The sequence below is a fragment of the Anolis carolinensis genome, unplaced genomic scaffold, assembly GCF_035594765.1.
Source record: "Anolis carolinensis isolate JA03-04 unplaced genomic scaffold, rAnoCar3.1.pri scaffold_10, whole genome shotgun sequence".
In the NCBI taxonomy this organism is placed as follows: domain Eukaryota; kingdom Metazoa; phylum Chordata; class Lepidosauria; order Squamata; family Dactyloidae; genus Anolis; species Anolis carolinensis.
This window is the reverse complement of record NW_026943821.1, coordinates 8,065,738-8,187,633: the sequence shown is the minus strand read 5'-3', so window position 1 is coordinate 8,187,633 and position 121,896 is coordinate 8,065,738. Positions and strand designations below refer to the sequence as shown.

At 40.7% G+C, this 121,896-nt stretch overlaps 1 protein-coding gene across 1 annotated transcript; it reads right to left on the bottom strand.

Annotated features, from left to right (window-relative positions):
• Positions 1-266: 266 nt before the first annotated feature.
• meis3 (Meis homeobox 3) lies at positions 267-89,385 on the bottom strand. The gene is made up of 13 exons (XM_062962165.1): positions 87,646-89,385; positions 78,526-78,764; positions 58,863-59,010; positions 49,587-49,637; positions 49,165-49,215; positions 40,639-40,788; positions 31,869-31,980; positions 17,302-17,447; positions 6,169-6,245; positions 3,896-3,954; positions 3,517-3,603; positions 3,311-3,386; positions 267-1,208 (listed from the first exon to the last, which is right to left on the bottom strand). The coding sequence occupies exons 1-12, from the start codon at positions 87,655-87,657 to the stop codon at positions 3,337-3,339; spliced, it is 1,182 nt and encodes a 393-aa protein (XP_062818235.1). The 5' UTR covers positions 87,658-89,385; the 3' UTR covers positions 267-1,208; positions 3,311-3,336.
• Between the last annotated feature and the right edge of the window lie 32,511 nt (positions 89,386-121,896).

The window sequence follows — 121,896 nt, the reverse complement described above, 5'->3', positions numbered from 1 at the left end:
ACAGCTTGATTGGCAGATTAGTCTTACCTGAGTACTTCCATTATTAGATGGCCACCATCACTATGCCCACCGTACCTGAGCTGCAAGCTTATTTATGAGCCTGTGGCATACACCGACATGAACAAGCAAAGTGGAAGTGTTTGTGCTCCTCCAGCATTTGCTGCCTGAGGCAATTGCTTCATTATGTCTAAAAGTCTGGCACCTGACCTCCAAGCTAACGCCTTCATCTCTATCACATAACAAGAACCAAAAAAAATACACACACCAAAGGGCAACATCAGTTCATTTTGGTTTTCTTTTTTCTCAAATTATTCTCATTTTTCTTCGCTTTTTTTTTTTAAAAAAAAGGCCCAATAAAACAAAACACATAAAAACCAAAAACAAACAAACAAACAAAAAGAAACCCGAAAGGAAAATAAAATGTACCATTTAATTTACTTCCCCTTTCTGAGCGTCGACACCAATAATTAATTAATAATTAAAACCTCCGGAAGGAAGAAAGGAGGAGGAGGAAAGGGGGAAATGAACAAAAACGGGGAGGGAAAAAAGCCCAAACCCTGCTTTGAACATCGTCTCGTTTGGAAAAGAAGTCCGTGGAAGGGAAAAAACAAGGCCTGGAGCGGAGTCCGTCCTCCTTTGTGGTCATGGAGAGTGTACAAACGTGCTCATGGTCCGTGGGTGAAGGGAAACGAAATACAGAACGGACCCCCAACCAAGTCCAGCATTCCCCCCAGCCTTCCGCTTCCCCACATTTCTCCCCCCCAGGATATCTGTCTCTGTCAGTGCTTGGGGAAGGAGGCATCCCTTTCCATCTGAGTCCGGCTCGCTTATCGTAATCTGGTCCCAAAATCTCGTTGGACGGAATGCCACTGGAAGTTCGGAAGTCTTGAGGTCTCAGATGTATCAGATTGGCTCTTTGTTTGGCAAAAAAAGGAGTGAAGGAGGGATGGGGGCGATAACACAGGATGCGCTCCGTCCATATTTGATCCATCTGGGTGGTGGGTTGGGGGTCAAGTGTGGCAGTGCGGACGGTGGCCATGCTTCGTGGCTGCAGAGGGGACACAGGAAGGAGGGCAGTCTATGGCACGGTCTTGCAGAGTGCGGGAGGAGCCAAGCGGAAGGGCAAGCCAGACCCCGAGGGCCACGGGTCGTGTGCCCCTCAACCTGGTGGGGCGGGTTGGCCAGCACCCCTCACTGAATCCGGAAACCTGGGGGAACCAAAGGAGAAGAGGATAGTGAGCGCCACTGAGAATGTCTTGCTTCTGTCATCCTGGCATCTTATGCGTGACTTATGCTGGCATGAAGCTTTACTCACTCCTTCCTCAGTCAAGGATATCTACGAGGGCTATCCAGAAAGTAGGCTACGTTTTGGATTTTAAAAAGGACAAAGTATAGGATAAATCATTTACCATATGCAGCTGAAAGACACATCCCAAAACTACAATCTCATGTAATCCCCATTTAAATTTAGCCACGTTTCTTATAGATAAATGAGTTTGAAAAGTACTGCACCAGTAAATTTGCCGCCTCTCTCCTCCGTTTCCAACAATGGGGGCGTGGCTGGCAGTGCAGCGTTTTGGCTACGCTGCAGGAAGGGGGAAGGGGGAAGAGCTGAGGACACAAGCGGGGAATTTACTGGTGCAGTACTTTCAAACTCATTTATCTATAAGAAACGTGGCTAAATTTAAATGAGGATTACATGAGATTGTAGTTTTGGGATGTGTCTTTCAGCTGCATATGGTAAATGATTTATCCTATACTTTGTCCTTTTTAAAATCCAAAATGTAGCCTACTTTCTGGATAGCCCTCGTATTTATACACATAATAAAAGTAAAAATCTGTATGTGTGTCCAGTGTATAACGTATTTATGTGAAACATAAATTACTTTTGTGTTTACTCTCAAGTCTCATCTCCAAGATTATGCATTATGCAAATATACCAAAATTAAAAACAAACAAACAAACCCCAAACACTTCTAGCCCCAAGTACTGTTTTTAAGAACTTATAAGTTTCCTTGAAACCCTGTCTTGGAGGAGAGGTGGGATGTAAAATACTGACTACGACAACAATCACAATCACTATCACAATCATATAGGCGCATCGTACATCATCAACAGTATTTTGGCCAGTGTATGTAGAAGAGCCCCGGTGGCGAAGTTTGTTAAAGCGCTGAGCTGCTGAACTTGCAGACTGAAAGGTCCCAGGTTCAAATCCCGGGAGTGGAGTGAATGCCCACTGTTGCTCCAGCTTCTGCTAACCTAGCAGTTCGAAAACATCCCAATGTGAATAGATCAATAGGTACCGCTCCGGCGGGAAGGTAATGGCGCTCCATGCAGTCATGCCAATGGCCACATGACCTTGGAGGTGTCTATGGACAATGCCGGCTCTTCGGCTTAGAAATGGAGATAAGCACCAACCCCCAGAGTCAGACATGACTGGACTTAACGTCAGGGGTATTGCACCAAATTGCTATGTGTGTGTGTGTGTAAAGAAATCCTTGCAAAGTTGCTTGCAAAAGATCTCTGCAAAAAGGGAGCTGAGCTTTTTGCAGAGGAAAGCCACGCCTCAAACAATGTATCGGTTTGCTGGCAGATGGCTGGGTCTGTCAGTTGGGAATCTGGGCTTGCAGGGAGAGCACAGAAAAGACTGGCTCTCTAGCTACGGTCAAGTAGCAGTTTAAATATGCTATGCTGGGTATATCGAATGCTGATTGATTAGTTACTGATCCTATGCAACTACAAGGACATAGTACGATTGCTGAACTGTTTATTTGACTTCAACTCAACAAGTAAAGTTTTCTTTGTTCTTTTAATTCCTCTGCCTGGTCTGAGTCTTTTGCATATGGTGTTAACTGGACGCTGCTGGTTCCGCTATACACACTCGCTAATGGACTTAACGTCAGGGGAAACCTTTACCTTTACCTATGTAGAGAACTGTAATGCTATTCTACTTTGCGTCTAACTAGGTTGGCCACCTTCACCATACAATTCGAAATGTCAACTACTCGTATCAAGTCTAACGTGCCATTGAATTTAATGCACACCTCAATTTTCAAAACCTGGAAACCCAAAAAAGTATTACATGAATGTATCGTTTGGGTGGAGAGGTCATGTATCATATTACATGAATCTAATGTGCATCCTAATTTTGGGAAGGTATTTCAGTAAAAAAAGGTGAGCACTGGAATTGAGTAAATATGGTATATTAGGAAAATGATTAAATGGAGACATAAAGAGCTAACTGCCTGGCGGAAGCTGCCACAGTCTGAAACCCTCATCAGATGCCTATGGATGAATCCTCAATACTTACTTCCCCTCCGGTGCCAGCAGTGAGCTTTACATGTAGTGCCATTGCCCCTCCATGCCCATTGCCATTCCCATTGGTCCTGGAAAGAGAGGGGAGAAGAGAGGTAAATGCCTTCCTGCATAAAGGGACCTTTGAGCTGGCTATCAGTTATCCATGGGCGTTCCTCTTCTCCCTCCCACGTGCCCGTTCACCTGTCAGTTGGCACTCACCTGGAGGACGGATCGCCATGTGCTGCTGCCCGTCCATGACGTAGCCCCCCATCGGTTGCCCATCGGGGCTGTACGGTGCACCCTGACCTGTCCAGAGAAGAGGAAGAACGTTTTAGGGAGAAGTCTTTCCCTGCTTCCAGGCTCTTTGCAGGTTCTAATAAATCCCCCTTAAAAATCCCATAACAATGGTCCCAGTTAATCCTCTGTCATCCCACTTTTTCCACCTGCTTTGAATATGTTCCCATTTCTCCCCCTCTCTCTCCTTTGTTTTTGCTTCAACTGTCCCACAGTGCCAAGAAATAGTTGACATTTCCATCAGCTCAGCAGGACAAAAGAAAAAGGTGTGGAATCTCGCCCTCTTGAAGACAGAATGTCCTACCTGTCCGATTTGATTGGTCAATCATAGGCTGAACTATGCGCCGCCGGGCATTAATAAACCTACAGGAAACAGAAGAGATTGTGAGTCCAACAGGGCTCTTGAAAAACTAGCCTACCCCTATTTGATTATATCTGCCAGAACCCACCCAAATAATAATAATAATAATAATAATAATAATAATAATAATAATAATAATAAGTATTGGAAAATGAACATGCAAAGATACTGTGGGACTTCCGAATCCAGACTGACAAAGTTCTGGAACACAACACACCAGACATCACAGTTGTGGAAAAGAAAAAGGTTTGGATAATTGATGTTGCCATCCCAGGTGACAGTCGCATTGACGAAAAGCAAGAGGAAAAACTCAGCCGCTATCAGGACCTCAAGATTGAACTTCAAAACTCTGGCAGAAACCAGTGTAGGTGGTCCCGGCAGTGATCGGCACATTGGGTGCCATGCCAAAAGATCTCAGGCGGCATTTGGGAACAATAGACATTGACAAAATCACAATCTGCCAACTGCAAAAGGCCACCCTGCTGGGATCTGCACGCATCATCCGAAAATACATCACACAGGGAAGTGTTCGACTTGTGATTTTGTGATATGAAATCCAGCATATCTATCTTGTTTGCTGTGTCATAATTAGTAGTAGTAGTTTTGGAGCACAATACTCCTGATCTCACAATCATGTTAAAAAAACAAAGTGTGGATCGTTGATGTTGCAATCCCAGGTGACAGCAGAATCGACGAGAAGCAACTGGAAAAGCTGACACAATATGAGGATTTAAAGATCGAACTGCAAAGACGCTGGCACAAGCCAGTCAAGGTGGTCCCAGTGGTGACCGGCACACTGGACGCAGTGGCTAAAGACCCTGGCCTACACTTGAAAACAATCAGCGTTGACCAAATAACCACTTGTCAGCTGCAAAAGGCCACCCTACTCGGATCTGCACGTATTCTTCACAGATACATCACGTCGTCCTAGACACTTGGGAAATGTCCGACGTGTGATCCAATACAACAACCAGAATAGTGATCTTGTTTGCTGTGTACTCATCTTGTTGTGTATCTAATAATAATAATAATGAGTTTATTACCCATCTCTCTCTGTGACTCGATTTGTTATTCCATAGTTATATATCTGTAACTCTAGGTCACAAACCCATAAGTGCAATACTAAATGCTAGACTACATTGTTTTTAAAACAAACATAGCTAACAACAGTTAAATTAAAAGATAAAGACACAATATGTCACTTTGCATGTTCTTGCTACATAATTCAAATCTTAAAGGCCTGTATAAAATACCTTTATCTGATAGTATAAAGGAAGAAAAATAGTATTATTATTATCAATATTTATTTATTTATTTATTCATTCATTCATTTCTATCCTGCTTTTCTCCCATAGGTGGGATTCAAAGCGGCGGACCCCAGGCTGCAGTTGGCACGGTTTTAAAATATTTTAATTGATTATTTGATTTTATTTGATAAATGATTGGAAATATGTTTAGTATTTAATCATCATCATCATCATCATCATCTTTATTTGTATTGGGTCACTGTGAGTTTCCCGGGCTGTATGACCATGTTCCAGAAGCACACTCTCCTGATGTTTCGTCCACATCTATGACAGGCATCCTCAAAGATTGTGAGGTCTGTTGCAAACTAGGCAAGTGGGGTTTATATATCTCTGGAATAATGTCCAGGGTGGGAGAAAGCGCTCTTGTCTGTTGGAGGCAAGTGTGAATGCTGCAATTGGCCACCTTGATTAGCATTGAATAGCCTGGCAGCTTCAAAACCTGTCTGTTTCCTGTCTGGGGGAATCGTTTGTTGGGAGGTGTTACCTGGCCCTGATTGTTTCCTGTCTGGAACTCACAGCAACCCTGAGATTCTGGCCATGAAAGCCTTCGACAACACATTATTTACATTATTTATTGTTATGAAACTATTTTAATGTAAACGATTTTAATGTAAGTGGATAGGCTATAATATCTATCTATCTATCTCAGACTGGAAAGCAAAAGATGGTCACTGTATGCACGGCTCCGTTGTGCGTCGTCACAATTCTCGAACGCATTTTCATATTGTGCCATCATTGAAAAAGAAAATTCAGCTATTTTTAAATGAAAAACAAACCAAATATCCCCGGTCTTATGTGCTGTGACAAAAATGCCCAGAATGGACCCTTCAAACAACGAAGTATAAGACTTGGGGGGAAAAGATTCATCTGAAAGCATTCAAAGTCCGTCCTGTGAGCTGAGACCCTTACCAGTTATTCACTTGCAAAATCGTCAGTCCCGTATCCTGAGCTAACTGTTTCTTTTGTTCTTCTGAGGGATAGGGATGCTGTCAAGAGAGAAAAAGGAAGACAAATAAATATAGTGTTTATTATTTCAAGAGTTTGAGGGTTTTTTTGTTTTTTAATATATTTTTATTGAGGTTTTACCTTATAAGATAGAGTAAATTAACATCAAAAGAATGAGAACATTTGATTGTATAGAAAGTAGGAAAACTGCGATTAAAAAAGGATCAAAAAGGGAGAGACAGAGAACCCCCCCCCCCAAAAAGCCAAAAACAAAGTTAAAGTGTCTATATATATATATATATATATATATATATATAAAATTTATTTATTTGCGACATTTATATACCGCCCTTCTCACCCCGAAGGGGACTCAGGGCGGTTTACAAATATATATACATACAATATATTATACAACTATATCGCAATATTATTAGTAATATTGCATGTAATATAAATATACAATTATAATAGTGAATTATATATATATTATATATATTATATATATATAATTATACAATTATATTATACAATTATATATATACACACACATATATATACATACATATATATATATATACACACACACACACATATATACACATACTAGCTGTGCCCAGCCACGCGTTGCTGTGGCGAAGTATGGAGGTATGGGAAATAAAGTATCGAGGAATTGGTGGTAGTTAAGGTAAAGGATCCCCTGGGCTGAGTGGGTTGCTAGGAGACCAAGTGAGTGGAGCTTAGCCTTCTAACTGGCAGTAATTGGATAAAAACAATTATTCCTCTCCCTCTAATTAGGACTTTATTTTTCTTTTCTTTTTGTTGTATCAACCTAGAGGCATGGATGAGGGGTTGTGATGTCAATTTTCGAGGTTGTGGGGTGTTTACTTTTGTTGTTTTGTCTGCTGCCGTGATGCCATCACTCTTTTACATATAGATACACACACATACATGTACATACACAAAAATCTGAACAAATGGCGATATAAAAATGCAAAAGTACTTGGTAAAGAAACACACCAAAAAGCAAAAAAGCATTAGACACTTCGAGTAGAATCACTAGATTAGAAGCAGCTGACATTGGTAATGTTCTAACAAAGAACTGCCAAAATTGTTAAAATTAAACAATCATTGTTGTTCCAGTACAACAGTTGGAAAATATAATAGTAATAATAATAATAATAATAGTAGTAGTAGTAGTAATACTAATAGTCAGGATTTCCAAGCAGTATGTCATCATTTGATTACCAGAGAGATATAGAAGAATAATATAACGTGCATTTATGATAAGTCTATATTTCATTAAAGCTAGTAATGAATCATGTTCTTACTCCTAGCCACCAGCAGATGTGAACTCTAGTTCTTTTTTTCTTCATCATGACTTTTTTTTTAAACATAAACGAGTGGTGAAAATTAAAGTGTATAAAAGTCAAATTTGAAACCCCCACGTTGAAATAGACTTTCCTTCTAAAAACCTTTAGGAAAGACTGGGAGCCCTTCAAAAGGTTTTTAGAAGGAAAGTCTATTTCAACATGGGGGTTTCAAATTTGACTATTATACACTTTAATTTTCACCACTCGTTTATGTTAAAAAAAAAAGTCATGATGAAGAAAAAAAGAACTCGGAAGGGTCTTTTGACTGGAGATACCCTGTCAGAATGTCCATCTCAGCCACCTCCGTCACTTTCAGGATCCATTCCTCCATTTCTGGTGTTTTCTCCAATTTTCAGGCTCGTGCATAAACTATTCTCGCAGCAGTTGTCATCAAAGTGAAGAGTTTGAGGGTTTATGGCTTAGTGAGAAAGACATTCAGCAATCAAACCTTGGTTCTATACAACAATTTGTGGGGTTTTTATCCTCATCTTCTCAAGGGTTAGTCCTGTATTTTTTTCCCAAACTTAGCTGTACATTCCACTTTTCCTATAGTGAGCCCAAGACTCTCCTCCTACATGATGGGGATGGACTAGATGACCCCATAGGGTCCCTTACAACTCTTATTATTCTATGATTCTATGTTTTACCCTCAAAACAACAATCCTAAGAGGTGGGTCAGCCAGTGAAGTAGAAAGAGAGAAGAACTATTCCAAGAGTCATGGCTTAGTAGTTGTCAGTAGTGTATGCCACAGAGTTCACCCCAGTTTAAGGTTCTTCCCATGACCTTGTAGCACCTTAACTTCCTTCTTGTTTACAAGTTCCACTCAGTGCACTTTGCCCAGCTCATATTATGTTTTTATTGCTGTGTTTTTCATGTGTTTTACAATGATTGTGATTTTTTTTGCCTTTTAAATTTATTTGTGTGTTTTTGTATTTGATATTTGTATTTGATATCACTGTATGCTCGTTTTATATCTGTGATCCGCCCCGAGTCCCTCTGGGGAGATGGTGGCGGGGTAAAAAAAAAAATTATTATTATTTTATTATTATTTTATTATGACACAGCAAACAAGATAGACATGCTGGATTTCGTATCACAAAATCACAAGTCGAACACTTCCCAAGTGTCTAGGACTGTGTGATTTATTTTCGGATGATGTGTGCAGATCCCAGTAGGGTGGCCTTCTGCAGTTGGCAGATTGTGATTTTGTCAATGTCTATTGTTTCCAAATGCCGGCTGAGATCTTTTGGCACGGCACCCAATGTGCCGATCACCACCGGGACCACCTGCACTGGTTTCTGCCAGAGTCTTTGAAGTTCAATCTTGAGGTCCTGATAGCGGCTGAGTTTTTCCTGTTGTTTTTCATCAATGCGACTGTCACCTGGGATGGCAACGTCAATGATCCAAACCTTGTTCTTTTCCACAACTGTGATGTCTGGTGTGTTGTGTTCCAGAACTTTGTCAGTCTGGATTCGGAAGTCCCACAGTATCTTTGTGTGCTCATTTTCCAATACTTTTGCAGGTTTGTGATCCCACCAGTTCTTTGCTGCTGGGAGGTGGTACTTGAGTCATAAGTTCCAATGAATCATTTGGGCCACATAGTTGTGCCTCTGTTCGTAGCCTGTCTGTGCAATTTTCTTACAGAAGCTGAGGAGATGATCAATGGTTTCGTCAGTTTCCTTGCACAGTTTGCATTTGGGTCACCAGCTGATTTTTCGATCTTGGCCTTAATTGCCTTTGTTCTGTTGTCTTGCTCCTGGGCTGCAAGGATCAGGCCTTCTGTCTCCTTCAGGGTCCCATTCGTGAGCCAGAGCCAGGTCTTCTCCTTATCAGCTTTTCCTTCAATTTTGTCAAGGAACTTTCCATGCAATGTTTTGTTGTGCCAGCTGTCAGCTCTAGTTTGTAGTATGGCTTATTTTATTATTATTATTATTATTATTATTATTATTATTATTATTATTATTATTATTATTATTATTAGGGTCTTGAATCTGGATCTACAAAGCTGCAGCTGAAGCCGTATCATGACCCTACAAGACTGAGAGATTGCCTCCTCCACAGCCACAATGATGCTGGAATTCAAGTGGGGGGGATGTAGGGGGTGCTTAGTGAAAACTACAAGAGCCACCCTCTTAGGCCCCTTCTCCACTGCCATATAAAATCCAGATTATCTGCTTTGGATTATATGGCAGTGTACACTCATATAACCCAGTTCAAAGCAGACAATGCGGATTATCTGCTTTGATAATCTGGATTATATGGTAGTGTAGAAGGATCTTAGTTTGAGTGAAATCCTGCACCTGCTTTCCATGTCTTATATAAACAGCCAAATGTGTATTATTCAGACAGACCTTTTGCCAGGCCCTTCCTCTGAAATATTCACCGGTGCCTCCTATCTAAATACTAACTTGGGCTAACTTAGCTTCCAGGAGAACAAGAGGTTAAGATGGCCACAAGGAATCTTGTTTTATTGTTCTACTGTTTTATTATGTTATTGTTAAAAGGTAAAGGTTTTCCCTGACAAGTCCAGTTATGTCCGACTCTGGGGGTTGGTGCTCATCTCCATTTCTAAGCCAAAGAGCCGGCGTTGTCCGTAGACACCTCCAAGGTCATGTGGTCACTGGCATGAGCTGGAGCCAACAGCGGGCGTTCACTCCGCTCCCCAGATTTGAACCTGTGACATTTCGGTCTGCAAGTTCGGCAACTCAGCGCTTTAATACACTGCGCCACTGGGGGCTCCATGTTATTGTTACTATTTGACTATTTTATTATGTTAATGGATCCCCCGGTGGCGCAGCGGATTAAAGTCCTGAGCTGCTGAACTTGCGGACCAAAAGGTCACAGGTTCGAATCCAGGGAGCGGAATGAGCACCTGCTGTTAGCCCCAGCTTCTGCCAACCTAGCAGTTCGAAAACATGCAAATGTGAGTAGATCAATAGGTACCGCTCTGGCGGGAAGGTAACGGTGCTCCATGCAGTCATGCCGGCCACATGACCTTGGAGGTGTCTATGGACAACGCCAGCTCTTCAGCTTAGAAATGGAGATGAGCACCAACCCCCAGAGTTGGACACGAGTAGACTTAATGTCAGTGGGAAACCTTTACCTTTATTTTACTATTATGTTAATGTGTCAGTATTTTTACCGGTTGATGATGCGTATCATGTATTCATTTTACTTTGCTTTATTGTAATTGTCTGGGCTTGGCCCCATGTTAGAGATGGAGGCGGGGTACAAAAATAAAGTTGTTGTTATTATTATTATTATTGACACAAAGACACAGTATGACACAGCAAACAAGATAGATATGCTGGATTTCGTATCACAAAATCACAAGTCGAACACTTCCCAAGTGTCTAGGACTGTGTGATGTATTTTCGGATGATGCGCGCAGATCCCAGTAGGGTGGCCTTTTGCAGTTGGCAGATCGTAATTTTGTCAATGTCTATTATTTCCAAATGCCGGCTGAGATCTTTTGGCACGGTACCCAGTGTGCCGATCACCACCAGGACTACCTGTACTGGTTTCTGCCAGAGTCTTTGCAGTTCGATCTTGAGGTCCTGATGGTGGCTGAGTTTTTCCATTATTATTATTATTATTATTATTATTATTATTATTATTATTATTATTATTATTATTATTATTATCTAAGAACACCCTATTAGTGTATGATCAGTTCAGGTCATAGAATCCTAGAGTTGGAAGGGACCCCAAAGGCCATCCAAACTATCCAACCTGGTTCTGTCATGCAGGAAGACACAATCAAAGAACCCCTGAAAGATGGCCATCTAACCTCTGCTTAGAAACCTCCAGAGAAGGAGACTTCACCACACTCTGAAGCAGCATATTGCACTTCTTGGCCTTTTCGTGAAAATCGAGCGTGCCATGCATACGCTTTTTATCATCCATTCCACTCCGGCTCCAAGCTCTCAAGGAGATATTCAATCTAGGAAGCTCTCCTTTTCCTTCTCCCATTGTCTTCTTCATTGGATGGGGACCTCTTGCTCCCAGGTCCATCCCGGTCCCCCCATTCCACTTCTCTGGCCTTTTAGCTGCCAGTCCGGATGATGGATGGGAAGCCCTTTGCCCGCAGGTCAAGCAGCTGGACCTCTGTGCGAGGCCTCCTCCTGACATCCCAATGATGGATGAGCCAAGGTCTTGCCCAGCCTCTCAGGTCACAAGGCGCCCTGGATTCAAAAGCACCAAGGAGGCCATGGAAACAAACGTCCCCACCTGCCCTGAGCCCCTGACCCAGCTGGGACCCCTCTCAAGAGACCACCGATGATCCCATTACCCTGCAATGAGGGATGAACCAATTTCCCAAGAAAGCCCTGTGTCCTTTCGGCATTTTTGGAAATACCCTGGCACACAAATAAACGTATCCCTCTTGAAGAATCCTCACTCCACAGTTTTGACTTTTGTGGATTTGATTACTAATGTTCTCTACGGGGATCTCTCGATCCCGCAATGTGATCCAGTCCTCAATTTTTGGCTGAGCCTACTGGCAAGAGCAAGGCTCTTCACCTCTTCTTCTCCACTTCCCCCTAAACAGGTTAACTGAGTGCTTACTACTTTTTGTACTTTGTTTGCAGCAATTGAGGTCAACTGAGGAAAAAGGGAGGAAAAGGAAAGAGGAGTGGGAAACTGGGACATTCTAAAAGCAGCCTTATACGCTGGCCTTCCGAAGACAAAAACCCGTAAGATCCAAATGGTCCAAAATGCGGCAGCCAGGCTGCTAGCGGGATCATCTATAAGATCCCATATTACACTGATTCTGAAACAACTGCATTGGCTACAAATAGAACATCGGATCTCTTACAAGATACTGATCCTGACATTTAGAGCTCGAAATGGCCAAGGACCATTATATCTTAGGGACCGCCTCATTCCTTTTTCCATCCGTGGTCACCTTGATCCTCCCAGGAAAATCTCCTATACGTACCGGGCCCTAGGGAGGTACGCCTGGAAGCCTTTTCGATCTATGCTCCAATTCTGTGGAACTCATTGCCTCCATATGTTAGCGCAATGTCGGAGTTGCGACCTTTTGTAAAAGCGCTCAAGACTTGGCTGTTTGGTTGTGCATTTAAGTAAATCAGATCTAATTTGCCAAATAGTCACTGTTGAATGTTTTTAGGTTGAACATTTTTATTTATTTATTTTTATTTATTTATTTATTTCCAGAATTTATACCCAATTTTTATGTTTTTATGTTGAATGTTTTTATGATGAATGTTTTTATGTTGAATGTTTTTATGTTGAATGTTTTTTATATTGTGGAACGATATTTTAAATTGTAAGTCGCTCGGAGCACTCTGGTGGAGAGGGACTAATTAAGAAATAAAGTGAAGTGAAGTGAAGTGAAAGTGGGATGACAAAGGACTAATCAATTGTCCGAGCCAATGATAGATAGATAGATACCTGCCACCTTAGGCTCCTGACATATATGATAGACTAGCTTGGGTACCTGGGTGATTTGTAAAAGTCAGAATTTTACTTGTACAAAATGCATAGGGTTGCGGATTAAGTACAACTGACAAGGATGATATAGAATGGTTAAAAATAGATTCTGAAAAAGTAGAGGAAGAAATTCGGAATATATTTTTTAAGGATTTCACGAGAAAGGAAATTAGGGAAATTGGAAACCCAATGTTAAGGAATGTATTAGATATATGGATTAAATATAAGAAAAAGTTAATACCGGAGGGTTCAAGAATAATCCCAGTTATAATGGAAAGGAAGTTCCCAAAAAATTTAAAAAATATATTGGATAAAGTATTAAGGGAAAAAAACCTAGACAAAATAGGGGACTGGATTAAGAGGGGAATGAAGAAGGAAAAGATAAAGGAAGAATTTAGGGAAATAAAATTGACATGGTTCCATGGTGTTCAGCTAGAGCAATGGTATAAGAATTGGGTAAAAAATAATAAAGAGGGGAAGGAACCTAACCAATTTGAACAAATAATACAAAATGGAAGGGATATAGATGATTATAAAAAAATGAAAGGTGTAACTGGTAGAATCTATAGAATACTGGGTGGAATAAAAGTAGGAGACAGAAAAAATATTACTCTTAAGGAATTATGGGAGGAGGAGTTAGAGATGAAAATAAATGAAATGGAATGGTCACAATTGTGGAAACAAAGGCACTTGAAAAATTTATCAATAAGAGTTAAAGAAAATTATTATAAGATAATTTGGAAATGGTATTTAACGCCATTAAAAATGTCAAATATTAATAAAAACCATCCAAAAAATTGCTGGAGAGGCTGTCAGGAAGTGGGAACATATATACATATGTGGTGGCATTGTAAATATGTTAGGAAATTTTGGTACAAAATATTTAAAGAGATAGAGGATATAATGAACATCAAATTGGAAAGAAACCCTGGTACTGCATTATTATCAATATATAATAATAATAAGATAGAAAAAAAAGAAAAAGAAGCAATAACAAATTTATTGACAGTAGCAAGACTGCTTATAGCAAGGAACTGGAGAAAAGTAATAGATGTACAGATTGAAGAATGGTACAAGGAAGTATGGAAATTGGCAATAAATGATAAGCTAACATGTAAATTAAAAGTTAAAAGAGGGATATGGAAAAAAATGATTTTGAGGATGTATGGGGGAAATTTATTGAGAAAGGACTCCAAAAAAGGGATGGAGGGCTACCGCCTCAGGAAGAAACGAGATTTTGGTTAGACAATACATAAGAAATGGCTTGGGGAGGGAGGGGGGGATACACAGTGGTGAAGAAATATAGATAGACAAAGGTTAATGATGTAGTAGATATTAATCAACAGTAGATATAAAAGAATGATGCAAGTATTGTATGATAAATTAAATATCTGCTATGTGACAAAAGCAATTATTGTATGAAAATTTTTAAATTCAATAAAAACGACTATAAAAAAAAACAAAAAAAAAAACAACTGACATCATGCCAGGTCAACCCAAGAAACTCCCTCAATATTTAAAGTTTGTTATGTTGGGCAAGTTTGCTCTAGATGCATCATCAGCGATTCAGTGTGCTCTCTGGCTGTAGGGTAAACTACAACTCCCACTATGGTCAGTGCCCTCAAACCACTCTAGCAGGTTGAGTTAGTCATGGGGTTTCTGTGTGTCAAGTCTGGTACAGGTTCATCATCGGTGGAGGTCACAGTTTCCCTGGTTGTGGGTCAGTTCCCCCCAAACCCCTGCAGTAATCAAATTTCGGCATATCAGGTCTGTGTGCCAAGTTTGGTCCAAATCCATCAGTGTTTGGGTTCACAGTGCTCTCTGGATGTAGGTGAACTACAACTCCCACAAATCAAGGTGAATTTTCCCCAAAGACCTCCAGTATTGTTTGCTGGTCATGCGTGCCAAGTCTGGTCTAATTCCATTCATTGGTGGAGTTCAGAGTTCATTGATTGCAGGTGAACTACAACTCCAAAATGACCAAGTCCCCTCAAAACCCACCAAAATTGGGCATATAGGGTATGCATTCCAAATTGGATCCAGATCCATCACTGTTTGGGTTCATAGCATGTTCTGGATATAGGTGAACTACAACTCCTATAAAGACCTCCAGTATTTTTTGTTGGTCATGGGGTTTCTGTGTGCCAAGTTAGTTCCAGGTCCATCATTGGTGGTGTTCAGAGTGCTCTTAGATTACAGGTGAACTATACATCCCAGTCCCTACAACTCCTATAAATTGTGGTGAATTTTCCCTAAGCCTCTCTAGTATGTTCAGTTGCTGATCAGTTCCTCTATTTGCTGTGCGCCATAGAAAAGAATAGGAAAGGGTTATAGGAGAGGAAGTGAGTGGGGTCATGCAAATTCCACACCAATGGAGAGAGTAAGAAACACTGAGATGTCTGTGGTGGAGGAAAACAGAAAATCTCAAAGGAAATTGTCTCCATATGAAAGCTTTCATTTGGGTGGTGGGCAATAGGAGAACATTGGCAGGGCTCTTGGACATGTTTACGGCACTCGCTATAACCTGCAATGTCATTGGAGGAAGGACCTTTGGTGGCTCCTGAATGGTGGGAGTTATAGCTATTTGTGGAAGTGGGAACCTATCTATGTAAGTGGACATCCCAGCCGCACACATACAGTAGAGTCTCACTTATCTAAGACTTGCTTATCCAAGGTTCTGGATTATCCAATGCATTTTTGTAGTCAATGTTTTCAATATATCGTGATATTTTGGTGCTGAATTTGTAAATACAGTAATTACAACATAACATTACTGCGTATTGAACTACTTTTTCTGTCAAATTTGTTGTATAAAATGATGTTTTGGTGCTTAATTTGTAAAATCATAAGCTAATTTGATGTTTAATAGGCTTTTCCTTAATCCCTCCTTATTATCCAAGATACTTGCTTATCCAAGCTTCTGCCGGTCTGTTTAGCTTGGATAAGTGAGATTCTACTGTACATATTTTCATATTTATTATGTGTATAGAAGATAGATAGATAGCTAGATAGATAGATAGATAGATGCCTGCCACCTTAGTCTCCAGTAGAATATGATAGATGATAGATAGATAGATAGATAGATACTGTAGGTAGGTAGGTAGATAGATAGATAGATAGATAGATAGATAGATAGATAGATAGATAGATACATACTGTAGGTAGGTAGGTAGGTAGGTAGATAGGTAGATAGATAGATAGATACTGTAGGTAGGTAGGTATGTAGATAGATAGATAGATAGATAGATAGATAGATAGATAGATACTGTAGGTAGGTAGGTAGGTAGGTAGTTAGATAGATAGATAGATGCCTTCCACCTTAGTCTCCAGGAGAATATGATAGATGATAGATAGATAGATAGATAGATACTGTAGGTAGGTAGGTAGGTAGGTAGGTAGGTAGATAGATAGATACTGTAGGTAGGTAGGTAGATAGATAGATAGATAGATAGATAGATAGATGCCTTCCACCTTAGTCACCAGGAGAATATGATAGATGGTAGACAGATAGATAGATAGATAGATAGATAGATAGATAGATAGTGTAGGTAGGTAGGTAGATAGATAGATGCCTGTCACCTTAGTCTCCAGGAGAATATGATAGATGATAGATAGATGATAGATAGATAGATAGATACTGTAGGTAGGTAGGTAGATAGATGATAGATAGAGATAGACATATCCTTAGCTATCCAATGACCAGACAATGTGATATAGGACTCTTATTCCTTTATTCCTTTCGCTATAGATGCTCAGCCTCCGAAAGCCACCGTGCCCCCTTCGTACCCCTCCTCCCTCCCTGCCAATACGTTCAGGGTAATTGGCTAGAATTGATTACCCTTCACCAGCCTCTAATAGCTTTATAGCTCCTTCAATTAGCCACTAATTGGCCAGCGCTCATTAACTCGCCTTTGTTTAACTAACCAGGGAGAGGCCCTGCCTAATTGCCTGGCAGCACTGCGAGCAGGGCGGCACAGAGAGCCAAGGCCGGGGAAGGGAAAATGCCTGGGTGGCGGGCATGGAAAAATGCCCACCGATAGAGCAAGCGGCCTGCCCGCTGCTTGGAAAACAACTGCCGGCGGGCAGAGCGATAAGCTAGCGGCAATTACTGCACCCGACCCTGCAATGCTTCATAGATGTAAACAGAGATGTCTGTGGCCAAACAGCACCAGGATGAGGTCAAAATGGAAAGATTTACCAATAAGGAAGTATACATAGGCCAGCAGCAGTTTGCTTTTGCTTGAGACTACTGGGGAGATTTCCACTTCTTACCGACAAGTGTTGAAACAGCCAGGCGCGCATAATATTTGTGGCCACTTTGGGGAAGATTCCTCGCTTCTTGTTCCTTTTTTTGTCTCGGTCTAAGTCATCGTCATCTCCTGTGCTGGGAGAAGCCACGCTGTTGTCTAGACAGTCACCTGGGAGAAAAGGGAAGAAAGGGGGAATGTGAGCCAACAACATGACGCTGCAGCAAACAAGGCAAAAAACATTCTAGACTGCACTAACAGAACTATAGTTTCAGCCAAGACACTACACCTGGAGGACCAACATCCTTGAACTACGAGAGATCGCCTAAGTAAGTAAGTTATAGGGTTGTTGTGTGTTTTCCGGGCTATATGGCCATGTTCCAGAAGCATTTGCTCCTGACATTTTGCCCACATCTATGGCAGGCATCCTCAGAGGTTGTGAGGTCCCACCCTGGACATTATTCTTCAGATATATACACCCCACTTGCCTAGATTTCAACAGATCTCAACAACCCTGTGATTCCGGCCATGAAAGCCTTTGACAACACAAAGTATTTATTTATTTATTTATTTATTTATTTATTTATTTATTTATTTATTTACAGTACAGTAGAGTCTCACTTATCCAACACTCGCTTATCCAATGTTCTGGATTATCCAACGCATTTTTGTAGTCAATGTTTTCAATACATCGTGATATTTTGGTGCTAAATTCGTAACTACAGTAATTACTACATAGCATTACTGCATACTGAAATATTTTTCTGCCAAATTTGTTGTATAACCTGATGTTTTGGTGCTTAATTTGTAAAATCATAACCTAATTTGATGTTTAATAGGCTTTTCCTTAATGCCTCCTTATTATCCAACATATTCACTTATCCTACATTCTGCCAGCCCGTTTATGTTGGATAAGTGAGACTCTACTGTATTTATATTCCGCCCTTCTCACTCCGAAGGGGACTCAGGGCGGATCACATTACACATATAAGGCAAACATTCAGTGCCTTAAAATAGAACAAAGCAGGACAAACACGGGGCTCTGGGCTGTCCTCGAACTCATGACCTCTTGGTCAGAGTGATTTGTTGCAGCTGGCTGCAGCTGGTTGCTTAACAGCCTGTGCCACAGCCCGGCCCAAAGTACATAAGTAATAGTTTCAAAACACACGGGTAGTAATAGTCCTACTACATTCCATGATAGTTAGGCCTCATCTGGATTTTTGTGTCCACTTCTAGGTGTTTTATTTTAAAAAGGATATACGCAAGTCTGAGCAGGTCCAGCAACAAAAAGGATAAGAGGTCCAGAGAATAAAACAATAATTGATAATACAGGCGAATGGAGACTCCACCACAGACATCAGAAGAGCTGCAAGGCCAAGAACAAGCCTCGAGAATCAAGACAAAGACCCACCCAGAAAAAAAGTGTTCTATCAGACATCAAGGGAACCACTGACCACATAGGGAAGCTGATGAAGAAACACAACCTACAAACTAGCTACAGACCCACTGAAAAAATCCAACAAATGTTACATTCAGCAAAGGACAAGAGGGATCCTCTCACCTCTGCAGGAGTCTACCGTATACCATGCAGCTGTGGACAAGTCTACAGAGGGACCACCAAACACAGCAGCATTGCCCTGACACGAATCAAGGAACATGAAAGGCACTGCAGACTAAGTCAACTAGAGAAGTCAGCCATAGCAGAGCACCTGATGAACCAAACTGGATACTGCATATTATTTGAGAACACAGAACTGCTGGACCTCTCTCACAACCACCATGTCAGACGACACAAAGAAGCCATTGAAATCCACAAGTATGTGGGCAATTTTAAGCATGAAAATGAACACAATCTGGTAACCAGTATTAAAACACTCCAAAATCAGTACAGTAAATACAGAACAACACTCACAAAACAGAGGAATTCCAGCCATGAATCAAACAGGGTGAGCTAACACCTCCCAGTAAAGGATTCCCCCAGGCAGTAAGCAGCTAGGCTTTGAAGCTGCAAGGCTAATCAAGGTGGCCAATTGCAACATTCACACTTGCCTCCAACAGACAAGAGTTCTTTCTCCCACCCTGAACACTCCACCCATATCTAAACCTCAGTTGCCTTTCCAACAGACCTCACAGCCTCTAAGGATGGCTGCCATAGATGTGGGCGAAACATGAGGAAACATGGCCATAGAGCCCAAAAAACTCACAGCAACCCAAGACAGGAGTTTTACAATCATTTCTTATGTAACCACTAGAGGGAAGCAAAGTATTTTGAACAGCTAAATAAATACCCCCTAAAGGTGAACAGAAGAATTTCACCATTTGTAGATGGAAATAGATGAAGCAAGCACAATTTTGAACTGATATTGGGTAACTAGGCTATTGTTAGAACCAGCGTGGTGTAATGGTTTGTACACTGGAGTATGACTCTCGAGAACAGTTTTCGAAACTCCGCTCAGCCATGAAAGCCATGAAAGCTTACTTGATGCAGGTCACACACTCTCAGCCCCAGAAAACCGCATAATTGGTTCATTATTTATTATTTATTTATTTACAGCATTTATATTCTGCCCTTCTCACCCCAAAGGGGACTCAGGGCGGATCACATTACACATATAGGCAAACATTCAATGCCTTTTAACATAGAACAAAGACAAGACAAACATAGGCTCCGAGCGGGCCTCGAACTCATGACCTCCTGGTCTGAGTGATTCACTGCAGCTGGTTACAGCTGGCTTGCTCTCCAGCCTGCGCCACAGCCGAGCCCATTATAAGAGGGTTATCCAGAAAGTAGATTACATTTTAGAATTTAAAATGAACAAAGTTTAGGAGAAAACATGTACCATATGCAGTTGAAAGCCACACCCAAATACCACTTCTCAGCATAGTTGCCATTCAAATCTAGGCACTGATCATAGCGATGAATGAGCTTGGCAAATTCTTCCCCACAAAACTCTGCCACTTGCGTCCTGGCGTTTTGGCGACGATGCGCAGCTGCAGGAAGGGTGACCGGCTGGTTAAGGACACAAGCGGCAGAGTTTTGTGGGGAAAGAATTGCCAAGCTCATTCATCGCTATGATAAGTGCCTAGATTTGAATGGCGACTATGTTGAGAAGTGGTATTTGGGTGTGGCTTTCAACTGCATATGGTAAATGTTTTCTCCTATACTTTGTTCATTTTTAATTCCAAAACGTAATCTACTTACTGGATAACCTCGTATGTTGTATACGGCCTGAAGGCACACAACAACACTGTTGTACTTCCTCATCTGACTCACCTTACCTCTCTCATACTCATAGATGGTCAAACGACCTAGATCCAGCCACTACAAATCCTGAATTTGAAAATATAATATCAGAAGTAGACCTTATCTGAATTAGGAGAACCTGAAAATGACCTAGGGAGCATATATCAGGCATGCTGCTGCAAGCCAACACTACAGATCTATTTTACAGGTTGGTTGTATGTATGATTGAGAAAGACCACCATGTGCAATAACAATAAGAAGGTATATAGTTGGCCTTCCATAACCACAGATTTTGCATTTATGGATATCAAACCATCTACAGCTTCAAAATATATTTGAAAGAATCCCAAACCTTGATTTTGCCATTTTATATCAAGAAGACCCCTCTATGCTGCCATTAGTATATATAATAGGACTTGAATTCCATTGATTTTGGTAGGTCCTGAAATCAAACCACAACAGATGCCATTACCATGAAACACATAATACTAAAAGGTACCCTAAGCGAGGCTTGGATAAGTGAGACTCTACTGTAGTTGCTATACTCCAGAATTTTCATTTTTGTAGCTGCCACAAACTATATTGAATCGGTTGAGACTTGCTGAGATATTCATTGAAAAAATTGAGCAAACTGTGCAGCAGGATGTTCCTCAAAAACAAAATTTTGGCAGTTTAATAAACTTTTTCCATGTTTTGTAATAGAACCAATTAGGAAATTGCATTTATAACCCAGTAGAAAAACAGTGTTACATCGTATTACACATAAAAAGTGAAAAATGTCTATGTGTGTACGTGGCGGAGGTGTCCACTTACTGGGACCAGACTTGGCACAGAGAAGCCCCATGACCAACTGCACATACTGCAGGGGTTAGTTGGAATGGACCTTGATTTTGAGAGTTATAGTTATATGGATACCTGCATCCAGAAGGCACTGAACCCAGCTGACATCAGATCTTGACCAAACTTGGCACACAGACCAAACATGGCCAACTGTGCATACAGGCCTGGTTTGGGGGTGATTGACCTCGGATCTGGGAGTTATAGTTCACTCATATCCAGGGAGCCCTGAACCTGGCTGATGACAGATCTGGACTGGACTAGGCACACAGATCCAACATGACCAACTGTGAATACTGGCAGAGTTTGAGGGTGACTGCCCTGGGAATCTGGGAGTTGTAGTTCACTGAACACAGCCACCAATGGATTTGGACCAAACTTTAGTGATATTACCTAACACCCCCAAACCTACCTAACATCCCAAAACAAACAATGCTTTCTTCTGGAATGCATTGCCAAAAGAGATCAGGCAATCCCCTACATTATCCAGTTTCCGTAAGGAACTGAAGACCTGGTGATCAATGGTTTCGTCAGTTTCCTTGCACAGTGTTGCCTCCATTGAGCTTGCTTTTGAGAATGTTTCTGACCCTTTGTGTGTATTCTTTACTGACCACAGTCTTCACATGTTCATGATTGATGTTGTCCAGCTGTAATATGCCCAATATTTATAGGCCTCTGGCTGGTGACACTTTATTGTTTGGCCATTAGGCATATTTATGCCCCCACTTTCAATGATTTTCCCTTCTTCAATGCCACTGTCGAACATTTGTCCAAACCAAACTCCATGCTGATATCAGTGCTAAAAATTCGGACAGTGTTAGTCACAGACTGGATTTCAGTTTCCGTTTTCCCATGCAGCTTCAGGTCATCCATGTACATCAGATGCGAAATTTTGTGAGATTTCTTAGATGTTTGATTATTATTATTATTATTATTATTATTATTATTATTATTATTATTATTATTTTCTTCTTCTAATAACCCGGGTACTGCCGGATCCCCAAACTAGTAGTACAACAACAACAACAACAGATGATCACTGTCCCCCTACATCTTCTTTTCCTTACACATTATTCCACTGGCACAACATGGGTTTCCCACCAAGCTTCACTAGGCACCCCATCCTACAACTGAAATATGTTGGCCCTAAAACGGAAGAGGAAATATGGAACCCTACTTTCCCCATCCCCTCTGTTCCTTCTAAGAAAGGCAAAATCCCATTTCTTCTTCTCTTTATAAGCAGCCCCCGCCCCTCAACCCGCCAGTCCTACCCCAATGGAACAGCTGCTACGCTTTTATATCCTCCGGCTAAAAGGCAGCTTAAAAGCCCTGCCCGGAGGGGGACGTAAATTATGCATCAGAGAAAACGCTGCTGTCGGGGGCTTCAAGCAGCCATCGTCCGTGTCCCCACTTGATCATGGGCCCCGCCCTGCTTTTTTATTCCCCCCTCCCCATTGCAAATACATATATGCACATCTCCACCTCCACTGCCTTCCTGTGCTAGAACTCAGCTGGCTTTCTGTGATGGCGAGGAGGGGAGAACACAGGCTCTCCAAAGCACTGAACTGAAAAGCAGTGGCATAAAATCAAGGGGCTCCAAATGTCAGATTGATCGTTCCCGATGGCAGTAGTTTTCCCATTGCACTGAGATGTGTACAACTACCTGCAGCGTCTCACCAACACAGAGTAGAGTAATAGACAGGTTAGAGTATTTTTTAATCTTTATTACAAGATTTGGAGCTCCATCAACTATTTTATCCTGTTTGCAGTCCTATCTGTCACATAAGACTATAATAGAATCATGGGAAGAGACGCCAAGGGCCATCCAATCCAATCTACTTCTCCCATGCAGGAACACAATCAAAGCACTCCCAACAGATGACCATCCTGCCTCTGCTAAATCCATATGTGTGTGTCGGGAATAGGATCTCACTAAAATCAAGGGCTCCCTGCCTCTGAACCAAGAAAATCAAGGTTGCGATCAGCAAAGAATTCAATGGGGGGATGGTCAATAAATAGAATGGAGATCAATGCGCAGCCTTCCCAAAACAAATAAAGTAGAGTTTCACTTATCCAAGCCTCGCTTATCCAACGTTCTGGATTATCCAACACATTTTTGTAGTCAATGTTTTCAATAGTGCATAATTACATATAGAATAATGTAATTATGAATAACAGAATAGAATAATATATATATATATATATATATATGAAATCATTATATTATTATTCTATTATTATTGTAGTATATTATTACTATTATATTATTATATTATATTATTCATTATTCATGACTACATTGAAACTACAATAGAGAGAAATCAGCGTGGAAATTGCAAGAGGTACTATAGATCGTTGTACATGGAAATAATGGTAGTAAATAGTTTTTGATGTATTGAATACAGTTATATATTACAATTATATATTTTTGTTATTTCAACTATATATATTGTGAAATTATGGGGTTTTTTTTTTCTCAAAGTGACACACCACCCAAGTCATGCTAGGTTTTTTTTGGTGAATTTTGACACAGCAAGCGCAACAGGTTGCCCATCATTGTTCTAGAACAGGGGTCCCCAAACTAACGCCCGGAGGCCACATGCGGCCCTTCAAGGTCATTTATCCGGCCCCCACCCTCGGTTTTAGACTTAGGCTCACCCTGTCTGAAATGACTTGAAGGCACACAACAACAACATTCACAACAACAACAACCATTCTAATTAACTTGATTACCTCATCAGCAAGAAGCAGGCCCACGCTTCCCATTGAAATCCTGGTAGGTTTATGTGGGTTAAAATTGTTCTTATTTTTAAATATTGTATTGTTCTTTCATGTTGCACATTGTAGGTAAATGGAACCACTCAGATTTGCAGAACAAATAATACAAGAACTTTACTAATTCCAAGAGATCCCAAGAACAATGGTATTCACAATGGTCCCTCTGATTGCTTACAGAAACCCAGCAGTCATAAACAGTCCTTTTTCAGTCTATAAATCTGCTTTAGTGAAGAATACAGTCCTGGTTCTTCATCCTCTTTTCCCAGTAGCAAACAAGGCCTCAGAAATAGCAAGGCCTCTCTGAGTACAGAGCCATCTTCCCCAGGCAGAACTCAGTCACCACACAGACTCACACTGAACAAAAACTTGTTCAAACCGGTTCTCCAGCAGCAGAACAGAAACAGTTTCAAATCAAATTACAGGTCTTTGCAGGTTCAGCCAATCGGCTTCATGCACTTCATTTTCCAGTTAACACACAAATATAGCACAGTGCCTTTGCAAACCATAACATTTCTTTGGCCCTTTTTTTTTTTTGCATTACAAATAAGACATATGCAGTGTGCATAGGAATTTGTTAATACAGTAGAGTTTCACTTATCCAAGCCTCGCTTATCCAACGTTCTGGATTATCCAACAAATTTTTGTAGTCAATGTTTTCAATATATCATGATATTTTGTTGCTAAATTCGTAAATACAGTAATTACTACATAGCATTACTGCATATTGAACTATTTTTTCTGCCAGATTTGTTGTATAACATGATGTTTTGTTGCTTAATTTGTACAATTATAACTTAATTTGATGTTTAATAGGCTTCTCCTTAATCTCTCCTTATTATCCAACATATTCGCTTATCCAAGGTTCTGCCGGCCCGTTTATGTTGGATAAGTGAGACTCTACTGCAGGGGTCCCCAAACTGCGGCCCTCCGAGCTCATTTACCTGGCCCCCGCCCTCAGTTTTATAATATAATATATTGTATATACATATAATATTGATAATAATATTATAATACAATATAACACTAATAATACCATATAATAATATTAGTTATATATTCTATATTACATATAATATTACAGTATAGTAGTATAGTTCAATATAGTAATATGTAATGCTAATATTGTGCTATGCTAATAATATAATATATATTGTGTGTACATATAATTTGTAAGCCACTCTGAGTCCCCTTTGGGGTGAGAAGGGCGGGAAATAAATGTAGTAAATAAATGTAGTAAATAAATAAATAATAAATAAATAAATTTTAGACTTAGGCTTGCCCGAAGTCTGAAATGACTTAAGGCACACAACAACAACAACAACAACAACAACAACCCTAATTAACTTGACTATCTCACTGGCCAGAAGCAGGACCACACTTCCCATTGAAATTCTGATAAATGTATGTTGGTTAAAATTGTTTTTATTTTTAAATATTGTATTGTTCTTTCATTGGTCTTGTTGTTGTTGTTGTTGTTTTTGCACTACAAATAAGACATGTGCAGTGTGCATCGGTATTTGTTCGTTTTTTTTTTCCAAATGATAATCCGGCCCCTCAACAGTCTGAAGGATTGTGGACCGGCCCTTGGTTTGAAAAGTTTGAGGACCCCTGCTCTACTGTTTTGTTTTTAAACTATAGTCTGGCCCCCCAACACACTGCGGGACTGTGGACCGGCCCTCTGCTTGAAAAGTTTGAGGACCCCTGTTCTAGAACATGGTCATACAGCTTAGAAAACTCACAGCAACCCAGCAATGTCTTTATTTGTGGTATTTCACTTTCATGGGGATCTTGCACCCGAACCCCAAGGAAGACGGATGGCTGACTGAACCTGCAAGTCAATTACATTAATACAAACCTGCAGGCTGGAATTGCACACCCACTGCCTGAATAATAGTTGTGGGCTCCTATTCATTTCTAGCCTCATGGGAGGACAAAAACACTGCATTTCCAGCCCCGGAAGGGCATCTCCATGTGTGAATAAGAACACACACGCACAAATCCTCACATATTGCCCTCCATTCTCTTTTTGCAGAAAGTCAGCTGCCCCCCCCCTCCTGTCCGAGGAGCAGCGCCTGACCCGATGACCCTTGAGGAATTTAGCCATTCAGCATAGAAGGGGAGAGAATGGAAGGGGGACTTCTTTTCTTGCTATTATAATGAATCTCCCCCCAAAAAATCTCCAAGTCAAACGCTTCAGGCAAAAGGGTTGCATTGCCTGGTTTCAGGCTCCTTTTGAGGTCTACAGAGCTGAACCAGTGCTATGAGTTCCACTTTTGAGGGAATTTGGGATGATTAATTCATCTACTGGTTGAATGTTTTGGGGTACGCAAAGCAACAAGGGTCTCTTCTTAGGCCATTTAGTTTGGGAGGGTGCTTTGGAAACTGAGGCCTCCAAAACAGCTTTGACCGCCCTATCCCGTCCCTCTGCCCTCCATTAAAAGCCCATGGAATTAATGCACTTTAAGCGTTAAAGCACTGAGCTGAAGACCGAAAGGTCCCAGGTTCATACAAAATAATACTAATAATAATGAAACATAATAATATTAATTATACATTATATATTAAATGTAATATTACTAATAATATTACGGTATAGTGGTATAGTACAATATAGTAATATCTAATGCCCCAGGTTCAAATCCTGGGAGCGGCTTGAGCACCTGCTGTTAGCTCCAGCTCCTGCCAACCTAGCAGTTCAAAAACATGCCAATGTGAGTAGATCAATAGGTACTGCTCCGGCGGGAAGGTAACATTGGCGCTCCATGCAGTCATGCCGGCTACATTGACCTTGGAGGTGTCTACAGACAATGCCGGCTCTTTGGCTTAGAAATGGAGATGAGCACCAACCCCCAGAGTCGGTCACGCAACATGCAAATGTGAGTAGATAAATAGATACTGCTCTGGCGGGGAGGTAACGGTGCTCCATGCAGTCATGCTAGTGGCCACATGACCTTGGAGGTGTCTTTGGACAATGCCGGTTCTTTGGCTTAGAAATGGAGAGGAGCACCAACCCCCAGAGTCGGTCATGACTGGACTTAACGTCAGGGGAAAACCTTTACCTTTACTTATATATTACAATTATATATTTTTGTTATTTAAACTATACATATTGCGAAATTATGTTTTTTTCTCGAAGTGACACACCACCCAAGTCATGCTAGGTTTTTTGGTGAATTTTGACACACCAAAAAGGTTGCCCATCATTGATCTACACTGTAGAATTAATGCAGTTTGATTCCACTTTCACCGCCATGACTCAGGCCCCTTCTACACTGCCACATAATCCATATTATCAAAGCGGATAATCCACATTATCTGCTCTGAACTGGATTATATGAGTCTACACTGCCATATAATCCAGTTCAAAGCAGATACTCTGGATATTATATGGCAGTGTAGAAGGGGCCTCAATGACATAGAATCCTAGGAGCTGGAATTTTGCAAGGTCTTAAGCCTTCTCTGCTCAAGAGTGCTGGTATCTCATAGAATCATAGAATCACAGAATAGTAGAGTTGGAAGAGACCTCATGGGCCATCCAGTCCAACCCCCTGCCAAGAAGCAGGAAATCGCATTCAAAGCACCCCTGACAGATGACCATCCAGCCTCTGCTTAAAAGCCTTCAAAGAAGGAGCCTCCACCACATCACCAAATTACAACTTCCAGGATGTGATTGGCTTGAGCCAGAGCAATTAAAGTCATATCAATGTGCATTAATTCCACAGTGGAGATGCACTCTCGGTGTTCCTTCTTCCACAAGGAACACTCCAAAGCAGGGCTGCTCCTCCCGACCCTCCTTTGCCCCCAAGACAGCGGCTCTTCCAGATTTTCCCAGATCAGAATCAGTATGGACCCCCACCCCGTTCCCTCCCCATTCTCCTAAAGAGTAACTTTTGAGCCCAGGCAATGTCTGACAGGCCTGAGGAGATTCAATGGGGCGTCTTGGAGCCCGGCAGCGGTGACCCCCAACGTGACCCCCAGCTTTCAGAGCCGCCATCTCCCTGCCCCGTCCCCCCACTTTCCTTTTTTCCCTCTTCCTTTCTTCCGTTGCATGCCCCCATTCTCAGGGTATTTACTCAACAGATGGCGAGTGCTGGAATGCAGAGGCCCTCCCTGTGTGTATATGTGTGTGTGTGTGTATAAACACACACTATAATTAGCATAACCACAATCCCCAGCTTTTCGGCAACACATGCACGCAGATGTCATGGGCGTCCGTGCACCCTCGCCGCACATGCGCAGAGGCGCAGAGCACCCAGATGGGGAGGATGTGAATTCAAAAACGCAGGTGTCTATAATCTACAGAGAAACGTAAAAAAAGGAAAGTATGGTATATAGTATGTAAGTACTGTAGGTAATTTAATATTATCTTCTATTATCTTCTATATAAACAACTTTTAGTGGCACTTGTTATACAAGCTGCAAACGAAGAGAATTATGGTGTCGTATTTAACATCAATATAAACTGGGTTAGGCTAGAAACAGTGGTAGATCATAGCCCCGTCCCTATGGAATCTCTTACGTTTAGTAGTACAGTAGAGTCTCACTTATCCAAGCTAAACGGGCTGGCAGAAGCTTGGATAAGCGAATATCTTGGATAATAAGGAGAGGTTAAGAAAAAGCCTATTAAACATCAAATTAGGTTATGATTTTACAAATTAAGCATCAAAACTTCATGTTATACAACAAATTTGACAGAAAAAGTAGTTCACTACGCAGTAATGTTATATTGTAATTACTGTATTTATGAATTTTGCACCAAAATATCACAATATATTGAAAACATTGACTACAAAAATGGCTTGGATTATCCAGAGGCTTGGATAAGCGAGGCTTGGATAAGTGAGACTCTACTGTAGTATGTATTGCAATGAATACTTTACTCAAGGTATCCACTATTTGTATTCTCATCCACTACATTAGTGTAGTTCTTTAACACAAAGGAATACACTTAGCAACACTTGCAAAGGTATTGTGGAAAAACTATTACTATTTATGGTTTAAGTGCCAATATTGTTGTTATACAGATGTTATATTAATTACTGAACTATCTTTTTCCACGCTCCAGCAACACTTGAGAACACTATCAAGAGGGCAGTAAATTCTGCTTATTTTTCATTTACTCGATTTGATAAGACTGATATCAAACTGGAGACAACAGCTTTATGTTAAGGCTTATGTGAAGGGTTGCCTTATTGTACATCTCCATGTTAAGAACTGTTTATTTGACTCGATTCAATACTGAGACAGCAATTTTGATTGTTATCAAGTCAACTATAAGACTTTGTTTGGTTTTTATTTCTATTTGACAATATTGGCACTTAAACCATAAATAGGAATAGTGCCACTAAAATTTGTTTATATAGAAGATAATAGAAGATAATATTACATTACCTACAGTACTTACATCTATATATATAAATGAGTGATGGCATCACGGCGACCAACAAAACAACAAAACTACAGGCCCCCCAACCTCGAAATTTGACAACACAATCCATCATCCATGCCTCTAGGTTGATACAACAAAAAGAAAAGAAAAATAAAGTCCTAATTGGAGGTAAAGGAATAATTGTTTTTATCCAATTGCTGCCAGTTAGAGGACTAATCTCTGCCCACTTGGTCTCCTAGCAACCAACTCAGCCCAGGGGACAGGCAGACTTAGGCCTCTCTTAGGCCTCTTCCACAGATTATCTAATTTGCACTGGATTATATGGCAGTGTAGACTCAAGGCCCTTCCACACAGCTATTTAACCCATTTATAATGGACTTAATGTCAGGGGAAAACCTTTACCCTTTACCTTAACTACCACCAATTCCTCAATAGTTTATTTCCCATACCACCAGACTTCGCCACAGCAACGCGTGGCCTGGCACAGCTAGTACTATATACCATACTTTCCTTTTTTTACGTTTCTCTGTAGAGGATGTGAATTTGCCTTTCCTTCTGGCTTTGGATGCATGAAGGAAATGCCTTGGGAAGACTATAGAATAAAGACCGTGTGGTTCTTCTTCAGATTAGGAAACCCTATTGCATCTCCCCATTGCCATGGAAGAGTATGCAATTCAACCATCATGTAACACGCCATGCAAAGTAGGCTCCATGTAACATGTAAATTACATTCTGACATCACTATGCTAAAGATGGACAATAACACTAAGGCTCCTTCCACACAGCCATTTAACCCAGAATATCAAGGCAGATAATCCACAATACCTGCTTTGAACTGGGTTATCTGAGTCCACACTGCTATATAATCCAGTTCAATGTGGATTTTATACAGCTGTGTGGAAGTGGCCTATGTGTAAGCCGCCCCAGTCCTTCAGGAGATGGAGCGGGGTATATATAAATAAAGATTATTATTATTATTATTATTATTATTATTATTACAGTAGAGTCTCACTTATCCAACATAAATGGGCCGGCAGAACGTTGCATAAGCAAATATGTTGGATAATAAGGAGAGATTAAGGAAAAGCCTATTAAACATCAAATTAGGTTATGATTTTACGCACCAAATTAAACACTAAAACATCATGTTATACAAAAAAATTGACAGAAAAAGTAGTTCAATATGCAGTAATGCTACATAGTAATCACTGTATTTACAAATTTAGCACCAAAATATCACGATGTATTGAAAACATTGACTACAAAAATGAGTTGGATAATCCAGAACTTTGGATAAGTGAATGTTGGATAAGTGAGACTCTACTGTATTATATAACAAAATTTGAAAAATACTCTGTTCCTGGGTTGCTGTGAGTTTTCCAGCCTGTATGGTCATGTTCCAGAAGCATTCTCTCCTGACGTTTCGCCCACATCTACGGCAGGCATCCTCAGAGGGTCCTGTTCCTGGTTTGAAAGTGTTATTTCCTGTTTAATTGTGCAATACTTACTTAGAAAGGAGTTGTTCTACTCCAGAAACTTCATTTTTGTGGATGCCACAAACTAGGGTGAATTGGTTGAGACTCAATTCATTAAAAACTACGGCAAAAGGCGCTGCAGGATGTTCCTCCCGCAGTTTAATAAACTTTTTCCAAATGTTTATGATAGAACCAATTAGGAAATGAAATTTATAACACAGGAACAAAAATGGTGTTACCTAGTGTAATTTTTTCATATGGGATTCTCCACCAGCTCCAAGTCCCAACCCTAGCTCGAAATATAATAATATCCAATTTCAAGCCTTAGCTTAAAATATAAATATAAGTGTGTCCATGTGCCTTGTCGGTTTATGGTGATCCCATCAATTTTATAGGGTTTTCTTAGGCAAAGAATACTCAGAGGTGGTTTTGCCAGTTCCTTCCTCTGAAATATCTGAAATATATCCTCCTGCCAACCTAGCAATTCGAAAACATGCCAATGTGAGTAGATCAATAGGTACCGCTCCAGCGGGAAGGTAACGGTGCTCCATGCAGTCATGCCAATGGCCACATGACCTTGGAGGTGTCTACGGACAACGCCGGCTCTTCGGCTTAGAAATGGAGATGAGCACCAACCCCCAGAGTCAGACATGACTGGACTTAACGTCAGGGGAAACCTTTACCTTCCTCTGAAATAGGTCCTACAGCATATGGGATTCATATCATCCGTGGTCTCCCATCCAAGTACTAGCCAGGGCTAGCCCTCCTTAGATTCCAAAATCAGACATGATCTGGTGTCCAGGAAAATTAATTCCTACACTCCCTTTAAGAACCTCCTCACCCTCCTCCAAGGCCATTCCTCCACTTACCTTGTTCACTGGAGTTATCTCCGCTTTGCGATGCAATTCCACCGCTGGAGGGTCCCGGCGTTCCCGAATGCGTGGATCCTGTCTCATCGTGGTCCCGGATCCAGGAGTTGTTCTATATGCCAAGAAACCCAGACAAAAGAGGCAGTTAGACAAGGAAGAGAACCCATAGATGCTACAAGATGCAGAGCCAATTTTCAGAAATGGGGCTACAAAGAGGAGTCCGCGACATGCGAATGTGGAGAAGAGCAAACCACACACCACTGACTACAACGCAACCTGAGCCATATGCACAATGGAGGACCTTCTCACAGCGACACCAGAGGCACTCCAAGTGGCCAGCTTCTGGTCAAAGAACTTTTAATATAATGCCAAGTTTTTAATGTGGTTTTTCTATACATTATAACAGTATTCTCAATTCGCTTTTGACACGATAAAGAAATAAATACCACCACCACCCTTTTATTTAGATTTCTTCTGCGTTTTAGAGCATGTGTAAAAAGACCCTAAGAAGCCCAGTTTGCCCACTAGTTTGCCTATGAGGGGATGTTGGGTCTGCCTATCAGATGGCAGACCCAACAGATCCCCAAAGATCAGATCCCCAAACTAAAGCCCGGGGGCGGGATGCGGCCCTCCAAGGTCATTTACCTGGCCCCTGCTCCCAGTTTTAGACTTAGGCTCGCCCAAAGTCTGAAATGACTTGAGGGCACACAACAACAACAATCCTACTTAACTTGACTATCTCATTGGCCAGAAGCAGGCCCACACTTCCCATTGAAATCCTGATAGGTTTACTGTATGTTGGTTAAAATTGTTTTTATTTTTAAATATTGTTATTATTGCTATGGTAATAATGGAATATATTGTGTATACATATAATATTGATACTAATATTATAATGTCATACAATATAATACTAATACTAATGAAACATAATAATATTAATTATACATTATATATTAAATGTAATATTACTAATAATATTACGGTATAGTGGTATAGTACAATATAGTAATATCTAATGCCCCAGGTTCAAATCCCAGGAGCGGCTTGAGCACCCGCTGTTAGCTCCAGCTCCTGCCAACCTAGCAGTTCGAAAACATGCCAATGTGAGTAGATCAATAGGTACCGCTCCGGCGGGAAGGTAACGGCGCTCCATGCAGTCATGCTGACCACATGACCTTGGAGGTGTCTACGGACAACGCCGGCTGTTCGGCTTAGAAATGGAGATGAGCACCAACCCCCAGAGTCGGTCACGACTGGACTTAACGTCAGGGGAAACCTTTACCTTTACCTTTATACATAGATCTCAAAGGTAATTTTATAGAATGTTGTGCATGAAATAATGTTTGTGTCTACTGAACCATCATGAGAACAGTTTTAGATTTGGAGCATTCTGGATTTTGGGATCCTGGATAAGAGATGCTCAGCTTGTAATAGGAAGAAGAAGAGGGAGAGGAGGCAGGGGGAGGAGAAAGCATAACATATAAACAGTAAGGGCTACTTAGGACTTTCAAGCCTAATATTCCTGATCCCTGTTAATCTGGGTAGATGTGAGGGATTTTTGGTGGGGGACCCAGATTTCCCAGCCCTGGCTTTGACTCCTCCAAAGAAGTCTGCTCCTCATTAAGGGCCGAGTGTCGGCTTGGAGAGCCCTCCGGAGCCTTCCCCTCCCCTTGCCTGCTTGGGGTGGGTTACAAGTGTTGGGTTCTCTTTGGAAATCCTCAGCTCCTTAACCCCCTGAACCCCGAGGCCTCCCGCTTGTGGGGCGCCTCTGATCAAGGCGGCCAGGTTAATCAGGCAGGGCATGGGCAGGGCAAGGCAGGAAGGGAGGGGGGCCCTTTGTTTCGGTCCCAAGGCGGGTGCCGGGTGCAACCTGAGCCCCTTCGGTAGCTGGGCCTTTGAACTCTCCTTCGGTTGGGCCAAGGGCAGGGGAGGGGGTCAAAATAATTACAGTCCCAGCAGAGGCAGGGTGGAAATCCCCACTAACCCCAGGCCTCCTCTTTAAAGGATTTGCGGGAATGTGGATGGACAGAGGACAGTCTTGGGTTCCTGAGCCACCCGTTAAGCCAGGGATCCTCAAACTTTTAAAGTAGAGGGCCGGTTCATAGTCCCTGAGATGGTTGAGGGGCCGAATTATCATTTGGAAAAAAAATACGAACAAATTCCTATGCACACTGCACATGTCTTATTTGTAGTGCAAAAACCCCCCTCCCAACAACAATTATTTATTCATTTATTTGCTACATTTACCCTGCCCTCTCTCGCCCCAAATGGGACTCAAGAGCGTCTTATAAGTTGTATGTACATCTATATATATAAAAGAGTAATGAAATTTCGGTCTAGGACAAAACAACAAAACGACACATCCCAGAAACACTAAACTTGGCAGCACAACCCCTCATCCATGCCTCTACGTTCATACAACAAAAAGGAAAGAAAAATAAAGTCCTAATTAGAGGGAGAGGAATAATTGTTTTTATCCAATTGCTGCCAGTTAGAAGGCTAAGCTCCACCCACTTGGTCTCCTAGCAAACCACTCAGCCCAGGGGACAGGCAGAGTTAGGCCTCACAAATGAGAGTAGATGAATAGGTATTGCTCCGGCGGGAAGGTAATGGCGCTCCATGCAGTCATGCCGGCCACATGACCTTGGAGTTGTCTACGGACAACGCCGGCTCTTCGTCTTAGAAATGGAGATGAGCACCAACCCCCAGAGTCAGACACGACTGAACTTAATGTCAGAGAAAAACCTTTACCCTTTACCTTAACTACCACCAATTCCTCAATACTTTATTTCCCATACCACCAGACTTCGCCACAGCAACGCATGGCCGGGCACAGCTAGTACAATATATTATATTAATGGCATAGCACAATATTAGCATTATATATTACTATATTGTATTATACAGTAGAGTCTCACTTAACCAACAAAAACTGGCCGGCAGAATGTTGGATAAGCAAATATGTTGGATAATAAGGAGGGATTAAGGAAAAGCCTATTAAACATCAAATTAGGTTATGATTTTACAAATTAAGCACCAAAACATCATGTTAGACAACAAATTTGACAGAAAAAGTAGTTCAATACACAGTAATGCTATGTAGTAATTACTGTATTTACGAATTTAGCACCAAAATATCACAATGTATTGAAAACATCAACTACAGAAATGCGTTGGATAATCCAGAACGTTGGATAAGCGAATGTTGGATAAGTGAAACTCTACTGTACCACTATACTGTAATATTATTAGTAATATTACATTTAATATATAATGTATAATTAATATTATTATGTTGCATTATTATTAGTATTATATTGTATGACATTGTAATATTAGTATCTGTCTCCGCCACATACACACATACACATTTTCATTTTTATTATGTGTATCAATGGATAGATAGATTTGATGTCAGTGGGAGCTGGTATGATGGCTTGAGCGTTGGACTGCGATGTAAACCCACTGGATGACCTTGGGTAGGTCACACTCTCTCAGCCTCAGAGGAGGGGCATGACAAACCTCTTCTAAACCAATCTTGTCAAGAAAAGCCCCATTATAGGCTTGCTTAAGGGTCGCCATAAGTCAGAAACGAGTGGAAGGCACACAGCAACAAAGGACAACCACTGCCTCCTTGCCCTCCATAGAACATACTAGCTGTGCCCGGCCACGCATTGCTGTGGCGAAGTATGGTGGTATGGGAAATAATGTATTGAGGAATTGGTGGTAGTTAAGGTAAAGGGTAAAGGTTTCCCCCTGGCATTAAGTCCATTATAAATGGGTTATATAGCTGTGTGGAAGGGCCTTGAGTCTACACTGCCATATAATCCAGTGCAAATTAGATAATCTGTGGAAGAGGCCTAAGAGAGGCCTAAATCTGCCTGTCCCCTGGGCTGAGTTGGTTGCTAGGAGACCAAGTGGGCAGAGATTAGTCCTCTAACTGGCAGCAATTGGATAAAAACAATTATTCCTTTCCCTCTAATTAGGACTTTACTTTTCTTTTCTTTTTGTTGTATCAACCTAGAGGCATGGATGATGGGTTGTGTTGTCAAATTTCGAGGTTGCAGGGCCTGTAGTTTTGTTGTTTTGTCCTAGTTGTCCAGTCGTGTCTGCTCTGGGGGTTGGTGCTCATCTTGAGTCTACACTGCCATATAATCCAGTTGAAATCAGATAATCTGTATTTTATAGGCAGTGTGGAAGAGGCCTGATTGAAGTCGCCCTGGGCTGAGTGGGTTGCTAGGAGACCAAGTGGGTGGAGCTTAGCCTTCTAACTGGCAGCAATTGGATAAAAACAATTATTCCTCTCCCTCTAATTAGGACTTTATATTTCTTTTCTTTTTGTTGTATGAACGTAGAGGAATGGATGAGGGGTTGTGCTGCCAAGTTTAGTGTTTCTGGGATGTGTAGTGTTGTTGTTTTGTCCTAGGCCGAAATTTCATTACTCTTTTATATATAGACTAGCTGTGCCCGGACACGCGTTGCTGTGGGGAAGTATGGTGGTATGGGAAATAAAGTATTGAGAAATTGGTGGTAGTTAAGGTAAAGGGTAAAGGTTTTCTCCTGACATAAGTCCAGTTGTGTCTGACTGCACACTGAAGTGGATTATATGGCAGTGTGGAGTCAAGATAATCCAGTTCAAAGCAGATAATATAAGATTATAAATGGGTTATATAGCTGTGTGGAAGGGCCTTGAGTCTACACTGCCATATAATCCAGTTCAAATCTGATAATCTGTATTTTATAGGCAGTGTGGAAGAGGCCTAAGTGAGGCCTAACTCTGCCTGTCCCCGGGGGCTGCATGGGCTGCTAGGAGACCAAGCTTAGCCTGGCAGCAATTGGATAAAAACAATTATTCCTCTTCCTCTAATTAGGACTTTATTTTTGTTTTCTTTTTGTTGCATGAACGTAGAGGCATGGATGAGGGGTTGTGCTGCCAAGTTTAGTGTTTCTGGGATGTGTAGTTTTGTTGCTTTGTCCTAGGCCGAAATTTCATTACCCTTTTATATATATAGATTTATCTTTGGAGATGGCACAATGGGTGGATGTCCTAGGCTCCGTGGGGAAAAGGGACTCCCCAATCCCCCCTTGCAAATACGTTCTTAGATGTGCCATTGTGGCCTTGTGGGGATTAGACCCCCATCTCCACCGTCTTCTTATTCTCTTTCCACCAACAACCCCCCCAACCCCAAAAACCTCCATACTGCAGAGGAGATCCCAGCCCCAATAGCCCGGAGGCACATTAAAAATGCAGGGAAGTTGCTATAGGCAAATGAACGAGTTGACTGCATTAGCGGCGCTTGAGAAAAAAACGAGAAAGTTGTGCGGAGGTAGGGGGGAGGTCGTGCGGGGAGATTGGGGGGCCGGTGCAAAAGGCGACCGCGTCTCCTTCATTACCAGCAAACTGTCAGGGACAATTATTTTCCAAGCGCCCGACCCTTTTCTTCCAAACTCATGAATGTTGCAAGGAGAGAAGCGCTGTGGTTTTTTATATATTATAAAGGAAGGGAAAGGAAGAAAGGTGGAACGGGATGGAGCGGACGGAAAACAAGGAGAGGGAGGATGTATTGCCTATAATCACCCATTCCTTTCTCCTTAAAGTAAGGCTTAGCATTGAAAGTAGGAGCAAGTGAAAGAAACGTCACTTCCTATAGCAATGATGGGCAACCTTTTGCGCTTGGTGTGTCAAAATTCACCAAAAAAAACCTAGCATGACTTGGGTGGTGTGTCACTTCGAGAAAAAAAACATAATTTCGCAATATATATAGTTTAGATAACAAAAATATATAATTGTAATATATAACTGTATTTAATAAATCAAAAACTATTTACTACCATTATTTCCATGTACAATAATCTATGGTACCTCTTGCAGTTTCCACGCTGATTTATTTCTATTCTAGTTTCAATGTAGTCATGAATAATTAATAATATAATAATAATATAATAGGAATAATATGATAATATACTACAATAATAATAGAATAATAGAATGATATATATAGTGTGCATAATTCCCATGGAGTAAACAACAAAAACACTGGACCAAATCAAACCGAATTTAGCCACAAAAGACATAGTCATCCAATCAATCTGCATGCGGCAGCGTGTCAGCAAAAATGGCTAGGCGTGTCAGTGCTGACACGCGTGTCATAGGTTGGCCATCACTGTCCTATAGTATACTGTTGGTCCTGGGATTTTGCATCCACGGCTTCCACCATCCATACGCTGAAAATATTAACTAACCATGGTAGCTTAAGGAAGAGTCTCATTTGTATGCAGATAAAAAAAATTCTAATAATGACAGTGTAGGGCCCCTTCTACACTGTCGTTATATCCCAGGATCTGATGCCAGACTATCTGCTTTGAACTGGATTATATGAGTCTCCACTGCCATATAATCTGGGATAAGACGCTCTCTGGGATCGCATCCTGGGATATAAAGACAGTGTAGAAGGAGCCTAAGTCTAACAAACAAGGAAACTATTCACACAGACACTCTTTTGAAGACAGCATATGTTCATCAATGATAGATAGATATGGGACCCTTAAACCTGGGTGGTGGCCAACATACGTTCATCAATGATATATTATTATTATTATTATTATTATTATTATTATTATTATTATTATTATATTATGACACAGCAAACAAGATAGATATGCTGGATTTCGTATCACAAAATCACAAGTCGAACACTTCCTAAGTGTCTAGGACTGTGTGATGTATTTTCGGATGATGCGTGCAGAACCCAGCAGGGTGGCCTTTTGCAATATTATTATTATTATTATTATTATTATTATTATTATTATTATTATTATGTTTATGTTTATGTTCATGTTTATTTATAGCCCAGTTTTTCTCTCCACAAAGGAGACGCAAAGTGACTTATATTAAAAGTATTCCAATACAATAGATAGATAGATAGACAGACAGAGGTAGATAGTCAGACAGACAGATAGATGTGGGACCCTTAAACCTTGCTGGTTATTAACATATATTCATAAATGATAGATAGATGATAGATAGACAGATAGACAGACAGACAGACAGACAGACAGACAGACAGACAGACAGACAGACAGACAGATAGATAGATAGATAGATCGAAAGATAGATCAATAGATCCTCACAAAAGTCAACATTGACATGGAAATACAACACCGCCTGAGCTCTGCAAGTGCAGCATTCTTCCGAATGAAGCAGAGACTGAGGATCAGGACATCGGTAGGGAGACCAAGGTGCTTGTTTACAAAGCTATTGTCCTCCCAACCCTGTTATACGCCTGGAAATGTGGACTGTCTACAGACGTCACATTCAACTCTTGGAACGATTCCATCAGCATTGCCTCCCAAAAATCCTGCAAATCCCTTGGGAAAAACCCAGCATGCGGACAAATGTCAGTGTGCTGGAAGAAGCAAAGACCACTAGCACTGAAGTGATGCTCCTACGCCATCATCCCCACTGGACTGGCCACGTTGTGCGAATGCCCAATCATCATCTCCAAAAGTAGTTACAATACTCCCAACTCAAGAACAGAAAACAGACTGTTGGTGGACAGGAAAAGAGATTTAAAGGTGGGCTTAAAGCTAACCTTAAAAACTGTGGCATAGACACTGAGAACTGGGAAGGCTTGGCCCTTGGGTGTTCTAACTGGAGGACAGCTGTAACCAGCAGTGCTGTGGAATTCGGAGAGGCAGAAATGGAGGGTGAAAGAGAGGCAAGAGGAAGGCCAATTCTGAATGGGACTGCCGTCCACCTGGAAACCAAAGTCTTCACTGCAGAAGAACATGCAGGTCAGGAATAGGGCTCTATAGTCACCTACATGTCCACTGCCAAGACACTACACTTGGAGGGCCATCATACTCTGACAATGAGGGATTGCCTAAGTAAGTAAGTAAGATAGATAGAGGTTGTTTTTTCCCTGACCTTAAGTTTAGTCGTGTCCAACTCTGGGGGTTGGTGCTCACCTCCATTTCTAAGCTGAAGAGCCAGCGTTGTCCATAGACACCTCCAAGGTCATGTGGCTGGCATGACTGAATGGAGCACCGTTACCTTCCCACTGGAGTGGTACTCGATAGATATTGCTGGGGCCCTTAAACCATGGTGGTTGTCAATGTATGTCCATCAATGATAGATAGATGGATGGATGGATGGATGGATGGATGGATAACTAGATAGCTAGATGGAGGGAGGGATGTAGGATCCTTAAACCCATCATATGTGGTCTTAATGTTATTCTCTTGGAGACCAGGCTTTGAATCCCTGCTGGGCACACTCTCTCACCTTCTGAATAAATCTTGCCAATACCATCATGAGACGGGATCGGTTTGAGCAGAATAAATAGGTGCTTTACCTTTTTCCCTAAAACATTTTGCAAATCAGTGTCCTTTCTTTGGGCCCTTCTATACTGCCATATAACCCAGAATATCAAGGCAGATAATCCACAATGTCTGCTTTGAACTGGATTATCTGAGTCCACATTGCCATATAATCCAGTTCAATGTGGATTTTATACAGCTGTGTGGAAGGGGCCTTTGGGTCAACAAACTCTACTTATCACATGCAAACACTCATCTGAAAACAAGGCCAGCTTTGTAGAGTCCCTCTCAGTAGACTGGGGAGAGTACACTTGTCCAAAGTGCTGATAATGATCAGCAACTTAATAATTGACCCTGCAAATGTGAAAAGCTGGTTGTGTATGTTATTTTGACCATTTCCACTGCATCCACCAACGCAAGCATCTACCTTGACTAAAAGGTGGCCTACCTGGTCAGAGAGGCTGGCACAAGACCCGCCAAAATCTTCTAGGTCGGACTTGGAGCCGCCGTCTCGGTCATCAATGACCAGGTCGATGGGCATCTTCCCCTTGAGGCAGGTGATGTAGCGGTGGCAGAAGTTGTCACAGAGGTCATGTACCTGTTGCCGATTCACAACAAAAGGAGCCCAAGTTAAAACAACAATGACAACAACAACACAATATCCTAAGATTTCAGCAAGCTAGAGTTACTGACTGGTCATTTGCTTCAGAAGGGTATCAAGCCAGAATCCTTTTCAGATATGATTGGCATTGAATTCTCCCAGGCAGGAATCAGCCAGGCTTTGAAGCTGCAAGGCTTTTCAATGCTAATCAAGATAATTAATTGCAACATTCACACTTGCCTCCAACAGACAAGAGTTCTTTCTCCCACCATGGACTTTTCAGATATATAAACCAGCAAGTGTGAATGTTGTAACTGGCCACCTTGCTTAGTATTGAATAGCTTTGCGGCTTAAAAGCCTGGCTGCTTCCTGCCTGGGGGAATTCCATAATATAAACCTCACTGGCCTGGCTTCTGATATACCTCACAACTTCTGAGGATGCCTGCCACAGATGTGGGTGAAACGTCAGGAGAGAATGCTTCTGGAACATGGCCATACAGCCTGGAAAACTCACAGCACCCCAGTGATTCCAAGCCTTCGACAACACATCATAATTGTATCACTTTGATAACATTTGGAATGCTATGGCCATTTAAAGTGGACTAAAGTGCTATGATTGCATAGTGTGGAAGTGGTCAAGAAAACATTGCTTGTCATTTCCCCCCAAAAGGGAAACATTCCCCAAACACTCTTCCCTTCCTGACTTTCTATTTGAAATCACACAGCCTGCCATCTCCTTTTTTCCATTTGATTCTTCCAGCCGTAAGACATTGAGGGTGTTGAGAAAGAAGAAATAACACGAGATATAAAGCGTTGGTTCCTCTCCCGTATCTCAGAGTTCGTTTCAAACCTTCGCCTGAAGCGCCAAGATCCAGAAAGTTGTCTTTCTCTCTCTTTTTTTTAATTGGACACCTGAGATTCTCCAGATTTGAAAACTTCAAATCTCAGAGTATTTTTTCTTTTTGGTTTGCCTGGGGGAGGCCATGGTGCCGGTTCTCTATACTCTAGGAAAACAGTTGTAGTGGGACAGGGCTTGACCTAGTTTGGAGCTGCATGGAAAAGCTGGAAAGGGATGAATGGTTTCCTTTGGGGGGGGGACTTGAATGGGGGTGTCCTTCCTAGAAGCCGAGTCTAGAAGCTGGGGTTTAAATCCTTCTGAACTCCAGCCCCTTTTTCTTCCTTCCCTGGGATAAAGGACTTAAGCCCCAGCTTCTAGACTCGGCGGCTGACCAGCAGGGGCCCTCTGTGCAAATCAAAGGGTTAATTATCACATTAACAAGGGATTTATCAGGTTACAAACACAGGGTTTTATTGTACGGGTAACGAGCTCATTACTCTGGCAAAAAGGGGGACCCGGGTCTGACCTTCTCCATAGAAGCTGGTGGGCTTGGCGGATGTGGCCCGGGTCAAACTGGCACCTCTGTTTAGGGGAATTGGGGCGGGGGGGGGGGGTGTGTGTGGAGAGAGTCTGTTTCCTACCCCTCACTTATTTCCCACAGCTTGGGGGAGTTAATTTGGGTACAACAAATCCCAGCATGCCCAGTAAAGGATCACCAGAGCCATTATTTTGTACCTTTGTTTTCTGATTTACAGAAAGCCTATCACAGGGTTTGCTTGGCAAGATTTGCTCAAAGGGGTTTCGCCATTGCCTTTCTCTGAGGCTGAGAGAGTGCAACTTTAAGCTCATCCTTTGGGTCTTCATTGCCTTCCTCTGAGGTTGAGAGAGTGCATCTTTAAGGTCATCCATTGGGTCTTCATTGCTTTCCTCTGAGGCTGAGAGAGTGCAACTTTAAGGTCATCCATTGGGTTTCCATTGCCTTCATCTGAGGCTGGAAGAGTGCAACTTTAAGGTAATCCATTGGGTTTTCATTGCCTTCCTCTGAGGTTGAGCGAGTGTAACTTTAAGGTCATCCATTGGGTTTTCATTGCCTTCCTCTGAGGTTGAGCGAGTGTAACTTTAAGGTCATCCATTGGGTTTTCATTGCCTTCCTCTGAGGTTGAGCGAGTGCAACTTTAAGGTCATCCATTGGGTTTCCATTGCTTTCCTCTGAGGCTGAGAGAGTGCAACTTTAAGGTCATCCATTGGATTTTATGGCCTTCCTCTGAGGTTGAGCGAGTGCAACTTTAAGGTCATCCATTGAGTCTTCATTGCCTTCCTCTGAGGTTGAGCGAGTGCAACTTTAAGGTCATCCATTGGGTCTTCATTGCCTTCCTCTGAGGTTGAGCGAGTGCAACCTTAAGGTCATCCATTGGGTTTTCACTGCCTTCCTCTGAGGTTGAGCGAGTGTAACTTTAAGGTCATCCATTGGGTCTTCATTGCCTTCCTCTGAGGTTGAGCGAGTGCAACTTTAAGGTCATCCATTGGGTCTTCATTGCCTTCCTCTGAGGTTGAGCGAGTGCAACTTTAAGGTCATCCATTGGGTTTTCATTGCCTTCCTCTGAGGTTGAGCGAGTGCAACTTTAAGGTCATCCATTGGGTCTTCATTGCCTTCCTCTGAGGTTGAGCGAGTGCAACCTTAAGGTCATCCATTGGGTTTTCACTGCCTTCCTCTGAGGTTGAGCAAGTGTAACTTTAAGGTCATCCATTGGGTCTTCATTGCCTTCCTCTGAGGTTGAGCGAGTGCAACTTTAAGGTCATCCATTGGGTCTTCATTGCCTTTCTCTGAGGTTGAGCGAGTGCAACTTTAAGGTCATCCATTGGGTTTTCATTGCCTTCCTCTGACGTTGAGCGTGTGCAACTTTAAGGTCATCCATTGGGTTTTCATTGCCTTCCTCTGAGGTTGAGCGAGTGTAACTTTAAGGTCATCCATTGGGTTTTCATTGCCTTCCTCTGAGGTTGAGCGAGTGCAACTTTAAGGTCATCCATTGGGTTTCCATTGCTTTCCTCTGAGGCTGAGAGAGTGCAACTTTAAGTTCATCCATTGGATTTTATGGCCTTCCTCTGAGGTTGAGCGAGTGCAACTTTAAGATCATCCATTGAGTCTTCATTGCCTTCCTCTGAGGTTGAGCGAGTGCAACCTTAAGGTCATCCATTGGGTTTTCACTGCCTTCCTTTGAGGTTGAGCGAGTGCAACTTTAATGTCATCCATTGGGTCTTCATTGCCTTCCTCTGAGGTTGAGCGAGTGCAACTTTAAGGTCATCCATTGGGTCTTCATTGCCTTTCTCTGAGGTTGAGCGAGTGCAACTTTAAGGTCATCCATTGGGTTTTCATTGCCTTCCTCTGAGGTTGAGCGAGTGCAACTTTAAGGTCATCCATTGGGTTTTCATTGCCTTTCTCTGAGGTTGAGCGAGTGCAACTTTAAGGTCATCCATTGGGTTTTCATTGCCTTCCTCTGAGGTTGAGCGAGTGCAACTTTAAGGTCATCCATTGGGTTTTCATTGCCTTCCTCTGAGGTTGAGCGAGTGCAACTTTAAGGTCATCCATTGGGTTTTCATTGCCTTTCTCTGAGGTTGAGCGAGTGCAACTTTAAGGTCATCCATTTGGTTTTCATTGCCTTCCTCTGAGGTTGAGCGAGTGCAACTTTAAGGTCATCCATTGGGTTTTCATTGCCTTTCTCTGAGGTTGAGCGAGTGCAACTTTAAGGTCATCCATTGGGTTTTCATTGCCTTTCTCTGAGGTTGAGCGAGTGCAACTTTAAGGTCATCCATTGGGTTTTCATTGCCTTTCTCTGAGGTTGAGCGAGTGCAACTTTAAGGTCATCCATTTGGTTTTCATTGCCTTCCTCTGAGGTTGAGCGAGTGCAACTTTAAGGTCATCCATTGGGTTTTCATTGCCTTCCTCTGAGGTTGAGCGAGTGCAACTTTAAGGTCATCCATTGGGTCTTCATTGCCTTCCTCTGAGGTTGAGCGAGTGTAACTTTAAGGTCATCCATTGGGTCTTCATTGCCTTCCTCTGAAGTTGAGCGAGTGCAACTTTAAGGTCATCCATTGGGTCTTCATTGCCTTCCTCTGAGGTTGAGCGAGTGCAACTTTAAGGTCATCCATTGGGTTTTCATTGCCTTCCTCTGAGGTTGAGCGAGTGTAACTTTAAGGTCATCCATTGGGTCTTCATTGCCTTCCTCTGAGGTTGAGCAAGTGCAACTTTAAGGTCATCCATTGGGTCTTCATTGCCTTCCTCTGAAGTTGAGCGAGTGCAACTTTAAGGTCATCCATTGGGTCTTCATTGCCTTCCTCTGAGGTTGAGCGAGTGCAACTTTAAGGTCATCCATTGGGTTTTCATTGCCTTCCTCTGAGGTTGAGCGAGTGCAACTTTAAGGTCATCCATTGGGTCTTCATTGCCTTCCTCTGAGGTTGAGCGAGTGTAACTTTAAGGTCATCCATTGGGTCTTCATTGCCTTCCTCTGAAGTTGAGCGAGTGCAACTTTAAGGTCATCCATTGGGTCTTCATTGCCTTCCTCTGAGGTTGAGCGAGTGCAACTTTAAGGTCATCCATTGGGTTTTCATTGCCTTCCTCTGAGGTTGAGCGAGTGTAACTTTAAGGTCATCCATTGGGTCTTCATTGCCTTCCTCTGAGGTTGAGCAAGTGCAACTTTAAGGCCATCCATTGGGTCTTCATTGCCTTCCTCTGAGGTTGAGCGAGTGCAACTTTAAGGTCATCCATTGGGTTTCCATTGCTTTCCTCTGAGGCTGAGAGAGTGCAACTTTAAAGTCATCCATTCGATTTTATGGCCTTCCTCTGAGGTTGAGCGAGTGCAACTTTAAGGTCATCCATTGGGTCTTCATTGCCTTCCTCTGAGGTTGAGCGAGTGCAACTTTAAGGTCATCCATTGGGTCTTCATTGCCTTCCTCTGAGGTTGAGCTACTGCAACTTTAAGGTCATCCATTGGGTCTTCATTGCCTTCCTCTGAGGTTGAGTGAGTGCAACTCTAAGGCCATCCAATGGGTTGCCACTGCCTTCCTCTGGGTCTGAGAGAATGTAACTTGGTTAAGGTCACCCAATGGGTTTCCTTTGACTTCCTCTGAGGCTGAGAAAGTGTGACTGAGATCATCTCATTGGTTTCTAAAGCTGAAAGAGTGTGATTTGCCTAACGACAACCAATTCATTTCCATGGCCTACCTCTGTTATTCTGTATACATCCACAGTATATAATGGAGTTGACGACAACTTTAATGGCCATAGCTCAATGCTATGGAATCATGGGAGTTGTAGTTTTGCAAAGTCTTTTGCCTTTCCTGCCAAAGAGCGCTGGAGCCTCATCAACCTACAGTCCTAGGATTCCATAGCCCTGACCAACGGCACTCAAAGTAGTGTCAAACTGCAGCGTAGAGGCATCCTAAGATTTTATGGTCCCACTAATTGTAATGATGGACCTGGTAAAAAATACAGCACTGGGCTCTGAGTCTATTTTTAAAATGTCTCCTTTCCCACTTCCCCACTTGTTCCCATATGAGGAGATACAGTACTTCAAAATTGGAGCCAGCTGTTTCTGTCTGAGTGAGAAAGGGAAATTATTTGCAACAACTTCTTTTTTCTTGGCTGCAGGATAGCTTGGGTCTTGTTTGGTTTTGAATTCTATTGTTGGGTTTCTCCCAGGAGGGGACTTTGGATTTTCTCTTCGCTCTTCCAAGGACCACCTTGGACTTTAATGAAGTTTGCGCCAAAAAAAATGTGTGGGACGAAGCATTAATCGGCCTAGACTAGTGTGGCCAGAGAAACTGAGCTTTCCTTTTGTGGAAAGAAAAATGCAAGTTTCTGTCCCTCATGGCTGCAAAAATAGGAGTGAAAGTTGTGTGAGTGACGCATGAAGTATAGGAATTGATAGGATCTGACTCTGGTTGTCGGCTGGAGAGTAAATATGTTCTGGGTTTAAGTCCAAACTTTAAAAGACTTATCAAAGATGCAAAATCTATTATAGGGAATAAGATTTAGCATGTGTTGTCAAAGGCTTTCATGGTTAGAATCACTGGATTGCTGTGAGTTTTCTGGGTGGTATGACTGTTCCAGAAGCATTCTCTCCTGATGTCTCACCCACATCTATGGCAGGCATCCTCAGCGGCAAGTGAGGTTTATATACCTGTGGAATAATGTCCAGGGTGAGAGAAAGAACTTTTGTTTGTTTGAGGCAAGTGTGAATGTTGCAGTTGGCCACCTTGATTAGCATTGAATAGCCTTGCAGCTTCAAAGCTTGGCTCCTTCCTGCCTGGGATAATCCTTTTATGGAAACCATGAAGTTGAGCAAAATCTGGCTACCAGCATTAAAAACAGGACAATAAATAAATATCAACACTAAAAAAATAGAGGAATTCCAGAAAGGAAACAATCAGGGCCAGTTAACATCTCCCAACAAAGGCATATTCAAGGCATATTTGCAATTCAAGACACATTCTGCACAACATTCACACATGGCTTTTTTGCATTGGGGAAAATGCATTTTTGTCAAGAAAAAGGAAACATTGATCTTAACTAAAATACTTTCCTTTCCAACTGAGAAAGGACAGCTATCCTTTCTATTACACTATGTAACATGATTTTTGTTCCTGGGTTATAAATGTCATTTCCTAATTTGTTCTATCATAAAAACATGGAAAAGGTCTATTCAAGTTCCAAAACTTTGTTCTTGTGGGACATCCTGCTATAGAACATTTTGCGATAGTTTTCCAATTGATATCTAATTGAGTCTCAATCAATTCAACCTAGTTTGTGGCAGGCACAAAAACGAAGTTTCTGGAGTAGAACAACTACTTTCAAAGCAAGTGACACACAATTAAACAAGAATAACACTTTCAAACCAGGGACAGAATTGTTCAAATGTTGTTATATAGTGTTATCTACATATAACAGCAAAGGTTCCACAGATCAAATGTTGTTTTCTACGCAAATCAACCAATGCAAGTTTTGTGCAGAATAAATCCCAAATCGCAGTTTTCTTTCTGCAGAAAAAACATTTTCTGAAGATAACAACCGCATGCAGATTTTGTTTAAAAAATTAATCCAGAATGATAAAGATTCTTATCCTGATATTCTTCTCAACAATTGAAAAACATGGGCATCTTTGAATATTTTAAAACGTTCTTTCTATTACTAGATCAGCATCAACCCCAAAGTGGATTCAACAAGCCCTGGATGTGAGAGCCATCCATTGTACTTTTCAGATTTCTTGACAGAAATCAGGGGGAAATTGTAAAACAGGTGAGGATTTCTGAACAATTTGAGTAGCAATTGGGAACCTCTATAAAATTTGTTCGATTTACATAATTTATTTTGTTGTTGTTTATTTGTTCAGTCACTTCTGACTCTTTGTGACCTCATGGACCTGCCCATGCCAGATCTCCCTGTCGGCAGTCGCCACCCCCAGCTCCTTCAAAATCCAGATTTTCTTGGTACAGAATTTCAAAATGTTCATAGCACTGAATACACAGCAGCACCACGGCTCTGAAATTCTTCACAAACTTGATTTCAGTTCCGAGTTCAGTTGCTCTATCCATGGAGCAACTGCAATAAAGAAGGAATACTTTCTACCTACTTTGTGAAACTTTTTAATCCCTTGGGTTGCTGTAAGTTTTTTGGGCTGTATGTTCCAGAAGCATTTTCTCCTGATGTTTCACCCACGTCTATGGCAGGCATCCTCAGAGGTTGTGAAGTCTGCTGGAAACTAGGTAAGTGGGATTTATATATCTGTGGAATAATGTCCAGGGTGGGAGAAAAAACTCTTTGTCTGTTGGAGGCAAGTGTGAATGCTGCAATTGGCCAGCTTGATTAGCATTGACAAGCCTGGCAGCTTCAAAGCCTGGCTGCTTTCTGTCTGGGGAAGTCCTTTGTTGGGAGGTGTTAGCTGGTCCTGGTTACTTCCTGTCTGGAATTCACAACAACCCCGTGATTCCAGCCACAACAACCCTGTGATTCCAGTCTTCGACAACACATTATTTGTATTATTTATTGTTACAAAATTATTTTAATGTAAGAGACCTTGAGCTTTGTTGGGACGAGAGGTGCTCTATCCATGGAGCATATCTGCAATAAAGAAGGAATACTTTCTACCTACTTTGTGAAACTTTTTAATCCCTTGGGTTGCTGTGAGTTTTTTGGGCTGTATGTTCCAGAAGCATTTTCTCCTGATGTTTCTGTTGCAAACTAGGCAAGTGGGGTTTATATATCTGTGGAATAATGTCCAGGGTGGGAGAAAAAACTCTTTGTCTGTTGCAGGCAAGTGCGAATGCTGCAATTGGCCAGCTTGATTAGCACTGACTAGCCTGGTGGCTTCAAAGTCTGGCTGCTTTCTGTCTGGGGAAATCCTTTGTTGGGAGGTGTTAGCTGGCCCTGATTGTTTCCTGTCTGGAATTCCCCTGTTAATCCCTTCTTTGTTATAAAAAAAGGATTAGTGATGAAAGCAGAGGAAAGGGATCCAACGAAACCTGAAAGCAAACCCCTGTACCTTTTCTAACTCCAGAAGGTGGAACCTCAGCACTTGGATGGCCTGGATCATCTGAAATTTAAAAGAAGAAGAAATGTTTGGTTGCCAAAGTGCAATGAATCCAGATGGAGGGACGTTGTCCTTTTCTCATCTGGATAAGAAACTTCAGGATTTTGAACAAACATTTCCCAAACTCTATTTGGCCCCCACTGGCTGCCAATTGCCGACCTTTGGGATAAAGCAGCCAAGAACGTTGGGGAAAGTGAGGCACGTAGGTAGGAACAGGGGGAGAGTTACCAACAAAAGAGACTGAAAGACCTCCCCAGTCCTTTATGAAACAGAAAAGGATGTCATATCCACAAGGAACACAGACAGAGTGCTTGATGTTTTCACTTTTATTGGCCAAAAAAAAGAGAGATCGGAAAATAAGAAGGCATCCTTACCAAATTATCCAGCTCAGGATTGGAAGAAAATAAGGGCTTTTCTGTCCTAACCTAAAAATAGAGATTTGGGGAGTGGGGCGAGAGGAGGAGAAGAAAAGAGACGGAGTGTTAGAAGAGGCCAAAACATGACAGAGGAAAGTATGAGGTGCGCATCGTTGCAAAGTCTGTTTCTCTCATTTTCCCAGAAACTGTAAAGTTAACAACAAAAATGTGACTCTCTCTCTCTCTCTCTCTCTCTCTCTCTCTCTCTCTCTCTCTCTCTCTCTCTCTTGTCCCCAGAGAGATCCAGCTGGCAGGAGGATGTATATTTCACTTTCAAGAGTTTGCAACCTCCCCGTTCCTCCCCCTGGAAGCCCCCTGCGCTCTTCAAATTCCTCCGCATTCCTCCTCCCTCCTCCCAAGGCCAGTTTTCCACCACATGGCTGTCATTTCAGACAAAATCCTGGTGCTAAATGGTTGCAATGTACTGAACAGACCCTGTCGTCTTTCCAACATAAATCTCTCCCTTGTCAAAGCTACAATAAGAGCATTGCAGATTCGGAGAGTGAGCATTTCTGGTCCATGGGCATATCCTCCTTGTGGAGAGAAATAAACATAATAATAATAATGATAATAATAATAATAATATAATAATAATAATAATAATAATAATAATAATAATGAAAATTGCACAGACAGACTACAAACAGAGGCACAACTACGTGGCCCAAATGATTCATTGGAACTTATGCCTCAAGTACCACCTTCCAGCAGCAAAGAACTGGTGGGATCACAAACCTGCAAAAGTATTGGAAAATGAGCAAAGATACTGTGGGCCTTCCGAATCCAGACTGACAAAGTTCTGGAACACAACACACCAGACATCACAGTTGTGGAAAAGAAAAAGGTTTGGATCATTGATGTTGCCATCCCAGGTGACAGTCGCATTGATGAAAAACAACAGGAAAAACTCAGCTGCTGTCAGGACCTCAAGATTGAATTTCAAAGACTCTGGCAGAAACCAGTGCAGGTGGCCCCGGTGGTGATGGGCACATTGAGTGCTGTGCCAAAAGATCTCAGCCGGCATTTGGAAACAATAGACATTGACAAAATCACAATCTGCCAACTGCAAAAGGCCACCCGACTGGGATCTGCGCGCATCATCCGAAAATACATCACACAGTCCTAGACACTTGGGAAGTGTTCGACTTGTGATTTTGTGATATGAAATCCAGCACGTCTATCTTGTTTGCTGTGTCATAATAAAATAATAATAATGACTTCTGATTTTGTGATACGAAATCCAGCATATATATCTTGTTTGCTGTGTCATACTGTGTCTTTGTGTCAACAACAACAACAACAATAATAAGGCATACCCAGCCAGTTTTAAACATTAATTTTAAACTCATGTCCAGTGTTTTAATCTCTGCCCTGTGTATTTAATATATATGTTATAGAAATACATTTTAATATGTTTATTTATAAAAAATTTGCAATGCTTATGTGTTTTGACTTTGTTGTGATCTGACTCAAACCACAATAAGAGGCGGGTAAGAAATAAAATTGTTGTTGTTGTTGTGTTGTCAAAAGCTTTCATGGCTGGAATCACTGGGTTGCTATGACTTTTCCAGGCTGTACGGCTATGTTCTAGAAGCATTCTCTCCTGACATTTTACCCACATCTATGGCAGGCATCCTCAGAGGTTGTATACACCTCCCAACAAAGGATTTCCCCAGGCAGGAAGAAGCCAGGCTTTGAAGCTGAAAGGCCAATCAAGGTGACCAGTTGCAACATTCACACTTGCCTGAAGAAGACAAGAGTTGTTTCTCGCACCCTGGGCCTTCCACAGATATATAAACCCCACTTGCCTAGTTTCCAACAGACATCACAAACTCTGAGGATGCCTGTCATAGATGTGGGCGAAATGTCAGGAGAGAATGCTTCTGGAACATGGCCATACAGCCTGGAAAACTCACAGTAATAATAATAATATTACTACTACTACTACTTTGCGGTCTCAGAGGTATAGAGACCAGGTTTGATTGGAGCTGGATAGAATTCTAGGCGAGAATTCCAAGAGCTGCTTGTAAGCCACTTTGAGTCTCTTTTGGGAGAGATAAAGTGGGGTATAAATAAATGCTTTAATAATAACCTAATGTGCATGTGTGCTGTGTTATTATGCACATGTAAGTATTATTATTATTATTTTATTATGACACAGCAAACAAGATAGATATGCTGGATTTCATATCACAAAATCACAAGTCGAACACTTCCCAAGTGTCTAGGACTGTGTGATGTATTTTTGGATGATGCGCGCAGATGATGATGATGATGATGATGATGATGATGATGATGATGATGATGATTATTATTATTATTATTACTATTAAGTGGCAGTCAACAGGGGAAAGGAAGTTTTTCTGAATTTTGCTAACTTGAATGAGGAGGACAAATCCCATTTATTATCAATGAAAAAGCATGATATATGATGGTTCCAACAAGCACAACATTGGAGTATTTGGGATGCATCTACACTGCAGAATTAATGCAGTTTTGACACCATTTTAACTCCCACCGCTCAATGCTATGGGAATTGTAATTTTACGTGTCTTCAGAGTTCTCTACCAGATAACACAGGCCTCTCATCAAACTACAACTCCCATGATTCCATAGCATTGAACCGTCACAGTTAAAGTGATGTCAAACTGTAGCAATTCTTCAGTGCAGACACATTTTTGGTGGTTCAAGTTGGCCAGATCATTTGAGGGGAGCTTATCTTAGCCTTGGTGGGACTTAAAAGCTATTATTTCACTCAGATGCCTCTTTCCCAATTCTGATTCCCTCCAGACAGACTGGACTGCAACTCCCATCATTCCCAGTCAGAATGTCAAAATGTTTGGCCCAAATACAGCGCTGATTTGTGTAAAATTAAAAGAAACAGAAGAAAAGAGACTGTGGATTTCAAGGCCAGACTATTCACTAGGCAAGGGCAAACTTGGGCCCCTCCAGGTATTTTGGACGACAATTCCTAACAGCCTACCGGCCAAAGTTCGCTTGAGGTGCCACGATTTGTTTCAAAATGAAACTGGCAACGCTCTGTATTACAAAACACAAAGATGGCTGGATATATAATATCTATATCCATATCCCAACCTATGCGATCTGAATCGCTGAAGAAAGGGATTTTTATCTCCATTCAATACGATCCGCGTCTCACAAATTTTAATACTCTGTACTCGCTCTTACTGCTTGAGTGATTTGATGGCCTCTAAGCCATAAACGTCACTCTGTTTGATCATCCTGGGGAGCATTTAAGGTTTAATAACTCCAAACATTATTTCTTCAAGACTCCTGAGTTTACGTACAGGTATGTAGATCAAGATACTCAGCGGAGGAGCGCCATTCATTGCAGCCTCAATCCTAAAAGCCCGGGACCAGAAGTGTTTTTTGGATTCTGGAAAATATTCCTATTTATGTAGGTAAAGGTAAAGGTTTTCCCCTGACATAAAGCCTAGTCGTGTTCGACTCTGGGGTTGGTGCTCATCTCCATTTCTAAGCCAAAGAGCCAGCGTTGTCCGTAGACACCTCCTAGGTCATGTGGCCACTGGCATGACTGCATGGAGTGCCATTACCTTCCCGCAGAAGTGGTATCTATTGATCTACTCATATTTTGCATGTTTTTGAACTGCTAGTTTGGCAGAAGCTGGGGAGCTCAACCGCCAACCTTTCAGTCAGCAAGTTCAGCATCTCAGCGGTTTAATAGGCTCCCCCTATTCATGTCCACATGCATAATAAGGAGATGTTTTGGATCCAAGTCTAACTACTCAGTGGCTCAATGCTATGGAATCCCGGGATTTGTAGTTTGCCGAGCTATCAGTACTCTTTGGCAGAGAGCTTGTAAAAATGCAGCAACTGCGACTCCACAGCACTGAGTTATGGCAGTTAAAGTGACGTCAAAATGAATTAATTCTGCAGTGGAGCTGCACTTCATAACAGGAGCGGTAGGTACTCTTGTTTTTAATCAGTCTTTTAAGAGCTATTAACTTATTGGACTTACTGCATTCAGGTCTGGGATTCAGTACCTTGGACAGCGCCTTTAAAGTTCAGAGTTGCCACTGTTAGGGACTAGATAACATTCAGTGGGTGCATCTACCTGTGGAGTTAATGCAGTTTGAAACCACTTTAACTGCCATGGCTCAAGTCTTTTCTGCATGGCAGAAGGGGATTGGACTGGATGGCCCCTGAGGTTGCTCCTATTACTATTTATTATTATTATTATTATTATTATTATTATTATTATTATTATTATTATTATGACACAGCAAACAAGATAGATATGCTGGATTTCATATCACAAAATCACAAGTTGAACACTTCCCAAGTGTCTAGGACTGTGTGATGTATTTTCGGGTGATGCGCGCAGATCCCAGTAGGGTGGCCTTTTGCAGTTGGCAGATCGTAATTTTGTCAATGTCTATTGTTTCCATTATTGTTATTATTATCATTATTGTTATAATTATTACTAGCTGTGCCCGGCCACACATTGCTGTGGCAAAGTGGTGGTGGTATTGGTTAAAAATTGTTGTGTAATATTTATTTGACATTATTTGTATTTTTAAAATTAATTTTATTGTAAGTTATCTTTTTATTTATTATATTTTATTATTTTCTTGTATTATTTTGAGTTATTTTCTGTTATTATAGTATTTTATTGTATTAATTTTTTAGTGTTTTTAATTATTTTTTAGTGTTTATTTTTTATTGGGTTGCTAGGAGACCAAGTTGGAGGAGCTTAGCCTTCTAACTGGTAGCAATTGGATAAAAGCAATTATTCCTCTCTCTCTAATTAGGACTTTATTTTTCTTTTCTTTTTGTTGTATCAACCTAGAGCCATGGATGATTGGTTGAGGTTGGGGAGCCTGTAGTTTTGTTGTTTTGTGGGTTGCCGTGATGCCATCACTCTTTTATATATATATATATTATTGACACAAATACATTGTATGACACAGCAAACGAGATATATATCCTGTATTTTGTATCACAAAATCACAAATCGAACACTCCCCAAGTGTTTAGGACTGTGTGATGATTTTTGGATTATTATTATTATTATTATTATTATTAGGTTGCTGTGAGTTTTTTGGGCTGTATGGCCATGCTCCAGAAACTTTCTCTCCTGAGGTTCTGCCCACATTTATGTCAGGCATCCTCACAGGTTGTGAGGTCTGTTGGAAACTAGGCAAGGGGGGTTTATATATCTGAAGAATAATGTCTAGGGTGGAAGAAAGAACTCTTGTCAGTTTGACGCAAGCATAAATGTTGCAATTGACCACCTTGATTGGCATTGAATTCCCCCAGACAGGAAGCAGCCAGGTTTTGAAGATGCAAGGCCATTCAATGCTAATCAAGGTGGTCAATTGCAACGTTCACACTTGCATCAAACAGACAAGGGTTCTTTCTCCCACCCTGGACATTCCACAGATGTATAAACACTACTTGCCTAGTTTCCAACAAACCTCACAACTTTTGAGGATGCCTGTCATGTGGGTGAAACGTCAGGAGAGAATGCTTCTGGAACATGGCCATACAGCCCAGAAAACTCAAAACAACCTTATAATTCTAGCCACGAAAGCCTTTGACAACACATTATTATTATTATTATTATTATTATTATTATTATTATTATTATTATTACAAAGGCTGGATGGCCATCTGTTCAGGGGTGCTTTGACTGTGTTTCTGCATGTCAGAGGGGGGGGGGGGTTGGACTGAATGGCCCCTGGGTTTGCTCATATTATTATTGTTATCATTATTATTATTACAAGGCTGGGTAGCTATCTGTTGGAGGTGCTTTAATTGTACCTTTGCTGCATGGTAGAAGGGGGCTGGATTGGATTGCCCCTGAAATACTGTTAAGTTTATGTTGGTCAAAAGGTTTGCCCATGCCAGATATATATACATTATACATCTATATATATAAAAGGGTAATTAAATTTCGGCCTAGGACAAAACAACACATCCCAAACTACACATCCCAGAAACACTAAACTTGGCAGCACAACCCCTCATCCATGCCTCTACGTTCATACAACAAAAAGAAAAGAAAATTGAAGTCCTAATTAGAGGGAGAGGAAGAATTGCTTTCATCCAATTGCTGCCAGTTAGAAGGCTAAGCTCCGCCCACTTGGTCTCCTAGCAACCCACTCACCCCAGGGGACAGGCAGAGTTAGGCCTCACTTAGGCCTCTTCCGCACTACCTATAAAATACAGATTATCTGATTTCCCACACCACCACACTTTGCCACAGCAACGCGTGGCCGGGCACAGCTACTAATATAATATAATATAATATAATATAATATAATATAATATAATATAATATAATATAATATAATATAATATAATATAAAAACATTGCTTGGGGCTGCATGAGAAACTTTTGCTCTGCTGAAAGTTTGAGAACCCCTGGTCTAGAGCAAATATGAACAGGAGAATATTCAGGAACCCCAGTGGCGCAGTGGATTAAACTGCTGAGTTGCTGAACTTGCTAACCAAAGGGTTGGCAGTTTAAATTCGGGCAGCGGGGTGAGCTCCCGCTTTTAGCCCCAGCTAGCAGTTCAAAAAATGCAAATGTGAGTAGATCAATAGGTACGCGCTCCGGCGGGAAAGTAACGGAGTTCCATGCAGTCATGCTGGCCACATGACCTTGGAGGTGTTTATGGACAACGCCAGCTCTTTGGCTTAGAAATGGAGATGAGCACCAACCCCCAGAGTTGGACATGTCCAGACTTAATGTCAGGGGGAAACCTTTACCTTGACCTTTTACCTACGATGGTTCCAACCCCTGGTTCTAACAAGAGACCAAAGTCTTTATCAAAATACTTTGATAAAGTGTTCTTTTCAGGAGGCTTTTATGCAGAGTCTGGAAGGCCATCTGTTAGGAGGGCTTTGTGTTGGGAAATCATCCTGGACTACTCAAGTCTAAATGTAGTTAGATAGATGATAGAGTTAGATTGAGGGAATCCTTTCCCTGTTTCCAAAGCATGCCTAGACAGGCTTTACTGTGTTTCACTCTATCCTGTTTACGTCACATCCTTTTTGCTTTGAAGTTAGTAGAAATGTGAATCTTTAGGGACACTAACTTCCCATTGGTCAGAATGTCTTTTTCCCTTTGTTCTTCAAGCTAACAAGAACCATCCTGCCATCTCTCCTGGCAAGATGTAACTATGTAGATGTTTGTTATTTTTCCTTTCTTATTTTTCCCTAGAAACCAGTCTATAGTAGTCTAGACAGCTCCCAAGCCTTTCTATCTACAATGGAGTTCTTTTTACCTGAATAAATACTTTTTGAACTTTTATTGAGACTCTGCAGTCCATTGCAATCCTAAAGGCTTCTCTTGCTCGCCCAGTGTAAGTAACTGTTGCATTTGAAAGCTTTGCTTTTGCTACTCTGCTGATTTTGGTGGAATCTCCCCCAGAGAGGATTAAATTGTCTAACCGCTCAGAGATTACCACAACACTTTGATTGTATTTTCCTGCATGACAGAATGGGGTTGGACTGGATAGTCCTTGGGGGTCTCTTCCAACTCTACAATTCTATGATTTTATGACTCTAAGGCCAAATAATCTCTGGCTTGTCAAAAATTGCCTCCAGAAATGTACTCTACTAACATATTTGGAGCCCTCAGTGGCGCAATGGGTTAAACCAAGGGTCCTCAAACCTTTTTAAGCCGAGGGCCGGTCCACAATCCTTCAGACTGTTGAGGGGCCGGATTATCATTTGAAAAAAAAAATACAAACAAATTCCGATGCACACTGCACATGTCTTATTTGTAGTGCAAAAACAACAACAGCAACAAGAACAATGAAAGAACAATACAATATTTCAAAATAAAAACAATTTTAACCAACATACATTTATCAGGATTTCAATGGGAAGTGTGGTCCTGCTTCTGGCCAATGAGATAGTCAAGTTAATTAGGATTGTTGTTGTTGTTGTTGTTGTTGTTGTTGTTGTTGTGTGTCTTCAAGTCATTTCAGACTTTGGGCGAGCCTAAGTCTAAAATTTATGTATTTATTATTTATTTATTTACTGCATTTATTTACTACATTTGTATCACACCCTACTCACCCCAAAGGGGACTCAGAGTGGCTTACAAATTATATGTACATACAATATATTATATTATTAGCATAGCACACTATTAGCATTATGTATTACTATATTGAACTATGCCACTATACTGTAATATTATTAGTAATATTATATGTAATATAGAACATATAATTAATATTATTATATGGTATTATTATTAGTATTATATTGTATTACATTATAATATTATTATCAATATTATATGTATATACAATATATTATATTATAAAACTGAGGGCGGGGGCCAGGTAAATGATCTCGGAGGGCCGCTTCCGGCCCCCGGGCCTTAGTTTGGGGACCCCTGGGTTAAACCAATGAGCTGCTAAACTTGCTGACCGAAAGGTCGGCAGTTTGAATCTGGGGAGCGGCATGAGCTCCCACTGTTAGCCCTAGCTTCTGACAATCTAGCGGTTCGAAAACATGCAAATGTGAATAGATCAATAGGTACTGCTCTAAAAGAAGCAATAATTGAATGTGCACAAGCAGTAATAGTATTAGGGTGGAAAGATAAATCCAAATGGTCAGTAAGTAAATGGTACCAATATATGGTGGAGCAAATGGAATTTGAAATTATGAATGTGAAACTAAATGTTGTAAAAACTAATGAAAATAGAACAAGAGAAATGGAAGAAAGATGGACAATGGTAAAGAACTATATCATGAATCAATCTGGAGATCAAGCCATAAGAAATAAGATACAAATGTTATATAGTATATAGGATGGAAATGGATAAAGATAAAGATATAAAAATTGTCTCATAAAGAAACGAATATGTAAAAAGAAAACAATCCTCGTGTTGGTGGTGGGAATTGTAAATGTTTTGTATGTCTACGGTATGTATTTTTTGTGTTTTAAAAAATAAAAATTGATTTAAAAAAAAAAATCAATAGGTACTGCTCCAGCGGGAAGGTAACGGCGCTCCATGCACTCATGCCGGCCACATGACCTTGGAGGTGTCTACGGACAACATATTTGTGAGTTAAAGAAGTATTGAGTGGTCAAGTGGCTTAGTTAGTGTATCATTGCGTGATTGAGAAGATTCACTTCTAAGGCTAGCCTCACTTCTTACTCAACCTGCGAGCGTTCCTCAACCGTTAAACCCTCCACCTCCCTCGATCCGTTCTCCCAAAACCAACCTGTTTGGCAAAGACGGCAATGTCTTCGTTGAAGGAATCTGAGGAACAGACGTCTCCTCCTGGATAGGAGCCAGAGGTATCCCTGGGAGAGCAGGTTGCCAGTTCACATTTCTCAAAGACCAGGGCCAGCAGCGGAAACAGGGGGTGCCTGCCGCAGGAGAGAAAAGGCTGAGCAAATGGCACAGACACAAACACAGCAGCCAACATTGCAGCTTGGTCCAGAAACCAGGGAAACTACCCTGTTTCCCCTAAAATAAGACATCCCCAAAAAATAAGACCTAGTAGAGGTTTTGCTGAATTGCTAAATATAAGGCCTCCCTCGAAAGTAAGACCTAGTAAAGTTTTTGTTTGGAAGCATGCTCAACAGACAGAACACCAGAGCATGCAGGATTGGTAAATGTACGTACCATAAAGTGTTGTACATGGAAATATTGGCAGTAACAAGAAATTCTTGATAGGATTCACAGTTTATCTGGTTATGCTGGTTTGTGATGACAACTACTGTACAGTATATAATAAATGTTCATTTTTTGTTCAAAAATAAATGTGAATTCTTCTTCATGGAAAAATAAGACATCCCCTGAAAATAAGACCTAGCGCATCTTTGCGAGCAAAAATTAATATAAGACACTGTCTTATTTTCAGGGAAACACGGTAGGAGGTAGAACATGAAGCAAGACCTCGGGCCTATGAGTTTTTGCATTTCTCAATCTGTCGTGCCATCAGCACCGACTGATATGTAAGAATTCCTTTTAAGATTTTTATTTATGCTTTTATTGTTACATTAAAAGTGGGGGAACAATTTAAGCAAGAAAGACAAAGACTGAAAGAAGAATGTCAGAGAAATAGTCCCGACCCAAAAAAAAAAAAAAAGGTCTTATATATACAGTCGAGTCTCACTTATCCAACATAAACGGGCCGGCAGAACGTTGGATAAGCGAATATGTTGGATAATAAGGAGAGATTAAGAAAAAGCCTATTAAACATCAAAATAGGTTATGATTTTACAAATTAAGCACCAAAACATCATGTTATACAACAAATTTGACAGAAAAAGTAGTTCAATACGCAGTAATGTTATGTTGTAATTACTGTATTTACGAATTTAGCATCAAAATATCATGATATATTGAAAACATTGACTACAAAAATGTGTTGGATAATCCAGAACATTGGATAAGTGAATGTTGGATAAGTGAGATTCTACTGTATATGTATATACATTATATCTTAGTATATTCATATATATCTAAAACAATCACCAGAGAAACCCCCATAGCATCCCACAACAAAACATATTTTTAAGCGTCTTCCAGATCCTCTGCTTAGCAGGTCCAATTTTCTCCATACTCATTCCCTGTCCAGCATTGGTGTTTTTACTTCTACTGGCCTTGGGTTGTTGTTTTCTCCTGTTCTGTAATGTTCTATTGTTTATTTTATTTATTTAATTAGTTATTTATTTTTTCTAGATATTGTTCCAATTTACTCCAATCTGTCCTTTGCCTTTTTACGTTGTTCTGTGATACTATTTGTGTCAAAATGTCCTAAAGGGCCACCCCAAAGAGCCACTCCCAAAGGGCCACCACAAAAGGCGACCCCAAAGGGCCATTCCGAAAGAGTCACTCCGAAAGGGCCACCCTAAAAGGGCCACCCCAAAGGGCCACTCACAAAGGGCCACCCCAAAGGGCCACCCCAAAGGTCCACTCCCAAAGGGCCACCCCCAAAGGACCACCCCAAATGGCTACCCCCAAAGGTGCACCCCAAAAGTCCACCCCCAAAGGGCCACCCCAAAAGGGCCACTCAAAAAGGGCCACCCCAAAGGGCCACTCCCAAAGGGCCACCCCAATAGGGCCACCCCCAAAGAGCCACCCCAAATGGCCACCCCCAAAGGGCCACCCCAAAGGACCACCCCAAAGGGCAACTCCCAAAGGGCCACAAGAAAGAAAGAAAAATGTCCATATTTTTTATCTCTAAGGCTCTCAAGTACCATTTTTCCAAGGCTGGAGTTTCTCGGGTTTTCCACAATTGTGCTAGGCATATCCTGGCGGCAGTTACCAAATATATGAACAGCTTATTCGTATTAAGATCCATCTGAAAGTCTGTAATTCCTAAGAGAAAATACTCTGGTTTTAGCTCGAACTTTTTTTGAAGTATTTTCTCCATGTAAGAATTCCTGATGGTTGATGATCACGAGCCATTCGAAATGAAGGAAAATGATTGAGTGAAGACGCATCATTGACTAGTGTTTGATTTCAAGAATCCAATAAGTCTACAGACACAGAGAAAAGGACACATTTGGGACTATTTGGTGTCCATTCATTGTATTGGCGTACAAAGAAACATCCTTCCATTGTCCACCAGCATTGCAATTTCTTTGATTCTAAGACACATGGGTTGTGTCTTAAAATCGTGTGTGCTTTGCAATACATATGTAAATAAAGCGGAGTTTTTTCTCCTGTTGCTGAAATTAGGGTGCTTCTTACCATCGATGGCATCTTAGATTTGAAGAAATACAGTATTGGAAGGGGGAAATCCTTTGGGGGCATTCCAGTATCTTTATGACCCAGTTATTTTGGCTTTGTGTTTGTTCCTGCCCATCTTTTCTGTTTACTTTGTAATTCTTGATCAGCTACGGGTCTATCTATGTTTCCATCTATGGTTGGTTTTAATTTGTTGTTGGGTTGGACATGTTCCCATGTAAGTACTTCCAGGGAGATGGGAAGCAGGATATAAAAATAAAATTATTATTATTGTTGTTGTTGTTGTTATTGTTATTATTATTATGTTTCACCCACATCTATGGCAGGTATCCTCAGAGGTTGTGAGGTATATTGGAAACTAAGCAAGGGAGGTTTATATATCTGTGGGAGGTCCAGGGTGGGAGAAAGAACTCTTGTCTGCTTGAGGTGTGAATGTTGCAATTGGCCAGCTTAGTTAGCATTGACCAGCCTTGCAGCTCCAAAGTCTGGTTGCTTCCTGCCTGGGGGAATCCTGTGTTGACACCTCTGCAGGAGTCTACCATATACCATGCAGCTGTGGACAAGTCTTCATAGGGACCACTAAATGCAGACAAGAATAAAGGAAAATGGGTTTTATGCCTCTTATATTTGTCAATTTCCATGCTGTAGAATCCTGGGAGTTGTAGTTTGAGGACTTAAGACGATGTTCCACAGAAAATGCTAAGCACCTCCTCAAAACTACAAATCCCAGCATCCTGTAGGATGAAAACATAGTCGGTGGAGTGGTAAAATGGTCCAGAGCCTAGTAATGGTTTGAATTCTGGGACTATGGAGACCTGGGTTCAAATTCTGACTCAACCATGAAATCCATTGGATGACCTTGGGTGGGTCACTCTCTCTCAGCCTCAGATGAAGGTAATGGAAAACCTCCTCTCAATATATTTTGTAATGTAAACCTTTTGAATAGTGTTGATAAAGGCTTCTCGTGCCTGGAATCACTGGGTTGCTGTGAGTTTTCCGGGCTGTAAGGCCATGTTCCAGAAGCATTCTCTCCTGACATTTAGCTCACATTCTCAGGCAGGCATTCTCAGAGGTTGTGAGGTCTGTTGGAAACTAGGCAAGTGGAGTTTATATATCTGTGGAATAGTGTCCAGGGTGGGAGAAAGAACTCTTGTCTGCTTGAGGCAAGTGTGAATGCTGCAATTAGCCACCTTGATTGGAATTGAATGGCCTTGCAGCTTCAAAGTCTGACTTTCAATAATTAAAGAACAGCACTAAAAAAAACCCAGGGGAAATCCAGACAGGAAGCAATTAGGGCTAGTTAACAACTCCAGGTGGTGGTGCAGTGTGTTAAAGCGCTGAGCTGCTGAACTTGCAGACCGAAAGGTACCAGGTTCAAATCCCGGGAGCGGAATGAGCGCCCACTGTTAGCCCCAGCTCCTGCCAACCTAGCAGTTCAAAAACACGCAAATGTGAGTAGATCAATAAGTACCGCTCCGGCGGGAAAGTAACGGCGCTCCATACAGTCATGCCGGCCACATGACCTTGGAGGTGTCTACGGACAACGCTGGCTCTTCGGCTTAGAAATGGAGATGAGCACCAACCCCAGAGTCGGTCACGACTGGACTTAACGTCAGGGGAAAACCTTTACCTACCTTAACAACTCCCAACAAAGGATTTCCCCAGGCATGAAGCATCCAGGCTTTGAAGTTGCCAGGCCATTCAGTGCTAATCAAGGTGGCCAGTTGCAATATTCACACTTGCCTCAAACAGACAAGAATTCTTTCTCCCACCTTAGACATCATTCCACAGATATATAAACCCCACTTGCCTAATTTCCAACAGACCTCACAATCTCTGAGGATACCTGCCATAGATGTGGGTGAAATGTCAGGAGAGAATGCTTCTGGAACATGGCCATACAGCCCGGAAAGTTCACAGCAAAACTACAACTTTCATGATTACATTGTAGTCAGCCATGGCAGCTGAAGTGGTGCCAAACTGCATTAAGTAACTCAAGGGATCTGTATATGATGTGCGTGCCCACAAAAAATAAGAACCAGAGGGACAAAACTCAATGGATAGTCTTTAAAAATTGGTGTTGTGTTGAGCGTGCTGGACCTTGGTCTAAGATCAGAGCAATCGATGAGTAAAATCCGGAGTCCAAACCATGGAAGGAGGGTGGTATAACGTTCTACAATTGGAAAGATGGGCAAGGGAAATAAGAAAGAAATATAAGGGAGATGGAGAACTTACAAAATTTGAGAAGATGATTAATCAAAGGGCAGGAAGTTAAGGAAAAGAAAGAACTAAAGGTATAACAAGTGATGTTTACAAATTGCGAATAGATAAAGAGCAGGAGCAGGATCACCTTAAAGAAATGTGGGAGTTAGATTGCAATAAGGAAATACACCCTCAAATCTGGAAAGAAATGTGGAATAAGCGTATATTTAAAAACATGTCTATAAGAATAAAAGGGAATTATTATAAAGTGGTTTGGAGATGGTACCTCACACCAATTAGATTAAATCAAATTGATAAGAAATACTCTAAGCAGTGCTGGAGGGGCTGTCAGGAAATCAGTACATATATACATATGTGGTGGTCCTGTAAATACGTTCAAAAATTTTGGGAGAATGTTTTTAAAGAAAAAAAGAGAAAACAGAAATATCAAACGAGTTAAAGTAACTAATCGCCAACTTGGTAACACAGCTCGGGCTGTGGCGCAGGCTGGAGAGCAGCTGCAATGAATCACTGCAATGAATCGCTCTGACCAGGAGGTCATGAGTTCGAGGCCCGCTCGGAGCCTATGTTTGTCTGTCTTTGTTCTATGTTAAAAGGCATTGAATGTTTGCCTATATGTGTAATGTGATCCGCCCTGAGTCCCCTTCGCGGTGAGAAGGGCGGAATATAAATGCTGTAAATAAATAAAATAAATAATAATAGCCAAAAAATGGAAAGGAAGGGAGGAGTGCCAATTGGAAGGATGGTATAAGGAGATTTGGGATATTGCGATAAATGATAAATTGACATGTAATATTAAAATTAAAAGAGGGTTATTAAAAAAGGATGATTTGGGGAAAATTTATAGAGTTTGTATACGTAGAAGTAAAGGGGGAAAAACCTGTAAAAGAAACAATAGAATTTTGGAAATAAATATTGTAATTGGCTGGTCTGGGGTGAAGGGATAGCACTAGGTGAAGGGTAACAAAAGGTAAATAATATGAGTATGTAATATAGTTAGAGAGTAAAAATACCATAGGAGCTATCATATACATAACTCTGTATTGCAAATTTGTTAAAGAATGTATAGGTACTGAATATGTAAAATTCAAAATTTTTCAATAATTTAAATAAAAACTGAAAAAACGAACAAACCATGGAAGGAAATACTTGGGAGGCCAAAACCAGTACTGTGCTCTGCAAAAGCTCAGTTATTTCAAAGATCTCCATCGGGGTGGAAACCCACTTCCCTCCTGCTCCGTGATTTACTGTGATTTACGTCTCCGTGACTCCAAGATCCGACCAGCCGAGGTCCACCCCTCCATCCTCCCCCTTTCCTCCTCCATCCGCCAGATTTGGATGGAGAGCGAAAAAGACAGAGTGTTCCCAGCCATACATTACACAAGTTCACGCACCATATGTTACACAAATATTTGTAGCAGAGGCCCAGCGCTTCGCAACTGCTAAGTGAGCGTCTCCGCAGAACTTTCAAGATCCCCCTACGCAAAACAAAACAAAGGAACCCCCCAAAAATATTAAGGTGGGGAGAGAGGCAAAATCCCAAAATAATTCCACCACTGCCCTGCGTTTTAAAGAGGGGGGAAATGGCAAATTAAAACTGTGGCCAGGTGTAAGCAGGGAGTTCTTCGAAAGTGAAGGGAATGCAGGCTGAGCACTTCAGGGTCTACTGGAAAAATAAGTCTTAGGGTTGTTGTATGTCTTTCGGGCTGTATGGCCATGTTCCAGAATAATAATAATAATAATAATAATAATAATAATAATAATAATAAGTTTATTTATATCCCGCCTCCATCTCCCCCGAAGGGGACTCGGGCCGGCTTACAGCAAAATCAAAATACAAGCAATGATAAAATATAAAACATCAAAGGACAAAAACAAAAACCAATAAAAAATATACACAATAAGTTAAAAAACACAACACAAAATTAAAACATCAGGTTAAAAACAATGAGATTGCAATAGTGGATAAGCAAAGTGTACGGTGCACATTATGGGTAACAAATTCATAAATAGATAAAGATAAATAAATAAATAAATAAAGTGCATTAGAATCATTTAAGGTCACATTAGGTACGGTAGGGAGGAGTATTCTCTCCTGACGTTTCGCCCACATCTATGGCAGGCATACTCAGAGGTTGTGAGGTCAGGAGAGAATACTTCTGGAACATGGCCACACAGCCCAAAAGACATACAACAACCCTGTGATCCCGGCCATGAAAGCCTTCGACAACACAAAATAAGTCTTGTTTTTAGATGGCTGGAAAGCCTCAGTGTATGCGGAAAGAAAGGGACCCCATTATGTTTTGCTCCGGCCTTCGTAAAATTAGAAGTTAGGGTGCATCTACACCAGGTATGGGAAAACTTCGGCCCTCCAGGTGTTTTGGACTTCAAAACCCACAATTCCTAACAGCCGCTGTTAGGAATTGTGGGAGTTGAAGTCCAAAACACTTGGAGGGCCAGGTTTTCCATAACTGTTCTACACTGTAAAATTAATGTGGTTTGGTACCACTTAAACTGCCATGGCTCTACACTATGAAATCCCCGGAGTTGTCGTTTGTCCTCTTTGGCAAATTTATTTATTTACAGTATTTATATTCCGCCCTTCTCACCCCGAAGGGGACTCAGGGCGGATTACAATGAACACATATATGGCAAACATTCAATGTCAACAGACAAACAACATATATAGACAGACACAGAGGCATTTAACATTTTTTTCCAGCTTCATGATTCCGGCCACAGGGGGAGCTGTTGCTTCACTTTCCACTAGTAGCTGTACTTTCTCATTCCTTTCCTCGTGTTTTGCTGGCAGTTTTATGATGTTGTAAATTAGTTAAATTAGCCTCCCGCATAAAGCGTATGTAAATTTCCCTACTTGACAGATGCAACTGTCTTTCAGGGCTGCATAGGTCAACAGCAAGCCGGGCTATTTAATGGTCAGGGCCTTAACCCGACCCGGGCTTCAAACTCATGACCTCTCGGTTGGTAGTGATTTATTGCAGCTGGTTACTAGCCAGCTGTGCAACAGCCCAGCAAAAAAGACTAAAGACCTTGTAAAACTGTCATAGCTTCCTTGGGTGCCTATGGTGAGAAGGGTGGCATAGAAATTAAGATTATTATTATTATTATTATTATTATTGACACAAAGACATAATATGACACAGCAAACGAGATCTATAAGCTGGATTTCGTATCACAAAATCACAAGTCGAATTATTATTATTATTATTATTATTGACACAAAGACATAATATGACACAACAAACGAGATCTATAAGCTGGATTTCGTATCACAAAATCACAAGTCGAATTATTATTATTATTATTATTATTATTATTATTATTATTATTATTATTGATCCTGGTTTGAAAAAAAATGGAGCAAAGCAGAGCAAAAGAGAATATGATGGGGTTTCCTCCCTTTCGCCTTTGAGTTGCATCTTAGGCCTCTTCTATACAGGCATATAAAATCCAGATTATCTGCTTTGAACTGGATTATATGGCAGTGTAGACTCATACGATCCAGTTCAAAACAGATCCTGGTAATGTGGATTATCTGCTTTGGCAGTGTAGAAGGGACCTTAGAGAGTTTGAGACTTTCCAGACATCTCAAAAAATTCTTTTTGCCACTTTAGTAGGCGCTCAATGCTATAAAATCATGGGAGTTGTAGTTTTCCAAGATCTTTAGCTTCCTCTGGTCAAGAGGGAAGGTTCCTTCCCAAACTACAACTCACTGGATTTCATAACATTGAGCCATGGCTGTTAAAGCAGTGTCAAGAAGGCACTAATCCTACAGTGTAGACGAACCAAGCGTGCCGCTTAGTCTCCTTCTACACTGTTATATAATCCAGATTATGAAAGCAGATCATCTGCATGATCTGCTTTTAACTGGATTATATGAATCTACACTGCCATATAATCCAATTCAACGTACAGTAGAGTCTCACTTATCCAAGCTAAACGGGCCGGCAGAAGCTTGGATAAGTGAATATTTTGGATATTTTTTTTTTAAACCTTTATTTATCCATTTTGGATATTAAGGAGGGATTAAGGAAAAGCCTATTAAACATCAAATTAGGTTATGATTTTACAAATTAAGCACCAAAACATCATGTTATACAACAAATTTGACAGAAAAAGTAGTTCAATGCGCAGTAATGTTATGTTGTAATTACTGTATTTACGAATTTAGCACCAAAATATCACGATATATTGAAACATTGACTACAAAAAATGGCTTGGACAATCCAGAAACTTGGATAAGCGAGGCTTGGATGAGTGAGACTCTACTGTACTTTGAAATGCTGATATGACTGGTCAAATAAATAAATAAATGAATATTAATCTAGTTCAAAGCAGATAATCTGGTTATAATATGGCAGTGTAGAAAAGGTCCTAGTCTTATTTGCAAACATGGATTCAGAATCAAGATTTTGCCCGACCGCTTGATGGTAGGAAATGGGGAGAGAACACAGAGGTAATGTCTAAAGTTGGGCTGTTGTGCATTTTTCGGTCATGTTTCCAGAAGCATTCTCTCCTGACGTTTCGCCCACATCTATGGCAGGCATCCTCAGAGGTTGTGAGGTAATGTCTAAAGTTTGTATTACTTATTGGAGTATATATATATATATATATATATATATATATATATATATATAAAAGAGTGATGGCATCACGGCGACTCACAAAACAACAAACCTACAGGCCCCCCAACCTCGAAATTTGACAACACAACCCATCATCTACGCCTCTAGGTTGATACAACAAAAAGAAAAGAAAAATAAAGTCCTAATTAGAGAGAGAGGAATAATTGCTTTTATCCAATTGCTGCCAGTTAGAAGGCTAAGCTCCTCCAACTTGGTCTCCTAGCAATCCAATAAAAAATAATAAAAACACTAAAAAATAATTAAAAACACTAAAAAATTAATACAATAAAATACTATAATAACAGAAAATAACTAAAAATAGTACAAGAAAATAATAAAATATAATAAATAAAAAGATAACTTACAATAAAATTAATTAAAAAATACAAATAACGTCAAATAAAAATTACACAACAATTTTTAACCAATACCACCACCACTTTGCCACAGCAACGCGTGGCCGGGCACAGCTAGTATATATATACACACACACACACTAGCTGTGACCTGCCATGCGTTGCTGTGGCCAATTGGAATTGCAGTGAGTAGACTCGCTGCTTGTAAGCCTGGGTGCTTTCTATGTATGGGCCTCCTTGGTTGGACTGGTTGAATGGGACGGAGTGCCCTGATGGCTTCCAAAAGTGAGGGTTTTTGATGTAGGGGAAATCTTGGTTGGGCAGGTTGAAGAGGAGTGAATAGTCTTGCTGCTTGGAAGCCTGGGCGCTTTCTACTTTGTGGAATTGTTGGTTGGGAGGTGGAATAGTAATGAATAGTCTGAGTGTAGGAAGTATGAATGTTGCAATTAGTTACCTTGATTAGCATGGAATGGCCTTGCAGGTTCGAGGCCTGGGTGTTTCCTGGTTGAGAGAATCCTTTTTTGGGAGGTGTTATCTGGGTGTGATTGTTTCCTGTCTGGAATTGCCGTGTCTTCTGAGTGTTGTTTTGTATTTAGTGTCCTGATTTTAGAGATGCTATTGTTCCGTTTTCTTATTTGACCAGAGTTAATTATTACATATGAGATAGAGTTATGTTATGTATTAATAAATATGAGATAAGTGAAGCTTGGATAAGTGAGACTGTATTGTATTGTCTGTTTGGAGGGCAAGTGCCAATGTTGGCATTGGTGAGCTTGATTAGCACTGAATGGCCTCGCAGGTTCAGTGCCTGGCTGCTTTTTGCCTGTGAAGCTGTTTATTGTTATTGTTGGTTTTTTTAATTATGATTGAGGGGTAAATTGAGGGAAAGAGAAGGAGAAAGTGAAAGTAATTGAGGCAGATGGAGCGTTCTAGTTTTTGGTTTTTTTTAGGCCCCATGGAGGTTGGGGATGTCTAGTTTTGTTGTATGAACATAGAGACATGGATGATGGGTTCTGTTGTCAAATTTTGAGGTTGGGGGGCCTTTAGTTTTGTTGTTTTGCCCGGTGGAGCGATGCCATTCTCCTTTTATATATATAAGACTAGCTGTGCCCAGCCACGCGTTGCTGTGGCGTTGTCTGATGGTGTTGGTGAGAACTTGTTGAGGCTGGATGGCCATCTGTCAGGAGTGCTTGGATTGTGTCCTCCTGCGTGGTAGAAGGAAGTTGATCTAGGATTGTATGATGTTGTTGTTGTTATTATTATTATTATTATTATTATTATTATTATTATTATTAGTAGTAGTAGTAGTAGTATTGAGAGGCTGGGTGGCCATCTGTTGGGAGTGCTTGGATTGTGTCCTGCATAGAATCATAGAATCATAGAATAGTAGAGTTGGAAGAGACCTCAAGGGCCATCTAGTCCAACCCCCCGCTAAGAAGCAGGAAATCGCATTCAAGAAGCAGGAAATCGCATTCGAAATCGCATGGCAGAATTGGGTTGGACTGGATGGCCTTTAGGGGTGTCTCCTAACTGCCTGATGCTATGATTCGATGTGTATTATTATTGGATAATACAGATATTGGATGGCCATCTGTGAGGAGTGGTTGGATTGTGTCCTCCTGCATGATATAAGGAAGTTGAACTGGATGATCCTTAGGGGTATCTGCTAACCTTAGGATTGTATTTTTTATTATTATTATTATTATTATTATTATTATTATTATTATTATTATGAGGCTGGGTGGCCATCTGTTGGGCTGAGTAGGTTGCTAGGAGACCAAGTGGGCGGAGCTTAGCCTTCTAACTGGCAGCAATTGGATAAAAACAATTATTCCGCTCCCTCTAATTAGGACTTTATTTTTCTTTTCTTTTTGTTGTATGAACGTAGAGGCATGGATGACGGGTTGTGCTGCCAAGTTTAGTGTTTCTGGGATGTGTCGTTTTGTTGTTTTGTCCTAGGCCGAAATTTCATTACCCTTTTATATATATAGATATTATTTATATCGTTGAAATACAATCCTTATATAATGACTCAACGCAGCAAAATATTCAACCATCGGTGGAAAAACTCCGAAATGGGATGTCCCCAATCGTCTGAGGGATAATCAAGCTGGAAAGCTGAAAGGAGGAAGGGAATTTGAGGAAATCCAGAGCATTTCCTTTCCAAGAGCAAATGGATTGGGGAAGGGGGAGGCTATAAAGGGGGCAGAGCCCCTTCTCCTGGCCACCCTTCTCCTCCTAAGGACAGAGCTGTCAACCGACTGAAGTGTAGGAGTGAAAAGACACAGCGCTGTGAAACCCGACTATAAATCTTTTAACCGGATCAAAGACCTGAGATGTGGAAAAGGTTGGCGGATGAGAAGAGATGGAAAGACTTTGGGCACGTCCAGATAAAGTACGGATGGGGACAATGGGAGACGAGGGTTCGAATCCCTGTTTGGCTGTGAAACCCATTGGGTCACCTTGGGCAAGTCACTTTCCGTTAGCTTCAAAGAAAGGCTATGGCAATCTACCTTTTGAAAACATCTTGCCAACAAAACCTTATAATAGCATCATCTTCAGGTTACCAAAAGAACTGAATGCATACAATTTTTGTGTGTGTGTGTGTATCAGGAGCAACTGGAGTTGCTTCTGGAGTGAAAGAATTGGCCGTCTGCAAGGACGTTGCCCAGGGGACGCCCAGATGTTTTGATGTTTTTACCATCCTTGTGGGAGGCTTCTCTCATGTCCCCGCATGGAGCTGGAGCTGACAGAGGGAGCTCATCGGCGCTCTCCCCGGGTGGGATTTGAACCTGGCAGCCTTCAGGTCAGCAACCCGACCTTCAAGTCACAAAGCTTTTATCGCCTAGGCCACCGGAGGCTCCAATGCATACAATAACACATTTCAAAGCCAAAGAGCCAGCATTGTCCACAGACACCTCCAAGGTCATGCGGCCAGCATGACTGCATGGAACGCCGTTACCTTCCCGTCGGAGCGGTACCTATTGATCTACTCACATTTGCATGTTTTCGAACTGCTAGGTTGGCAGAAGCTAGGGCTCACAGCGGGCACTCACTCCGCTTCCCAGATTCAGACCTGTGACCTTTTGGTCCGCAAGTTCAGCAGCTCATCGCTTTAATAGCTGCACCACCAGGTTACATGTTACGTAATGCATACAATAACACCACATAACACGTAACCTGGTGGCGCAGCTATTAAAGTGCTGAGCTGCTGAACTTGCGGACCAAAAGGTCTCAGGTTTGAATCTGGGAAGCGGAGTGAGCACCTGCTATGAGCCCCAGCTTCTGCCAACCTAGCAGTTCGAAAACATGCAAATGTTGAGTAGATCAATAGGTACCTCTCCAGCGAGAAGTTAATGGTGCTGCATGCAGTCATGCCGGCCACATGACCTTGGAGGTGTCTGTGGACAATGCCAGCTCTTTGGCTTAGAAATGGAGATGAGCACCAACCCCCAGAGTCGGACACGCCTGGACTTTACCTCACCTTTACCTTAAGAAGTTTTTTTTTCCTGGGTTGTAAATGGCATTTCCTAATTGGTTCTATTATGAAAAACATGAGAAAAGCACATGCTATAGTACGTTTTGCTATAGTTTTCCAGTGAATATCTGAACCAATTCTGGAGTAGAACAACTACTTTCAAAGTAAGTGTCACACAATTAAACAGGAATAACACTTTCAAACCAGGAACAGAAACTTTTTCAAATGTTGCTACATAGTGTAATAGAATTTACAGAGAGGTGTATTAACACTGACTAGCTCCAACCACAAAATAAAGCATCCAGGTTCAAGAGCAGTCTATCCCTAAACACTGCGAACATGGAAGAGGAACGAAAGCTTGTGGCATCCAAGCTGTATCTATGAGGCATCAAAAGTAGTGCTTGGAGAATATAACATCTCTGGATAACATCTATCCAACACAGATAATATGACTATAAGTATAAATTGGTGCTAGAAACAGGACTCTGGATTACATATGCCCAAACAAACCCAAACAAACTTGGTAAAACTCAAACAATACTGATGCCATTCTAAGGGTTTTATGCCTCTAATAATTGTCAATTTCCATGCGGCAGAATCCTGGGAGTTGTAGTTTGAGGACTTAAGACGATGTTCGACAAAAAATGCTAAGCACCTCCTCAAAACTACAAATCCCAGCATCCTGTAGGATGAAACCATAGTCGGTGGAGTGGTAAAATGGACCAGAGCCTAGTAATGGTTTGAATTCTGGGTCTATGGAGACCTGGGTTCAAATTCTGATTCAACCATGAAATCCATTGGAGGACCTTGGGTGGGTCACACTCTCTCAGCCTCAGAGGAAGGCAATGGCAAACCTCCTCTCAATATATTTTGTAATGTAAACCTTTTTGATAGTGTTGATAATGATGTTTTATCTCTCTGTTTTAATGCTGCACCCAACCTCAAGCTGTAAGGTGAGATGGATAATTAAAATATTATTATTATTATTATTATTATTATTATTATTATTATTATTATTATTATTAGATCTGTTTGTTAACTGATCTACTGATCAATAAAAGACAAAAACAACAATACACAAATAGAAACTAATCACTATCCTAAAACTCCTGTAATGAGTAGCTAAAATACATTAAAATACAATAAAACTAGATTAATTAATAAGTTTAGTAAAATTTGGGATCAGATTACAAGATGAAGGAAGGTGGAGTAGAGTGAAGAGTGTGAAAGAATCAGTCAGAGAATTTTGATAAGATGATGATGATAATGATCACAATCACAATAATAATATATGTTGTTGAAAGTTTTCATGGCCAGAATCACCTGGTTGCTGTGAGTTTTAAGGTCTGTATGGCCATGTTCCAGAAGCATTCTCTCCTGACATTTCACCCACATATATCGCAGGCATGCTCAGAGGTTGTGAGGTCTGTTGGAAACTAGGCAAGTTGGGCGTATATATCTGTGGAATAATGTCCAGGGTGGAAGAAAGAACTCTTGTCTATTTGAGGCAAGTATGAATGTTGCAATTGGCCACCTTGACTAGCACTGAATAGTCTTGCAGCTTCAAAGCCTGGCTACTTTCTGCCTGGAGGAAGCCTTTCTCAGGAGGTGTTAGCTGGCCCTGATTGTTTACTGCCTGGAATTCCCCTGTCTTCTGAGGAGGAAACCATGAAAATGAACAAAATCTATAATCAGGACATTAAATAAAGAACAACACTCTGAACAGTGGAATTCCAGACAGCAAACAATCAGGGCCAGCTAACACCTCCCAACAAAGAATTCCCCATGGCAGTAAGCTGCCAGACTTTGAAGCTGCAAGACTAGGTAAAAGTAAAGGTAAAGGTTTTCCCCTGATATTAAGTCTAGTTGTGTCCGACTCTGCGCGTTGGTGCTCATCTCCACTTCTAAGCTGAAGAACCGGCATTTTCCATAGACAACTCCAAGGTCACCTGGTTGGTATGACTGCATGGAGCACCCTTACCTTCCTGCCAGAGCAGTACCTATTGATCTACTCACAGAGCGGTACCTATTGATCTACTCACATTTGCATATGTTTGAACTCTAGGATGGCAGAAGCTGGAGCTGTTAGCAGGAGCTCAGTCCACTCCCCAGATTCCAACTGCCGGCCTTTCAGTCAGCAAATTTAGCAGCTCAGCAATTTAACCCATCCTTTTAGCTGCAAGGCTATTCACTGCTAATCAAGTGGGCCAATTTCAACATTCACACTTGCCTCCAACAGACAAGAGTTCTTTCTCCCACCCTGGACATTATTCCACAGATATATAAACCTCTCTCGTCTAGTTTCCAACAGATCTCACAAGCTCTGAGGATGCCTGCCATAGATGTGGGTGAAACGTCAGGAGAGAATGCTTCTAGAGCATGGCCATACAGACTGGAAAACTCACAGCAACCTAATAATACCAAGATATACTGCCTCTGAAACAGGAGGCTCTCTTTGCAGCAATGCCCAGTAAGGCTTGTTGCGTCTGTCTTCAAATAATTTTTGATTCATGGAAAACAAAAAGCCAACAGATCTGTCAGATCTCAAGAGGTTAAACTGGTTCAACCCCTGGTTAGTTCTTGGATGGGAGACCATTAATAAATACCAGGTTCTATTTCAGAGGAAGAAAGTGGCAAAACCAAATCTGTGTATTATTCCTTGCGTAAGAAAACTCTATCAAATCCATGGGGTTAGCATAAGTCGTGACACATATTCGAATTTAAAATGTTCAAAGTCCACAACATTCAGGAAGCCGAGAGATCTTTTCATCTAAGATCCATCCGAGATTTAGGAAAAGATGGCCGAAGAAATTAATGGATGAAAACACCAATGTATCTGCATGAAGCCAAGGAGAGGAGTGAGACGGATTTGCAAGGCAATGACTAAGGAAGGATCTAAGGAAGGAATCTTAAGAAAAACAGATGAGGAAGGAATCCAGCCCCAAATCCAATGAAATCTCGAAGAGCAGGGATGCGCTATAAATCGAAGGCAGCTCTGGATGGAGTTTGAGCGAGAACAGACCCATTAGACTAGAGCTCAATGGAAATAAAATAAAATAAACAGCTTTCCGGAGTGATAAAATATATTTTAAATAGAATTTTGAGCATGAGATCTATTAAATTCAGGAGATCACCTTGAACAGGCAGTTACGAAGGATGGCTGAGAAGCTAGGAATGCAGAGAGAGATCCCAATAAAGAATTACAGGAGGGAGTTCGGCCTCGATGGGGTGGATTTATGAAAACAGTAAAATAATAAATAACGGGGAAGGAGAGATGGAAGAAAGTTGCAAAAGGGATGCATGCAAGGGAAAAGATGGGAGTATTTTTTTAAAAGCAACCTTACAAAATGTTTTTTTTTTCGTGTCAGGAACGACTTGAGAAACTGCAAGTCACTTCTGGTGTGAGAGAATTGGAGGTCTGCAAGGATGTTGCCCAGGGGACACCCAGATGTATTACCATCCTGTGGGAGGCTTCTCTCATGTCCCAACCTTACAGATGAATTCTGTGAAATTCCACCCCGTCATCAAATATTGATGCCCCGTTCTAAGCACCTGAAATGATGTTGTTGTTATTATTATTATTATTATTATTATTATTATTATTATTATTATTATTAAAGATGATGATGGTGATAACAAGAATAGTTGTAATATCCTGCTTTCTCTATTACAGTTATTATCATTATTATCATTAATGATGATGATAATGATGATAGTTGTAATATCCTACTTTCTCTATTACAACAACAACATTATTATCACTATTAACACTGATGGTGATGATGATGATGATGATAATGATGATGATAGTTGTCAAAGGCTTTCATGGCCGGAATGTCTGGGTTGCTGTGTGTTTTCCGGGCTGTATGGCCATATTCCAGAAGCATTCTTTCCTGACGTTTCATCTGCATATATGGCAGGCATCCTCAGAGGTTGTGAGGTCTGTTGTTAACTAGGCAAGGTGGGTTTATATATCTGTGGAATAATGTCCAGGGTGGGAGAAATAACTCTTGTCTGTTTGAGACACCGCTCAAGAAAGGATTCCCCCAGGCAGGAAGCAGGCAAGTTATGAAGCTGAAAGGCCGTTCAATGCTAATCAAGGTGGCCAATTGCAACATTCACACTTGCTTCAAACAGACGAGAGTTCTTTCTCCCACCCTGGACATTATTCCACAGATATATAAACCCCACCTGCCTAGTTTCCAACAGACCTCACCACCTCTGAGGATGCCTGCCATAGATGTGGGCGAAATGTCAGAAGAGAATGCTTCTAGAACATGGCCATACAGCATGGAAAACACACAGCAAGCCAATAATAATAGTTGTTGTTATAATATCCCACTTTCTCTATTACAACAACTATTATCATTATCAATAATGGTGATGATGATGACAGTTGTTGTAATATCCTGCTATCTCTTTCAAAAACGAGAACCCAATACTAATATCAATACAAAATATACAGTTTAAACCCTTTTTTAAAAAACAGATATACCGTATATACTCGAGTATAAGCTGACCCGAATATAAGCCGAGGCAACTAATTTTACCACAAAAACTGGGAAAACATTGACTTTTATTGATACCAATAAAATTACATTAATTGAGGCATCAGTAGTTTAATGTTTTTGAATATTTACATAAAGCTCAAATTTAAGATAAGACTGTCCAACTCTGATCCAATCATTATTCTCATCTTCTTCGATGTAAATGTGCTTATATATCCTTTTAATAATAATAATAGAGTAAAATAATACATGTAATCATAACAATAAATACAAGAAAATAATACAAGTACAGAAGAGTCTCACTTATCCAACACTCACTTATCCAACGTTCTGGATTATCCAACGCATTTTTGTAGTCAATGTTTTCAATACATCGTGATATTTTGGTGCTAAATTCGTAAATGCAGTAATTATTACATAGCACTACTGCGTATTGAACTACTTTTTCTGTCAAATTTGTTGTATAACAGGATGTTTTGGTGCTTTATTGGTAAAATCACAACTTAATTTGATGTTTAATAGGCTTTTCCTTAATCCCTCCTTATTATCCAACATATTCGCTTATCCAACGTTCTGCCGGCCCATTTATGTTGGATAAGTGAGACTCTACTGTAATAATAAATAGAGTAAAATAATAAATGCAATAATAATAATAAGATCAGAGTGAAATAATACATGCATTAATAATAATAATAAAAATACAGTAAAATTAATGTAATAGTAGCAACAATAATAGAGAAAAATAATAAATGTAATAATACAGTAATAATAAATAGAGTAAAATAATAAATTCCATAATAATAATAAGATCAGAGTGAAATAATAAATGCAATAATAATAATAATAATAATAATAATAATAATAATAATAATAATAATAGAGTAATAGAAAAGAAAAAGGTTTGGATCATTGATGTCACCATCCCAGGTGACAGTCGCATTGACAAAAAACAACAGAAAAAACTCAGCCGCAATCAGGACCTCAAGACTGAACTTCAAAGACTATGGCAGAAACCAGTGCAGGTGGTCCCGGTGGTGATGGGCACACTGGGTGCCGTACCAAAAGATCTCAGCCGGCATTTGGAAACAATAGACATTGACAAAATCACAATCTGCCAACTGCAAAAGGCCACCCTGCTGGGATCTGCGCGCATCATCCGAAAATACATCACACAGTCCTAGACACTTGGGAAGTGTTCGACTTAGATTTTGTGATACAAAATCCAGCATGTCTATCTTGTTTGCTGTGTCATAATAAAATAATAATAATAATAATAATAATAATAATAATAATAATAATAATAAAGTAAAATTAATGTAATAGTAGCAACAATAATAGAGAAAAATAATAAATGTAATAATGCCAATAATAATAGAGAAAAATAAAATTTTAAAATTTTATATAATGTGATTTTATTTTGTAATGGTATCTGTTTTATATGAACTGTTGTTTCGTAGATTGTTTTATATGAATTGTTGTTTTTACATTGTTTTTAGGCATTGAATTTTTGCCATTTACTGTAAGCCGCTTTGAGTCTCCTCGGAGAGAAAGGCGGAGTAAAAGCGATGTAAATAAATAAATAAATAAATAAATAAATAATGTACCATATATTTTCGAGTATAAGCTGACCCAAATATAAGCCAACCAGGACCCTCACCCGAGTATAAGCCGAGGGGGGGCTTTTTCAGTCTTAAATAAAGGGCTGAAAAACTAGGCTTATACCCGAGTATATACAGTACATATAAACCTTAAACTGGGATTAAAGAGCAGGATTTAAAGAAAGTGTCAATCAAAGCTGAGTTTTACACTCTACCCGGTGGTCTCCCTCCCAAGCTTTATACAGCAGGCAGTCCCCGAGTTACAAACCCGATCGGGTCTATAAGTTGGGTTTGTACGTAAGTTGGAAAAAGGATGTTTTTGGAAGTCCACCTCCAGCCAAATGGCCCCAACCCCTTGCCGGGGACTCACTCACCCATAAATCTCGTCCTTCTCCCGCTTCAGGGCATCTCCGGCCCCCATTCCAGGGGGCATCCCAGGCCGGTGGCTGTTGACCCCCGCCGAGCCATAGGGCGGGCCTTGGCTGAGTGGGTGGTGGGCGGGCAAGGGTCGTGCCCCCGGGTGGGGCTCCCCGAAGGCCCCCGACGGTGCCCCCGACGCCCCTCCCGGCAAGGAGACCCCCTCCAGGGCCGCATAGTGGACCAGCTCATCGTACTGCGGGTGCCGAGGAAGGAGAAAGAAAGAGAGAAGGGAGTTTAGAGGACAATCATATCTTTCCAATGGATCTCAAGAACTTTCCAAAGGGATGCCCCAGAGATCTTGGCTCTCAGGATCCCGTGGCACTAGGGTTCCATGACACTATGATACCGTGTTACTATAATTCCATGATACAATGATTCTATGAGTCCATGGTACCATTAATTATATGATACTATAATTCCATGATTCTGTGATACCACTATAATGGCATCATTCTGTGATTCTGATTCTATCATATAATTCCATGATTCTACGATACTATGATTCTGTAATACTATAGATCCATGGTTCTGTGATTCTGATTCTGTTCTACGATTCCATGATTTTATGATACTATAATTCCAAGATGCTATAAATCCATGATTCTATACTATGATACCATGATTCTGTAATACTATAATTCCATGGTTCTGTGATTCTGGTTTTATTCTATGATTCCATGATTTTATGATACTATAATTCCAAGATACTATAAATCCATGATTCTATACTATGATACCATGATTCTGTAATACTATAATTCCATGGTTCTGTGATTCTGGTTTTATTCTATGATTCCATGATTTTATGATACTATAATTCCAAGATACTATAAATCCATGATTCTATACTATGATACCATGATTCTGTAATACTATAATTCCATGGTTCTGTGATTCTGGTTTTATTCTATGATTCCATGATTTTATGATACTATAATTCCAAGATACTATAAATCCATGATTCTATACTATGATACCATGATTCTGTAATACTATAATTCCATGGTTCTGTGATTCTGATTTTATTCTATGATTGCATGATTTGATGATACTATAATTCCAAGATACTATAACTCCAAGATTCCATGAAACTATGATTCTGTTATACTATGATTCTATGATACTATAAGTCCATGGTTCTATGATTCTGGTTCTATTCTATAATTCCATAATTCTATGATACTATAATTCCAAGATTCTGTGTTTCTATTCTATGCTTCCATGATACTGTCATTCTATGATACTATAATTCCATGATTCTATGATACTATGAATCCGTGATCATTCCATGATTCTATGATACTATTATTCTATGATCTCTAATTCCACAATTCTGTGATTTTATGATACTGTTCCATGATATAGTATCCTGGAATCATAGTACTAGGGCTCCTTCTACGCTGCCATATAAAATCCAGATTATCCGCTTTGAACTGGATTATATGGCAGTATAGGCTCATGTGATCCAGTTCAATGCAGATAATATTGATTATCTGCTTTGCTAATCTGGATTATATGGCAGTGCAGAAGGGGTTTCTCATACCATGATGCTATACTATGATTCCATGGCCCCTTCCACACAGCTGTATAAAATCCACAATGAACTGGATTATATGACAGTGTGGAGTCAGATAACCCAGTTCAAAGCAATTCTTGTGGATTATCTGCCTTGATATTCTGGGTTGTATGGCTGTGTGGAAGGGCCCTTAGATACTACAATTCCATGACCATATACCATCATTCCATGATATTATGGTACTATGATTCCATTATACTCTGATATTGTGATACCATGATTCTATGATACCATTATTCCATGATATTATAATTCCAGGATACTATAATTCTATGATCCTATGATAACATGATTCTATGATTCTGTTATATTAGATTCTATGATACTATAATTCCATGATATTATGATTCCATAATACTATAATTCTATAACATGATTCCATGATTCCGTCATATTATGATTCTATGATACTATAATTCCGATAACATGATTCTATGATTCCGTCATATTATAATTCTGTGATACTATAATTTCATGATATTATGATTCCATAATACTATAATTCTATGATAACATGATTCCATGATTCCGTCATATTATGATTCTATGATACTATAATTCTGATAACATGATTCTATGATTCCATCATATTATGATTCTATGATACTATAATTTCATGATATTATGATTCCATAATACTATAATTCTATAATTTTATGATATGATTCCATGATTCCGACATATTATGATTCTATGATACTATAATTTCATGATATTATGATTCCATAATACTATAATTCTACAATTCTATGATAACATGATTCCATCATATTATGATTCTATGATACTATAATTTCATGATATTATGATTCCATAATACTATAATTCTATGAAAAAAATGATTCCATCATATTATGATTCTATGACACTATAATTCCATGATAATAAGATTCCAGGATACTATGATTCTATTCTGTGATACTATAATTCCGTGATTTCATGATACTATGATTCCAGGATACCATGATTCTATGATGCTACGATTTAACACACACACACACACACACACATGTTGAGGAAAATGAGGGTCTTGCCCCTTCACAATCTACCATCTTATATAGATGTCCCAATCTGACCATTTCTACTACAAGCATGTCACCCAAAACAGAGGTATTTTATTTATTTATTTACATCTGATCCTTGGAAGGTGTATGCAAACAAGGAGGGTAAAATGGGGGTCTTGCACCCCTAAATAAGTATCCTGTTGAATTTCCCCCCAAATGCCTCCCCTTACAGCCACTTAAAACTCCTGGATTTAGAAATAGAAGCTGGCATCTCAAGGAAAGGGAGCAAAGGGACCCAGCAAAGGAGAACTGAGCAAATATATGAAGAGTTATAGTTCTAAAGGGGAAGGTATGGTTTTTAAATGTTCTCACTTTCCGCATTGCTGGAAATTCAAGCAATAGGGGGATATTTCATGGGAAGAATCCTTATTTGGAGGGGCGACACTTTCAGGACCCCCAAAACTCAAGTGCACTTGATCTCCCAGAGGAACGGCTCATCACAAGTGTTGTGGTTTCTAGCCATTTTTGGACTGATCCTGTAAGTCTTGTGTATTTTCCGTTTCCATAATATTCCTGTTCATTGACTCTTTGGCTCTTGCTGTCCCGATACTCACACTGTTGACTGCGTTAGTTGACGATGCTGTATTATATTACTATTATTATTACTATGATTCACTATATTCTATGCTTCTTTGTCTGTAGACACGGAAATATGAAAAATTCATAATAATCTGCCTACCAATCTTGGGGTTGCCTTACAAATTCAAAAAAGTTCTGTGGTCCTTGCATGGGATGATAACTAAACAGGGAAATTGTGCCCGAGGAAGCGGAAATAATATAGTAAGTTCCACACAGCCCTAGAACCCAGAATATCAAGGTAGAAAATCCCACAATATCTGCTTTCAACTAGGGTTTCTGAGTCCACGTTGTCATATATTCCAGTTCAAATGTGGGATTTTATTCAGCTGTGTGGAAGGGGCCATAGACTGATTGGGATCCGGTGATAAACATGTGTCCGCGGAAGGCAAATAAAGTTATAGGACACAGATGGGTAACGTAAGGGCTTCATGGGCCATATGTGACACTTTTTCCCAATCACTGAGTCTCCTTGTGGGGAGAAAAAGAGGGGTATAAATAAACATAAACATCATAATAATAATCTACGTTGCTGTGAGTTTTCCGTGCTGTATGGCCATGTTTCAGAAGCATTCTCTCCTGACGTTTCGCCCACATCTATGGCAGGCATCCTCGGAGGTTGTGACGAAAACTCACAGCAACCCAGTGATTCGGGCCACAAAAGCCTTCGACAACATAACAATCTAGATTTCCCTCTTTTTAAAATTTTGTTTCCTGCTCAAAAATAAATGGGGATGAATGGACTTTCTCAGGACTCTGTCAGGACATCAATTGAGATGAATCTCAGCATTCCCCCGAAGTGCTGAATATTTTTAAAAGTTTCGTTTTCAAAACTAGAAGTGTATTCTTATTTTTTTAATGGTTTAGTGGCATAAAATTGGTCTTCAAACCTATTACAGTTGTCCATAACTGTTGTCCAAGATTCCCGCATCTTGGTTTGGTTTGTTCGTCCTTCTTCTCCCACAAACTACAAACTCCAGATCATGCACATTTCCATCTATCTCCATCCGCATCTTGCTTTGGGAAACCCATAATCTAAGGGCAATGGATCACTATTTCTTTTTGTAACCATTCGGCACCCAAATCCCAAACTGCAGCATCCTCTCTAGTTGACATTTTCCATCTTTCTTTTTTTGGGTAGACTTTTTGCCACTTGAGGCAATTTCACGACATTTCGGCTAGTTGATTTCAATCTCCCCTCTTCTTCATCAGAACTATATATATAGCCTTTTAGGGAGAGAGAGAAAAACCCAAAAGGAAATCTAGATGTTCCAAACATTTTATCTCTCTCTCTTTTTTCTCCTTACATGCACACAATTCCTTGCTAACCAACCAGCAGAGTTGGTTCCAGCCATTTGCTTGAATTCCGAATTCAGGCGACAGGCTTAAAAATTCAGTAGACTTTAAGAGTATTAAATATTAATACTGAAAATCTTGACACTGGTTTTGTAACCATCACAGACTACTCTATAATACCATTAAAACAAAGGACTTAGATTTAATATGGCTCATGAGCCATATTTGTGTGACTTCATTTAAATCAATTGATCTAAATGAAATCAACTTTCAAGCATATGTTTTGCACTGAGCCCAAGGCGGTTTAAATCAAACCACCTTGGTTTAACTAAACTATGGACTGAAACATTTGGTTACAGATTATCAGCCCAATAAGGAATCCCACAAACTGGGATATTGGCATGTATTATACATGCAAAATACTGGGGTGCACTATTGAGAAGGCACAACTAGTCAATATGCAATATGCACTAAAAACTATACTAAGATTATATATGTGCAATATGTACTATATATACTGTACATTTTTGCAAAACTTCTCTTACAAATGATCAAGAGAGAGAGAGAGAGAGAGAGAGAGACTCAGCAAACTTTTAACGTCATGGGAATTAGGGAAGGCACTGAACTTTTCAGACAGAGAGATTAACACACACATTAGCTTTTCCAAGCCGGGATTCGGACGCTGCACATCTTGATGGCCTCTCAAGCAAGTTCACTTGCAATACTTCTGAAACTGGGGTTCTTGTTTTTAAAAGTATTTGTGCATCTCCGCTTTCAAGTTGCCTGTGGACTTAAGACGACCCCATGAAATGCATCGGGGTCTCGAAAGGAGCTGCTTTGGACAGTTTCCTTCCTCTAAAAAAAAAAATGATTCTGAATGAACTTCCCTCTCCCAGCCTTCTTTAGACTTTCCCAAACTAAAAGAGTCACCATTCATCCATATCTTTGGCTTCTCGGCAATTTCTTCCTGAATTCTTTGCCCTTTTTAAAAGGAAATTTGTGAAATAAATATTAAATTAATTTAAACCATTCATTCAATTATTATTTTTTTATTCTGATGTGCTTGAATTTGTTTATGGCATTGGATGTTTGCCTTTTTGTATGTAAACCGCCCTGAGTCCCCTTGGGGAGAGAGGATGGTCTATAAATAATAATAATAATAATAATAATAATAATAATAATAATAATAATAATAATACAGTAGAGTCTCACTTATCCAACACTCACTTATCCAGCGTTTTGGATTATCCAATGCATTTTTGTAGTCAATGTTTTCAATATATCATGATATTTTTGTGCTAAATTCGTAAATACAGTAATCACTACATAGCATTACTGTGTATTGAACTACTTTTTCTGTCAAATTTGTTGTATAACATGATGTTTTGGTGCTTAATTTGTAAAATCATAACCTAATTTGATGTTTAATAGGCTTTTTCTTAATCTCTCCTTATTATCCAACATATTCACTTATCCAACATTCTGCCAGCCCGTTTATGTTGGATAAGTGAGACTCTACTGTAATTATTATTATTATTATTATTATTATTATTATTATTATTATTATTATTATATGAAACTTTCACTAAACACATTCAACTTTGAGATTAAAAAACATGGGAAGAAAACCTTTGCCGCCCCCTGATCTCCCTCTCTTTCCCCTCCAAGGAAAAAAATCGTGACATTTTCCTACCCTGCCAACTATTCTTATTTAAATCATGCCTTTATCTCGACTGCTTTGTATACAGAAGAGCAGAACCGGTCTGCGATACCTCACTTTCAACTCTATAGAGCTTTCTTTTTGAACAAAGGTGTAGTTTTCAAAACACATATTTAAAGCTACTTCTTAATTATTTTGGGTGAGATAAGTGGCCTTTTTGAAGGTTCTAAAATCTTAAATTTCAATATAACCTTTTGGGGTGAGATAGAAGTGGACTTTTTGGAGACAAAAGTGATTGCTAAACTCCTTGGATGCAGGCAAACATTTCCGAGTTCTAATTCTAACAATCATTTTGGTACAAGCTTAAAAGCGTTTCCCATCCTTTTGCTTTGGCTTTGAGAAATCAAAGTATTATAATATTTATAATATAATATAATATAATATAATATAATATAATATAATATAATATAATAAAAAGTAAACACTGCCTGTCAATGGGAGGGGAAAGTTGGGAAAATTCTCTTCCAATGGCTTATAGAACTTTGTATCAAGATTCTTACAGAAAGGCATTTACAAAATTGCGTGTCGCTCAGGATTGTAGTTGGATTTTAAAATAGGTTTGTTGCAACCGTCCCTTTTTTTTATATGGTGATGGCTGGGAATTTAGCGTCCCATCGAGAGAAAGAAAAGAAAGTTTTGGGGATTTCTTACAAGCGGCCACATTGAAGACACATTAACCCCAGCCTTTCAAGGGGGCCAAGTCCCTTTCTGCGGCTCCATGGAGGGGGGTCAAAGGAGAATAAGGAAGTGGAAAAACTTGAGAAAGGCATCACAAAATGCCACAAAGCAGCCCCATTGAGGCTTTGAAATGAGCAGCCCGAATCAAAGCCCAAGGGCCGAGGAAAGTCAAGGAAGAGTTTGCTCTAAAAGAGAGACTTTTGGGGAGGAGGGGAAAGAGGGGTTTTGTCCCCCTCAAAGACACCCTGTGCCTCTATTTTACTAAAATTTGCTATGGAGACTTTCACAAATATCTTGAATATGGAGTTAGATTTTGAGCCAAATCTATATAATTTTAAGTAGTATTTGGAGGGGACACAAACATTCTTAATGAGCTATTATTCCTCCTTGAAAGAAGGCGATGATTTTAAAGTTTTTGAAAAGCAGGCATATTTTTCTCTCTCTCCTTCCATTTCCCAATTCCACTTGACACTTGCCAACTAAAGGGTTTGAATGGGACAGAAAGAAAGAAAAATTACAAATAGTAATGATGAAGGGGGATAAAGAAGGTACAATAACATATTGACAAAGTAGAAGTTTGAGCTGAATGGTTTAGTGGATGGAAAAGGAAAGGTCCTTTGGGAAGCAAAACAAGTTCAAAACTCAAAGTAGTAGAGTTTTCTGTAAAACTTAACAAGAATCAAGATACACAGGAAAAGAATTTATTCTTTGGGTTGCTGTGAGTTTTCCAAACAGTATGGCTTGGAATTTATTCTTTGGGTTGCTGTGAGTTTTCCAAGCAGTATGGCCATGTACCTGAAGCATTCTCTCCTGACTTTTCACCCACATCTATGACAGGCATCCTCAGAGGTTGTGAGGTCTGTTGGAAACTAGGCAAGTGGGGTTTATATATCTGTGGAATAATGTCCAGGGTGGGAGAAATAACTCTTGTCTATTTGAGGCAAGTGTGAATGTTGCAATTATTTATTTACTACATTTATATCCCGCCCTTCTCATCCCGAAGATGACTCAGAGTGGCTTACAAATTATCTGTTAATACAATTTATTATATGATTAGCATAGCACAATATTAGCATTAAATTACTATATTGCACTGTATCACTATACGGTATTAGGGAAAATTAGGGAACTGGAGTTGATACAGTAGAGTCTCACTTATCCAACATAAACAGGCTGGCAGAATGTTGGATAAGCGAATATGTTGGATAATAAGGAGGCATTAAGGAAAAGCCTATTAAACATCAAATTAGGTTATGATTTTACAAATGAAGCACCAAAAGATCATGTTAGACAACAAATTTGACAGAAAAAGTAGTTCAATATGCAGTAATGCTATGTAGTAATTACTGTATTTATGAATTTAGCACCAAAATATCACGATATATTGAAAACATTGACTACAAAAATGGCTTGGATAATCCAGAAGCTTGGATAAGCGAGGCTTGGATAAGTGAGACTCTACAGTACTGTATTTATGAATTTAGCACCAAAATATCACTATATATTGAAAACATTGACTACAAAAATGTGTTGGATAATCCAGAACATTGGATAAGCGAGTGTTGGATAAGTGAGACTCTACTGTATTAGGGAAAATTAGGGAACTGGAGTTGATATATCTGTGGAATGTTCAGGGTGGGAGAAAGAAGTCTGTTTGAAGCACGTGTGAATGTTGCAATTGTCCAACTTGACTACCATTGAATAGCCTTGCAGCTTCAAAGCCTAGCTGCTTAATGCCATGGGGAATCCTTTGTTGGGAGGTGTTAGCTGGCTCTCATTGTTTCCTGTCTGGAATTCTCCTGTCTTCTGAGGAGGAAACCGTGAACAAAAATGAACAAAATCTGGCTACCAGTATTAAAAAAAAAACCCTCTAAGATCAGGACAGTAAATAAAGAGCAAGACTCAGAAAACAGAGAAAACTCACAGCAACCGAGTGATTCCAGCTATAAAAGCCTTCAATAATTCATTCTTTACCTCTCCTAAATAGGGCCAGAAAGAGCCAGAAAGAGGTTACTTTGGAAATCAACAAGTCAGGGCTTCTTTTTTTTAAAAAATTTAATTTTTAAAGAAAACTCCAAGTCATCATCAACTACAAGAAGCACCTTGTAAGAGGCATGGGACAAGAGGGGGAAAGAAGAGGCATGTGGAGCATCACCTTACTTACCCTTTGTGCCATCAGAGACTCCTAAGTTTTCCCTCCAGGTTTCCTTTTCCGTGGGCTTCTCCCCCGCTTTGGGGGGAGACGGCTCCTCTTGGAGGCTCCAGCAAAACTTCACTCTTTGCCAAAGAAGGGGTCTTTCATGCTGCTTCCCATCATGTCAGCCAAATCGAAGGAGGAGGGAGGACAAAAAGAAGGAAAAAAAAATACTGTGGCCAAAAACAAAACAAAAATTGGCTTCTTTTTAAAAACTGAACAAAAATCCTTCCAAAAGGAAGAAGAATATTTTTGCCGTTTGTTCAAGAGTTCAAAGGGTCCAAGGAAGAACAATTTTGGAAAATGTCAACAACAACAAAAAAATTCAGCAAGAGAGAAAAAGAGGAAAAGGAGTTAGATGTTGTTGCCGGCAGGAGATTTCCATCAATGTGATGTTTGTGTGTGTAAAAATAAAAAATAAAAAGGAAAGAGGGGGTGATTATTTCCTTGCTTGTAGAAATCTCTTTTCTTCCAAGTCGATCTTGTCTTCCAGCTTTGGGCTGTCCATCAAGTGCTGAACGGATATAAGGGATGCTCCTTGCAGAATATAGAGAGTATACTTTGAAAGAAGGGACGTGTGATGATGACCCTTCCTCCAAAACACGCTCACACTCTTGTCTCTTCCGCCTTGGTTTCTTTCTTTTGGCTCCTTCAAAACATGGACATCCACATCCACTATCCAACCCCCCCCTCTTTTTTTTTCTCCTCCCCCTCCTTGCTTTTAAATGGTTGTGGTTTCAATCCTATCAAAGCCAAGATGCAAGGGATACACACACATATACAAAAAGAAGCAAAGAGGGGAAAGAGGAGGAGAGAAAGGGATGGGAGGTGGGGAAGGGGGTGTGGGGGGGCTCCTCCGAGGGTGCCCAAAGCCCCCCCACCCTGGAGGGTTGCTCGCCTGCCTTCCCACCCACCCCTATGTCCCGAGCCCCCTCTCCTTGGCAAACAGTCAGGGATTGGGATGGGGGGGGGGGGATAGAGAGAGAGACAGAGGAGGAGGCGCACACAGAGAGAGACACACACAAGATGGGCTTGTCAGTTTCTCCTGGTCTCCTCCTCCTCTTAAAGCAGCCGTAGATCTTGGACAGATGGGGCCTTGGATGTGGGGAGTCCAGGGAAGGACCCAGTGGCCTGTCAACCTAAGATGTTTTTAAAGATTGGGATGAAGATGACAATATCTGTCCTTGTTTGAATAGCCAGCTGTGTGTGTTTATCCTGTCTGATGTGCCCTCTCTCTCTTTTATTCTATCTCCAGATGGGAAGATGAAGATGAAGAGGAGGAGGGGAGAGGAGGCAGAGAAAGAAAGATGCTCTCCTTCTCCCAGCTCCACAGCCCTGAGCTATGAACACATCCGGAAGTAGAAGGGTCTTCGCATTAACCCATTCCCGGCCTGCCTGCCTCGGAGGGAGACCAGGCTTGGAGGTGATGCACATCGGACGCAGAAGAGGATGCCAATGGAGACCTTATGCCACATCAGCACCGCATCCCGGCCTGGCTTGGCTTCTTCCTCCATCCCTCGCACCATCCGGCACTGTCTTCTTCCCCGGCATCTGTTTGTGTGTTCATTGCCTCTTGTTTGCTGTCATTGTTTTGTTTGGTTTCCCTCGGCACATTGGGTACCGCTTTGTGTCTCCAAGAAGAAATGTCAAGATGTATTTTAAATCTGTCCCAGGCATGTAGAGCAGGGAGGATGGGGGACGCTTAATAAATTTATATTATGTGTTTATGTTTGTATGAATTTTTAAAGTTTTTTAAAAAAAATATACAGTAGAGTCTCACTTATCCAAGCTAAACGGGCCGGCAGAAGCTTGGATAAGTGAATATGTTGGAAAATAAGGAGAGATTAAGGAAAATCCTATTAAACATTAAATTAGGTTATGATTTTACAAATTAAGCACCAAAATATCATGTTATACAACAAATTTGACAGAAAAAGTAGCTCAATACGCAGTAATGCTATGTAGTAATTACTGTATTTATGAATTTAGCACTAAAATATCACGATATATTGAAAACATTGACTACAAAAATGCGTTGGATAATCCAGAACGTTGGATAAGCGAGTGTTGGATAAGTGAGATTCTACTGTATATTACCATTTATTGTACTGTTCAATGTGTTATGATTTGTTGTTCTTTTTATATTCTGTTATATTGTATTGTTCTGGGCATGGCCCCATGTAAGCCACCCCGAGTGCCCATTGGGGAGATGGAGGCAGGGTATAAATAACGATTATTATTATTATTATTATTATTATTATTATCCAAGCTAAATGGGCCGCCAGAGGCTTGGATAAGCGAATATCTTGGATAATAAGGAGAGATTAAGGAAAAGCCTATTAAACATCAAATTAGGTTATGATTTTACAAATTAGGCACCAAAACATCATGTTATACAACAAATTTGACAGAAAAAGTAGTTCAATAAGCAGTAATGTTATGTAGTAATTACTGTATTTACGAATTTAGCACCAAAGTATCACAATGTACTGAAAACATTGACTACAAAAATGAGTTGGATAATCCAGAACATTGGATAAGTGAATATGTTGGATAATAAGGAGAGATTAAGGAAAAGCCTATTAAACATCAAATTAGGTTATGATTTTACAAATTAAGCACCAAAACATCATGTTATACAACAAATTTGACAGAAAAAGTAGTTCAATATGCAGTAATGTTATGTAGTAATTACTGTATTTACGAATTTAGCACCAAAGTATCATGATATATTGAAAACATTGACTACAAAAATGGCTTGGATAATCCAGAAGCTTGGATAAGCGTGGCTTGGATAAGTGAGACTCTACTGTATATTGAAAACATTGACTACAAAAATGGCTTGGATAATCCAGAAGCTTGGATAAGCGAGGCTTGGATAAGTGAGACTCTACTGTATTTTAAATCTGTCCCAGGCGTGTAGAGCAGGGAGGACGCTTAATAAATTTATATTATGTATTTATGTTTGTATGAATTTTTAAAGTTTTATTTTTTTAAATATATATTTTTATTGGTGTATATAGTAGTTAAGTAACAATGAAAGTGTGAGAACAGTGATTTTGACAGAAAGTAAAGAAGAAAGAAGAAAAAAGAAAAAAAGAGAAAAAAGGGGTATAATAAAAATGATTAAAAAATGATAAAAATGACTTCCATCTTCGCCTTTGCGTTTCCCAAACTATATAAACTAAAGAGGGTGATACAAAAAATAACAATATTGAATCAGCCTCTTTTTCTGTAATAATGTGGACAAACCCTAAAAAAAAAATTGTCCTTTATTATTGGCTTAGTCATTAATTCTTTACTTTACAAAAAACTTACAAAGAGATATACAAAAAGGTTTCATCCTTCTGTTCTTTATCGCTTATCCTTCAACTTCTTTTTCTTTCGAATTCTTCTACTTTAGTCCAGTCTGTATATCTTATCGGAGTCCCTGTATTTTTCTTTAGTAAAAAGGTTAGTTTAAAGTTTTATTTTTGATTATTTTTGTTTGTTACAGTAGAGTCTCGCTTATCCAACGTAAACGGGCCGGCAGAACGTTGGATAAGTGAATATGTTGGATAATAAGGAGGGATTAAGGAAAAGCCTATTAAACATCCAATTAGGTTATGATTTTAAAAATTAAGCACCAAAACATCATGTTATATAACAAATTTGACAGAAAAAGTAGTTCAATATGTAGTAATTACTGTATTTACGAATTAGCACCAATGTTATTAATGTTCAATTGTAATCCTGCTATTGCATTGTCTTTGCACTGCGGACATTAAAAATAATTTACATCTATAGCATAAACATATCTACTAAGCTCGGAAACACTCTAAAGCAGGCATGGGCAAACTTGGGCCCTCCAGGTGTTTTGGACTCCAACTCCCACCATTCCTAACAGCCAGAAAAATGAAAAAAAAGGAAAAAAATCCATCACAAGAACATAAATGGGGAGGGGAAGGGAACCAATAGAAAGAATATGGATTTATTTTCCTTATGTAATTAAAGTGAAGTAAGAGGAATAAAATTAATGGTTGCATATGTCACTGCATGTATTTCACAACAATCAATATTCTGGGTTGCTTTGAATTTTTCAGGCTGTATGGCCATGTTCCAGAAGCATTTCCTCCTGACGTTTCACCCACATCTATGGCAGATATCCTCAGAGGTTGTGAGGTCTGTTGGAAACTAGGCAAGTGGGGTTTATATATCTGTGGAATAATGTCCAGGGTGGGAGAAAGAACTCATCTGTTGGAGGCAAGTGTGAATATTGCAATTGGCAACCTTGATTAGCATTGAATAGCCTTGCAGCTTCAAAGCCTGGCTGCTTCCCACCAGAGGGAATCCTTTGTTGGGAGGTGTTAGCTGGCCCTGATTGTTTCCTGTCTAGAATTTCCCCGTTGTTATTTATTTACTGTCCTAATTTTAGAGTTTTTAATACTGGTAGCCACATTTTGTTCATTTTCATGGTTTCTTCCTCTCTGTGGAAATTGTCCACATGCTTGTGGATTTCAATGACTTCTCTGTGTAGTCTGACATGGTGGTTGTTAGAGTGGCCTAGCATTTCTGTATTCCCAAATAATATGCTGTGTCCAGGTTGGTTCATCAAGTGCTCTGCTATAGTCGACTTCTCTGGTTGAATTAGTCTGCAGTGTCTTTCATTTTCCTTAATTCTTGTCTGGGCAATGCTGCGTTTGGTGGTCCCTATGTAGACTTGTCCACACCTGCATGGTATACGGTAGACTCCTGCAGAGGCGTCAACAAAGGATTCTCCCAGGCAGGAGACAACCAGGCTTTGGAGCTGCAAGGCTATTCAGTGCTAATCAAGGTGGCCAATTGCAACATTCGCACTTGCCGCGAGCAGACAAGAGTTTTTTCTCTCACACTGGATCTTCCACAGATATATAAACCTTCCTTGCTTAGTTTCCAACAGACCTCGCAACCTCTGAGGGTGCCTGCCATAGATGTGGCAAAACGTCAGGAGATAATGCTTCTGGAACATGGCCATACAGCTGGGAAAACTCACAGCAACCCAGTGATTCTGGCCACGAAATTCTTCGAAAACAAATCAATATCAAATTCTATCAATCAAACAATAAAATATAAGGAACTAGCTGTGCCCGGCCACGCGTTGCTGTGGCTAGGACTTAATTTTTCTTTGCTTTTTGTTGTATGAACGTAGAAGCATGGATGAGAGATTGTGCTGTCAATTTTCGAGGTTGTGGGGCGTTTAGTTTAGTTGTTTTGTCCGGTGCCGTGATTCCATTACCCTTTTATATATATACTAGCTGTGCCCGGCCACGTGTTGCTGTGGCAAAGTGGTGGTGGTATTGGTTAAAAATTGTTGTGTAATTTTTATTTGACGTTATTTGCATTTTTTAATTATTTTTATTGTAAGTTATATTTTTCTTTATTATATTTTATTATTTTCTTGTATTATTTTTAGTTATTTTCTGTTATTATAGTATTTTATTGTATTAATATTTTAGTGTTTTTTATTATTTTTAATTGGGTTGCTAGGAGACCAAGTTGGAGGAGCTTAGCCTTCTAACTGGCAGCAATTGGATAAAAGCAATTACAGTAGAGTGTCACTTATCCAACATAAACGGGCCGGCAGAATGTTGGATAAGCGAATATGTTGGATAATAAGGAGAGATTAAGGAAAATCCTATTTAACATCAAATTAGGTTATAATTTTACAAATGAAGCACCAAAACATCATGTTATACAACAAATTTTACAGAAAAAGTAGTTCAATATGCAGTAATACTATGTAGTAATTACTGTATTTATGAATTTAGCACCAAAATATCATGATATATTGAAAACATTGACTACAAAAATGCGTTGGATAATCCAGAACGTTGGATAAGTGAGTGTTGGATAAGCGAGACTCTATTGTATTCCTCTCTCTCTAATTAGGACTTTATTTTTCTTTTCTTTTTGTTGTATCAACCTAGAGGCGTGGATGATGGGTTGTGTTGTCAAATTTCGAGGTTGGGGGGCCTGTAGTTTTGTTGTTTTGTGGGTCGCCGTGATGCCATCACTCTTTTATATATATATAGATATAGATAGATAGATATGCAGAATCCTTCGCTCAAAAGCTTCCAGATTTGATATGCACCCTTTCGTATTTTCTTGCTTGCTTTCTCAATCCTCAACCATTTAAAGGTTGTATTTGAAATAACCATTAAACCTATCATTTGAGGAACAGAGGAAAGGACCTTTTTCTATTCACAAAAAAATGGCAAGAAGTGTCAACCGGCTTTCTTTCCCAGCAAATATTATCTTGATATGCGAATAAAAAAAGAGATCTTTCCCGCTTCCCTTTTCTCCTTTTTGTCCTTCGGGCGAGGAAGACAGGAAGGTTTGTCAAGGCCAAATTAGCCTGGGGTTGATGCGATGATTATCCAAGATTGTTAGTTTGGGGCTTGAAGGCTCCGTGATGGATCACAGTAATCAAACTTGGGTCTTTCATCCAAACATCGTTGTAGAAAAAAGCTTGGGAGACACCTGCGTGAGGCCACCGAAAATCCCTTTCCTAGGGGCTGCGTGGATAGATAGATATATCTACAAAATCACTTGATCACCCGATACTCCATTATTAGTAAGTGAACGGATGGAGCGGCTGCATTCAAATCAGGCCGTCGGAGTGGGAAGCGAAACACATAATTTTGTGGATATGGGTGCCTTGATGTTTGCAAGAGCATATCCATATCCATTCCCCTTCATTTTCTGTCTCGCACATATCGAAGCCTTTTACGCTGCTCCCCTATAATAATTGTCTAGCAATAGCAATCCAGGCTTGAATCACCTCCCGTTTAAATTATCGAAAGGTGCTTTTCTTTTGGAGATCTATCAGATTTGCTTCCTCCCTCATTCAGATATTTAAATCCTCCTGCTCTTTCAACATCTCAACTAAGAAAAAAGAATAAATACCTTGATATACTCTCACCTGTTCCTATCTTGGAATGAATTTGGAAATGACATACGGCTCCAAAGGATGCTGGCATTGTAAATCGTCTACAGAGACAGTTGTTGTGTGTGTTTCCGGGCTGTATGGCCATGTTCCAGAAGCATTCTCTCCTGACATTTCGCCCACATCTATGACAGGCATCCTCAGATGTTGTGAGTTATATACTTCTGGAACATGGCCATACATGGCTATTTAATGCAGTTTCAAACTGCACTATGTGGCAGTTTAGAAGAGTTATGAAAGCTGCTTGAAAGCTGTGTTACCAAAGGCTTTCATGGCTGGAATCACAAGGTTGCTGTGAGTTTTCCGGGCTGTATGGCCATGTTCCAGAAGCATTCTCTCCTGACGTTTCGCCCACATCTATGGCAGGCATCCTCAGATGTTGTGAGTTATATACTTCTGGAGCATGGCCATACATGGCTATTTAATGCAGTTTCAAACTGCACTATGTGGCAGTTTAGATGAGTTCTGAAAGCTGCTTGAAAGCTGTGTTACCAAAGGCTTTCATGGCTGGAATCACAAGATTGCTGTGAGTTTTCCGGGCTGTATGGCCATGTTCCAGAAGCATTCTCTCCTGACGTTTCGCCCACATCTATGGCAGGCATCCTCAGATGTTGTGAGTTATATACTTCTGGAACATGGCCATACATGGCTATTTAATGCAGTTTCAAACTGCACTATGTGGCAGTTTAGATGAGTTCTGAAAGCTGCTTGAAAGCTGTGTTACCAAAGGCTTTCATGGCTGGAATCACAAGATTGCTGTGAGTTTTCCGGGCTGTATGGCCATGTTCCAGAAGCATTCTCTCCTGACGTTTCGCCCACATCTATGGCAGGCATCCTCAGAGATTGTGAGTTACAGTAGAGTCTCACTTATCCAAGCTAAATGGGCCAGCGGAAGCTTGGATAAGCGAATATTTTGGATAATAAGGAGGGATTAAGGAAAAGCCTATTAAACATCAAATTACATTAAGATTTTACAAATTAAGCACTAAAACATCATGTTATACAACAAATTTGACAGAAAAAGTAGTTCAATATGCAGTAATGTTATGTTGTAATTACTGTATTTACGAATTTAGCACCAAAATATCACGATATATTGAAAACATTGACTACAAAAATGGCTTGGATTATCCAGAGGCTTGGATAAGCGAGGCTTGGATAAGTGAGACTCTACTGTATATACTTCTGGAACATGGCCATACATGGCTATTTAATGCAGTTTCAAACTGCACTATGTGGCAGTTTAGATGAGTTATGAAAGTTGCTTGAAAGCTTTGTTACCAAAGGCTTTCATGGCTGGAATCACAAGGTTGCTGTGAGTTTTCCGGGCTGTATGGCCATGTTCCAGAAGCATTCTCTCCTGACATTCCACCCACATGTATGGCAGGCATCCTCAGAGGTTGTGAGTTATATACTTCTGAAACATGGCCATACAGCCCGGAAAACTCACAGCAACCCTGTGATTCCAGCCATGGAAGTCTTTGGCAGCACAGCTTTCAATCAGCTTTCATAACTCATCTAAACTGCCACATAGTGCAGTGTGAAACTGCATTAAATAGCCAGTGTAGACTCAGATAATGCAACTCAATGCAGTTATATGAGTTTAAAACTGCACTATATGGGCAGTGTAGATGGGACCTCAATTGGTTTGCAAGCAAGAATACCTAGATACCTTAACCTGTGGATCTCAACCCCTTTGGGGGTCCGACGGCCCTTTCACAGGGGTTGCCTCTGGTCTTAAGAACCACGACACCACTAACTTTTTCCCACCCCCATCACTTCCCAGTGGCCTGTTCTTCTTCTCCGGAGGGAGGACTTACAGAGGGGTGGAGTGGCCCCACCATGGTCAAATCCCAGGGAGAAATGTATTATTTATTTATTTATTTATTTATTTATTTATTTATTACAATATTTATATCCCACCCTTCTCACCCAACAGGGGACTCAGGGCGGCTTACAATAAAACACATATATAAAAATTATCCAGTGCAATATAAATCAGGTAAAAATTATTATTAATTTTTTAGAAAGAGAAGTCACAATGAAAATACATCCTGCATATCAGATATTTACATTACGATTCATAACAGTAGCAAAATTACAGTTATGAAGTAGCAACAAAAATAATTTTATGGTTGGAGGTCACTGTATTAAATAGTCATGGCATTAGGAAGGTTGAGAACCACTGACCTAGATGGGCCGGACTGTGGCGCAGCTGATTAGTATCCAGCTGCAATAAATCACTACTGACCAAGAGGTCATGAGTTCGAAGTCAGCTCGGGTCAGATTGAGCGCCTGACCATTAAATAGCCTAGCTCGTTGTTGACCTAAGCAATCCGAAAAACAGCTGCATCTGTCAAGTAGGAAATTTAGGTACCGCTAAATTTAACTAATTTACGACACCAAAAAAAAAAGGTCCAGCAGCATGCAGAGGAATGAGGAAGCACTCCATCAAGGACTTGGTGTCACAGTAGATGATGAAGCAGCAGCTCCCCCTGTGACCAGAATCAAGCATACCCTCATGAAGCCGGAAGCTGGAAAATGTTAAATTGCCTCTGTGTCTCTGTCTCGGTCTGTGTTTATATGTTGTATGTCTAATGGCATTGAATGTTTGGCATGTGTATGTACATTGAGATCCGCCCTGAGTCCCCTTCGGGTTGAGAAGGGCAGAATATAAATACTGTAAATAAATAAATAGATAGTTTGAAGCCAAGGAATCTTAAGGCCCCTTCTACACCGCCTTATCAAATTATCTGCTTTGAACTAGATTATAGAACAGTGAAGACTTATATAATCCAGTTCTGAGCAGATAATCTGGATTTTATATGACAGTGTAGATGAGGCCTGAGAAAACCCTTCCTCTTTTTTAAAAAAAATAATTTTTATTGAATTTTTCCACAGCACATTATATCAACCATTTTACATAAAATCGAGGAAAAGTAAAGACGGGTCAAGGGAAAAAAGGGGATAGGGTGGAAGGGATACGTAAATAGAAACAACACACCCAAAACAAAAACCAAAACCAAAACCAAAACCAAAAACAAAAACAAAAACAAAAACTAAATACATGAAACATTATTTGTACTTCCATTCTTCCCTCATGGGAGCCTTATGATTTATATTTTGATTATTTTTAGTCCTGATTGCACCAGTATCATCCAATTAATTCTTCAGAGTCAAGGCTTATTTCTTACTGATTGTCCATATACTCTCTATATAACATCCAGTCTGTCTTTTTTATTGGCTGTCCTCTGTGTATTTTTAATAGGAAAGTTAGTTCATCCAGATCTCTGATATCTTCCATTTTTCCCTGCCATTCTTCCTTTGTCGGGATAGCTTGTGATTTCCAATGTTTTGCATATATAATCCTTGCTGCCGTATTGATATACGTGAACAATTTGTCTTCATTTAGGTCGAAATTTGTTTCTGAATTGGTCAGTCCTAATAAATAGTATTCTGAACACGACTGGACTTAACGTCAGGGGAAACCTTTACCTTTACCTTATACAATATATTAATTATTATTTATTATTGTATATTATATACAATATTATATAGGTAAAGGTAAAGGTTTTCCCCTGACATTAAGTCCAGTCGTGTCAGACTCTGGGGGTTGGTGCTCATCTCCATTTCTAAGCCAAAGAGCCGGCGTTGTCCGTAGACACCTCCAAGGTCATGTGGCTGGCATGACTGCATGGAGCGCCGCTACCTTCCCACCGGAGCGGTACCTATTGATCTACTCACATTTGCATGCTTTCGGTCTGCAAGTTCAGCAGCTCAGCGCTTTAACACACTGCACCACCACCAGGGGCCCACAATATTATATATGCATATACATATATATGTTCATATAATGCTCAGTGGGTTTGACAATTAGAGGGAAAGACGCATTGCGCATGGGTTGATTCCATCGGCCCTGACTTTGCAAGACCTGAGAAGGTACGACCAAAGTTCTTAGAGGTCTCTCCTTCATAAGTTTCTAATGAGATGAAGTTGACTTGACTGCAATTAACAACAAGAAAGGCAACGAATCACTTCCTAGAAACATTTGCAATGTCTTCTCGCAATGAATTATTTTAAAATGATAAGCACAAATTACTTCTGATCTTGGAAGCCAGACAAGAGTTAGCCCTGGTCATTACTTGGATATAATATCAGATTGTATTTCTGAGAAAGGCAATGGCAGACCATCTCTGGGTTTTGCTATGTAATTGATGGTATTGCTGTAGGCCAGGCATGGGCAAACTTTGGCCCTCCAGGTGTTTTGGACTTCAACTCCCACAATTCCTAACAGCCTACCGGCTGTTAGGAATTGTGGGAGTTGAAGTCCAAAACACCTGGAGGGCCAAAGTTTGCCCATACCTGCTATAGGCTAACTTGAAGGTCTTGATTAATCCTGTCATCCCACTTTGCAGTTAAAATGTCCTAGTTTCTTTCACCGTCTCCTGTTGCTGTGGTTATGAGCCATCAAGTCTTTTCCAACTTATGGTGACCTTAAAGCAAACATATTACAGCAGTGGTTCTCAACCTTCCTAATGCTGTGACCCCTTAATACAGTTCCTCATGTTGTACTGACCCCCAACCATAACATTATTTTTACTGCTGCTTCATAACTGTCATTTTGTTACTGTTAATACATCTGATTTGCAGGATGTATTTTCATTCACTGGACCAAATTTATGTAACATATCATTAATAAACTGTTTAGGTAAAGGTAAAGTCCAGTCATGTCTGACTCTGGGGGTTGGTGGTCATCTCCATTTCTAAGCCGAAGAGCCGGCGTTGTCTGTAGACACCTCCAAGGTCATGTGGCCGGCATGACTGCATGGAGCGTCGTTACCTTCCCGCCGGAGCGGTACCTATTGATCTACTCACATTGGCATGTTTTCGAACTGCTAGCTTGGCAGGAGCTGGAGCTAACAGCGGGCGCTCAAGATGCTCCCAGGATTTGAACCTGGGACCTTTCAGTCTGCAAGTTCAGCAGCTCAGCGCTTTAACGCACTTCGCCACCCGGGCTCCTAGTAATAAACTGTTTACCCACCAAAAAACAAACAAACAAAAAAACAACACAGAGAATGCTGGTGGGAATTGACCTTGAGGTTTGGAGTTGTAGTTCACCTACATCCATAGCGCACTTTGGACTCAAACAATGATGGATGTGGACCAAACTTGGCACAAATACTCAATATGCCCAAATGTGAACACTGGTGGAGTTTGGGGGAAACAGGCCTTGACATTTGGGAGTTGCTGTTGCTGGGATGTATAGTTCACCTACAATCAAAGGGCTCCTTGAACCCACCTACAATAGAATTGGGCAATTGTAGACGGCCAATTCTCTCACACCAGAAGCGACTTGCAGCATATTCTCAATTTGCCTTTGATACAATTAAAAAAAAACCTCCCAACAAAGGATTCCCCCAGGCAGGAATCAGTCAGGCCTTAAAGCTGCAAAGCTTTTCAATGCTAATCACAGTGATTAATTGCAGCATTCACATTTGCCTCTAACAGACAAGAGTTCTTTCTCCCACCCTGGACACTCCACAGATATATAAGTCGTACTTGCTTAGTTTCCAATATACCGGTTGTAAAGAAGTATGATGACAGGGATGGAATCTTTTTGGATCCCACCGCTGCCACCCAATTGCGAAGGGTTCAACTTCTACCTCTATGTATCCCACTTTCCAATGTTGTTGCTGCCACCACCTTTGAAAGATGCTTAGCTCAAATAATAAGCAACATTTGAAGAAACAGTAACTTGTTTATTTATGGCACAAAGCTTAATAGTCGCAAGAATGTTATATCTTGAGGTGAGCGATGTTACTTCTGTACAGTAAGTGTTGCAAGATTTCTCAATAGTTTCACTGAGCTTAGTATGGTATCAGCTTTATATGACTTGTTTCTTTCAGTTAGGAATACTGTCCTTCTTGAACTTAGTTGATCTGTACCCGATCAAACTTGGACTGGGGAGTTTAACAGGTCAACCCTAGTCTTCCTTGACTTAGGGATGTAGCCTCAGCTCTTTAGTTATCCCTACTAAGAGCTCAGCAACTTTAATTTTAGCCCTTCTCCGCTAAAACTCTCTAGCTGCTCAACTTCCTCCCACAATCTCTTCTCTCAATCTCACTCCTTTTCCACTGAACAGAACCAACTGCTCTGGTCAACCGACAAACTCCAACTGCCCAATTCCAACTGCTAAATTTGAATTCTAAGGCTTCCACCAGCAAGGTGAAGCCACGCCCTTTTTCCTGGCCATGCCTTAGAGGCTCCCAACTTCTGTATAAGAATAGCTGAAATATATAACCTTAAACAGTCAACCTAAACATAGCAATCATGAATAAAACACAATGATCATGACATCTTTACCTCACAATCTCTGAGGATGCCTGCCATAGATGTGGGCGAAACGTCAGGAGAGAATGCTTTTGGAACATGGCCATACAGCCCGGAAAACTCACAGCGACCCACTACCGGAATTATCTGGCTGTGTAGAAGGGACCCCAGATTATCAACGCAGACAATGCACATAATTAGAGTTGAACTGGATTATATGAGTCTACACTGCCATATAATCAGGTTCAGAGCAGATAATCTTGATTTTATATCACAGTGTAGACACAGGAGCAAGGCCAGCGAAAAGACCAGTTCCTCAAGAAAAGGAAAGGAAAGGAAAGGAAAGGAAAAGAAAAGAGAAGAAAAGAGAAGAAAAGAAAAGAAAAGAAAAGAAAAGGCGATTCCAGGAATTCTGTTCCTCAACCTCTCTGCAAAGCCCCTCCAATTACAGATTTTCGAGCCCGGCCTCATCTTCCATTTGGTTCCTCGTTTTTCTTGTTCTCTTGTCAAACTTGGGAAAATTGATGTTTAACTCCTCTCTCCTTTCCCTCGATTAATAATATTTTAACCTTAAAGTTTGCACCATTTTTTTAAAGAGTATTTCAAATGCTTTCTTCTTAAGCCTCCTCTCAGGGAAGATAATTGAGCAATTAGTGACAAATTACCTTCCCTGGCTTTCCCCCCTAATGAAGCCTTACGTAACAAAAGTGCCAATTAAAAGCCATTCCTGAAGAAAGAGAGAGAGAGAGAAAGAATGTGCAGAAGGAAGAAACCTGTAACTTTCTTGGCTTTGGTCCCTTGCCCACAGCAGGTTCCCTGGGATGGCGAACTTTCTGAAAGCAAACATTTTGTGCATCGACACCAGGCAAGTGTTTTGGACTCCAACTCCCACAATTCCTAACAGCCTCAGGCCCTTTCCTATATAATAATCCAGTTCACAGATAAATGTGGATTTTATACATCTGTGCAGAAAGGGCAATCTCCAGAGCAGTAGAAAACAAGCTTGTTCCCTCCTCCTTATGACGTTTCCTCACATATTTATACATGACCCTCATCATGCTTCCTCTCAGCCTTCTCTTCTGCAGGCTCTTTCAGCCGCTCCTCATAGGGATTCTTCTCTAGACCCTTTATCATTGAGTTGCCACCCTCTGGACACATTCCAGCTTGTCAACATCTCCCTTCAATTGTGGTGCCCAGAACTGGACACAGTGTGATTCCAGATGTGGTCTGACCAAAGCAGAATAGAGGAGGAGCAGGACTTCCCTAGATCTAAGCCAGGGATCCCCAAACTTTTTAAACAGGAGGCCGGTTCACGATCCTTCAGACCGTTGGAGGGCCGGACTATAGTTAGCCACCGAGCAATAATAATTAACATCAACAACAACAACAATAATAATAAAGAGGGTTGGAAGAGACCCTTTGGGCCATTGCGTCCAATCCCCTTGTGCCTTTGTGCACCAAAAGCACAAGCAAAGCACCCCTGACAGATGGCCACCCAGCCTCAATGTTAATAATAATAATAATAATAATAATAATAATAATAATAATAATAATAATAATAATAAAGAGGGTTGGAAGAGACTCCTTGGGCCATTTAGTCCAATCCCCTTCTGCCCTTGTGCACCGAAAGCACAAGCAAAGCACCCCTGACAGATGGCCACCCAGCCTCAATGTTAATAATAATAATAATAATAATAATAATAATAATAATAATAATAATAATAATAAAGAGGGTTGGAAGAGACTCCTTGGGCCATTTAGTCCAATCCCCTTCTGCCCTTGTGCACCGAAAGCACAAGCAAAGCACCCCTGACAGATGGCCACCCAGCCTCAATGTTAATAATAATAATAATAATAATAATAATAATAATAATAATAATAATAATAATAATAAAGAGGGTTGGAAGAGACTCCTTGGGCCATTTAGTCCAATCCCCTTCTGCCCTTGTGCACCAAAAGCACAAGCAAAGCACCCCTGACAGATGGCCACCCAGCCTCAATGATGATAATAATAATAATAATAATAATAATAATAATAATAATAATAATAAAGAGGGTTGGAAGAGACTCCTTGGGCCATTTAGTCCAATCCCCTTCTGCCCTTGTGCACCGAAAGCACAAGCAAAGCACCCCTGACAGATGGCCACCCAGCCTCAATGTTAATAATAATAATAATAATAATAATAATAATAATAATAATAATAATAATAAAGAGGGTTGGAAGAGACTCCTTGGGCCATTTAGTCCAATCCCCTTCTGCCCTTGTGCACCAAAAGCACAAGCAAAGCACCCCTGACAGATGGCCACCCAGCCTCAATGATGATAATAATAATAATAATAATAATAATAATAATAATAATAATAATAATAAAGAGGGTTGGAAGAGACTCCTTGGGCCATTTAGTCCAATCCCCTTCTGCCCTTGTGCACCGAAAGCACAAGCAAAGCACCCCTGGCAGATGGTAACCCAGCCTTAATGTGAAGAAGAAGAAGGAGGAGGAGGAGGAGGTGGTGGTGGTTTGGATCATTGATGTCGCCATCCCAGGTGACAGTCGCATTGACGAAAAACAACAGGAAAAACTCAGCCGCTATCAGGACCTCAAGATTGAACTTCAAAGACTCTGGCAGAAACCAGTACAGGTGGTCCCGGTGGTGATGGGCACACTGGGTGCCGTGCCAAAAGATCTCAGCTGGCATTTGGAAACAATAGACATTGACAAAATCACGATCTGCCAACTGCAAAAGGCCACCCTGCTGGGATCTGCACGCATCATCCGAAAATACATCACACAGTCCTAGACACTTGGGAAGTGTTCGACTTGTGATTTTGTGATACGAAATCCAGCATGTCTATCTTGTTTGCTGTGTCATACAATAAAATAATAATAATAATAAAGAGGGTTGGAAGAGACCCCTTGGGCCATTTAGTCCAACCCCCTTCTGCCTTTGTGCACCAAAAGCACAAGCAAAGCACCCCTGACAGATGGCCACCCAGCCTCAATGTTAATAATAATAATAATAATAATAATAATAATAATAATAATAATAATAATAATAATTGTGCGGTTTTCTGGCATTGTATATTTCTGCTGCTTCTGTGACTGTTCATTTGGGTTTTGATGATTCCGTAGCCCACTTGTCGATGGATGTCCAGAATCAGCAGCATCGACGGCGGTCCTTTTTATCCTGGGCGACGACCGGGCCAGTATAGACTTTGTTTTGGTTTGATTCTCCTTAATGCTAATGGGTTAGGTGCTCTTGGTTCCATTCCTCAGCTGAAGCCTCTCTGGCTTGGTTGGACCTGCCGGTAGTTACACTACCGCCACACAGCCCTCAGTCATCATTGGAGTGGTTAAGCCCCCCAAGTGTTCGACTTGTGATTTTCTGATACGAAATCCAGCATATCTATCTTGTTTGCTGTGTCATAATAAAATAATAATAAAGAGGGTTGGAAGAGACTCCTAGGGCCATTGAGTCAAATCCCCTTCTGCCTTTGTGCATCAAAAGCACAAGCAAAGCACCCCTGACAGATGGCCACCCAGCCTCAATGTTAATAATAATAATAATAATAATAATAATAATAATAATAATAATAAAGGTTGAAGAGAAGAAGAGACCCCTTGGGTCATTTAGCCCAACTCCCTTCTGCCCTTGTGTCGTGGGGGCCGGATAAATGGCTTCGATGGGCTGCATCCGGCCCCCGGGCCTTAGTTTGGGGACCCCTGCCCTAGACTCCTATTTATTAAGGTCAAAATCCCATCACGTCAAATAATCCACATTATCTGTTTATATGAGTCTACACTGCCGTATAATCCAGCTCAAAGCAGATAATCTGTATTGTATATAGCAGTGTGGGAGAGGCCTGAGTCTTCTTGGCCCCATCACCAAAACAGGCCTGCCTCCTCCTCCTCCTCCTCCTTCCCTCGCTCCTGGTGCCAGGCGGTGAGCAGACGGCTGTTGGGCTTTTCCCTGCAAAAATGATTAATGACCCTCCCTTGCACCCCTCACCCCTGTTGCTATGTGAGAGCATCGGAGCCTCTCCCTCCCTCCCTCCTGAAGCCGAGCCAGCTGCTGGGATCACATCTGGACGGGAGGAAGAAAAGGGATGCGGTTGGGGAGGGGGAGCAAGAAGGAGCCTTTAGAAACAGCCGGAGGAGCAAGAACAAGATAGGAAGAAGACCCTCCTTCCCATTTTAGGTTCATTACGCTTTTGTGATGGTTGTGTGTGTTTCTCTAAACTAGGGGTGCATCTACATTGTAGAAGTAATGCAGTTCGATGTGTTGTCGAAGGCCTTCACTGGGTTGCTGTGAGTTTTCCGGGCTGTATGGCAATTCTCTCCTGACATTTCACCCACATCTATGGCAGACATCCTCAGAGGCAGAGCCGGCCCTAGGTATTTTTCAAGTGTAGGCGAACAGAATTTTGGCGCCCCCCCCCCCAAAAAAAAACAATCTCTAAAAAATAAAAGTGTTGGATAAGCGAAAATGTTGGATAATAAAGAGGGATTAAGGAAAAGCCTATTAAACATCAAATTACATTAAGATTTTACAAATTAAGCACCGAAAGCACAAGCAAAGCACCCCTGACAGATGGCCACCCAGCCAGAAGAAGAAGAAGAAGAAGAAGAAGAAGAAGAAGAAGAAGGCCTGATCCTTGCAGCCCAGGAGCAAGCCATCAGAACAAAGGCAATTCAGGCCAAGATCGAAAAATCAGCTGATGACCCAAAATGCAGACTGTGCAAGGAAGTTGACGAAACCATTGATCATCTCCTCAGCTGCTGTAAGAAAATTGCACAGACAGACTACAAACAGAGGCACAACTATGTGGCCCAAATGATTCATTGGAACTTATGCCTCAAGTACCACCTGGCAGCAGTAAAGAACTGGTAGGATCACAAACCTGCAAAAGTACTGGAAAATGAGCACACAAAGATACTGTGGGACTTCCGAATCCAGACTGGCAAAGTTCTGGAACACAACACACCAGACATCACAGTTGTGGAAAAGAAAAAGGTTTGGATCATTGATGTTGCCATCCCAGGTGACAGTCGCATTGACAAAAAACAACAGAAAAAACTCAGCCGCTATCAGGACCTCAAGATTGAACTTCAAAGACTCTGGCAGAAACCAGTGCAGGTGGTCCTGCACGGTGGTGATGGGTACATTGGGTGCCGTGCCAAAAGATCTCAGCCGGCATTTGGAAACAATAGACATTGACAAAATCACGATCTGCCAACTGCATCATGTTTTACAACAAATCAACAGAAAAAGCAGTCTCGACTGCGCCCCCATATGTTTTGCGCCCCAAGCGACCGCTTAATTCGCTTCATTGTTGGACCGCCTCTGCTCAGAGGTTGTGAGTTCTGTTGGAAACTAGGCAAGTGGGGTTTATAGACAGCACAGTCTCACTTATCCAACATAAACGGGCCGGCAGAACGTTGGATAAGCAAATATGCTGGATAATGAAGGATTAAGGAAAAGCCTATTAAACATCAAATTAGGTTATGATTTTACAAATTAAGCACCAAAACATCATGTTTTACAACTGATTTGACAGTAAAAGTATTTCAATGCGCAGTAATGCTATGTAGCAATTACTGTATTCACAAATTTAGTACCAAAATATCACAATGTATTGAAAACATTGACTATAAAAATGCGGATAATGCAGAACGTTGGATAAGTGAGTGTTGGATAAGTGAGACTCTACTGTATCTGCAATTCAGTTTGACATCACTTTCACTGTAATGGCTCAAAGGTATGCAATCATGGGAGTTGTAGTTTTTAAGGTCATTAGCCTTTTTTGCCAATGAGTGATAATGCACTCGACACATTTTTATCCCAGGTGAGGTCTGACCAAAAGTATGGGACTATGGCCCCTTCTACACTGCCATATAAAATCCAGATTATCTGCTTTGAACTGGATTATATGGCAGTGTAAACATAGGCCCTTTCTATACTGCCATATAATCCAGATTATCAAAGCAGACAATCCACATAACCTGCTTTATACTGGATTATATGAGTCTACACTGCCACATAATCCAGATTATCAAAAGAGATAATCCGCATTATCTGAACTGGATTATATGGCTCTACATTACCACATAATCCAGATTATCAAAACAGATAATCCACATTATCTGACTTGGATTATATGTCAGAGTGGACTCAGATATAATCCAGATTATCATCTGCTTTGATAATCTGGATTAAAATGGCATTGTAGATTCATATAATTAAATTCAAATCAGATAATGTAGATTATCTGCTTTGATAATCTGGATTTTTTATGGCTGTGTAGAAGGGGCCTTAGAAGCCCAAATAATAGAGATGGGAAAATGACAGGCGGTCCTCCGTATCCACAGATCCTGCTTCCTACGGATTCAACCATCCAGGGCTTGAAATATTCCCCACAAAATCTGAAAATCTTTTGCCATTTTATAAATGAGAAAACCTTTTGACTCTGCCACGTGGGCCATTCCACACAGTCCTATAACCCAGAATATCAAGGCAGAGTAACCCATAATATCTGCTTTGAACTGGAATATCTTTGAACTGGGCCTGGGCTGTGGCGCAGGCAGGAGAGCAAGCCAGCTGCAACCAGCTGCAATGAATCACTCTGACCAGGAGGTCATGAGTTCAAGGCCCGCTCGGAGCCTATGTTTATCTTGTCTTTGTTCTATGTTAAAAGGCATTGAATGTTTGCCTATATGTGTCATGTGATCCGCCCTGAGTCCCCTTTGGGGTGAGAAGGGCGGAATATAAATGCTGTAAATAAATAATAAATAAATAAATATCTGAGTCCACACTGCCATTTATCCCAGTTCGAAGCAGATAATGTGGGATTTTATTCAGCGGTGTGGAAGGGGCCTGTATTTCATGGGAGCTGAAACTTCATGGAGGTCCTGGTACCAAACCAAAATACTGGAAGAAATGCTTAAAAGAATCCTGGACTGACAATCTTCACAGTTTGGGATTTACCCTGAATATTTTCTGCATGAAAAATATGCGATTTTCTGTACAAAATGTGCCAATTGGACACAGAAATTGAATCCCAAACTTCAAAAACTGCACAGTTGCCACAGACTTTCTCGCCGCAGGTAGAAAGCTGCCCAAATGGCTCCTTTTTTGAGAATGAAATAAGCCAAGAAGGATCCCTTCCTTGGAGAGTTTCACGCCTTCGCCAGGCAGGACCATGATTTCATTTTATCCCCTGCCGCATTCTGGTGTTGCCTATGTGATATTTTTTAAGCCTTTCATTTTGTTTCAGATTTCAAGTAATGGGTCTTTGTAATCTGGCCCCCCTTTTATCTCCCCTGCTTCCCCCTCCCATTCAGTGCAACATGTCCCCCCTTTAGAAAGCCGTCCAGAGCTGCCCAGAGCTGGGATACTTTATCATAAATTACCAGCGTTGCTAGTCCATAAAATCAACAGGACCCGGAGTGTTTATGTTGGTGTGTTAAAGCAGCCCTTCCATTATAGGCCAGAAAACATGCCAGGAATGCCGCCTTTGAAATGCCCCACCACGTAAAATATATTTACGGCATGGCAGCTGTGAATTTAAAGGTGCAGCGCTCACATTTATGACCTCTCGTTACATACAATTTTCAGTTAAAAGAAATCTTTTCTCTGCTTCCCCGCCACCGCCGCCTCCTCTCTTGGCTTGATCTAATAATTCATTCCTGGACAGAAAAAGAGAAGGGGGTTCAAGGCATCTCTACGCCTCCTTCTTCTGCCATACAAATTGCTTTTTCCCCTCTCCAGATACAGTCAATGTAAAGGAGTAGACGGGCCTAAATACCCCAAAGGCACCAAATCCTATATGCTAAGCCGGGTCAGCCCTGGTTAGTACTTCGATGGGAGACCAACAAGGGATGCGGGTTGAGCATCTCTTAGGTTGGATCTACCCTGCCATGTAAAGCATTGAACTGCATTATGTGGGTCTTCACTGACTATTTATTTTTATTTACAGCATTTATATTCCGCCCTTCTCACCCCAAAGGAGACTCAGGGCGGATCACATTACACATATAGGCAAACATTCAATGCCTTTTAAACATAGAACAAAGACAAGACAAACATAGGCTCCGAGCGGGCCTCGAACTCATGACCTCCTGGTCAGAGTGATTCATTGCAGCTGGTTGTAACTGGCTTGCTCTCCAGCCTGTGCCACAGCCTGCGCCACATATATATATATAAAAGGGTAATGAAATTTCGGCCTAGGACAAAACAACAAAACTACAAATCTGTATTTTATAGGCAGTGTGGAAGAGGCCAAAGTGAGGCCTAACTCTGCCTGTCTCCTGGGGTGAGTGGGTTGCTAGGAGACCAAGTGGGTGGAGCTTAGCCTTCTAACTGGCAGCAATTGGATAAAAACAATTATTCCTCTCCCTCTAATTAGGGCTTTATTTTTCTTTTCTTTTTGTTGTATGAACGTAGAGGCATGGATGAGGGGTTGTGCTGCCAAGTTTAGTGTTTCTGGGATGTGTAGTTTTGTTGTTTTGTCCTAGGCCGAAATTTCATTACCCTTTTTTTAATATATGTATGTATGTATGTATGTATGTATGTATATATATATATATATATATATATATTCAAAGTTCAGTACATTTCTCTGGCTCCATTCACAATTACTTCTCACTCCACTGATTCAGAGGCAACGTTGGATTATACTAGGTAACAAAATTTGAAAACCTTTCTGTTCCTGCTCTGAAAGCGTTATTTTCTGTTTAATTGTGTAGTATTGTGTTTGAAAGTAGCTGTTCTACTCCTGAAACTTTGTTTTCGTGGCTGCCACAAACTATGTTACATTGAAATACTTTATGAAATACAAACTATAGCAAAATATGCTGCAAGCTGTCCCACAAAAACAAAGTTTTGGCAGTTTAATATACTTTTCTCATTTTTTTTGATAGAACCAATTAGGAAATGACATTTATAACCCAGGAACAAAAATTGTGTTGGACAGTGTTATAGCTGATGGCTGCTACTTTAATGAAAGCAAATATTAATCTTTGAAAAGCAACCTAAACTGAATATTAAAATGTGATTTCTTTACATGCAGATCTGTCTCTTCTCATTCAAAGTTTAGCAAATCAAAATCAAAAGGAAACCAAAGGAAAAAAAAAGGAGTTTCACCTACTTTTACAATTTCAGTGAAGAATGTTGTTGTTGTTGTTGTTGTTGTTTATATTTATGACCTTAAAACAAACTTGTCACAGGATTCAAAGACAGGAAAAGAAAACCTTAGGTAGAACAACCTGTCCATGAAAAAAAAAAGCTGTTCAGCAGTGGAACTCGCTGCCTTGGAGTGATATGGAAACTCCTTTTTAGGATTTTAAACAGAGGCTGGATGGCTATCTGTTGGGGTTGCTTTGATTGTGCTTTTCCAGCATGGCAGCGGGTTGGACTAGATGACCCACACGGTCTCTTCCAACTTGGCAAGATTCATCCCAAAGAAGTTTTCCAAAGCGTCCTCTGAAGATGAGAGAGTGTGACCTGTCCAAAGTCACTCGATGGAAAGGAATAGCTATACCAGTCCTTTTCTGTCAGTCAGGCTGTTGTTTGTGGCAAAAGGGGCAAAAGTCATGCTGAAAATGTGGCGACAGTATTAGCAGATGATATATTCTATTTGATTCAATCTGTAACGGTTCCATCAATTAATAAATTAGATTAATAGATTTCAAACTACGCGGCGGATTAAAAGAGGAATCCTATCCAATTAATTAGGCAGTCCAAAGAAGGTTTGTCATGGCCTGGGGTGGAATTTTACTGGCGGGGTCACATCTCCCCCTTCTCAGAGTTTGTCAAAGTTACTTTTAAGGTAACTTGCCAAGATGGCAGGAAAAGAAAATTTCCCATCTACTTTGTAAAATAAAAAAGTCTTCTTTTTTTTTGCTATGCATTTTATTTATTGGTCTTGTGATGGAAAGAAATAAAATTGATCTGAATTTAAATTGATGCTACACTAATGAAAAAATCCACCACCACCACCACCCCCGCAAAGACTGAATATCTACGTTGTTGTGCGTTTTCTGTGCTGTATGGCCATGTTTCAGAAGCATTCTCTCCTGACGTTTCACCCACATCTATGTCAGGCATCCTCAAAGGTTGTGAGGTCTGTTGGAAACTAGGCCAATGAGGTTTATATACAGTAGAGTCTCACTTATCCAACATTCGCTTATCCAACCTTCTGGATTATCCAACGCATTTTTGTAGTCAATGTTTTCAATACATCGTGATATTTTGGTGCTAAATTCATAAATACAGTCATTACAACAATAACATTACTGCACATTGAACTACTTTTTCTGTCAAATTTGTTGTGTAACATGATGTTTTGGTGCTTAATTTGTAAAATCATAACCTAATTTGATGTTTAATAGACTTTTCCTTGATCTCTCCTTATTATCCAACATATTCGCTTATCCAACGTTCTGCTGGCCTGTTTATGTTGGATAAGTGAGACTCTACTGTATTTGTGAACTGTCCTGGGTGGGAGAAAGAACTCTTGTCTGCTTGCGGCAAGTGTGACTGTTGCAATTGGCCACCTTGATTCATATTGAATAGCTTTTCAGTCGCAAAGCCTGGCCGCTTCCTGCCTGGGGGAATCCTTTGGTGGGAGAAAACAGGAATTCCAGACAGGAAACAATCAGGGCCAGCTAGCACCTCCAAACAAAGGTTTCCCCCAGGCAGGAAGCAGTGAGGCTTTGAAGCTGTAAGGCCATTCAATGCTAATCAAGGTGGTCAAATTACAGCTTTCACACTTGCCTCAAACAGACAAGAGATCTTTCTCCCACCCTGGACATTCCACAGATATATAAACCCCACTTGCCTAGTTTCCAACAGACCTCACAACCTCTGAGGATGCCTGCCATAGATGTGGGTGAAATGTCAGAAAAGAATGCTTCTGGAATGTGGCCACACAGCTCGGAACATTCACAGCATCCCAGTGATTCCGGCCATGAAAGCCATCGTCAACACACTAAATATCTACTTTGCCTTCCAGGACTTAGCTTTTTGTACCAGGCAGACGAATCCTTGAAAAATGCCATTCTACACGCTTTTTTTTTGCTTTCATTTTTAAGCCCATCACTTCCAGTTACGTATGGAAATGTATAACATTCCCCCCGAATCATAAACTTTACAAAAATGGAAATTACGGCCATAAACCTTTGCCAAAAAGCCACTCTTGGAGGCTGTTAGCCTCTAAAGGTTTCTGTAGCTTGAACAACCTTCCTGCGCTTTTAACCAATTCATCAACTAATTTGCCAGTTCAAATAAATATTACATTATCTCTAGCGATCCTTTAAGGGTGATTTATGATCCCTGGTGGGTTCGCGGAGATGTCGATGATCCAGAGGGATCTTCGGCTCCATCGTGAAAATATTATGGAAAGGAAAGCCGAGGGAAGGATCGAGAAGGGCACGGTGTTTATCGTATTCATGCAAACACAATGGATCCCTTTGCAACCTATTTGGAAATTTCCATTCTTCATTTACAAGAAGAATAAATGCTAGCAGGTCTGTAGTTATGAGGAGTGGGCATCTCACGAGAAGAGAAGGCTCAAGTGTTGGGAAGGTGGAAGGCAAAAGAAAAAGACTGTGTTCCCAATGGACAGACTCAATCGAAGAAGTCACATCTGGCTTGGATTTGTAAGCACTGAGCAGGACTGTGGATGATAGGATGACTTAGAGGTATCTCATTCATGGGCTCCTCTGAAGTCAAAGTCAATTGATGGCAGTTAACAATGACAACATGAATTCTTCCAAGGAACCTTATCCACTTCTCAAGTCTTGCAAATCCAGAACTATGTCGTTCTTGGTGCAATATTTGGGCCCAGGGTTGCAGAAAATCCTGCCGATCGAAAGGTCGGCAGTTCAATCCCGGGTCGGGGTGAGTACCTGCCATCAGCCCCAGATCCCTGTCCACCTAGAGGATCGAAAGCAGAAATGCGAGTAGATAAATAGGTACTACGTTTAGCAGAGAAGTAATAAAGATGCCCTTAAGGACATCGATTGGGAGGACATCTATGGACGACAAAGCTCCTCAGCATGGAAAATGGAGCAACAGCACCCCGCATGGCCAGAGTTGAGCACAGCCTCCGAGATGCCAGAAATAAAATGAGAAATGTCTTTACCTCTGTTTGTATATTGTCTGTCCTTGTTAATTGTATAACGGCGTTGAATGCTTACCGTATGTGTGTTCTATAATCCACCCTGAGTCCCCTCAGGGAGATAGAGTGGAATATAAATAAAGTATATTATTATTATTATTATTATTATTATTATTATTATTATTATTATTATTATTATTTTATGACACAGCAAACAAGATAGATATGCTGGATTTCGTATCACAAAATCACAAGTCGAACACTTCCCAAGTGTCTAGGACTGTGTGATGTATTTTCGGATGATGCGTGCAGATTCCAGCAGGGTGGCCTTTTGCAGTTGGCAGATCGTAATTTTGTCAATGTCTATTGTTTCCAAATGCCGGCTGAGATATTTTGGCACGGCACCCAATGTGCCCATCACCACCGGGACCACCTGCACTGGTTTCTGCCAGAGTCTTTGAAGTTCAATCTTGAGGTCCTGATAGCGGCTGAGTTTTTCTTGTTGTTTTTCGTCAATGCGACTGTCACCTGGGATGGCAAAATCAATGATCCAAACCTTTTTCTTTTCCACAACTGTGATGTCTGGTGTGTTGTGTTCCAGAACTTTGTCAGTCTGGATTCGGAAGTCCCACAGTATCTTTGCATGCTCATTTTCCAATACTTTTGCAGGTTTGCAGTTCTTTACTTCTGGGAGGTGGTACTTGAGGCATAAGTTCCAATGAATCATTTGGGCCACATAATTGTGCCTATGTTTGTAGTCTGTCTGTGCGATTTTCTTACAGCAGCTGAGGATATGATCAATGATTTCGTCAGTTTCCTTGCACAGTCTGCATTTTGGGTTATTATTATTATTATTATTATTATTATTATTATTATTATTGGGTTGTTGTGTGTTTTCCAGGCTGTATGGCCATGTTCCAGAAGTATTCTCTCCTGACGTTTCGCCCACATCTATGGCAGGCATCCATCTGAGGAAAACACACAACAACCATGTGATACTAGCCATGGAAGCCTTCAACAACACATTATTATTATTATTATTATTATTATTATTATTATTATTATTGCTTTTATTTCTGAGCACATCAGCAGCTGGGTGTTCTTTCACCTTTAATCCAGTGCCATCATTAGACACAGTGTTACCCGAATCAGTACCTAGTTGAATGTCTTCCAACTCAAGAAGGTATTTATGGTTTGGTTTGGTGTGCCTCATCCATGGTTTACCAGTATCTCCTTCTAACAAGTTATGGTGACATTAATATTGATTCAGAGAGATCCTCAACCAAAGTCACACCATTGTTTGGCACATTTGTGGTGCATCTACAGTGTACAATTAATGCAGCTTGACACTATTTTAAGCTGACCATTGCATTGGAGGACCTAGACAAATGTGCAAAAGTCAGAACCGCAAATATGAAGGGATAACTGTATATAAACAATGTAAAGAGGAGGGCAACTAAAAGGATCAAGGGTGTAGAGAACAAGCCCTATGAGGAGTGGCTTAAAGAACTGGGCATGTTTAGCCTACAGAAAAGAATATAATAATATAATTATTATTTTATTTTTATACCCCGCCCCATCTCCCCAAGGGGACTCGGAACAGCTTACATGGGGCCAAGCCCAGGCAAAACAGACAATACAAAACACAACAATAAAACAAATCAATCAACAATAAAGCAAGTCATAAGAAGGCTGAGAGGAGACATGATGGCCATGTATAATACATAGAGAGGAGGGAGCAAGCTTATTTACTGCTGCCCTGGAGACTAGGACGCAGAACAATGGCTTCAAACCATAGGAAAGGAGATTCCACCTGAACATAAAGAACAACCTAACTGTGAGAGCAGTTCAGCAGTGGAACTCTCTGCCCCGGAGTGTGGTGGAGGCTCCTTCTTTGGAGGCTTTTAAGCAGAGGCTGGATGGCCATCTGTCAGGGGTGCTTTGAATGCGATTTTCCTGCTTCTTGGCAGAATGGGGTTAGACTGGATGGCCCACAAAGTCAACTCTATGATTCTATAAAGGCATTGCATGCAATCCAGACACGGAATGAAAGGAAGATGCCACCAACCACAGATAGACAAGGTTGTTGAGGCAAAGATTGGCCAAGAATAAAATAAATGCTTTTGCAGACATAATAGAATTGCTCAACGTTTAATTGGTGGTTGGATACATTAACCAACTAAAGGTTTAGTTGACGGATGAGTTGGTTCCACCTTCAGTTCAAACGATAGGGAACGAAAGCAGCAAAAAATAAACTCCTTTTAGCCCTTGCCGCTCAAACCAAGGATTTGCCTTTGCTAATTAAATCGGAGGTGATGTTACACCGCGGGTATTATGTCAAGAAGGCACCTACGCTGAGATCTTGGCAATATGCAAATATGTCGAAAACATCGTCTCCGATCAATTCATTAAATTGGGTAAAGGCCGGGGATTAATTGGCTAAAATGGTTTAATGACTAGGGCAGATCAGACCCTTGAAGCAATCAGCAGAGATGACAATACTGGTCTGAAAATAGAGAAATAAAGGGAGATGCTTACACACAAGCTTGTCTCCGTACAGAAGGGAGCAAAAACCCTATAATTTTGGGAATATAGCCACGGGGATAAAAGAGCAGAATGAGGACATAGCTGTGCCTAATAATAATTCTGACCCTCAAATAAGAACTTTGCACCCCCAAATTTCCACCATGACAGAAGTAATCCCCATTAATGGATATTCCCCTTAATCTTCTGTTATCCCACTATATTCAGCTACTTTTAAAATGTCCCAATTTTTGCCGCAAGGAATAACTAATAATAATAATAATAATAATAATAATAATAATAATAATAATAATGTCTGTGCAAGGAAACCGACGAAACCATTGTCCCACATCCTCAGCTGCTGTAAGAAAATCTCACAGACAGACTACAAACAGAGGCACAACTATGTGGCCCAAATGATTCATTGGAACTTATGCCTCAAGTACCACCTCCCAGCAGCAAAGAACTGGTGGGATCACAAACCTGCAAAAGTATTGGAAAATGATTTGTTCTGGAACACAACACACCAGACATCACAGTTGTGGAAAGGAAAAAGGTTTGGATCATTGATGTCGCCATCCCAGGTGACAGTCGCATTGACGAAAAACAACAGGAAAAACTCAGCCGCTATCAGGACCTCAAGACTGAACTTCAAAGACTCTGGCAGAAACCAGTGCAGGTGGTCCCGGTGGTGATCGGCACACTGGGTGCCGTGCCAAAAGATCTCAGCCGGCATTTGAAAACAATAGACATTGACAAAATTACAATCTGCCAACTGCAAAAGGCCACCCTGCTGGGATCTGCTCGCATCATCTGAAAATACATCACACAGTCCTAGACACTTGGGAAGTGTTCGACTTGTGATTTTGTGATATGAAATCCAGCATATCTATCTTGTTTGCTGTGTCATAATAAAATAATAATAATAATAATAATAATAATAATAATAATAATAATAATAATATCCTTTATTATATTCTGCTCTATCTCCCCGAGGGGACTCAGAGCGGATTACAGATACATATATGACAAACATTCAATGCCGTTATATAATTGAGAGACAGACAGTACATAAACAGAGGCAAGGCTTCCCTCTTTTCATTTCTGGTATCCGTCTGTGCTCGACTCAGCCATGGGGAGGTGCTGTTGTTTCATTTTCCACGTCAAGGAGCCTGTCCTCTATGGACTCCTTTCCTGGTCGGATTTTTGACAACATGTTTTTCAGGACGCCTTTTACCCTTCCTCCAAAGCAGTACCTATTTATCTACTTACGTTGTTGTTTTCGAACTGCTAGGTGAGCAGAAGCTGGGCTGACGGCAGGAGCTCACCCCAACCAGGGCTTGAACTGCAAACCTTGCGGTTGGCAGGATCTTCTGTAGCAGATGATTTGAAACACTGTGCTAGCCCAGACCTAATATTTAGAGGTGATTTCTCCATTCCCTTCCTATGAAATATAGTTGGAATTTATTGGTTTCCCATCCAAATACTAACCAGGGCTGACCCTGCTTAGCTTCCAAGATTAGCCAGATCAGACATCCTCACAGTCATAATTTACCAATTGCAATTCCCAGAATCCCAACCCATGGCTGATTTTAGGTGTCAACCAGAAAGTAACTTTTCCACTGCACTGCAATGGGGAAGAAGATCCTGGCTTCCAAAAAAATTCAAAAAAGAGAAAGACTTTGTGCAAACTCCAGCTGTTTTGGGAGGGTGGAATAATAGGCTTGAAGTAATTTTCCCCCTGTGCTATGGAGAGGTATTGATGGGGGGGAAATAAAAGAAGAAACTCCGGAGAATTGGAAATTAAGCCTTTTTCTCTCTCTCTCTCCTTCCCCACCCCCTGCTCAACATCTTTCTTAAAGCAAATCTCCAGAGGAAGGCCTTTTGAGTATTTTAAGGATTGGATTCCAAAAAGAGAGAGAGAAAGTCTTGGTATTGGATAATAAAAGTTCAAAGGCTCCTGTCTTTAGTATGGTAAATAGATCATGCCGAGGAATAATCACCTTCCTCGGAGAACAAGGCCAGTTTGGGGGGGCCAAGGAGGGCAGGGGAGGGGATGGAATTTCATGATCGAACATGCTCCCCATCACAAGATATCTCTGACCTTCGCTCCTCTTTCTTCCTTCCTGGTCTTAAGCGCATTTACTTTGAACTAAGTCCCATTGATTTCAATTATCATGTATTTATTTCGCCAGAGCCTTGGGTGTAATGGGGCGAAGGAGTGAGAGAGGAACATTAGTAGAAGATAGACAACTTGGGGAGAATGGTTAGAGTGGGTCTGGGTTCGAATCCCAACTCAGCCATGGCCACACGTGAGGTGCCCTTGGTAAGTCAGCCATGGAAAGCCATGAATAAATCCGGCCAAGAAATCCCTCTATCTTCATAAAAGCCCCTGGGTTTTATTTATTGTGTCAGAAACGAATTAAGGATACTTACAATGTGTTTAAAAACACAAACCAAGCTAATAATAATAATAATAATAATAATAATAATAATAATAATAATAATAATAAAACTTTATTTATACCCCGCCACCATCTCCCCGCGGGGACTCGGGGCGGCTTACATGGGGCAGGGGCCCAAACAACATAGAACAAAACATAGGCAACATAATACAAATCACACTATAAAAAGATAAAACAGTAATACAATATATCAATTAAAACAAAAATACAGGATAAAAAAATGCATTTAAAACACATAAATGGTAAAATCGTAATAAAAATGGATAGATTATTAAAAACCCTCTGGGGCTGATTAATTAATGACTGTATCTCCAAAGGCCTGCCGAAACATCCAAGCTAAAAACTTGGCATTATACTAAATGTCCTTTGACCAGAAGCTGGCCACTTCGGGTGCCTCTGGTGTCACTATGAGAAGGTCCTCCATTGTGCATGTGGCAGGGCTCAGGTTGCATTGTAGTCAGTGGTCTGTGGTTTGTTCTTCACACTCGCATGTTATGGACTCCACTTTGTAGCCCCATTTCTTAAGGTTGGCTTTGCATCTCGTGGTGCCAGAGCGCAGTCTGTTCAGTGCCAAGTCACTCAGTCTTCTGTGTGCCCAGGAGGGAGTTTCTCATCCAGACTCAGCCACTTACTGAGGTTCTGGATTTTAGCCTGCCACTTTTGGATTCTTGCTTGCTGTGGTGTTTCTGCAAATATCGGTGGATCTTAGGAAGCTGTTTCTTGATTTAAGGTGTTGGCATGCTGGCTGATAACCAAACAGAGGATGTGCTATAGATGTCAAGCCTTGGCCCTTTCATTATTAGTTGCTACTTCCCGACAGATGTCAGGTGGTGCAATACCGGCTAAACAGTATAATTTCGCCAGTGGTGTAGGGCGTAGACATCCAGTGATAATGCAGCATGTCTCATTAAGAGCCACACCCACATTTTTAATGTGGTAAGATATATTCCACACTGGGCATGCATATTCAGCAGCAGAGAAGCAAAGCTCAAGGGCAGATGTCTTCACTGTGTCTGGTTGTGATCCCCAGGTTGTGCCAGTCAGCTTTCATATTATTATTTCTGGCACCCACTATTTATTTGTTTGTTTGTTTATTTGTGACACTTCTATCCTGCCTTTCTAAACCCCGAAGGGGACTTAAGGCGGCTTTACACATAGGCAACTATTCAATGCCTTTTTGCTTGTTATTCAAGCAGTGCTTCTTAGAAGTCAGAGCACAGTCCAGAGCGACTCCCAGGTAATTTGATGTTCTGCAATCACCTAGCCACCTGGGTGACCTTGAACAAGTCACACTCTCTCAATCTCAGAAGAAAGAAAATTAGATTTGGATGTGAAAGGACTGCCATATGTTGGAAAAGACTGGAAAGCATTGCATGGAAAGTTCCTTGACAAAATTGAAGGAAAAGCTGATAAGGAGAAGACCTGGCTCTGGCTCACGAATGGGACCCTGAAGAAGGAGACAGAAGGCCTGATCCTTGCAGCCCAGGAGCAAGACATCAGGACAAAGGCCATTCAGGCCAAGATCGAAAAATCAACTGATGACCCAAAATGCAGACTGTGCAAGGAAACCAACGAAACCATTGATCATATCCTCAGCTGCTGTAAGAAAATCACACAGACAGACTACAAACAGAGGCACAATTATGTGGCCCAAATGATTCATTGGAACTTATGCCTCAAGTACCACCTCCCAGCAGTAAAGAACTGGTGGGATCACAAACCTGCAAAAGTATTGGAAAATGAGCACGTAAAGATACTGTGGGCCTTCCGAATCCAGACTGACAAAGTTCTGGAACACAACACACCAGACATCACAGTTGTGGAAAAGAAAAAGGTTTGGATCATTGATGTTGCCATCCCAGGTGACAGTTGCATTGACGAAAAACAACAGGAAAAACTCAGCCGCTATCAGGACCTCAAGACTGAACTTCAAAGACTCTGGCAGAAACCAGTGCAGGTGGTCCCGGTGGTGATGGGCACACTGGGTGCCGTGCCAAAAGATCTCAGCCGGCATTTGGAAACAATAGGCATTGGCAAAATTACAATCTGCCAACTGCAAAAGGCCACCCTACTGGGATCTGCCCGCATCATCTGAAAATACATCACACAGTCCTAGACACTTGGGAAGTGTTCGACTTGTGATTTTGTGATAGGAAATTCAGCATATCTATCTTGTTTGCTGTGTCATAATAAAATAATAATAATAATAATAATAATAATAATAATAATACTTTTATTTATGTTTAGGGACTCAGGGAAGCTTACAAAATAGTAGCAGTACTAACAGGACAACACAAAATATAAAAAATAACCCAATCAATATAAGGTACACCAAAAAATAAAAGATAAACATAGCAAGGGCATTTAACATTAACCTCCATAGTTCTTCCCCAAACTATAAACCCCAGGATTCTATAGGGTGCCTCCCTGATAATGGAGTGTGAGTCCATGGAAGGTGACACTATTCACATCCCTGCTCTAAATTCAATGCAGCTCGATCAAATCCAACGGGAACTTAGCGAGTCAAATAACATTATGTAACATGATTTTTGTTCCTGGGTTAGAAATGTCATTTCCTAATTGGTTCTATCACAAAAACATGGGAAACTGCAAAATCTTTGTCTTTACAGCACGTCTCGCAGCACATTTTGCTATAGTTTTTTCAATGAACATCTCATCAAGTCTCAATCAATTCAACCTAGTTTGTAGCAGCCACAAAAAACGACGTTTATGGAGGATAACAACTACTTTTAAAGTAAGTACCACACAATTAAACAGGAAACAACTCTTTCAAACCAGGAACAGATTTTTTTTCCAAATATTGTTACATAATATAATTAGAAAGTCTCATTCATTCAATGGATGTAGTTCAGCAGGGACTGGCTTTGGATTTAGATCCCTGGACCCAACACAAGCCAATGTTTTGAGAAAGGAATAAGAGAAAACATTTCCCAACAGGGGACAAAATAAGGAACTCTCCATGGTGCTGAAATCTCTCCCTGAACTAGACTCCGTAAAGTGTGAGGATTTGTTTTAAAAAAAAGGCACCATGATGTGGTGAGTTGACTGAAAAAGGCATGTGTCGACAGCTGATTGGCTAAGCCAATCAGGAGCCAGAATTCCGATTGGCTGCTGTCTCTGGCTTGGTGCTGAGACAAACGGTTTTAACTGCCACTTTCATCTCAGACAGTGGAAATGGTCAGGAAGGAAATGGCTGCCATACTTTCCGAAGCCTGGTTATTTATAAGGCAAATGAGGCATATTTAAAGACAGTTTAAAGGGACTGTTTATTCTCTATGTTCTCTGTGTGAATTCAGAAAGACTGCTATATATATATTACTAGCTGTGCCCTGCCACGCGTTGCTGTGGCGTTGTCTGGTGGTGCTGGTGAGAAATTGTTGAGGTAGTGGTGGTATTGAATGTCTGTTGTATGGTAGTCTTTATGTTTAGTATGCACACTGAAGTGGATTATATGGCAGTGTGGAGTCAAGATAATCCAGTTCAAAGCAGATAATATAAGATTCTAAATGGGTTATATAGCTGTGTGGAAGGGCCTTGAGTCTACACCGCCATATAATCCAGTTAAAATCTGATAATCTGTGGAAGAGGCCTAAGTGAGGCCTAACTGTGCCTGTCCCCTGGGCTGAGTAGGTTGCTAGGAGACCAAGTGGGCGGAGCTTAGCCTTCCAACCTGCAGCAACTGGATAAAAACTATTATTCCTCTCCCTGTAATTAGGACTTTATTTTTCTTTTCTTTTTGTTGTATCAACCTAGAGCCGTGAATGATGGGTTGAGTTGTCAAATTTCAAGATTGAGGGGCC

Excerpts from the sequence above, each read along its gene's own strand:
- meis3 (XM_062962165.1), bottom strand. Across the intron at positions 6,246-17,301 it reads GGCTGTTTCAACACTTGTCG|CATCCCTATCCCTCAGAAGA; the intron begins GTAAGAAGTGGA and ends CTCTCTTGACAG. Across the intron at positions 3,604-3,895 it reads TGACCAATCAAATCGGACAG|GTCAGGGTGCACCGTACAGC; the intron begins GTAGGACATTCT and ends TTCTCTGGACAG.